The sequence below is a fragment of the Cucumis sativus genome, chromosome 1 (genome assembly GCF_000004075.3).
Source record: "Cucumis sativus cultivar 9930 chromosome 1, Cucumber_9930_V3, whole genome shotgun sequence".
Classification (NCBI taxonomy): domain Eukaryota; kingdom Viridiplantae; phylum Streptophyta; class Magnoliopsida; order Cucurbitales; family Cucurbitaceae; genus Cucumis; species Cucumis sativus.
In genome coordinates this window covers 29,076,314-29,220,492 of record NC_026655.2, presented here as the reverse complement: position 1 = coordinate 29,220,492, position 144,179 = coordinate 29,076,314, and the positions used below count along the sequence as shown (strand labels likewise).

The 144,179-nt window shown below is 32.8% G+C and overlaps 10 protein-coding genes, 1 long non-coding RNA gene and 2 other non-coding genes across 17 annotated transcripts in view; 7 read left to right on the top strand and 6 right to left on the bottom strand.

Moving 5' to 3' along the window:
• LOC101205801 (TORTIFOLIA1-like protein 2) overlaps nt 1–5,003 on the bottom strand; it is a 7,376-nt gene extending 2,373 nt beyond the window's left edge. The window contains exons 1-7 of one of the 2 annotated variants that reach the window (XM_031880081.1): nt 4,576–5,003; nt 3,712–4,379; nt 3,215–3,337; nt 2,185–2,379; nt 1,995–2,097; nt 954–1,606; nt 1–102 (exon numbers count right to left, since the gene is read on the bottom strand). The exon at nt 1–102 is cut by the window's left edge and continues 600 nt beyond it. In XM_031880081.1, coding sequence (XP_031735941.1) covers nt 1–102; nt 954–1,606; nt 1,995–2,097; nt 2,185–2,379; nt 3,215–3,337; nt 3,712–4,365 — 1,830 coding nt within the window. In that variant the 5' untranslated portion in view covers nt 4,366–4,379; nt 4,576–5,003. The remainder of the gene's footprint in view (nt 103–953; nt 1,607–1,994; nt 2,098–2,184; nt 2,380–3,214; nt 3,338–3,711; nt 4,380–4,575) is intronic. The other variant, XM_004139038.3, reaches the window with a different exon arrangement.
• An 11,248-nt stretch (nt 5,004–16,251) lies between these two features.
• Nucleotides 16,252–18,722, bottom strand: LOC101222792 (beta-galactosidase 7). The gene has a single exon (XM_004139103.3). It carries the CDS (start codon nt 18,720–18,722, stop codon nt 16,311–16,313), a length of 2,412 nt encoding a protein of 803 aa, XP_004139151.2. The 3' UTR covers nt 16,252–16,310.
• Nucleotides 18,723–32,479: 13,757 nt separating this feature from the next.
• LOC101222553 (23 kDa jasmonate-induced protein) lies at nt 32,480–33,763 on the bottom strand. 2 transcript variants are annotated; one of them, XM_031880185.1, is made up of 3 exons: nt 33,703–33,763; nt 33,119–33,588; nt 32,480–32,974 (listed from the first exon to the last, which is right to left on the bottom strand). In XM_031880185.1, the coding sequence occupies exons 2-3, from the start codon at nt 33,572–33,574 to the stop codon at nt 32,792–32,794; spliced, it is 639 nt and encodes a 212-aa protein (XP_031736045.1). In that variant the 5' UTR covers nt 33,575–33,588; nt 33,703–33,763; the 3' UTR covers nt 32,480–32,791. The 2 variants fall into 2 exon arrangements, with proteins under 2 accessions (XP_031736045.1, XP_004139150.3); XM_004139102.3 differs by having other exon boundaries at nt 33,708–33,745.
• Nucleotides 33,764–42,030: 8,267 nt separating this feature from the next.
• On the top strand, nt 42,031–44,989 carry LOC101205422 (dnaJ protein homolog). The gene is made up of 6 exons (XM_004139037.3): nt 42,031–42,350; nt 42,825–42,987; nt 43,486–43,624; nt 43,716–43,992; nt 44,084–44,282; nt 44,424–44,989. Exons 1-6 carry the CDS (start codon nt 42,201–42,203, stop codon nt 44,735–44,737), a joined length of 1,242 nt encoding a protein of 413 aa, XP_004139085.1. The 5' UTR covers nt 42,031–42,200; the 3' UTR covers nt 44,738–44,989.
• A 17,489-nt stretch (nt 44,990–62,478) lies between these two features.
• LOC101205019 (putative phosphatidylglycerol/phosphatidylinositol transfer protein DDB_G0282179) lies at nt 62,479–67,975 on the top strand. Its single transcript, XM_004139036.3, has 4 exons — nt 62,479–62,716; nt 62,937–63,038; nt 67,388–67,548; nt 67,648–67,975. Exons 1-4 carry the CDS (start codon nt 62,620–62,622, stop codon nt 67,780–67,782), a joined length of 495 nt encoding a protein of 164 aa, XP_004139084.1. The 5' UTR covers nt 62,479–62,619; the 3' UTR covers nt 67,783–67,975.
• A 7,769-nt stretch (nt 67,976–75,744) lies between these two features.
• LOC101222314 (choline monooxygenase, chloroplastic) lies at nt 75,745–79,000 on the top strand. 2 transcript variants are annotated; one of them, XM_004139101.3, is made up of 10 exons: nt 75,745–76,092; nt 76,607–76,652; nt 76,896–77,031; nt 77,320–77,394; nt 77,488–77,700; nt 77,796–77,891; nt 77,973–78,094; nt 78,196–78,289; nt 78,511–78,561; nt 78,649–79,000. In XM_004139101.3, exons 1-10 carry the CDS (start codon nt 75,810–75,812, stop codon nt 78,784–78,786), a joined length of 1,254 nt encoding a protein of 417 aa, XP_004139149.1. In that variant the 5' UTR covers nt 75,745–75,809; the 3' UTR covers nt 78,787–79,000. The 2 variants fall into 2 exon arrangements, with proteins under 2 accessions (XP_004139149.1, XP_031737276.1); XM_031881416.1 differs by lacking the exon at nt 76,607–76,652 and having other exon boundaries at nt 75,939–76,092.
• Nucleotides 79,001–81,536: 2,536 nt separating this feature from the next.
• On the top strand, nt 81,537–90,179 carry LOC101204117 (protein IQ-DOMAIN 1). Of its 2 annotated transcripts, none has more exons than XM_004139031.3 (8): nt 81,537–81,864; nt 82,783–82,903; nt 83,255–83,382; nt 84,240–84,485; nt 85,378–85,605; nt 86,445–86,558; nt 87,865–88,357; nt 89,642–90,179. In XM_004139031.3, the coding sequence occupies exons 3-8, from the start codon at nt 83,296–83,298 to the stop codon at nt 89,773–89,775; spliced, it is 1,302 nt and encodes a 433-aa protein (XP_004139079.3). In that variant the 5' UTR covers nt 81,537–81,864; nt 82,783–82,903; nt 83,255–83,295; the 3' UTR covers nt 89,776–90,179. The 2 variants fall into 2 exon arrangements, with proteins under 2 accessions (XP_004139079.3, XP_031743502.1); XM_031887642.1 differs by lacking the exon at nt 81,537–81,864 and adding an exon at nt 81,915–82,065.
• LOC116401844 lies at nt 89,396–89,494 on the top strand. Its single transcript, XR_004214247.1, has one exon. It is a non-coding gene; the product is annotated as a U6 spliceosomal RNA (small nuclear RNA).
• Nucleotides 90,180–101,395: 11,216 nt separating the features above from the next.
• On the top strand, nt 101,396–104,115 carry LOC101204769 (glycosyltransferase BC10). Its single transcript, XM_004139034.3, has 2 exons — nt 101,396–102,807; nt 103,397–104,115. Exon 1 carries the CDS (start codon nt 101,707–101,709, stop codon nt 102,793–102,795), a length of 1,089 nt encoding a protein of 362 aa, XP_004139082.1. The 5' UTR covers nt 101,396–101,706; the 3' UTR covers nt 102,796–102,807; nt 103,397–104,115.
• A 3,501-nt stretch (nt 104,116–107,616) lies between these two features.
• On the top strand, nt 107,617–109,093 carry LOC116401704. Its single transcript, XR_004214037.1, has 3 exons — nt 107,617–108,745; nt 108,834–108,896; nt 108,975–109,093. It is a non-coding gene; the product is annotated as an uncharacterized LOC116401704 (long non-coding RNA).
• A 3,637-nt stretch (nt 109,094–112,730) lies between these two features.
• On the bottom strand, nt 112,731–115,523 carry LOC101222078. Its single transcript, XM_004139100.3, has one exon. The coding sequence runs from the start codon at nt 115,081–115,083 to the stop codon at nt 113,125–113,127; it is 1,959 nt and encodes a 652-aa protein (XP_004139148.1). The 5' UTR covers nt 115,084–115,523; the 3' UTR covers nt 112,731–113,124.
• A 1,470-nt stretch (nt 115,524–116,993) lies between these two features.
• Nucleotides 116,994–139,255, bottom strand: LOC101221842 (serine/threonine-protein phosphatase BSL3). The gene is made up of 21 exons (XM_004139099.3): nt 138,052–139,255; nt 136,198–136,258; nt 134,434–134,512; nt 134,247–134,326; nt 134,072–134,166; nt 132,023–132,122; nt 131,179–131,248; nt 130,137–130,238; nt 129,943–130,024; nt 129,501–129,680; nt 128,719–128,992; nt 128,388–128,631; nt 128,109–128,279; nt 126,975–127,213; nt 119,423–119,507; nt 119,224–119,322; nt 118,949–119,148; nt 118,783–118,858; nt 117,985–118,120; nt 117,776–117,915; nt 116,994–117,698 (listed from the first exon to the last, which is right to left on the bottom strand). Exons 1-21 carry the CDS (start codon nt 138,479–138,481, stop codon nt 117,615–117,617), a joined length of 3,027 nt encoding a protein of 1,008 aa, XP_004139147.2. The 5' UTR covers nt 138,482–139,255; the 3' UTR covers nt 116,994–117,614.
• On the bottom strand, nt 136,508–136,636 carry LOC116401858. Its single transcript, XR_004214261.1, has one exon. It is a non-coding gene; the product is annotated as a U6atac minor spliceosomal RNA (small nuclear RNA).
• Nucleotides 139,256–144,179: the final 4,924 nt, after the last annotated feature.

The following is a 144,179-nucleotide window of genomic DNA, read 5'->3' as shown; positions in this document are numbered from 1 at the left end:
TCCATTCAAAAGATCCTGAGATAATCCATAAACAACGTGTTCTAATCCCACCACCCTTGATTGTATCGCTGACAAGCTATCCATTATGCCCGAAGTGAACTCCTGGAATCAGTTTCACAGAGAAGAAACAGAAGATTGGTCTCTATTAGGGAAAATGAACTAGGCTCCCATACACATTATACAGAATAAAACTCCTTTTATGCCCATCTGTAAAAACAACTACATGCTTATGCATCGCCTCTGTGTACTCTAAACAATGTTGAAACTGTTGAGTTGTATTCATGAGATTTCAATCATATAATACTCAGATTAGGATTTCAGCTACCTTACCAATCCATATAGAAGCATAATAATTGACTTTTTAGCAATATCATGATTGACACTTGACAGACTAGATGTCAGAATCATTAGATCACAAGCCAAAAAGAACCCAACTTTATAAGTAAAAACAAAATAAATGATATTGTAAATAATTCAAATGATAGTTCAACTGTAAAACGTTAAATTAGAGATGACTATTACAGCATAGACATGCCTACAACAAAGCCACATCAATCAATCAGTCAATTAAATCATTACTTTAAAAAAATTATCAAATACAATGTGTTCCACTTGTGGCAGGGATGCCTCATTTGATCTACTTTTTTTATTGGTGCATTGAGGTAAATGTGGTGAAATGAGGATTAGTAGATATGGTAGGAAGGAGAAAAGGCACTGAATAACAACTAAATGTTATTTTTCCAAAGTTGGGCATAGGCTTTCTATTTTATGCCTTCTAGTTATTAAATATTGGAACTTCAAAGTTTGACTCTCACATTGGGTACTTACGTTATACAAACTTAAACATAGCAATTAGAGGTCACTGAGATGAAAAAGATAACCAAGCAGACCTCCATATAGTCTACCAACAGGCAAAACAACAAAGTACTGAGTATTTCCTCTTAAAGTCTTACCTTGAATAAATCCATCAAGTTTGACTGTTTGTTTTCGATTTCTAGGAGATGCTTCCGAATGCAAGTCATATCATTTGAAATTTCTGAGTCACATTCTTGTACAACTTGACAGCTAGACTCTGTAACCACAGAATCGAGACTTCTACGATCCTTCACCTTTGTTAAGTATATTTCTCCATCACTACTAACCCCTTCATTGACAAATCGCTTATTTCTATCCACTGGCTTGTGCATACTTGTTTCTTCAAGACTCTCACGGTAAATTGTTCCAAATTCTTGTCCAGGTAAGAAATTGGATACAGAGGAACATTCTTGTTTGTCATCCATTCTGACATAATCATATTCAACATCTTGCATGTCTGTAGCATCAGTACTCACTCCTTGAAATGTCTTTGTGACCGTACTACCTTCAGATTCCTCGGTGTGAAATCCTGATAAAGACTGATTGCGCTTTTCAGGAACAGCTATTTCAATATGGCAATCGTTTGCTTTAAAGTGTTGTGTGTTCTCCAAATAATTTCTACAAGTTTTCCTCATGTTTAGTGGAATCCTCCCTCTGGTGGATCCCAATCCTACTCTCTTAATAGCAGCGTCCCTCTTTCCATGTTCTACTGAGCTAGTAACATCGCTGAAGTCACCCCCACAAAGGTTTTCTGTGCAAAGCATGAAACAGAAGTAAATACAAGAAATAGTGATTGTCAATAGCCACATATTACATTTAAAAAAATAATAATAAAAATAAATCCAACAAAGAAGCACAAACGATAGCTTGAACTGGTAAACTTAGAAAGATCATTCAAACCAAAACTGAAGAAACCCCACGAGATTTGGTTGATTTAAGCAAATATGTCAGATACGGTTTGATTAAATATAAAATCGAAATTAATGGGATAAACATGGAGGAAAGAAACATTAACCATGAGATGTCGTTAGTTTGAGTTGCAGACAAATTTCGACTAATATACCAGGAAATAGTGCAGAAACTAAACAGAGTCTTAACAGTTGTACAAAAATATTGGCATCAAGCATTAACCAATAGACCTTTGATTGATGATCCAGCTTCTGAAGGTTCAGGTGTATCCGACCCTTGAATGTTGTTCCAATACTGAAGGGTTTGGAGTACAATGTCCCTAACTGGTTTCACCTGTCAGAAACTTAACAATTATAAAACTCTATTTTCCAAATTATGTGGAACAGTGGTTGCAGGTTTATGTATGGTGTAGTAATTAACCTTGTCAAATCGACATGATTCAAGGGAGCGAATGCATGAAGCCTTAAAAGACCCCAGGAAAGACCCAGAACTCGCAGCAATTTCACCTAATGCAACAGATGCAGCTTTACGAGTTGTCCAATCACTATTCTTGAGGGCTTCTTGAATGCCAAGAATTGCAGCAGAGAGAACATTTCGATTCGAAGCACCCCCAGCCTGTAATACAGAGTGCAATGGGATCATTTTTCGTGAACTTTCTAACAACACAAGTGAAACAATTTTAATAGTATGTGCACCGTAAAACCAATCTAAAGATAATTGGCACTTATATTCCCATTCATACTATCATAAATAGAAGGTTGAGGTGATGAAAGATTGATTTTGTTAAAACATTATTGTAGACAATACATTCAAAACAAATGTATAAGTATAACCTACTAGCAAGCAACAAAATCCTTTCTCCACCGTGTTTAAAAGCTAAAGTGAAAACAAAAATCATGTGTAAGTGAGCCTACGCATGAGAATCAAATTAGCACAAGAGCAGGAAAAGGAAATGATGCAAAAAACATGTAAATCAGTTTTAATGATGATATACTTTGGCTGTCATTCATATTAATCAAACAGAATAAACCAGGGGTGTACTTACGGTTTATAAAGAAAAAGTAAAATATAAAAACGTACAAGCACATATTTTGGTTAGACGTGAAGACTGCTAAGCCTCCCATCATGCAAGTATATAAGAAGAGAGGTAAAAAAGGGTTTTCAACCCAGACAAAAAGGTAGTTGGGGAGGTCCTTTATTCTGGCAGGGCTGGGAGAATGTTAGTATAAATTTGAGTGTTTTACGCTAGGGTTAGTTATCTTGATTGATGTGTTGTTTTGTGAATGAACAATAGTTCATTGTGGGGAGTACAGCCCTCCTATTAGGCTGAGTCTTAAGTGTAACCTTTTGTGCTGGAATACTATCAATACATTTCCCCCTATTACAGTTCTGTGTGTGTGTTTACTGTGCCATTCTTTTCCACAACGCAGGGATCCTATGCATCTCTTGCCTTATCGCCCCGATGTCCGTCTCCGTTGCCGTGAGTCAATTTTCTAGTTGCTTCTGCATTATCTTGCTCCACCTCCCCAGAGTTTTGAACAGCTCTGATACCACTGCAAAGATTCACAAACACCTACAAGAAAAGAATGGCAAAGTACACACAGAGAGAACTGTAATAGGGGGAAATGTATTGGTATTCCAGCACCAAAGGTTACACTTAAGACTCAGCCTAATAGGAGGGTTGTACTCCCCACAATGAACTATTGTTCATTCACAAAACAACACATCAATCAAGATAACTAACCCTAGCATACAACACTCAAATATATACTAACATTCCCCCAGGACCTCCCCAACTACCCGTTTGTCTGGGTTGAATAACTTTTTTACCCCTCCTCTTTATACTCGCATCATGGGAGGCCTAGCAAAGACAAACCAGAAGTTTGAAGCAAGATCTTAAAAAGTAATGTTAAAGAAACTCAACAAGACATGTGAAAAAAGAATAACCTGGATAATACTTCTATTCAAATCAATCACAGCTGGCTTTGCCATAAAGTGCGGATTCTTAAGAAGCTTTGTGGTTCTTGCCAACATCCGCTGCAAAATTGAAATAGGTGGATCCTGAGTGTTGTCAATAATCCTTGCCAAACAAAATGCTGAACCTGATTGCATTTGCTTATGTTGTTCCCCCAAGGCTTCGAAGATTGGTTTAACAAGAGTAACAAAAACCTCATCACTCTCATCCCCAACATTAATCAATTTTGAAGCTAAAATTCCACAAGTCTCTATACAGACATCCCTCACAGCAGAATCTGGATCCTTAAGCCGTTTCACAATGCTCCCAACCATTCTACGAAGATGAGGCCTAATAAGACCTTCGTGGAACTTGGCTAGTGTACCCATTAGCCGAATGCATTCCTGTCGAACAGCACTCTTCTGCTCTGAATCTGTGTCCAATATACAGGACAAGAAAGGGGGAATCATATCAGGAGCTATGCACTCAGCTGTTTTCTCAAGCTCATCAAACCCAATTTGGTAAGTATCGCGATCTGCAAGCTTGTTCAGTGCAAAAACCACCTTCTGTTTCAACTCAAACACTAACTGTTGAGCAGTAACCTTGGTTGGTGCTCTTCCTTTAACATATCCTTGCGACTTCATCATCTTATATTACGTTCCTATAAAAAAAAAAAATGCTACTAATTAGACAGTTTTCAACATGAAATTTCCCATTTCTAATCTGCAAAAAGGAGAGGCAAACAAAATGTAAGAAATGTCAAAGGACTCAAACTAAGAAAGTGCATCATCAAACACCCAGATATCTCTAACATTGAAAAAAAAGAACGAAATGTAGGAAATGGGAATTTTTCTAACCTTGCAGTGTCCTTAAATTTCTTGTTCACACCCTTTATGACGCTACTGTTTCTCCATCCGAAAGTGGGTTGCAACTGGATCAAAGAACGAACAGCAGAAACAAAGTTTCATGGAAAACAAACAAGTGTTTGATTTCCTTCATTTCTCAAAACGAAAAACAGAAACAGAGCAAAGAATGTGGAAGTGGGATTTGGGATTTGGGGAAAACAAAGAGAGTTAAGAAGGGGTTGTAGTGTGGAGAAGGGACACAAAGATCAGCGTCAAAAGGGCATTTACAAAAGAATGGAGTTGAAATTCAAATTTTCAAAAAACTAAAAGTGGGTCATTAAAAAAAAAATGGAGGAAAAGGAGAGGTTTTAGACAACTTGGGGAAGTGGGTTTCTCGATGGGTAAGTCCAAGAGAAAAAAGCACGAAGCCAGAGAGGGAGAGAAGAGAGAGTTTCGCGCTTCCTTTTTGAATTGTAGTCAGAAATGCGGATCCCACCACGCTATACCCCCACACAAACATATACTAAAACCAACCAAATTTACTAATGGTACTCTTTCATATATAACCATTATAATTATACATATTTTACAAATATAACGTAATTTAGATTCAAGTTTTAGAGTGCGTTTGGAAGAGGAAAAAAGTTATAAGAAAAAATGATTATGATAATTTTAGGATTATAATATTTGTTTGGAAAAAGGTTTATTTTTGGTAGTGATATGATAGAGTGTATTAATGATAGACTGTATAAGTTATAACATGTAGGGATATATGAGCGATAGAATTTATTGTTGATTAATTTTGTAATATTTGTAATTCTTTACAAATATTGTAATACATTGAATTGTTACTCTTACAAATAATGTCCAATGCAATTATCTTATTTTTCACACGTTAAACCAATTAACTCATGCCAACATGAATTTGTCTTCCATATTTATCGTGAAAGAAAGAGAAACATAAAAGGAATGGATTTAATTATGTTGATTAAAAGCCGTAGAATTCAAGACATACTCGACGAAGAAATGATCATCTAATGATACTCTAATTGCATCTAATTTAATATAAACTAACCGGTATAAAACACTAATTTATAAGTTTAGTGTTTATCGGAATTATACATTTGTAGCTCTCGAGTACTTATAAATTATCCATAAAATCAACATGAAATCGCCTCTAAACTTTATCCTCTATTCTTTGGACTCAAAACTGAATTCTGGGACTCGATGAGTGAAATGTTGAAAGAAGAAAGAGATGATAAAAGGACGATTGTAAAAAGTTTCTAATGTGAGAATCTTTTTTTCTTTGGTGCACCTAAGTGGAAAAATTCAACAAGACTAAACGAAAACTAAAAGAAATTAACAATTCAAAAAACCCTCTTTTCCTACGAAATTGCATGTAATTATCCACCAAAGCTCAACATCTTATAAAAGCATTATATCATTGTGGGTTAGATGAAATTACCTCATGCATTCACTAACGTCCACTAGAGTTAGCGTGATTATCCAATAAAAGGTTGGATTTTTCCATTAACTTTAGTCGATGGACATTTCACAATTTAGTTAAAATTGAAATTTAGCTTTCAAAACAAAAGTCAACATTTTGATTTTTTACCATTTTGTTCTTCTTGACTAATTTGAACCTCTAAAACATGAATCTACGTTCATTTTTCCGAAATTCAAATCATATTTTAATATAAAGGTAGTTAAACTTTGAATTTTTAAAGCCAAAATTCAACCATTTGACTTTTTACAATTTTGACCATTCCATCATTTTCGAGCTTATTATATATTAGTTATCGATTTTACTCTCCTTTCTTAATTCAAACAATTCAAATAAATTCAACATATTGTTATAAGTTTATTCCATATGAGCTAATAGGGGAACCTAATGAATCTACAGATCATGGGCTCCAACAAATTGAGATTAATCGGATAAACTCTTTAAACCAAGCTAATCAACATTCGTTAATTAACGGGTCATTTCACTAAAGTCTCATAGTTGTACTTCCCTCACTATAAATATATTTGTGTCTATATAATATAACCATGATTAGTAAGTCAATCCTTCACCCGTTGTTCATGATCTCAACTAGGTCAAAACATTGGTTTACCCTTAAGATCACATTTTATTCCTTAAGTTTCATTGATCCTCTAATAAAGGGTTAAGGTCCAACCTATAAACCACCGATCTGAGAGGGTGTTGACGTCTTGTTCAAGACCTGGATTCAACACTTTAGAGAACAACTTGTCTGATAACCCTATAGAGGGTAGAAGTGAATTTCTATCTAAAGTAGAATATGTTTACAAACTATGAGTTTTATTTTATGACATAAAATCCAACAATTGCATGGTACAAACATCAAATTGGATTGAAATCATCAAATTATATGATGTTTCCTGAACAAATTTAACATATATGAAAGTTAAGTTTGTAGTTTAATTTTAAAAGTTTGATTGAGTTATACATCTTTGATTGGGGTCAAGTTACTTGACAACACTACAAGAGAATAAGTATTTTTCGACGCACAACACGGACGTCGGATGAAAGACGTTGGAAGAAAAAGCTTCTCCTGACATCATAGTAGTTCCGTCGGGAAAGGTTGACAATTCTGACGCCATGCATAACGGCGTCCGAAAACATTTAAAATTTAAAAAAATAAAAAAATTTAAACTTTTCTCGACACTGTTATGCATGGCATCAGGAGAAGTTTAAAAATTTAAAAAAATTAAACTTTTTTTGACGTCGTTAGTAAAACGTTAGGAATGAAGAACACTTTTTCGACGTTGTACTTTACGGCGTTGAGAACAGGTGAATTGCTTGACGTTTACGAAGTGCGTCGGGAGATCTCCTACATATTTGAGTTTTGTATTCACAGAACACAAAACTCAAATCGAAAGAAAAAGAGGAAGAGGCCACGAGAGAGAGAGAGATCGTTGTCCGCCTGTTGTCCGTCCGCTCTGTCCGCCACCACAACTCCCTCCGTTTTCGTCTCTTTCACAACTTCTTGGTGGGAGGTAATTCAAAGTTCAAAATCCTAAGCATAAACCCCTTTGAATTTGTTCTTAATTTCCTTTTCTATCATTGACTTTCTTTTATTCTAAGTATTGAACATTTCTTATTGATTTATGTTTTTGTTATATTCAATAGTTTGGAATGTGTTGTAATCGCTCTTGATGTTCTTGGCAACTATGGTGAGTTTAGAAGGTAAAGTATGATTTTATTTTTCTTGTTGTTTACTTACTGCTTAGTGTGTCTTCGTGGTTTGAATTTTTGCATATGTTTGTTTGCACACAATAGCTGCAAAAGAGGAGGAAGTTGAAGAAGGTGATCAAATAGATGGTTACCCATGCATGAAGATGATGACGACGGGAAGATATATTTTTTTAAAAAAATAGAGGATATCCCGTTGCACGAGCTATAGCGTTGGGATATCCTCTCCCGACAGATTTTTCTCAACTTCGATCTCGACGTGAACTTACGCGTCGGAAAATCCTTTCCCGACGTTTATGCTATTTTTCCTAAAGCTTTGGTGCGTCGGGAGATCCCATTTTTTTGTATTGCAAATGTTTCAAATTTGTAATTATTTGATTTTAATGTTTATTTTAAATAGTTATTAAGTTGCTAACTTATATATAGCAATTTATTTCTTATTTGTAGCATCTCATCCAATTGAATAGTTCTTTCCTTTCTTTCTTTTAATCTTGAGTGGAGTTGAGAATAAGCACTCAAGAAGTCTACTAGTTTCAAGTAATTCAAGGTGCAATTCTACCCAAATTAGTCGTTGTATTTGTTAAGACAATAATTGTAGTATGTTTGCAAACTATGTAGAGCGAATAATTGCTTTAGAGCGAAATTTATCAAAAAAGCGCATCTCAACTACCTTTTGAATCTTCACAAGCTTTGAGCTTTTTAAAAGCTCTTGATTATTTCAACTTTTTTTAAGCCTTGTTGAGTTTGAATCATATTATTGCATACAGTGCGTGTATTGTATCTAGTGGATGTGTAGTTTGTTTACTAATGTATTTAGTTCTTATATATATCATTTTGTACAACAATCTGAAGGTAATTAGTACATGGACCGATGGTTATAGAATTCACACAATTTTTGAAAAAGATGGACAAAAAAACTGATATAGAAGATGGTGTATAATGTCAGTCAACTGACATTGAAGTGTACAATGTTGGTTAAGAAACGACATTAAATATGATTGAAATGGACTTTCTTTCATCTATAATGCCGGTTGTAAAACGACATTAAAGATAACCGACATCATAACATTGGTTGCAATCCAAAATTCAAGGCTTATTTAGGCTTATTTTCTCAATAGTTAGCAGTTCAATTTTTAGATTTTAATCAATCTAGAGTAAAAGTCACTTCTAAAATCCTCTCTACCACATCGATAGAATTTTCTCAATTGTTCTCGAAGAAATGGCTACTTTCTTTGTAATTTTTCTGAAGAAGGTGATTAACTAACGTACTTTTTTCAGAATGAAAGTTCTAGCACATTTTTGTTGAGAATCCATGTTTTAATTGCTTTTCAATTCAATTTGTAGTTGAATTTTTCTTTCTTGCTTTTGAAATTAGTTTTTGTTTGATTGGATTGATCATCCAAGATTTTGCATGAATTATCTATAATTTCGAATTCTTCATTCTTTCAAGCATGAATGGTCGAGAATTTTTAGCTTGCCATTTCCCATTGTTCTTTATTGAATTTCCAATTAGAATTTCGACTCATGAATCTTTTTTGAGAAATAGGCATTCCTTGCTCTGGATAGTCACAACATTCAAACCAAAAACTTAATGCAAATTATAAAAAATTCATGGTAACCACTAAGATGAAAATCATTTGTTTGAGTTTAGTATAAATTTTGAATTGTTTCTTATTAATTACCATAGGATGATTAGTTTCTTTAACTAGTTAATTGTGTTGAATTTAATTTGCAATGCATTTTTTTGTTATGTTACATTGTTAATTGTATCGGTCATTCGACTCCTTTCTTGTTCTATATTACATTTCTTTTGTTAATATTTCAAATGGCAAGATTAGGTATAATTATTCTTTTGATGGTTCAAAATTATGCTTCCTAAGCCCATTCAATTGCATATTCTTCGTTTAACATTCTTTGAATTGTTGTATGATTGTTTGTGTTTTTTCTTTTAAAACAATGACCCCTATTACAAGCTTCGTTTTTGACGTTGTAGTATATTGGTTTCCATCAATTACTTAGCACTACAGTATAGTAGTGAGTAAATGCTTGAGGATAAACATTACTTTAAATTTGAGGGTGTGATAATTTGTAGAAATACAAGTTATTGTTCCTCTTTATTCAAGATAATTAAGAAAAAATATTAGAAAACATATCAAATAGACTTGGAAATTATGCATTATGTTTACTATGCATTTAGATGTTTACAAAGCGTTGAATCTCGGAAACTATGACTTCTTGATGTTTTTCATCACGAGAAAAGAGAAAAAGAAAATTGGAGTAAAAGCAACTGCCAATTATTTTCAACGAAACAACGCTCAAAGCATTATACACCAGTTTCTCTCCCAAATTCATTGATAAAAGTTCTCTCATTCTTTCTTGAAGATGTTTTTGATGTTGGTCATTCTTCTTGAAGCTAAAGGATTATGAAGACTTAAAAAGGCACTCCTTGAAAATGAGTTTTTAGTTTAGTCTTCCTTGAGAATTCATGTTTTGATTGTTGATTAATTTCAATTTTTAATTAACTTATTTTGGATTCAACCGTGAACTTACTCACTGCTACCTTTCTCTGTTAGTTAATTGATTAAAACTTTGAAGTTATAAACAACGTTATTCTAATCGTTCTCACTAACAAATTGTTGCCATTGCTGGGGAATTTTGGTAGTTGGTTTCATTTTTGTCAAAATTTTGAATTCTAAAAAAAAATCCAAAAAGAGATTGTGTGTGAGATTTGATTTTCTTTGGTATATGACTTGTTCCTTTTCGAAAGTCTTGAGTTTAATTCTTTTGTAGATATAAACAGGAAGGAGATGCGAACCCTAAGGAAAAGAAGAGAAGAAAGGCTATTACAAAATCAAGATCTTCGAAAAGAGGTAAATCAAGAAGAAGAAATTCCACAACGAGAAGAAAAAAGTGAAGAAAAAGAAAGAACTGTAAAAGATTAGCCGAGCTAAACATGACACAAAGATCGCTTTGCTTAGTGTATCCATTGACTACGATTCCATTATATTTGAGCTCAAACCGAAGTTTATACTGTCACACCCCCTCTCTAACATCTTCTTTAGCCACAAGAAGATGTGTGAAATCATAATATGTCGACTCTATAATGATACATACGGACCATCTACACTTAATACCCTTTGTTTTTACAACTCAAGTTCAACCATTAAAGGAAAACTTCCTAATAATAACACAACAGACAAAATTTAACATACAATACAATAATAAAATTTAGAGAAAAACAACTTAACTATACCAAACTCTTTTACACAACTTTTACATATTTCATTAGGTCACATAAAACCTGAACTTGCTAGACAAATTGGACAACCGGCAGCCGGCAACTCAACTCTTATATCACGATCATTACTTGGAAGGTTAATGAAAATATTTGTATGAGTGAGCTAGAAAAGCCAGTGAGTGACTAGTTAAAGAAAACATGAATAAACTTAACTTAAACTTTATTTTCCAGTTTTAAAGAAACGTTTATAATCAATAGTCTTGAAATAAAGAGCTCTTAAAACGATATCTCTTGATTTTACTCTTTTACTTACTTGTTCGGCTAATAAACTCAACAACTCATCTAACCCCATTGTGGTGGAGATTCCTTGACGTAAATGATGACGGTCTTATATGAGTTTGCTATTTAACTTACAACTCATCTAACTACTTTGTGGTAGAGATTACTCAATGTAGACAATGGTAGTCTTGATGAGTTGTGGTTTTCAACTAACTTCATTGTGGTAGAGATTACTTAATACATACAATGACCGTCCTATTGAAAACAAGGTAACACCCAACTACCTTGGGATACATGCTCCTACCGTTTCAAAGATAAATTCTTTAGCAAAGCAACTCATGTTTAAAACATTACTAGCATGACTTTTCTATGTTGTAGTAGGGCATGCCTAGTACTCGCAAGTCTCTTGCTAAACAATAATCTATATGATGTAGGAGGGCACGCTCAGTACTTTCATCGTCTTTGTCATAATGCCCAACACTCACAACAGTATTGTTGTCATGAAGTAAACTCAATATCAACAATGAAATAATCCTAACGTGCACACATAATAAAATACCCTTGGCAACTAGTAAGAATTTGGAAAACCCTTGAAAACTCTAAAACACTCCTTGCTTATAATCATACATGTTTAAAACTCAAACTTAACTTAGCTTGCGCTTGAAATACTTATAAATTATCGTAAGACTCATAACATTTTGAAGACCATTTTCTTTTGCTAGGTCTCTCGAGTAGCTTCTATTTTCTTTGCTTTTACATCCATTAAGCTTTTAGTTAGTATTAGAAGATTTACTTTTTACTTAACCATTTTTCATATACTATTATACTTGAAATATAAACTCATTAACAACCATCTCTCGTAGATTCTTCCTTTGTATAAGAAAATTTAGTTTCAAACTTTAATTAGGTTTCCTAAAACAGATTTCAATCTTTAACTTGGACTTATACTTAACCATTCATCTGGCTCACTACTCTAATATGCAACTCAACTATCAATTCTATGCTCTTGCCTTACAAATAACTTGTCAAGTTAGTGAATATCTCATATTTGTTTACTTTTAAGCCTACTTAAAACATTTAGCTAGAAATTAATGATTTAAATGAAATTTAAACACATTTAACTGAACCATGCTCAAAACATTTAATTAGCTAGTAAAACATGTTTAGAAATCTTTATTTAAAATCATTTTGTGACTCACAAATTGAAGCTAGAACTCTCACGTTTATAGATTCGTCTCATCTCTTTTTTACCTAAAAATCAAACCATATTCGAATAATCAAATCTCTTAAAATACTGATTCTCCCTGGCAAACAATCACATACAAAGGTCCTCTTCAACCTCTAGTTTAAGAAAAAGTTTCATAATTCGACTAAATTTTTTATCACTTTTAAGTTATCTCGTTATCCAAAAACCTCATTTCCAGCCAAATCAATCAACCTAATCTATGTTAACTTCTTACCCATAGTTAGAGAAATTTTACCCAAGAAATTGAGCAATCGAAAAGCTCTCGAACTCGTCGAAACAACGGATCTTTCCACTTGAAGAACCTGTCATTTTACAGCAACAAACATCCACAAACACTTGCTTGTCTCCCTCATTTCTTAATCCGACTACCTCAAATTTCTTTTGTAAAACTCATAAGAAAGCTCTTAATTAACTACTTGAATTAATAAAGAACAACCTCAAAACCAGCTTTCTTTGCTTTACCTGAAATCCTGTACAAAATTATATTCCTTATCATTTCAGCCATTTCAAGCAAGAATTAGCTCTTAAATCCATCATAAAAAACGTAGAGAAGACCTTTAACGTATTAACCTCAAAATTTCAGCTCTTAACTTCTCTTCTACAGCTCAAACCGCTTCCTTCCAACATCAGAGACTACTCCAGATTCACGATCGAATTCACCAGTCCACTGTCTTCTACCTACAATTTCATCTCTTTCCCTTCATTTTCAGCTTAAGTATCCTTCATAAAAGTTGTTAGCTAGAAATTTAAGTAGCTTTCTAATCCGATCAATTTCAGCTTCTAAATCCACTTCCATAGCTCAAAAGTATCAAGACACAAGACTGCTACTGAAGGATCCGAATTCTGATTTGCTTGCTGATTTTTTCCAATTTGCTTCAGCTTCCCGAGCACCAATCTTCAAGACAGCCTAGATCCAACTTCTTCAAGCTCTTATCTCCACTTTTTCTGAAGAAACGAAGATGAAATAGGTTGAAGAAGTGCTCGAACTGAATGACATGAAAAAAATGCTTCTTTTTCCTTTTTATGGCCAACACCAAACTTCCCTTCACCTTAAAGTCCTCCACCTCCTACTTATGTTCATTCTGCTGCTCTACATCCAACCTATAAATTTACTTAACACTTGCTTAACCAAATCCCAATTAAACTTTCTTCCACAAAATTGATGTTAAACTTAGCTTAAACAAAAAAAATCACCACCTTTTACTTTTTTAAATAGAAAACTCAACAAAAGCCATGATTTAAACTTGGTAACTTTCAAAGTTTTCTTTTGTCCAACCAATAAATATTTTTGTCCTTAGTAACCTATGTTCAGAAAACTTTCATTTAGACAAATCATACTTCTGAAATAAACGTTGAGTCTCAAATAATTTTAAAAGAAAACAAAGCTAGAGTTTACATATACACCTCTTGCCCATTTTTAAAGGAAGCTGATCACGAGAAGATTCCCAGAGCATAAACGAGGAGCAACTTAACTTAAGGGATTTCCCATTTTTATTAACCGGCGAGGCGATCGAAGAGGTGGCTGTACTATCTACCTTCCAAATCTTTCACTGCATGGAATGGTTTGAAGAAGATATTCTTAGAGAAATTCTTTCTCGCTTTGACAACCCACAATATTTGAAAAGAGATCTATAGCATAAAACAAGCAAATCTTGGACCAATTTTTCATACAACATTTTTACTCCAGTTTGCTCCAGTTATATGCTTTAGTAATTTTACCTTAAACAAAATAAAGATCCCGTCCACCTTCTAAGTCTACAAGGATGCACCATTGGCGCCATTGCACCATTGCACCAATGCACCAATGGGGATCATGTAATTACCTATTTTTTTGCTTTATTCATATAACTTTAATTTTTAAATTCATTTTGTAATAACTTTTATTTTTAATTATGATTTACCATCTCTTTCTAACTTGTTTCAAGTTAAGATTCATAAATATAATAAACCATCCACCTATAACAAAATAAAAAAATACATGTATCTCCCACTTTTCTTTAAATAGTTAAGGTTTTTCATTTCTTTTCATCGTCTTTCTTCTTGTTCTGTTCTGTATTTTTTTTCCTCTTTCCATCGTCTTTTTCTTCTTCTTTCATTTTTCTTTTATATTTTTTTTGAAATAATAATTTTTTTTTCAATCAATCATAAATCTTATATTATTTTTTTTCGAAGTGTTATTTGGTTCAAAATCATGTAATATTAAGGATCTTGAAAAAAATCAATAAAAAAATTGATGATGCTCATAACACCCAAATCTAAACGATATTGTAGCAAAGAATCATGAAAAAAATCGTTTAAACAGTTGTGTAGGCAATTCTAAACGATCATATCACAGAATATTTAAAAAAATCATTTAGATTTAGGTAGTCAAATCTAGACTATCGTGTACCACAAATCTAAATGATCGTGTAGTTAAATTTAAATTATAGTGTACCAAACAATCCTAAAAAAAATCGTTTATGTAACAAAGAATCTTGAAAATATTGTTTAGATTTTGATAGCCAAATCACTCAAATCTAAATGACGATCATTCAACAAATAATCTTGAAAAATATCCAAATCTAAATGATTGTATAACCGAATCTAAATGATCTTGGTAGAAGATCGTGTACCAAGTATATATATTACGTGTGTGTGGCCAATTGATCATTTATTGGCTGAGACATTTTTGTTACCTTTATTTGTGAGTCTATGATCTTTTTCCGTTTTCGAAATTGTTAAAAATTTTATCGATTTGTTATAATTTCTCTTAAAAAAACTAGTTGTTTTTATTTACATTCATGTTTTTGTTTTGTTTTGTTTTTCGAAAGGCAAATTGAATTTAGAAAAACTCAAAACAAGTAAGTTCCAAATATGTGGTTCTTTGAACTTTATCTTAACCAATAATTTCTTATATGAATGTGTTTATATATACATTTTCCTCTTACAAAATCATCGTTGCGTAAACTTTTGTAGTTTTTCTTGACACTCTGAAACCTAGCTATTTCATAATTTTATCGAGTTAGGATTTCATCAAGTACTACATTTCTTTCACAATTTCATATCTGGTTGTTAGATATTGGGTAATTGTAATCCATTTGAGGAATAATAATTAAAAATATAACAATATTTTTTAAAAATTGTAAATATAGCAAAACTATCGCTGATAGACTTGTATCATTGATAGACTCGTATGATCTATGAGTGATAGACTAATATTTACAACATAGTCTATTAGTGATAGACTTGTATCTTTGATAGAATTTGACAAATTTTGCTATATTTGTAAATTTTTAAGAATGTTGTTATATACTTAATTATTTTGAATCTGATTGTTAAATTTGCAATTATCCCTTAGGTATTTATATAAAGCCTATTAACTATCTTTCTTTTTTAAAATATTTTAATTTGCAAAAAACAGTGTAGACGTTTTAATTTTTTCTTTGGCATCTATGCTTGTAACTAGTAAATCATACTTGAAGCGAAAAAAAATAAAAATATGGGATAATTACAAATTTAGCAATTAAATTCAAAATAATTAAGTATATAGCAACATTTTTAAAAATTTATAAATATAACAAATTTTGTCAAATTCTATCAATGATAGGAGTTTATCATCGATAGATCATGTTGCAAATATTGATCTATCACTGATAAAGCATACGAGTCTAGTTGCTATATCCTTAATTATTATTCCTAAAATGACCATCAATTACAATTACCCTAAAAATATTTCATTTGCTAAACAAAAAAATAAACATTTATTATACATAAAGAAAATTTTACACCACTCACTTCTTTGAGCATAGCGCTTGAACAACCAATCTTGCAGACAAATTAACAGCATCGCCCAATCCGAACAACTTTGCAGATACATCCACCGAACAACTTTTCATGCCTTTGCAAGTCTTTTCCAATAAAAGAGCACTGTTTGTCACATCCCATGATCCTTGTTTGAACGAACCACATTTTCCCTTTGGATTTCCATAACTAGCAAATTGGATTTCGGAAATGATATACTCTCCTTGACAAGACAACTCTAATGTGCTTCCTTCATTAGCATTTCCACATATAGTTCCTATAGTGATGGTTTGAACTGAGACTTGTTGAGGACTTCCACCAATTTCTTCAAACAATACCAATGTGTTTGTGTTATTTGATAAAAACGATCTTGGAATGTGATACCATCTTTGTGAAGGATTTCCACAATTTCCAACGCATTTGCTGGGGTCATATGCTCCTCTGTAGTCACAAGTTTCACTACAATTATCATTACCAGCAATGAAAGAAGGCCAGAATCGACCTATGCTTTGTCCATTTATCCAAGCCTCACCTTTTCCCATTCCTTGCATGTCCAATGTTACAGGGTCAATACCTGAAGGTGTCTTAAAGCTTGTTTTGTACCATGTCATTCTCCTCCCAATGGAATTTTTATTTAATGTGTTCCAACTTGTTTCCTGTGAGAATACTGGGTTGTAAAGTTGTTTGATTTCACCGTTCAATCCAACCTTATAAGACCACAAATTTGATGACAAATTAGTTGTGACATTTCCATCTCCAATTAGATAAATTGGACCTCCATCAATTCCAGTTGGCAATGTGTCATAAAATGCATCGTAATTTTTCAGTCCTACTGTGGCACTTAAAAGGGTTATGATATTAGTTCCCGCTTTTAATAGAATGGGTTTCTCAAATACAAAACTTTGGCCGTTGTTTCCCCATTGCGACCCAATGTACCTTGTATTCACAAAGGCATGAAGCACGTGGCCCTTTGTATTCACTTGGAGTGTTACATTGTGAATTGAAGATGTTCCATTGGTCTCAACATTTGTCATGTACCACAAGTAGTCGCTAGAATCAATAGTAGTTCCTTTTTGTTCCAAAAGAAGGTTTTCCTTAAATGTACCCTTTCCTTGCAAAGTGTCACTCATGGCCTCCGGAGCCCAAACCCATGAGAGTTTGACATTTTCCTTCTCATTTTGCACCTTCACAAATATAGATGTTTGAGAATTGATCTTTGCAGTGTTAAAAACCTCTTTCTTGCAACCGTCAATAATGCTCACAGACCAAGCTGGTACAAAATACTTTCCATCTGCCTGCAAATCTATGGTAGCATCATTGGTGCCATCCGTGTTGCTCAAAAAGCAAAATCTCTCCTTTGTTGTTGGGTTAGAGAATTTTGTCAAAGTTACAAAGCTACCAAATGTTTTGTTTGAGTGAGTGCCATTAGTGAGAATCTTCTCTCCCAATTTGATGGATGAGTGGAGTTGTTTGAGATGCCCCCATTTGGGTTGATTCAAGTTTCCATATTCATCAAGTGGAGCATTGTAATCATAAGACGTAGTGATAAATGGACCTCCCGATGTTCTTCCAAAGTTGGTGCCTCCATGATACATGTAATAATTGTTAAACACACCACCAGATTGAAAAAATCTTGCCACAGAAAAAGCTACGTCTTCTGCACTTCTGTAAGGGTCTTTGTCCCCCCATTTCTTGAACCATCCCACCCAATTTTCGGTAAACATTTTTGGGCTCTTAGGATTGTTAGGACTAAAGCTATCACAATAGAATCCATTACATGTATTAATGATAGGTTGCGGGGCATCACTTTGTTGACACATGATCCATGGAACACCAATATTGAAAGATTCAGCCATTTGAGCGCACCAATTGATATATGCTTTTCCTGCATTTCCATATGGTGTCATCACGTTTCCATACTCGTTTTCAATTTGGGCTAAGATAATTGGTCCTCCTTGTGATGCAAATAGATTGGCTTGTTTACACATATTCACTATCTTTGTTGTGAAAGTTAGCATTTCATTCTTGTAGACTTGATTGTCAGTTCGAAGTTGGATTCCTGGCATATTGTGCAACCACAGAGGAAAACCTCCATAGTTCCACTCGGCACACACGTAAGGACCAATCCTCATGACGATGTATAACCCAGCATCTTGAACGAGCTGAAAGAATTTGATAAAATTTAGATGTCCAGAAAAATCATATTTTTGACGTTGTGGTTCGTGGCGATCCCAGAAAATATAAGTCTCAATTGCATCAAGTCCTCCATCTTTAGCTTTCTGAATAAGATCAGGCCACATTGCATCGGTGCTGCGTGGATAATGAATTGAACCCGAGAAGATAACACGTCGCTCACCATTTATAATTATGGCATTTGAATCATAGGAGACGTTGTCCCCCATACAAAAGGAAAACCATGCTAAAGTTGCAATGAAGAGAAGAACATGCCATAGAAAGTTAAACATCTTTGAATCTACAACTATATGTTTTGTTTAAACGTTTGTCTTGATCAATGTGTTTATATACGTACAGTATGAGAGTTCTTTCCGATCTATTTTTTGTATACTTTAGTAGGTAGATGGATTCTAAAAATAGAAAAGAAAAGGGTCAATCAATTTAATTGGCAAAACTTTTATCTACTTGAGTTTCTTGTGCTAAATTTCAAAAATAGTGTTCAACCTCATCAATTTTTAAATTTAAAAATGTTATAACAAAAACATGTGTTCCCACCTGAATTAGCTTGTCCATTTTCCATATTTGGTTTGAATTTTTACGTCGTCAACTTTGCCTTCCTAATATAATATGGTTAATACAATGAACGAGAGTGAAAGTTGAGTCTGTGCTCTCTCATTAGTATGAGGCTTCTGGTATTTCAAAATTTCTCTTCCTCTTGACAAGGTCTTGCTTAGATACTTCTTTTGATAATCTAACTAAAGATGTCAACTTTCTTCATGGAGACTTTCCGAATGGAGCGAGGATTCTCCAATTAAACGGGGAATGGAGGTGGGGCTGACGAAAAATATTCCTCAAAACCTAAATGGGAGTGGGGCGAGGAATGCATTCTCTGTTCTCTATTCTCGACTGCGCCCCAGTAAACATTTTTTCTTTTATTTTTTAAAATACTTCAATATTATGTTATTCATTTTTATTGCATAGAGTTGTTTAGTGATCAAAACAATGAATCTGTTTGAATTAGTATAGCAAAAACATACATGTGAATTCTAATAAACTTAGATTATATGAATAATTATGTAGATATAATTGTTTCCATGAATTTGAAAATTTATATTAATTTTTTTAAAAAAGTCTAGTTGTAGCTCTAAGCAATTTAATGTTTTGTTTTGTTTTCTTTTAACAATATCATTTGTGTTTTTTCCCATCTCTTTTCAAGTTTTAAGTTTTCTTTTTTCAAATTCTAAGTGTTAGCTTTGATTTTCCTACTTTTGGTCTATTTTAGGTTTTTACCTTTTTTTTTCTTTAAATTGAAATTTAGAATTAAGATAGTCAAATCATTAAAATCAAAATATTGAAAATTTTTAAATCAAATTAAATGATGAGAAATTTTTAAAAATAACAAAATAAATTAAAATATTTACGAGCGCAAAAAAAAATTATTCTATCAATGATAGTTAGTGATATTCTTTTATCAATCACTGACTATCAATGCCACTAATAGAATATCACTTACAATCAAATTTTTGTTATTAATATAATCTGAAATTTTATTGTAGCTTGAAAATATTTTGTCAAATTTGCTATTTTTGACAATTTTTCTTAAACGAGGACGATTACTAAAGGGACATTAGATGACAATTTTCTTTTTTAAAAAAACAGTTCATATCATCTATTTTTTTGCATAATGCGAATATAACAAATATGACAAGTAATTAACCTCTGTCTAAATCAGATTTGATATTTTTTTCACCAGACCTTGCTTCCCGCCTAACCCAAACCGCGAATAACTTCAACCACTTAGCATTTCTCGCGAATAACCTTATCGCATCGTTATATTTTTTCTATAAGAAACCTTCCACGAGAACTAACCAACTTTTATTTACATAGAATTGTTATCGTGACCTTAAACTCCAAGGCTTCCTCACAAACTTCTTCTCCTCGAAGACCACCCATAACTCCTACTCTAACATTGTCAAAACTTTCACTTCTTAACTTACGCAAATATTTTTTCTCTTCTTATCACACAACTTCTTTCTCAAACTACACACTTAATCATAAAAACATATACTTAACCATAAAAGATTTTATCGCTTAATCCTTTCTACGGATTTATTCAAACGTCAACTTATTAATACTTAGCTGAATTTTACTTCCTTACTCAAATTAGAAATGAGTCTCACAATTTGTAAATACTTATGTATTTACAATGCAAGTCACACGCTTTGATCATTTTCTTATACGTGTATTTACAACGCAAGTCAGACACTTTGATCATTTTCTTATACGTTTTGACATCATTATTATAACAAAAGAGGTTATAACAATAGACACTTATACAAGTTATCACACTTCCAAAATTAGAATAATGCTTGTCCACAAGCATTAGTCTATATCATGTTTGTTCCTAAACACCATTCTTCTTCAAAGACTCACCTTCTCCTTTGTGTTTCTACGCTTCTCAAACACGAGCAAGTTTTATTCGTTATTTAGGAATTATAGTTTTATCGCGTACTTCTTGCTATGAAAATATTTCTAAGTTTAGAATGCAGCAAGCTTAATCCTCAAAATACCATTGTTCAATCCCCACAGTAAATCTTATTTTCAACTTCATAAATAACTAAACTTTTCTAAATCCTTTTATTTGGTGAAAGAATGCTTTTATTACGTTTACATTGGATTTTGTGTTGAGTGGAAAGTCATAGGTATTCAATGAGTATGTTTCTCTCCTCAACTGTAACTCTTATTGACTTTTTGGGTTTGTTTCAATTTTTGTTAAAACGCCTTGTTTTTTAACCTCACAAGAGAATTTCTAAAATGTTTCAAAAGTTTTAACGCGGACCTCGCACACTCCAAATTTAAAGGTTAGCAATGTCCTCATTGCTGAAAGTGAATGATAAGATTATTTGCAGAAACATTTTACAAAAGAGGTTTGAGATAAAGCTTACTCGCCTAACAAACTAGAAAAATATTTTGTGAGTAAGGTTCCTTAACAAGTTAAACGCATAAATAACAAATGAAACTGTATTTCGCATAATTTATTTTATTGAAGTGTTATTGAATCGTGAAGAAAAATAAAAATACTACAAAGTGGGGAGCCAAGCTTGCAACAAGAAAGATTAATGCATAAGAATTAAATCCAAAATTTGTGACTTGTTTTACAAAGATTATAAGTAAATAGAAATAAAAATTACGTAAGCTAGAAAGTGCTGAATTTTTAAACAGTTCCCTTCGGGCGCAGAGGTGGTGTTTATTGTTTTGTGATTCTCCTTCCTCCTTGTTTTTCCTTCTTGCCTCTTCTTTTTTCCTTGAGGTTTCCTCTTGGACAACAAGTAGGAGGTCCGCAGGTAGTTACATTTTTACTCCGTAGACTATAACTGTTCTAATTTGTATTTTCTTTTTTCCTTGTTCCCACATGATTGATGAAAACTTAGATATACGAACAATAAATATGATGTTGTTAGAGAAAAAGGAAAAATACAACTTAAAATGGTGATGGTTAGAGAATGCGGACGCTCGAAGGGTATCTATTTGCGGCTCTATGGAGAGCAGTTTAAGTTGAGTATGTGGATGTATGGTTTTTTATGGGTTTAAATAGGCACTCTTAACCAAGGTTAATGTATGGTTACCTAAAGTTTAATGTCTTGTCGTATTAAATGTGGCGTGATAATCCTAACATACAACTCGTGGCTCGGGGTATGATGTATTCATTATTTCTTGTAAGTTTAAGAACTTTAAGGCTTGACAGGACATTTTGTACTTCCTAAAAATCTCAACGCTTCCCAATGAAACCTAACCCAACTAATTCATATAAGCTAAGAAGGTCAGAAGACCTAATGCATTTGACTCACGCCTTCTCATAGGCTAACTTCATCTCATGTATCCTATCTGATCAATCTACAACTTCGCGGTGACCCGCGCAATCCCTTTTGTAAGAGTACAGATATACGATAATCGAATACAAAAATGATGTACAATTATAACTATACTTACAAAGGTATAAGGATATTAGTAAATATGTACATAAATATAGGGATGCAATTCTTAATAAAGATTGGTAGAATTCTACATTACAGATGCATCCAAGCGTCCAGGTTCTTTGGCGAGGAAGAACTGTGGTATCATCGCTTATGCTTCATATAGCTTTCTTGACTGCATCAATACTAAACTTCATAGATCATTTGCATCATGAATCTCTGCATTGTGATTGCTCATTGTAATAAGTCTATGCTCCCAATCATTCATCGCAATGCTTAAATGATCCTTCTTGGTCTTTATCGTGTAGCTAAACGAAACGTGCTTTTCGTTAGCTCTGCACGAGGACAGTTCTTTTGACGACTTCATAGAGGTTCTCATTTTTATTTACGACCAACTGAATCCATTAAGATCTCTCTTGGTCACCACCCAAACAATACATTATTCTTGAGGTTGGTTCAAGCAATCATAAATTACTCTAGTACCTTAAATCTATTTGTGTGATTTTTGGCTAATCGCATGATTCACCAAGATCAAATATTTTATCCAAAATCAAAGTAAGACTCTGCTCTAATATTTGAAAAATCAATTCCTTGATAACGACCCCAAAAACCTGGATTGACTTTGTGTATGCTGATGGACTTTGACTTAGTAGCTTTGCATTTGTCTAATGCGATTGCAATACGTCACTAATTAGTAGGTTCATTGCCCGTAAGATGCTCACCATATCTTTTTGTATTGTGTGATTAATTCTATTCAATAAGTCATGAGTCATGATCATGTGATAACTTGTAGAAGAACAAGTTTTGTAGCCTCTTTTATAGAATAATAAGGCCAAAATATAGAGGAAATGTATCAAAACGAGTATTTTATGTTGAAAATACATAAGTATTTAGAAATATACCTCATATAAGCTTTGATGCCCACTTTACCGCATTTTTATTGCTTAAAGTAGTTTGTAAACAAAAAGAAGAAGCTAGTGAATCGCATGAGATATAGCGTCGTGATATCCTTTATTTTTTTAAAAAAACACCTTTCCATCGTCATCATCTTCCTGCTTGGGTAACCATTCATTTGATCATCTTCTTCAACTTCCTCCTCTTTTGCAGCTGTTGTGTGCAAACAAACACATACAAAAATTAAAACCACGAAGACACACAAAGTAGTAAGTAAACAACAAGAAAAATAAAATCATACTTTACTTTCTAAACTCACTATGGTTGCCAAGAACATCAAGAGCGATTATAACACGTTCCGAACAATTGAATATAAGAAAAACATAAATCAATAAGAAATAATGTTCGGATACTTAGAATAAAAGAAAGTCAATGATACAAAAGGAAATTAAGAACAAATTCAAAGGGGTTTATGTTTGGATACTTTGAATTAACTTCAACCAAGAAGTTGTGAAAGAGACAAAGACGAAGAGAGTTGCGGCGGCGGACAGAGCAGACGACAACGAGCGAACAAAAATCTCTCTCTCTCGTGGCCTCTTCCTCTTTTTCTTTCAATTTGAGTTATGTGTTCTGTGAATACACAACTCAAATATATAAGGGATCTCCTGACGCATTTCGTAAACATTGGGCAATCTACCTATTCCCGATGTCGTAAAGTACAATGTTAGAAAAAGTGTTCTTCATTTTCAACATTTTACTAACGACGTCGGGAAAAGTTTATTTTTTTAATTTTAAATTTCTCTCGATGCCATGCATAACGGCATCGGAAAAAGTTTAATTTTTTTTAATTTTTAAACTTCTCCCGATGTCATGCATAACGGCGTCAAGAAAATTTTAATTTTTCAAAATTTTTAAATTTCTCATGACGCCATGCATAACGGCGTCGAGGAAAGTTTAAAAATTTTAATTTTTTAAAAAAGTTTTAAATGTTTTCCGACACCGTTATGCATGGCGTCAGAATTGTCAACCTTTCCCGAAGGAGCTTCTACGACGTTGGGAGTAGATTTTTCTTCATATGTCTTTTATCCCGACGTTCGTGTTGTGCGTCGAAAAATACTTATTTTCTTGTAGTGTGTCCTTAAATGCGAAGCTCTATAAGTCTTATAAATGAATACTTCCAAACATATTTTGCTTAACCAAGATTAGTCATAGAGATCCTGACAGGTGACGTTGTGTGACATTCAATGACTCTGAGAAGAGCATGTCTTAATCATAATTTGGTTAAAAGCAATATGTCGCGTTAAGGCTCTCGTATTACTTAAGCACCTTACAATGCATACATTTTCTATCACTCGCTCTTTTATGCAAGTTAGTTCACATTTCACCCTCATTTAATCCTCTTTGCAGAAAATCTCTAGATGTAAATAAGTAGCTATAGTTTAACATTATTTACATTTCTTTATTCCTTAATACAACCTAATTGACAAATAAATTCTAGAACAAAGTTTTGATATCAATTCCCTTTGTTCGACCCTAGTTCATCTGGAAAAACCTATTGTTTTGCTTACACTTGGACAAGCCATAGAAAACTTGCACAATGCGAACTTGGAAATAGGTGGTGGAGACATTGAGAGCATTTTGCATGCAATAATCATGTCCACTCGCATGATGAAGAGAATATTGGAAAGCAGTTTGCATGCAATGATCCGTATTCAATGACACGTTATCACACCACAAACATGCAAACTATAACAAGGCAGTACAATTTTGGCCTGGTTAAATAAGTTTGTCTGCCATGATTATAGGAAAGTTTTTCAGAATATTGTTCCCAAGGATAACACAACTTATTCCATAACAAGTCCCATGAAACATAATCTCAATTTCAAAACAATCACGTTCATAACCAACACAACTTTGGGTACGAGTTTCGTAAAGAGAGAACAACAAGCAGCAAAAGCACCAAGAGGTTGCTTGCCTTAGTTCTGAAGTTAATAAATGTTTTATATCACCTCAACATGTTAACTATCCTCACATTATTTTTAATTAGTTAAATATTCTAGCATGACTAATGCCTAATATATTAGTTCACATTTCATCACATCTCTTCGCCATCTCCATCTTAGTACTTCATCATACAACAGTGCAAATACATAGGATAAAATATACTATCCATATACCCATACTTTATAGATACCGCGTAAGATTATAACGCACAATTAACCATTTAGGATCACCAATTCCCTGTGTTCGACCCTGGCTCACCCAAGAAAACTCTCTTGTTGCTTACACTTGGACTTAACGCTAGATTTATAAAATTAGCAATGCTTAGGTAGGTTTGTGTTCCTTTTATCGCATAATCCTAGCCTAGTTGCCTGCTTAAATCGCACACTTAAAGCCTAACATGGTACATTCATGAATTAATTTTGTAATATAAATTACGAAACAAGCACTAGTCATCCCTTGAGACTCCTTAGGTCATGCAAACAAGCACTAGGTCATGCAAACTGTTTGGTCTATTTCGATCGTTTGATGCCTTACAATGAAGCCAATAAATTTTCCAAAAGTTCACCAAACACACACTTGAAAGGGTTCATCCTCAACTAATATTTTTACAAACGGTTGAACAGAACTTTTAAAGCCTTCAAATGGTTTTTTTTGTGTCTCTTGGGTTTGACTACAAGGTCATCAACAGAGCACTCGACATGCTTATGCAACATATCATCAAACACTTTTTGCATAGCGTGCTAATAAGTAGCTGATAACTTGTAGAATACAAGTTATTGTAGTCTTTTATGTAAAATAATGATGTCTAAACGCATGAGAATAGAAGAAAACAAAGGAAAAAGTAGGCGATTTAGCTAACTTGTGAATAATGTAACATGAAAGAGCCTTATCCATATTTTACTATGTTTCAGTGCTTATATTGCAGGATTTCTAGGCAAAAGAAGTGAAGCTTGGCAAAATAATGTCTAGGCGAGAAGACGTGTTCAACCAAGGCATTAAACAAAGAAGTAAGCTAGGTGTTTAAAGCATAATCAGAAAAAATTGCTTGGCGCGAAAGTCTAAAAAAGGACAAGAAGATAGTATGTGTTGCGTTGGTGAAACTTTTTTTTTTTTTTTTTGCAAAGGTATTGTAATAAATGTTGGGGTGGGAATTTGAACCCGAGACCTCTTGTCCATAGAAACATACATGTGCCAGTTGAGCTAAGCTCATGTTGGCAAAATATGTGTTGCGCTAGTGCAACTTTTCAGAGCATTAATGGCACATGGCCTCTTGTCAACATCAACTCTCGCCTATAAAAAAAGTCTCTCACTTCAGAACAAGTTGTGCATAATTTTGGCAGGAGAGCAAGCTCAAACATCGTCCAACCTCCTTTTCCTTGAGTTTCTAGGGTGAGAGCCCATAATAAAAGAGAGAGTGAGTTCTCCCCCCTTCCATGTCTTCTTCAACAATAGGCAAAAATTAGAGCTAAGGAGGATGGGAAATCATACTCTGAGGCATAGTTCTTTCTTCTATCTTCCATTTTATGTTTATATTGTAATGTGTTGTAAGATGTACTCCATGGTCGAAAGACCTAACGTTATTTTATTTAATACATTGCATTTTTTTTCATTCTTCCATATTCTTGCTTCTTCCTTTAGTTGATATGTTTAATTAGCTTGTAATGATAAAATGTGCCTTAAAACTTAGAGAATCACAATGTTTGTATTATAAATTCTACTGAGTTAAGTGTGGAAGTCAAGAAGATTGTATATTCGAAAGAAGAACAATGGTTTTGACTGTAATCATTTGACAAATGAGAACACTTACCTAGGTCACACCCCCTCCCAAATCACCTCTTCTGGATCCAAAAGGTGGTGTGATGCCAACTGAAACCATTCACCTCTGAAACAATTTCAGTTGACCCTTGCTTGAAAACATAAAATGTTTTTCATCGAAAGTCCTTAAACTTAGAAATAACTTAAAATACATAGTGTAACCTATTTGGAAATGGCTTTTATAAATACCAAGTAAAGTATATAAGACATGAAAGTATACTTTAATTTTCATAAAACATAATGATACGTTTAACAAATTAATTTCTTTCGTGACTGAAAAACTAAATTGGCTTGGGAGCAGTAAGTTTAGCACACGGAAAATCACAATCTATATCAGAAAAGAGGGGAAACATTTTGAAAGAGTAAGTCGAAAGACTTAGTGAGCAACTATTTTATAAAACAAGTTTCATAAAAAGTTTAGCATAAAACTAAAGCTTAAATATCATTTATCAACAAACCGTTATTTCATAACACGATACTTGAAACATTGAACTTTTGCATAGCTTTTGGAAGACAATGATATGTAGCCACATACAGCGTTAAACCTCTTCGTCTGAAGATGGAACAGTCGTTAGGAAACCACTTTCACTGTAATCCTCCTCTTGTAAGGAATAAAAATATACCCTTCCTGATGGCCCATAAACTATAGGTTCGACAACCTTACCATCACTATGAAGTTAACCACATGTTATACAATAGGTCTCATGGAATTTTCGGGCTATGATAAAACATATTGAAAACATTAAAATATTTCCTTTGCTTTTATCAGTAAATCATTTAAACATAGTATATCTTGAAACATCAGTTCAATAAACATCTATCATAACATATCTTTGAACAACAACTTAAAATCGTACTTTATAAACAACTTTGAAATCAATGTGTTACTCACAAGCTATTGCTTGTGTAGCTTGAAAACATGATTAATAAATACCTTTCAAATTAATATGTTACTCACAAGCTATTGCTTGTGTAGCTTGAAATCATGATTAATAAATTGCTTTCAAATCAATGTGTTAGTCACAGTACTTGAATGGATCATTGGTCGAAAAATTTCTCTAAAGTTTCCTTGATATGAAAAAATCCACATTTAATTCCTAATTAATCATTTGATCATGAAAATATCTAAAACTTCCTTTAAAATCTCTAAATATATCAAAGTAGTCCAAAACAACCCAATAATAGCTTTTCGACGCTCACTAACATGGTGGTTGGGGCTTGGCCCGTGCGCATGGCCTGGGGGCCTTGCCCTGTGTTAACCTCGCTGAGGTGAGGTGTGCACCGTGTGCTAACCTCACAGTGAGGGATGTTGCGCCTATCTTGACCGCAAACCTAGTGCGGCCAACCTGTGCTTTATGCGCGTTGTCTGTGTGCACATCCTGCACACTAACCTTTTCTCTAAAGGTCATGTGTGCAGTTGGAGTGCATTGCCTTGCCGCTCGGCTATGCCATGGCCTTATCATGTTTATCAAAATAATCCCAAAATAACTTATATTAAATAAAACCACTCCCATCTCGCCTAAACATGCATGACACTATCCTACTGTCCAGAATTTCATTTTTGCCCAGAAAACATGATCCGACTTTGAAAAATCATAACCTAAAATTCATAACTTTTTTGACAAAACATTATGCTCCAAAGCTTTTCTAAACGTTCTTAAATTTCTCACCTCAAAATATCAAAATCAAAATAAAAAAGAAGAGCTCTGTAGCCTTTTGGAACCGCTCCTTGCTTAGTCTCTCTTTCAAAATGACCTTCTCGCCTACTTTTGACCAAAACGCCAACCTTCCTTCCTTTAAATTTCTAAGCATCCCTCTTCAATAAACTAGACACAATTTTGAAACTTTTAGGTGTCATTTGAGAGAAATGAAGACACAATTTTGAAACTTTTAGGTGTCATTTGAGAAAAATGACATGAGTGAATTGTCAGAACTCATTGAGCGGGGTTGCCCATTTATAGTGAAGCCTTGCATGAAAGTGAATAATTGACACATCCTACTCGCTTAATCCACCTCATAATCTTCTTATTACACCTCTTAATTTTAATCTACCTTCACATTAGCTGCAAAAATGCATGTAATTTAATTAAGATACCTGGATTAGCTTTGAACCGAATGCTCTTAATCAGCCACGTAGTTGTCCAAAACGCTAAGCTAACCTCCATGGCTTTCTTGCATGACATCCTTAAACGTCTAGCCTTACCATTACCTTGTTGCTCACCTACTAACCTCTATAGCCTTTCTCACCTAACCTCTATAGCCTTTCTCACCTAACACATGATTACCTTTATAACTGAAGTCTTCACGCAACCAAGCCTTTCCATGCGTAGGCTTGACTGCTTAACTTGTCGCTGCTAACCTCACAAGTCATCTCGCCAAACACAATGCTTAGTTCTTCTCACCTAGCCATCATACTCATGCTAATGCTAACCTCTAAATCATTCTTCTCGCCTAGCAAGTCCATGTTTGCCAAGCCATCCAAAAGGACTAGCTTGTCTTAGAGGTTGTTTTCCATGATTTTGGCCGCTTAGCATAAGCCCTAAACGCATAACTTAGAGGTTCTCAACCTAACCTCTCAATGCCCAACTCTTCCTTTCTTTGGACACTTAGTCAATTTTCTCAACTTTTTCTTCCTTGATCATCACTTAGAAGCAATTTTTTTTTCCAAAATAGAAGAGAGAAAAAGAGAAATATATTTTTAAAAAACTTTATACACTTTTTATAATAGTTTTTTGGAAAAATTAAAATTGAGGCTAAATTTATGAAATAAGCATCCCAATTAACAAGATTAAATAAAAATATTTGAAGAATTTTTTTATTTGATGTACCATATATATGCATGCAAACGAAAAAAGAGTAGCGAAAAATCAAGATTGAGGCTAAATTTATTAAATGAATATCATAATTTTAAAAAATAATAAAAATAATTTATGAAAAATGTGTATTTCATGTACAGTAAATATGTTGAAAAATAGTAGTGGAAAATCAAGATTGAGGCAAATTTATTAAATGAATATCATAATTAAAAAGATTTAATAAAATCAATTTGAGAAAATTGTGTATTTCATGTACAGTATATAAATAAAAAAAAATGTAGTAAAAAATTCATATTATAATAATCTGCACTTCAAACATAGCTAATATTAACACAGACTATCATAGTTTACACCCCAAACACAGGCTATCATAGTTTACACCCCAAACACAGACTATAATAGTATACACTCCAAACGCAGACTAATATAATTCCCAAACTACTATAATACTCAAATTACTATAATACTCAGACTATTATAATCCCTACTAAATCACTCATCGATCTAAATGTCCCATTGTTGTCGGTGTATACGTCACAAACTATTGTAGTAATGTTGGGAGCTAAATTTTATTGTTAATATTGATATTGTGCAATATGTGTTTTAAAGTGTTGCTATAAGTTGACTTTTAACAACAAAAAATGGACCGCGAAACTTTAGTTATTTAAAGTTTTTTTTTTTCACATTTTTGTGGTGTGTACCTCCTTGCCCCTTCAGGGGACGTTTGATGTGCATGTTCGAAATCAAATGTCTGAGAATTAAAGGACTGTGGACTTATTTGATGAGGTTCTGATGCCTGAGAATTGTAGATGTCCGTGTTTGGGGCGCAGGAATTGATAATCTTAATTTCTAATGCTTGTGTTTGGGGTGCTGGTTTTTAATTCCTACGCTTAGCTAATCCTTTTTTTTTTTTTTTTTTGTCAAGTGTACAAGCTAAATTTATTATGTACAAAATATTTAATTGATTTTTTTAATATTTTGTACATATAATTCAATTTCTTGACTTGTTGATTTTCATGACAATAATGTAAAAACAAAAAAGTTTAACATTCAATAACAATAATTTTGATTACAGTTGCATTAATATGAATGGTACTCTAATTAGAAATATTACAAACTATTCATAAAATATAACAAATTATGTAACCGGATGGAGTTTACAAAAGTTTCAGTTAAGCAAAACATTAAAATACATCTAATAGCTAGGTTTCAAAATAAGCATAACAAAAAGGTTATGCAAAAGCGAAGGTAAAGTAAATTTAGCGATAGTTATGGTTGTCTTTCTATGATGGAGCTGCAATGTAATATTTAAACTTAAACTGCTTTTATCAAAAGAGTTTAAAAATCCAAATAAGTCCTAAGTTTTCTAGTTAAAGTGACCAAAGAAAACAAAATAAAAAATGTATATTTAATTATATGTCAAATATATTCAAAATTTTAAACTTTTGCCATTTATTTTCTTCAAGTTTTACCAAAGAAAAAAGATTAATATTTTTCATATACAAAAAATGATAAAACGAACACGAAAAGAAAAGTTTTAATGTGTTCACTTATTTTTCTTCAAAATTATTTACATTATATATATACATATAAAGAAATTCTATATTTATTCGCTTAAAACAATAAGAAATTACTCAAACTATTTTGACTAAAAAATCTTATTTATTACATAAAATTATAAATAAATTTTTAAACTTTTTTATTTAAACCAACTTAAATTATTTTAACCTTTAATTTATTTGACATGTCATCCAAAAATTATAGTAATAATTTAAAATGGAAATGAAAGCACTTGTTAAATTTGAGAACTAAAACAATAATAATAATATAAAAAAAAAGTAGCTGCAAATTTAGCAATTAGATTCAAAATAATTAAGTATACAGCAACATTTTAAAAAAATTGCAAGTATAGCAAAATTTGTCAAATTTTATCAATGATATAAGTCTATCAACGATAGACCATGTTGCAAATATTGGTCTATCACTGATAGACCATACGAAGTGTATCAACGATACAAGTCTATCAATGATAGTTTTGCTATATTTACAATTTTTTTTAAAATTTTGCTATATCCTTAATTATTATTGTTGAAATGGTTATCCATTTCAATTTCCAAGAAAAAAAACCTTCAATTATTCTACATGTTAAAGCGGATAGATCATGGGTCAAACATAGGTTTGACATCAAATGCCAAACTCAGCTTATGCCAAGGGAAGGGACCAAACACCTTCTTCCAGACTTGTTTCCGTTTCCAAAGAATAAAAGACTACGAAATAGAGTATTTTAACCACTTTTTTCACTATATATTCTATCCAGTATTTCTTATTACATCATCAAACTTGAGTTTTAAAATTCTAAAGTGGACACCCAAAAGTTTTACCCAATGGATAGACAACACAAAATATAACATTTTTTTTCATGTAATGAATGTTTATTTAATTTCCTATCACAGGTCAAACATACTCTATATTTTGATTTGGTTATTGAGCTAAATTTAAAAGTTTTATTTCCATCAAAGTAAAAAGTAGAAAGCCATATAACACATATATAATATTTAAGTTCACACATCTTGAAGCAGGTAAAGGCTCCAAGGAACCATTATTCATGGGTAGGTAGGCTATAGAAGATAATTTAACATGCACACATCTTCAAGGTAAAGGGCTCCAAGGGGATTATTCATGGGTAGTACTAGATTTATTAATCTAGGGTTTAAGGGCCATTATTTATGGTGATAGTTGTAGGTTTAGTGTTACACAATGAGCATCTTATTAACGACAATGATCAGAAATCTCTCAAGGGTATGTGAGAGTGAAGATTCCCACACATAATGGATTTGTATCACTTCCTGTAGACACGTTTGATAGACATCCGTTCCACTTGTCTCTATGACTAAGGTCATTTAATAAGCTGAAGATATATTCCCAATAGTCATGCGGCGCTTCATAATGTCCCTGTTCACGAATCTCAGTATATGCCTATATAGATGAACAAATATATTTAGCAGTAAAAAATACATATATATCTGCGTATGTTATGTAAATTTAAACACGATAGTATAAAATTTTTGCAACTATGGTATAGACCATTCTAAGAATAGGGTTAGAAAAAAATTAGCTGACCTTGTTGTCTGCAAACAATCGATGATATGGGTTAGACCATGCTACCATCCAATCACATAGTTGACCATTGTTATTTTGACCACGATATACACAAGAGGCAGCAGAGCCTGATGGTACGACAGCAGTTTTGACATGAAGAAATGCACCCCACTGACCATTTTCAATCTCACTTGGATAAGGACTAGGCCCAATATGACCATGCCAACTATATTCACAAACGAATTTTATGGTATCACCAGTAGCATTGTAAATTAAGCAAAGAGTAGCAACTCCGCTTCCCCATTCTTCTCTCAATTTTTCTACATAATCTTGGGCATCTTTATCTTTACCTTGAGCGTTCTTCATATTAAGTGCCACGTATGCTCTATCTCGACGCGTTATTACTTTTCCTTCATAATCAGGCATGGCCTGCAGAGTACTGTTCGTGATTGGATTGCCAAAAACATTGTCTGCCATCCTTAAATATACTTCTGAAATAGAAAAAAAAAATGGCAGCTAATTCAATTAGAATTGAAAAAAAAAACATTGATCTAAGAGATGTACATAAAGGAAAGGAAAGAGAAAAGGAAGTTTCTAAATCATACATTACCCTCAGATTAGAATAGGTTTTCTTTCTTTCTTTCTTTCTCTTTTTTGTGATTTTTCATTGTTACTGTCACATATTTATAGTGTTCAAAAAGTGATTGAAGAATAAAAGAAGAAAGATGAAATAAAGATTAAAAAGGGTGGGGCTTGGGGCCAAACTTTTCTTTTTTCTTTCTAATATTACAGTTTTCAAAATTATTTTTAAAAAAATTATCTAACTTTCAATACCATTTACCAAACAAAAATGTAATTGTTGTTTTAAGATCAGCTTCTTAATTAGAACAAATATTTCCCACAACAAAAAGGTTAAGTCCTTTTCTAAACAGAAAAATGGCATATCCCAAAGTTCATCTTGCAACCTTGTTAAACAAAATGGGTTGCTTTAGTTAATAGAAAATTGCTTCCTTCTTTACTACCTTATTCAAATGTTACTTCGTTTTTAGTTTATGAAATTTAGTTTGAATTTTAAGCTATCAATCAAAATATATATATAACAAAAGAAATTCAAAATTGTTATCCAATTGCACTAATTTATCTAATTTCACAGTATATTTCTGGAAGGAGATTGGCAACCATCTTAAACAAATCTAAATTTTGTATAAGAACTAGAATAGGATGAATTATTATTTCACTCCAACTATATCTATAATAAGACATGGCGTATTATTGTTTCACACCACATTTTCCACTTCAATTTAGTTTATAATAAAAGGTGGGTTACTGTCTCACTCACTTTTTAAACCCCAACTAAATTTACGATCCATTCGAGTTTAGGGAATAGAAAATTCAAAATTGGTATTGATAAATGCTACAAAATTAATTATCAAAATTTGTTAACAAATTTACATTGAGAAGTGGGCAAGATGGGGGTGAGATAATACTGCACTCAATTTTTATTTTACACTTTGTTGGAGAGGGAAAGGGTGTTGTTATTTGGAGTGGAAAATAAATTATTAAATTTAGCATGAGAAAAAATGTATTCTAGCATTTAGAATGGTTTATTGGAATGAGAAGTTTTAAAATTAGAATGGTTGATGTTGTGTTTGGATATATATTCAAATTTCTACAAGAGCATGTAATTGTTATATAATATAAAAATAGGAAACTAAACATGGTTTAGCAAAGGATAAACACATTAATGACCCTAGGCATGTGCTTTAGTGAAGAAGGGGAAAGGGGTGAGTGAAACCTGACTTTGTAGATTTCTAATTTTACGCATTTTCGTTTTGTTCGTCACAAATTAACAAGCTCATTTTTCGTAATAAACTTACTCAGGCTCCTCTATTTACAAAGATACAATATGATGTGATCTTCTTCAATGTTCTCTTTGATTTCAGAGGTGGTAGAATCATTGTAGATATATTTTTTTATACATGAACATAACCAATCAATAGTAAGTTTACGCTTCACAAATTACTCATAACTATAGTTGGGTTAAATGATTGTTTTACTCATGTAGTTTCATCGTCTAACTTCCTACTAATTTCTCAATGAACAAATAGTCTATATTCCAACTATAACCTAACACCTATAGGGCCCAAAAAGAGGTTGTAACCTAATTGTTTAAGATTCAAAATAAACTATTAAGGGAGCAATTTATCTACTTTCTCAACAAACAAAAATGAGCGAATTTCATCTTATGTAGCTCTATTCCTAACTCCTTACTCCGATAAATCTCTAAAATGGTAGGTTTGTTGAGTCTGCTATCACGATCATTCTCACTCATACAAATCAAAGAACCGTCATAATAAATAGGAGTTCACAACTCATTCATGATTAAGGTGATCAAGTCTCCAATAATGGTTATCACGGTGAAATATTTGCTACTTTAAGTATGGTGTTATAAAGAGAAACCAATTATTTTGCGGTCTGGTCTATGCATATATCAACTCCTTTATACAAGTTAGATTCACTTACATGTCTTCACATGAACAATATGGTTTATATTGTTTTGTAAGTACACTTACGTCTCATGTAACAATGATAAAGTGTGAGTTGTATCTGCAAATTATCAGGATAAGACACCTAATCTTTATCCATTTACTATAGACATTTTAGGTTATAACCTGAACATAGAATCACTTGTATCTTTACCATATACTATTTAAGTAACACCATATAACTTTGAACCTTGGTTTATTGGATTGAATGAACGCTATATAAATATCAAATAAAATACCTCTGATTTTTTAGATAAATAATCTATGTTGCCAAAACTACAAACCATGAGATAAACGAGATTCAAAAAACCAATTCCAACATTAAAGAAGGCCGCAACAATAATATAAATTATTAGGAAAAGTATGTATATTTCTAAGGGTTAGTTGGATAAATGGCAAAAAAAAAAACCTAAAATAGTAACATATATATAACACAAGAAAAAAATAATTGCATATATAGCACAAAAAATAGAAAAATATTAAAATACCCACGTGCAATCAATATTTTAGGCAATTATTGTCGAATTTCTCGTACTAAAAGTTATCACTGATAGAATCTATTAAAGATAGCAACTATCACTGATAGCTGTTATTTGTGATATATTATTTGTGTAGGGTTTGGACTTAATAATTTTCCATGTGTATAGTGTAGCTGCAATACGTCAGTAAGTAGGGTCATTGCGCGTAATGTGCTCACCATATCTTTTTGTGTTGCATACTTAATTCTAGGCGATAAGTCATGGATCATGATCATAGCATACAAACTACTCACTATGTACCTCTTTATCGCATAATACCTAAATCATTGTTGAGTACAAGTTTTCCTACAACTTGCCCAAGTGCAAGCGAAATAGTAGGTTTACCTAGGTGATCCAGGGTCGAACATAGGAAATTATTTCAAGACATTAATTCTAGGGAGTTACTCATCAATTAGGCGGATTGAAAGAATTAAAGAATAATAAATGTAAGAATTGCTAACTACACAGCGAGAGTTTGTAAAGCGAGGTTAAGAAGAAGGTATGATGATGCAAACTAACTTGTCTCAAAGAAATGAAGGAAGGAATGTGTACGTATTATCATGTGAATAAGTAATTTGATAGTCTTGATTGATGTAACACACTAACCATATTTATGATTAGGTCATGCTTCTCTCGAAGTTATTATATGTCACACATGGTCACTTTTGGAGATCTATATGATGAAGTGTGGCTTCGTGAGTTATATTTAGAAATGCCCTACTTATAACCCATATAAGATTCTACGATTAAGGACTGTTACCTCTCAGTATCATTGTCCACACTTGTTCTCTTTTCAGGACACAAATGTTAGAAATGATATGGAACTCCTCCTCGCGCATGTTAATTAGGTTCTAGCTACTTTCCCTTCTAGATAGTTGGCAACTAACGCTGGCTCGACAATAAAATTAGCTCAATTAACGCCATACAACTTATAAGTAACTCTCCTTATCAAGAACTTATCATCTACCCAAGCTATAAATAACACGTTAACTAATGGAAAGTATAAGAATGTTGGGTTGAGAAGTTATGCATGTTTAAAGAAATACAAAGAATGTAGGTCATAGGCCAATATACAATATGTAAAACTTAAAATATAAAGAATATAAAGTTGAATGGGAGATAGAGAAATGAATCATTGTTACAAGTTAGGAGACAGAAAGGAATAACTTTCTTCTCTACACCAGCTACAAGCTCTCTAAATTGGCACATTCAGGCCTCTCTTTCTTGGTGAAGATGAAGTGCTTATATAGGCCACTTTTCAGCGAACAACTTCTATTCCCCTGAGCATGTTAATGCTGACTCTGGTCCATTAAAGTCACATCACTCCAACTCCCATTCTTGTCTTTTAGTAAGTTTTCCTCATGTGATGACCCATTTCCTCGCTTGGGGGTTGTTAATCACCAAGTAAGTTTCCATCGCATAACCTCTTCGCGAGATGTCCTATGTAATTTGCTCCTTACTTCTTTTTCACTTATCCTGCGTTTAAACATGATAATTGCGTAAAATAGGCAAGACACTTATGTAAGTTGTATTTCTAAATATTTATGAATTTATAGTGTGAGTCACACACTTTGATCCTCTTCTTATGCGTTTGACCTGATTATTCTAATACAATAGGGTATAATAGCAGGTGTTTATACACGTTATCATATATGCTATCATAAAAACTTTTAGTTTGAGAAGGGATTATTTTTCAAACTTCTTCTCGATTTTTTCACATTGAAAGCTATCACTAATAGTCATATGCAATTAGTGAATATCACCGATAGCTACTATTAGTTGTTATTATTGATAGCGACTATCAGTGATAACTTGTTACCATTACGAACTCTTTTTCTTGATTTTCTAAAATTGAAAGCTAGTATTGATAACTGGTTTTAAGTGATAACAATTGATAACTGGTTTTTAGTGTTATCACTGATAGATGCTATCAATGATAACTTTTAATTCGAAAAATATGATATCATTGATAATGGCTATCAATGATAGCTTTTATCAGTACTAAAGGGCAAACAGACTTTTAGTTGAGAAATATGGTCTCAATTCTTATAGTTAGTTGTGATCATTGAGTACTGCTAACATGCTCAAGATAGTAGAACACCTTTGGCAGAATGGTATGACCAAAGGTGCTCTATTATTCTAACTGAAATTATTAAATCAAGCACGGTAGGATGAGCTAGTTACTATCGTGATCGAGTGTCCTGAGTATAAAATATAAAGAGATAAAAGAGTACTTGAAAAATAGAAATAGTTTAGCACAAGGAAGTTCTTAAGATTTTATTCTTATGTCAAGCATTATGAATGATTCATGTAAAAGATTAAAATGTATTTGTTTTAAAAGTATGTTTTACAAAATCGTCATACACTGGACATTTTAGCTCACCCTTTCCAACATGTTTTCCCACTGTCTAGGTAGAGATCGTGATCCAAGAGCCTGACCGTTGTCTCCAAGTCTGCTGTGCAAATCTTGTTTATAGTTTTGTTGTTATGGTCAGTTCTAGATCTATATATGTCATGTATATAAGTTTTGTTTCGGGTTTGATTAGTTAAAATATTTGTTTTGAGTTAATGTGTTGTTTGTAAAGAAATGACGTTTAACCTAAATTTATTTTGAATTAATGTAAAGGAGTTTGTTTCAAGTGTGTTTATCGTAGTATCTACTGCATAAGTTTTTAATTTACTCAAGTTGCTTAGCATTACAAAAGGTTCAGAAGTTAGGGTCAAGTGGTGTTATTCAGAAGGGGAATGATATCAATTGACTTCATGTTGTCTCTTGGATTGAGAGTAGATGATCCGAAAAGGGGTGTGCATCAAAGACCTACATTCTTTAATACAATGTATATATTTCTACATTGTTCAATCCATCCATGTCTTAACTGTTCATTTCTCCTTGTATTAATAGTAGTTTAGGTTTGTGATAATGTCTTGATAAGAAGTTTAGCTTATAATTCTTATCCCATTAACTGAGCTATTTTCATCACTTGGCTAGTACATATCGCCAACTACCGAAAAGGAAAAGTACCAAGAACATGGTTAACACGCGCAAAGAGGAGTTTGGAGACAAACTTCACCTTAACGAGATGACTTCCATCATTTTGTATCCTGATAGAAGAACAAGCGTGGACATTAGGCGCTCAGATGTTGCTGCTCTTAAATGCAAAGCTCTATAAGTTTTATAAGTGAACACTTCTAAATATACCTTGTTTAGTTAGATTTAGTCATTTGGATCCCAGAAGGAGATCCAGTGTGGCGTTTAATGATTCCGAGAGGAGCACGTCTTAATCATAAACTAGGTAAGTAAGCTTTATCGCATCAAGATTTCTATATAGTTTAATCGCCTAAGAGCACTAGACATTCCTTCATCCCCTTATTTAATGCAACTTAATTCATTCATGCTTTTACTGCCTCAACCATCTCATTAAACTATCTTTACAGATTCTCTAGGTTTACATAAGCAGAATTAGTTTACCTTACATTCTTTCATATTGTATAGAGTTCTTGTATATCATCGCCTAATTGATAAGTAGACCCTAGAACTAAGTTTTGATATCAATTCACTATGTCAACTTTGGATCATCCAAAAAAATCTATTGTTTCACTTATACTTGGACAAGAAATAGGAAAACTTGTAGAACGAAGACTTAGAAGTATGTGGTAAGGATATTTGGAGCATTTTGCATGCGATAATCATGTCCTCTCACATGATGAAAAGACTTCGGAGAAGCATTTTGCATGCAATGGTCCTGAATCAATGACACATCATGAGGAATCAAGTATACACATACAATACACCAACATAGGCAAAACACTATTTTCCAAGTTGCTAAGTGAAGTTAATCAATTACGACAAGCTGTAGGCTAGGTTGCATGAGATCGACTCTCAACAAGCATTGATCTCACTAGTACTACATAACACACTCTCTCCTAAATCCACATTTTTTCTACCAACAAGTAAATTATCGGAAAAAAAAACTTTGTGCATATTGTCGTACATGTATGGAAACGTGAATGTGGAAAAACCACCCACTTTCCCTAATAATTTAATGATAATATTAAAATAAATAATTTATTTATTTAATAATTAATTAAATTATATACTTAAATGAATATCTCTCACCTAACCTATAATTTTAATTTAATTAAATAAAACTAAACTAAACTACTAATTCATTCTCTAACTAATTAATTTTTAAATTAAATATCTTATATTTAATTTATTCCAAATTTGAATTATTTTCAAATATAAATTTATCTCAACCTCTGTTTTAATATGAAGCCAATTCACATTAAATTAATATTTAAATTCATTCAAATATTTTATTCTCTAATAAATTAATTTTGAATCATTCAAGTAACTCTTTTTTCCTATCAAGAAACCTAATTAAGTTTTGAAGGAAGGTCGAGCGAAAGAAACACAATCCCCTTAAAAGATCATTTATGGATCAAGATTATGTTATTCTTTAACTTAGGAGAGTTCTGCTTCTTGAGATAATTCTCTCTAGACATTATGGACTAAAAAATTTATGTCCCACCAATAAAGAGAAGATATAGTCGTAAATTTAGCTATTAGATTCAAAATAATTAAGTATATAGCGACTTTTTAAAAAATTTGCAAATATAGCAAAATTTATCAAATTCTATCAATGATACAAGTCTATCACCGATAGACTATGTTGTAAATATTGGTCTATCACTGATAGAACATACTAGTCTATCAATGATACAAGTCTATCAATGATAGTTTTGCTATATTTGTAATTTTTTAAATATTATATCCTTTTATTCCTCAAACGACTATCTATTACAATTACCTTAAAGAGAACTCCTCTATTTATATAGTTTTCAGTGGGCTTTTATGGGTTTGGACCTAGTTGGTTCATGAACTTTAGTCCTACTTTATTAGACCAAAATAATTAACTTAACTCAACTGTCTTGATGAAAACACGTTTCATCATCAGAATTAGCCAATTTATATTAAGGGTGAGCATGATAGACCGAAAAACTAGGCGAGCAACCAAACCAAAGTAGGTAGATTGAAAACGAGATGGGTGAGTTGTGGTTGGTTTCAGAAAGTTTCAAATTAAAAATTTTCAAAAAGTCTTTATAAGTGTTAAATTGACCTAACACGGCCGACGAACACGACAAAAAATGATCAATCGACTGACCCTTACTAATCGATGTCGAAGTCGGTTTGAACATTTACTTAACCAACTATAGTCGTTTCAGTGGCAATTTTGTCAGTTCGGTAGAGATTTTGTCAAAAAAAAATTGACTCCTAAAAATGATCACTCTAATTTATATATTCCAATTTGGGACACATGTCAACTTTTAATCTTAAATTTAATTATTTGTATTTTTTTTATAGTTAATTTGGTAAGGACGTGACAATTAGTGCTAAAAAATTTGTTATTCAACAATGAGTTTTCTCAAACACCATCCAATTATTTTACTTCAAAATATTTCTAAACTTCTTTATATTATTGTATAATTACTTTTTGATCTAACTTCGCTTCCGCTCACACAACTATATTTCGGTATCCATCTAAACATTTTATTTTATAAAAACCTTTAAAAATAGTCAATTTAAATGCAACACCTTACATCAACCTCTATAATTCTTTTTTTAAAAAATGTTCTTAAGATCTCGATATTTTCATTTGATTGTTTAATGAAACCAAAAAACCTTTAGACAAAAGAAGCATCTAGAACATCTCCCATGGAGTGGTAGCATCCAACGGTTAACATGATTCGACGAACGAACATAGCTAAGAGACGGAATTCTAGACTCTTCTTCACAAGACGCACACACGTTAGCAATTAAATCTCAGCCGTCCTTTTGATAAGCTCTTTGGTTCTATATAAACTCAAGTCCCTAGCAAAGTCGTTTAGCATAAGAAGGAAAAACTGTAAAGAATTTTGCATTACGTGTCCATAACCTTCCTTTCATTTCTCAAACTTTGATTCCACGAAATTGGGGTTCCCACTTTCCATCGATTTGAAGAATAAAGATTTCAATTGTCTTAAGAATCGGAAGCGAAGATGTTCGGGAGAGCTCCGAAGAAGAGCGACAGCACGCGGTACTATGAGATCCTTGGAGTCTCCAAGAACGCGTCGCAGGATGATTTGAAGAAGGCTTACAAAAAGGCTGCTATCAAGAATCATCCTGACAAGGGTGGTGATCCGGAGAAGGTAACATGATTTCATTTTTTTTTGTTTTTTTTTTGTTTTTGTTTGAATTGTCTCTCTGCTTTCAGTTTCTGTTGAATCTGATTTTGAATTCTGTTGAAGATTTTAATGAATAATGATGTCCATATTTTGCTTCTTTCGGTGGTTCGTTTTCTTTTCTTTGTGGATTATGGTTCTAGTGTTGATATTACAGGAAACTCAATCGTCTGGAAATTATTAAATTTTACATGGATTTTGTAATTTCCCGCTTTGTAAGCTTTTTTCTCTATCTAGCATCGTTTCCTGTGAGGCTGTGAACTGGGCAGAACTCAGAATCTAGTGATATTTATGTTTTTTAATCTATTGTACACTTGTAAGGCAATTTGGCTTGTGGGTCTAGGTTTTTGTTTTTTGGTGCTTTAAGTTTCATACATACAACCTTGGATTTTGATGTGATGCTTTGCGCATATGCTGATGATAATGACTTTGTTATTTCAGTTTAAAGAATTGGCTCAGGCTTATGAGGTTCTTAGCGATCCTGAGAAGCGCGAGATCTACGATCAGTATGGTGAGGACGCACTTAAGGAAGGAATGGGTGGTGGAGGTGGTCATGACCCCTTCGATATTTTCCAATCCTTCTTTGGTGGAAGTCCCTTTGGAGGTGAGTGTTACGATTATGAACATTTTCTTGTACTTTGGTTTTATTCTTGCCATAATCATTGTAGTATAAATATTGAAGGCATGATTGAGAGTAATTTTGGAGTAGCATTAATCACTTTTTTCAGGTTCGTGATGACTCTAAAATATGGTAGTATGAAAACATGCTTAAAAGTGTAAAATAAAAATAGTAAATTGATTCTGAAGGATAAAAGGCATGTTTGGGAGGTGAGCAGAACATGACAAAAGTAATTTAATGATTTCAGAATCTCTTCTAAATATGTTCATTGTTAGGTCTAGCTTGGTGGCCTAAGCTTGAGATGTTTGGAGATACTATACTCCTAGAATTCAAATGGAAAATTTATGTTTAACTGTATTCACTTTTCACTTGTTTTGGGTGGAAAGAATTGATGAACTTGGTCATGAACATAATGCAAAGAATGAAGCACTCTGATACCATCTTATAGTAGAAAAAATCACAAGTCTCATTGTTTTTATGCAGGTGGTAGCAGTAGAGGCCGACGACAGAGAAGGGGAGAAGATGTGGTACATCCCCTTAAGGTCTCACTTGAGGATCTTTACCTTGGAACTTCCAAGAAACTTTCTCTGTCGCGTAATGTAATCTGCTCGAAATGCAATGGGTTAGCCCTGTTTCTATGCCTGTTTCTGTTGCATTCTTTTTATGTAGATTTATGCCTTGGGTGTTGATGTTTCTCGATGGTTGTGTTTCAGTAAAGGATCAAAGTCAGGTGCTTCAATGAGCTGCTCTGGCTGCCAAGGAACTGGAATGAAGGTCACAATTAGGCACCTAGGTCCATCGATGATCCAGCAGATGCAGCACCCTTGCAATGAATGCAAGGGCACTGGAGAAACAATCAGTGACAAGGACCGGTGTTCTCAATGCAAGGGTGAGAAAGTTGTTCAAGAGAAGAAGGTTCTGGAAGTTATTGTGGAGAAGGGTATGCAGAATGGACAGAAAATTACATTCCCAGGAGAAGCAGATGAAGCTGTATGTTATGAATGAATCTTCAGTGGTACTTTTCTATGTTCCTTTTAAATTATTTTGGCACTTATTTGTTGTGTTTCTGATTTTTGTACAGCCTGATACTGTCACTGGAGATATAGTTTTTGTCCTTCAGCAGAAGGAGCATCCAAAATTCAAGAGAAAGGGTGAAGACTTATTCGTGGAGCACACTTTGTCACTCACTGAAGCTCTCTGTGGCTTCCAGTTTGCTCTCACTCACCTGGATGGCAGACAGCTTCTCATCAAAACAAATCCTGGAGAAGTTGTAAAGCCTGGTAAGCTTGAATCTGTTCTAATTTATCCGCCTCAGCTTTTAATCTGGCGATATTAAAACCAATCAATGTAAGTACTTTGAAATCTAATTTCCTCTTTCCCCTGCTGAGTTTTACGAACTCTATTTTTGTATGGAACTTCAGATTCGTTCAAGGCCATTAACGACGAGGGAATGCCAGTGTACCAGAGACCATTCATGAAAGGGAAGCTCTACATCCATTTCAGTGTGGACTTCCCTGATTCCCTAAGCCCAGAGCAGATCAAAGCTCTGGAAGCTGTCTTACCATCAAAACCGTCATCCCAACTGACCGACATGGAGCTTGACGAGTGCGAGGAGACATCAATGCATGATGTCAACATTGAAGAGGAGATGCGGCGGAAGCAACAAGCTGAGGCATATGAGGAAGATGAAGACATGCACGGTGGGGCGCAGAGAGTGCAGTGTGCCCAGCAGTGATCCTCAATGAGCTGGAATTAACCAGAAGTGAGTATAGTCAATATGTTGTTAGGTTTGTTTGTTTGGGGATTAGTGGTTGATGAACTGCGAATCTTGTTAATGTGGCCGTTTTTGATGGGTGGCATTTGGAATTATTCATATTCCGATGGGCCGTTACCTACTGATACAATATATAAAATCAATCTCGTTCTGATCTGTGAGCACTGCTATTTTATTATGAAGTTCTAAAATCCAGCTGACGGTTGTCTCGTTTATGCCTTCTTATTTTTGCTGTCCTCAAATATATAGATCGATGTTTTTTTGTGTTGTCATCTATTTTTTTTTAGCATACGTGTTCATTTAGTTAGAGCTATGTAATGCTTGCTCATTTAGTTGGGTTACGTTTGCTTTGATAGAGTCTGATTAGTGTTCTGTTTGTTGGATATGACAACTTGGATTACTCCATCTGTATTATATGGTTTGGGTTTGGATTTGAAAATTTTGATTCAAACCAAATCGAATTAATTAATTAAATATTATATAATAATCCAACATTTATATATATTTATGGAGCTTTTGCAAAAAGTTTAGGTAACAATATTTTCTAAATTTGTTACTTTACTTACAAATTTAATTTAGAAGTGATTATAGTCGATTTATAATTGATTTTACTATTTTTGTCATATTCATAGTATAAAAATGGGTGTATTAAATATTTTTATTGGTGTAATAAACTTTTTAAAACATATTTTTGTCGTTTGATGCAATTATCTTCTTCATATTTATATATTAGTGGTCTTTCAAAAAATATAAGTGACAATATTTATATGAACCGACCCCACGATACAATGAAAAATAATTGTTTTGGTTATTCGTTTTTAAAAAATAATTGTTTTTATTATTCGTTTTTATTTGGGAAATTAAAAATGGTTGTTTATATTTGATTATTCTTTTTGGAACAAATTTGGTAGTTTAAATTTGGCTACTCAAACTAATTTTTGAAACATGATCGGTTTTTTCATGATCTTTTATATTTTGAACAACCAAATAAAGGTTTTCAAAAAATAAAAAGTAAATAAAAATTATAGATTTTTTATATTTAAAATACCATCTTGAATCAAATAGCAGTTTTTAAAAAATAAAAGAAAATTGGAAGATAACTTTTATATTTAATATACTAACAATTTAAAAAAAAATAAAAGAAAACCGGAAGAGAAAAAGACGAAAAGAACAAAAAAATCTCTTGAGGAAGAGAAAAAAAAAGACATGAAAAGGTAGGGCAAACCCGAAAATTTTAATAAAATGACCATTTTCATTTTATTAGGTGAGTTGTAAATATTTTGTATTTTTGTTATATTTATTAAAATTAACCTTTATATTATATATACATTTATATTAGGTTAATTTTCATAAATATAATAAATCAGTAAAATATTTATGGTCCATTGAACAATTTAAGAAAATTCCATTAAGACTGATTATTTTTTTTTAGAATTTCATATTTACCCTTATTAGTTTATAACGATTTTTCAATTTTGATTCTTCCTCTTCTTTTCAATTTATTCATCTTCTTCTTGATTTATTCTTGTCTTTTATTCATCCTTCTTTATGATCGATCGTATTCTTTATTTTCATCGTCTTTCTTCTCCTTTTCTGCAAATTTTTTCTTCTATACATTGTTTTTTTCTCTTCTTCTGCAATTTTCTTTTATTTTTTTAAAACCGTATTTGGTATTCTTTTTATAAAAAAATCAAATTATTATTTAGTTGTTTAGATCGTGTGATAAATATAAAAGATCAATGAAAAAAAATCATTGAAATATTGTATAGCCAAATTTAAACCCCAAAAGAATTTTTTTTAAAATCGTTTAGATTTGACTTCTCAAATTTAAACGATCATGTATAAAAATACTACACAATGGTTTTTATATAGATTATCAAACTGTTATGAAAATTATTATCACAATGAACAGAAAATCATACATAAATATAAATATGAGTCCAACGAATTTACGTTGTCTCCTTAAAACAAATTTACTCACCCTAGTGCTTGAGTATTTAGAGTAATTACCTCACATGATAGAATATATCAACTTTCTTCTAAATGTAGCACCCCGTATAAAAGATCTACGAACGAAACATTGTGAATCTACCGAACGTCAAAATTGTAGATATAGAGAGAAATTCGTTTATAGAAGACAAAAGATTATGATATTAATCTTCTCTCAACCAAAATGACTTATTTATAGACTTATTCGTGTTTATTCGAAAAGTCATGTCCTTTAGTTATTAACATTTTCCATGAAATGATGCATCAACTCATGATACATCCATGCACAAATAATAACCATTTATTCCAACAATGGTTTCCCAAATATATTATGTGAGCTAGATGTCAATTAATCGAGACATTTTTTTAATTTTTCATTGTGGGCCTGTGGGCTTTTTCTGTTTTCGAAATTGTTCTATACAATGTAAATATTTTGTCGTTTGGTTTTATTTTTGAAAAGGCCCCTTTATATTATATATTTATTATTATTTATTTAATATTTATGGATAATGTTTAGGATGTTGAAATCTTACGGAGGTTTGAAACTTTGTATTTATGGTTAATTGGATTTTTGGATGTGCGTATTTATGGATATGATAGGTACAACAATTTTAAAGTTTACGAAAATTAGAAAAGAAAAAATAATAAACCTGATAACCCAATCCAACAAATATTTTATAGATTGGGTTGAGAATACAATTCGAGTTATTTGAATTGTAAAACCAACACAAAAATATGGTTTGAGTTAGAAATATTCTCAATTCAATCCATTTACACCCCTAATTATGTATTAAAAAAAGCAAAAGTTGGTGAACATTGAAACATAAAAAGAATTTAATTATATAAATTGGGTACAAATTTAACATATATGAAATTATACCTATGAGTTATGTTTGATTTTATTCAATAACAATTAAATTGGATTAAATTTTGCATATATTTTGTATTTTGGTTGTTTATTAAATTCATCGTTCATAAATCTTAGTTTTCATTTATTATCTCATTCTAACTAAAAGACTTCTCGTTTTTCTTTATTTATTGGGTTGATAGCAAGTATTTAAAAGTTTTTGCTAGATTCAAGTAACTCTGAAGGTTATAGTTTGATTGGAGTTAGTTATATATCGTGTTAAGAGGTTGCAGGTTTATTGACTTTCGTTGTTATATCATGTTAGAACGATCGATGTTGTCTGCTTACAAGCATGTGGAGTACAAATAATTGCGTTTCAAGACCATGTTTATTAGAAGTTTGTTTCGACTACCGTTTGAATATACAAAGTTTTTTAGGTTCTTTTAAACATTAGATTGTTTTCATATTTAAGTCTTATTATATCATCTAGCTTTAAGTCTTCAATTGAACCGTAAGTTTGCTACTTTATTTGATTTATATCATATTGAAAGTTTTTGTTTCAAAGAAAAAAGAATCAAGAATCAAAATCTTTGAATGGATTATTGTTTTTTTCTTTTTTCTTTGCAAATTACCATTTTGGGTTCAACTCAATAAAAAATAATATTCCAATGTTGACTAATTGGTGAAGAATTTTTACATTAATAAACTTTTAAGTAAAATTCTAACTTTGACTTAATTTGATAGAGTTATTTTTACTTTCTTTTTTCATCTATTCTAGTTAATCAAATGGTATCTTTTAGAAAGTATAAGAGACCGACAAAATATTTATACAATAATTTTAAAAATAAAAAAAGTTTACAAGTCCAAAATGAAAAATTCCAAAAATGTTCGATTGATATCACTATACCTAATATATTTGAAAAACGATCGTTTAAATTTGACTATTTTTTTTTTTTTTGTTCTAGATGATCATTCCCAAATCTAAACTATCAAATCTAAATCTAAACGATTTTTTAAAATAATTTTTTGGTACACGGTCGATTAAATTTTGGATTGTCAGATTAACCATTTTTTCAAGATTTTTTGAAAAAAAATCATTTAGATTTGATCGTTTAAATTTGGGCAGTCAAATCTAAACGTTTTTTAAAGATTATTTGGTACATGATCGTTTAAATTTGGTTATTTTTTGTACACGATCGTTTAGATTTAACCGTTTAAATTTGGGCAGACAAATCTAAATGATTTTTTAAAATATTCTTTGGTACATGATCGTTTATATTTATCTATTTTTTGTACATGATCGTTTAGATTTAGCTATCCAATATCCTAAAGATTTTTTTTTAGATTTAGCTATCAAATATTCCAATGATTTTTTTCACAATCTTTTATATTCGTCACACGATCTAAACAACCAAATAACAGTTTGAAAAAAAATTAAAGAAAAATATCTTTTATATTTGGTACACAATCTTGAACCAAATAACATATTAAAAAATTGTAGAAGAAGAAGAGAAAAAGACAATAGAAAGAAGAAGAACAAAATCGCAGAAAGGAAGAAGAGAAGAAAAACGATGAAAAGAAAGGACAAACAAGGAATATTTTTTAAAAAGAGGCCCTTGCAAAAATACCAAAAAAAGTTTATGATAATAGGGTCAATGTCACTATATTTTTTAAATTACAAAAGTAGCAAATTTAAAAGTCGATAACTCTATAATTACCGTCTGATAGCCTTTCGACTTATAATTATCTTCTGATATCACTAATTTTGTCATATTCGCAATATACAAAAAATAAGTCTCATCAACTGTTTCTTTTATTCTTGTCATTTGATGCAATTTTTGTTATATTTATAAAAATTAACCAAATCGCACCAATTTTTTTTCTTTCTTTTAGGAGGCAAATTATGCTTAGGTTGACGGTGTTTGAAGTTTAGTTTTTATCTCGTTTCTGATGTGACAGTGACTGTGAGTGTTATGTTAATCTTTTTTCTTTTTTTGGATAGTTAATTTGAGAACATTTTCAAACTTGGCATCTATTAACATAAAGGTATTAATATACACATAAATATATATATATATAATAAAGAATACCACCACATACTCATTTGATTGACATAATATATTTTATATCTTTAATATTAAGTTATATACATCACATATATCATGTTCATCATTGTTCTTTTATAATTTGTTTGTTGAAGAAAAATTGTTTATAGGTGAATAATTGTAAAACAGTAATGAGAAAGATGACTAGTTGCAATAATTAGCCATATCAGAAACATAATAATTGAGTATTTAACCAAATATATGGATTGAATCTCAGTGACCATAGAGTAAACTTTAATGGTTGGTTCTCAATTTTTTAATTCTTATATTTTTTTATATGTATCATTTTCTATTTTACTATAGGAGTTTTCTAAAAATATAACAAACCAAAAAAAATATTGAAACGCTATAAAACAATTTCAGAAACAGAAAAACCTACCTACCTGTCTACAATGAAAAATACAAAAAATATATCCTGATTAATTGACACTCAACACATATAATATATTTGATAAACTATTATTTACATTTGGCTTATTATTTTCTAGTTCAAATTTGTTTTTTTTTTTAAAGATTAATGCATTGTTACATGATTGTTTAGATTTGACTATTTTTTATAGCCTACAAATCTAAACGATACTTTTATAAAAAAATTTGTAACGTTTAGATTTGGTATATGAGATTTTTTTTGTTTAAATTTGGACAGCCATGTTTAGTTTTGGCTATTTTTGTATGACAATTTTTTTGAACATTATTTGTATAATTGTTTAGATTTAGCAAAAGTTTAGATTTGGCTATCCAATATACGATTTTTTTCACTATTTTTTATATTTAACACACGATCTTGAACAACCAAATAATAATTTGAAAAAAAAAGATTTTAGACATATATTTTTTATATTTGATACATGGTCTTGAAACAAATAACAATTTGAAAAAAAAATTACAAAAAAGAAAAATTGTAAAAGAAAAAGACGATGAAAAGGAAAATAAAAATTGCAAAGAAAGAAGATAGAAGGGAAGGACAGACCTATAATATTTTTTAAAAAAATAGTCAGATTTATAGAATTTTATTTTGATACAAAGATCGTAAATATTTTTGTATTTTTGTTATATTTATAAAAATTAATCTTTATAATACTTCAAGCTTACTTGTTATATTTGTCATTGTTCATTTATCTTTTAAGTATGAAGTTAGTGATATAACAACAAATAAAATATGAGGGGCACATAAATATTTGGTACATTTTAAGACGGGTTTGTTTTGTTATTCAAATGAGGACGATTTTGAATTTTTTTTTTGAGTATAACAACATTCTAAATTTGACAACTTTGAATGTAAAATTATACTAAGAAAAGATAAGACTTAGAACAAATATAGATATTTTAATTTTAGTTAGAAACTTTAATTTATTTGTAAAATAAAAAACATTCGGTAACCTGTCCAATTCAAATTATCCAATCCAAATCATAAGGGTTGGGATGGGTTAGAGAATTGAAAAAAAATAAAAAGGGTCAAGTTTCCAAGTTGCGAAATTAAGGGTCGGGTTGACCCAACCCGACTCAGTTTATATATATCTAAACCCTAAAGTGTCATTTTAATTTTTCCTTTCCCCACCACAGACAGTGCAAGACATTTCGTCCGTGCAATTTTAGTTTGTGTGGTGTATGATGTTGAATACTTTGTTTGTGGCATTGTGAGTCACTTGTTATGCAAGTTAGGGGAGCCCTAACATTGAAAGTTATTTTGAGGAGTCTCTCACAGTGGGAGTTTGGACATTGAGACGCAAGGGTGAAACATGAAGTATATGATTTAGGGGAAGCCTAGATCAAATCTCTTGTTTACACATCAAATGGTTTAGAGGGAGCCTAAATGTTTGTCTTGTAAAAGTTATATAATTCAAGATAGTTGATTCTTGATAAGTTTTGTACTTGTGATCCTCTTCAAACTTTATAGATGATCTTTTCAATCGAGCTAAAGGTATGCTAGATGTAGGTGTAATTACACTGAACTGAGTTACCAACATGCTGGTGTTTTATTCTGTTTTTTCGTATTATTACTCATGTTGTTACTTCAGTTATTAGCTTGAGTGTTAACTTTAGTCAAGCTAATTGTGACTTATTTTTCAATAACTATCAACAAACTTCAACCATTACCTCCTCTAGCAATATCTTTTAGCAATTTGAAATCAATAAAAATATTTTCAGTATATAACAAACCAAGAAAAATTGTGCATACAAACATTTCAAAAAAGAGTTGTTAAGCGATCCAACTTCTACTAGTGACGATCAGGCATTTGCCATTAGATCTAACTCCGAGTAGGAACGATCGTTCATCTATGTTTAGTGATAAAACTTCTACTAGGAACGATAAGACATTTGCTGTCAAATCCAACTCTCAGTAGGAACGATCGACCATCTACATTCTGCTTTGCATTCATCGATTCAACTTCTACTATGAACGATAAGGCATTTGCCATCAGATCCAACTTCTAGTAGGAACTATTGAACATCTTCGTTCTGGTTCGCCATCAACGATCCCGCTTCTACTAGGCACGATTAGACATTTTGTTGTCAATTCCACCTCCTAGTAGGAACAATCGAACATCTTCTTTTTGCTTTGTCATCAATGATCCAACTTCTACTAGGAACGATCAGACATTTTGCCATCATATCCACCTTCAAGTAGAAATGATCATACATCTTTATTCCACTTTGTGGCCAACAATCCAAGTTCTATTAGGGACAATCAATCATTTTGCCATCAGATCTAACTTTAGTAGGAGCAATCGAACATCTTCGTTCTGCTTTGCTGTCACCGACCCAACTTCTGCTAGGAATGATCGAGCATTCGTTGTCAGATCTAACTCCAAGTAGGAACTATCATACATCTTCATTTTGCTTTCCTGTCAGCGATCCAACTTCTACTAGAGACGATCGAGCATTTTGCCGTCAAATCCACCTTCTAATGGGAACGACCAGACATCTTCGTTCTGATTTATGGTCAGTGATCCAACTTCTACTAGGGACAATCGAGCATTTTGTTGTTAGATCCAACTTCTAGTATAAATGATTGGACATCTTCGTTCTCTTTTGTCATCAGCGATCCAACTTCTACTAGGAACGATCGAACAACTTCATTCTGCTCTACTGTCATTTTGAAGAGGTGGAACTACACCATCATTGTTATCTTGGAAGAACTTGAAGATGGAATCAAGAAAGCAACTCTCGAACTGAGACATGGAAAGCAGTAGTGCAATGCTCGAAGTTGGAGATGAAGACACATCGATGAATTCTCCCATTGATGAAATCTTTGAACTTGAATTTCAAGAAACATCTATAAAGGCTCATAGTTTGATTATGAGGAACTTCTAAACTTGAAGATGAAGTGTTGAACTTTAGAGAAGTGATACCCTTTATAAGCATCTAACTTTGCAACATCTTGCTCCTAGGGCAACACCTTTTTTGTTTTGTTATATTGCCGATCCCAACAGGACATCTTTAACTTTTAGTTGATATTATTTAATGAGATTGAACACCATCAATTGCCAGTGTCATGCTTTATATGATCATGACATTGCGCTTGTTTTGTGTGAGATTAAACTCAAGATTTATTTTAAGTTGCCTACGTATCTTTATAGGGATCAAGTCATAACATAATTCAACTGAGTTTTTCTTTACTCTAGTGAATTTAAAGTTTTCCTTACGCTGCCTACATACCTTTTATAGTATAGGGATCATGTCATATTGTAGTGCGATTAAGTTTTATTTTTTACTGGACTGAACATAAAGTTTCCTTAGGCTGCCTACGTACCCTTTATAGTATAGGGATCAAGTCATAATACGTAGTTCAACTTAGTTTTTTTTACTGGATTGAACTTAAAGTTTTTCTTAAACTGCCTAAGTACTTTTTATAGTATAGGGATCAAGTCATAACGTACTTCAACTGAGTTTTTTTTACCATTCATCTTTTAAGCTATTGTGGGCTAGGAACATCTTACTGTCACCACGTGCCCGAGACGACGCAGAGTGGCTGACGTCCTCAAAAGAGTTATTTTAAAAATAAAATAGTAGTCGCCACCAATCTTTTTTACCGTGTGATTGAACACCGAAATAAAGTAAATGATTTTTTAAAAAAATGGTATGCGAAAAATAGAATTGAGTTCGGGAGTCATTTGTGTGTGGGGAAGGTATTGACACCCCACAACACCCATTTAGAAAATCGGTGGCCAAATTTAAAATCTTGAATTGAAAATATTTTTTAATTTATTTTAAAACTAATGTCTTATTTCACCCCTCATTACTCCAATATTTGAAGCAATGATCTCATAAAATAAGTGGAATAAAATTTCATTAATTAGACTATATATTGAAAAGAAGTTTCTCCTCTTAAGAAAATGAGATTATTGTAATTTCTCAAAATCTATCCTAGGCTAGTCTTTAAATAAAGATTTTTTTTAAAACATTGATTAAACTCATTTTTTCTTGGGATCAAATCTCATCCCCACCTCAAGAATCTAGAAATAACGGACTCCCACAAAGTTCTAGATTTCATCGTAGAATTTTATTTAAAGAAAACGGTTAAGTTATTAGAAAAGATTGATTTAGGAAACCTTATGAAATCATAGATAAAGTTGTGAAGATTTTGAAAAGCATAATTTTTTTTATAACATTATAAAAAAAATGCTAAATGATTAAAAAGAATTTTTATTTTAAAACATAAAGAATTTTAAATTGGTAATAACGATCATTATTATAATAGTAATGTGAATAAATAAAGGAAAGGAAACATGATAACAAATAAATAAAATAAAGAAAGAAAAAAGGAATGAAGAAAGAAAGAAAGAAAAATGATAGAATAATCATAATATTCATAATAAAGATAATAATAATAATTATTATAGTTAATAATAAAAACAACAACAATATAATAACAACAATAATAATAACAATATAATAATAATAACAATAATAACAACAACAACAATAATAATAACAACAATAACAATAATAACAATAATAAGAATAAAAATAACAATAACAATAACAAGAGTAGTAGTACTTTCTCTATTCTCATTATTTCTCCCTATATTTTAGAGAAAAGAAAATAAAGATTAAGAGTTGGAATTTAAGAAAAAAAGTAATGAAAGATAAATAAAAAAAGTGAAAATTTTTCTTATGTCGTTTTATTTCTCCCTATTTTTTTTAGAGGGAAGAAAAATACTAAAGATTTTTTTTAAAAAAAATGATGATAAAAGAAAGAAAAAAATGGTAAAAAAATACTATAATTTTCCTACATTTTCTTTTATTTCTTTCTATTTTTAAAAGGAAAAGAAAAGAAAAATAAGAATTCAAATCCCAAAAAAATTGCAGATCCTTGAAAATAAATCCCTACCAAATGCAACCTCAAAGTTTATTTCAACATGAGATTTGATTTGCTTAAGATAAAGTAAGAAAAAAAAAGTAGAAACAACAAAATAACGAAAAGAAATAAGAAAAAAAAAACTCACCTTTTGTTGAATTTTTTTCGCAGAGATTCATTCTAAAAATTTTCTTTCTACAAACTCTCTAAAGAATTTTTTTTCTCTAAGCAATTTTCTTCTCCCCTTTTTCAAATGACAAGGATCTCTATTTATAGACCCGAAGTGTACCACAAATTAGGGAAAAAATAATAAAAATAAAATTAAAATTTGATATTATGTTAATAAAACAAATTTTCATTTTCCTAAAATAAATTAAACGAGTATTTTGAGATTTAGTGAAAAATAAATTAATACATCAAATGGATATTAAAATACTTCTATTTAAAATTGATTTTCTATTTTCCTAAAATGATTTAAGTAAGTCAAGATTGATATCAGAAGATTTTATTTAAAAGAAATACATTTATTTTTTCCTAAAATAGTATAAATAAGATAAGTATGATATTAAAATATTTTATTTAAAATAAATTGATTTATTTTTATTTCCTAAAATAATAAAAAAGAGATATTATAAGATATTATGTTACTACTAAATTTTTTTACCTTTTTTTCAAAAATAAATAAATAAATAAAATTTTAGCCATTATTACTAATATTATTTTTTATAAAAAATATTGGTAGGATAAAAATAGGTGGCTACACTTACAATTTAGGCTATTGCGATAAAGAGCTTTGCATCTTTAGCAGCTCATATTTTCATCAAGGATTTGTTTACCTCTTTCGTCTATAGGATTGGTGAATATAATAAGTTTTGGCTTCACTGTCAAGAAATCTTTTGTATTTATGTTAACAGACAACTTTCTCTTCATGTGTGATGAGATACGATTGTGAATCTTACCATCATTGTTTTCTTCATGAAATGGTTTTGGCTTTAAAGTTTTCATCTTTTTCATGTTGATCACTTAGTCATCTTTAGACGATCAAAAGTAGATGTTGAAGGTTGATCTTTCTCTGATGTGAAGATACTTAGCCATTTGAAAGCTAAAGTTTGAGTAGAAGTAGACATTGAACATTGATTTTCTTCTTTTTTCGTGATCACACTCAACCTTTGGAAGACTAAAGATCGAGTAGTTGGTTTGATACGATCAAAGACAGAAGTTCTGTTTTTTGCTTGATTTCCTTTAAATTGTTGACTTATTTAGAAGATGCATGATTGTTGTCGACTTCCGCTATGTTGACAGTATGACCTGCAGTGACTTCAAATACTTCGTCTAGATGATCATCAAGGAAGTTTCTTGGGATGAATTCTGTCAAGTTATTAACCGCCGAGGTCGTAGAAAGTTCTCGTATTTTCCTTTGATAGGTCTAGGCTTCCACATCTTCTTGTTTCTTTTTCCCTTATTTTTATGAAGATTGCTTTCTTTTCCATGCTTTTGATGGAATTGGAACTTCTTTTGAATGAAATTTGGTTGTCTCCCTTTTCGAAATGACACAACTATCCATCCTTTGACATCATCTTCAACAGGCTCTTCTTTGTTTTGGGAGTCTGTCGTCACGGTCTTTTGTTTGAATTAGACAACTATAGGTTCAAAAGTCCTAAGTTAAATCAAACTTTTCCTTTGATCATAAATTAGTGTTGATGGCGAAACATTTGAAGTATCTCAATTGCAACATGATTCATTTGAGCTACTTCATCAATATTCAACTCAATCTTCTTTTTACGAGTCAACTTTAGAATCAGTTCCTATGATCTGATGATACTTGTAGTAGTTGGAGTTTAAGAGTTAGACAATACTTCTCTCTTCGTCATCATGCTTTCTTTCAATTTTTGTTTCTTTTCTTTTAGAGAAATATTTCAATGGAGTCTCATGAACAACTATAAACATATTTATGACACTATTTGCAATCTTCTTAGTGTCATTGATTCATTCTTCCCCTTTTATTACTTTAGAGATTAAGAAATATTTAGCTTCCCTATTAGCGATGCTCAACTCTATATCATGGGCATAAGTCGCTAATTCTTCAAATGTACGTGGTTTTACTCCATGCAAAATATAAAGAAGTTCCCAGTGTATGCCTTAGGTACAAATCTCCACTACAGACAATTTTATGAGCTTGTCTTTGCAATCCAAGCTTAAAGCTCTATATCGTTTTATGTAGACGATGATTGGCTCTACCTTTCATTATCTTGTGTTTGTAAGCTTCCTCATGCTTATGGTGCGTCTGATTTTGTAGAAGCGGTTTAGGAACTCCTTTTCTAGTTGTTCTCAGTTGTCAATAACTTTCAGCTCCAGATCAGTATACCATTCGAAAGCATTTTCTTTCAAGCTTTGAATGAATTGCCTGATGAGTTGGTCTCCCCTTGATCCTTCGTTCTCACATGTTTCAACAAAGTGAACAATGTATTGCGTTGTATTACCATTTCCATCGAATTGTGAAAACTTTAGAGGTTAGTACCCAAAAGGCATTCGCAGGTCATTAATTCTCTTGGTATATGGCTTGGAGTACATAAAAGAAGTTTATGGCAGCCCTCCATACTACACTCTTTTGGAGCTTGTGATCATATCCTGCAACTGTTGGACTAATAGACAAGTGACGGAGATGAACTGTTGCATCTGGTTTTCCTGCAACACAACTTTTCCTTTATCGTCAGCTTTGGTAGCAAGAATTTTGCTCGACTTAGTAGTTTCATAAACTTGCATTTGATCTCTCAAGGCGTCAATCTCATGATCTCCCTCATCGACAACTTTCATTAGAAAATTTATTTTCTTTTCCATCTCTACCATGGCACCCTCGACTGTTACATCAGCCATCATGACAGACACTACTTCAAGATGTGATTCTTTCGCTGATAAATCAGAAGCAGAAGTAGAGCTGTTGGACAAATGATTCTCTTTGATAATGATCCCTCATTTAGAACATTCCATTTGTTGTTGCCAACTTTTCTTTATGAGGATAGAACTTCATTTTTGTTCTTGCATGCTCTCCTTTGAGTGACTCTAAATGACAAGTCTAGTGTAACTGTCGTTTGCAACAGTAGCTTTGAATGTAACTTTTCTTAGTGCCATTAGTTTGCTTGTACATTTGGATGACGAGAGAGAGATGTCCCATTGGACATGCCAATTTTGTTCAAACAAAATTTTAGAAGAAATTTGATTCGTGGAGTTGAACTTGTGTTAATGTTGTGCTTGTGTTGATTTGATGTGATGTGGTTCGATCTCTAGAATTTGTTCCATTGATTCTCTTCTCAGTTGAATGCCTACGCTTGATTTGGAGGAAGCGGTGCACATGGTGTTCTTGAAGTTGGAGGAGATGGTCAGCTTGAGGAGTTAGGGAGTCTTCTAACTCTTAGAAGAATGCTCTTTAGACCTTTTGGAGTAAAAAAATTCCAACCCTCACAAATAAAGAGAACTCCTCTATTTATAGAGTTCTTTGATGGGCTTGAGCCTGATTGGTCCATGGACCAGACCCATTGGTTCAACCACATAGACTTGGATCATATTTAGCTTTTGGACTAAATTAAGCTTATTCTTGGGCTCAATTGAACTTTAGCCCAAGTAAATAATATTTAATTCTACCAAAATAATTAACTTGATTCAGCGATCAAAATGAAAATATGTGGCATCATTAGAATTGACCAATTTATGTCTTCAATTTTAATTTGGGATACATGCCAATTTTTTAATTAGTCTCAAATTTAATTAGATGTATTTTTCATCATTAATTTAGTAAATGACATAACAATTTGTGTTTGATCCAAAATTTCTTATTCAACAAAAAGTTATTTTGAATTATGTGGTCCAAATTAGTATACATTTTTAAAACAACATAAATATTATGTTGATGAAATTTTTTGAAAATGTCATTGTTACAAAATAATAATCCAATTGTGACTTAGGAAAGGAAGAGAAGATTAAGTAAATAAGTTGTGTGCTGCCATCTGAGGCGAGATGGATAGGCGATTAGATTTGCTATAATCTCCACATGCAAACTGCCATCTAGGCGAGATGGCTAGGTGATTTACTAAGATTTCCATACACATGTCGCTATCCTAAGTGGGATGAATAGGCAAGATGAGATGTAATAATGATATTATCATGGTATATTTAATGCAAAATCTTTATGATTGTTTCGCATCATAAAGAGTCAAACATTTTAATTTTGTTTTATAATTAATTTCCAACGTTCTCCTCCCTTAATTACAAATGTTTCCATAGTTAAACTTTCCTATTTAATTATCAATGTCTCTTTTTCTCTCTACTATTAGGGGTGCTTAAAAAAATCTATAACCCGACCAATCCGGATTACCCAACCCAAACCGTAACGGTTGGGTTGGGTTAGAAAATTGGAGGGAAAAAAAGTTTAGTTGGATTGCTAGGGCTGTGCAAGTAAGGGGTTGGGTTGACCCGACCTAACCCGATTATGTGTATGTGTGTGTCTATATATATAAACTAAAAACCTAAAAGTAAACCTCATTTTGAATAGACATTGTATACTTGGAATTTGAATGTATATGTCACTTTGCACCTTGAATAACAATTTTTTCACCTTGCATATTGAACCGATAGGGTTCATTTTTTGCCAACCTCAATACTTTGGGTTGGTCCATAATTTTCCTCCAATCCGGTCCAACCCGATTTATGTACACCCCTATTCACTATATAAACCACTTTTCCTTCTTTATTTGAGGACATGAGAAAAATAAGAAAAGCATCTCTTTAATCTATCTTTATGTGAGTTTTCCAAGCAATTAAAAGTGTCTATTTGAATGTTGGTATTCCAATAAATTTTTGATGCAATTCTGATTGAAGAACATGGGTGTTTTATCCTGGGAACGATGAGGCTACATAAATCTGTTTGTACAAAGGATCAGAGCCGCGAAACATCTTAAAGAAATCGAGATATGTGACTCAACCTTTCTTTATTAACTAGTTTCTATTTTGCAGTAGGTGTTTTGACCAGGTGAGCTGATTAGGCGAACTGATTAGTACAAGATATGTCATTGGAGCTAATCCTTAGGCATTTTGATCATTACACAAGGCGAGACATCAAGCAGTCACTTTAGGCATTCTATCTAGATAAGAAGAGATACTAACATTCAAATAGTCAGTTTAGGCATTCTACCGAACAAAATATGAGGCAAATTAGCACACGGATTGTCTAGATGTTACTTCTTCTCAACAAGTTACTCCTTCTAGGCGAATTACTTTAACATGTTATTATTGTATATCTAGATTCTTAATTATAGACTTTAAAATATAGGTATGTTTGATTGAGATTCTAAATGTTTAATTTTGTAAAAAAAATCTATTTTGAAAAAAAATGGTAGTGTTTGGCATTAATGCATTTTCTAAAAATTCATTTATAAAATAATCTATTTTGGAGAAATTTTTAAAAATCAAATTCACATATAAACACTTATAAAAAAGTCTAACCAAACATTAAGTGTTTAAATTTTAAACTCATTTTCAAAAAAGTGTTTAAAAAGAAAATGTATTATTGAAAAACATTATGTTCTTAATTCAATCCAAACATACAGATAGATTATATTTAATAAAGACAAAAATATTGAGAAATGAAGTATGTCATGCTATAAATTGACTAGAAGGTTGAGGCCAAATCCATGGCCAACAATGAGAAATCCATCTCAAAAGAGATAGGAACTCTTCAAAGTTCTATGATGAAAAACTTTAAACTACTATTCAAATTTGGCTATAAGTAGCCTTACAAGAAAATAATATAATTATCTAATTAATTCTAATTATATACCACATAGCTAACATAAAATACAATCTTTCACTAAATTCCAAATTTCAAATTTATTATCTACCAAACACTCTACACCTTTACCAAAATTGCACCAAATAACACAAATTAGAAAATAAATGCACTCCATAACACAATGGAACAATATTTACAAAAACAACAATTTTTTATCGGTCATATAGTAACTCTTTTTAAAATGTCAATTTTGTCCTTTAGCTTCCTTCCTCTCATGCTACCAGTGATGACTTCTATCAATGACATCATGTCTGATATATCAATATGTTTTTTAATTTATCATTGATAACTTCAACTTTAAATTTCTAAATGATATAAATGTTGATAACATAATCTGAAATAAATAATTTATTTAAACAAAAGTTGCAATTATATCAATTCCTTTTATACTATCAGTGATAGAAACTATCATATGAATAGTATGTTATCTGTGATTCAAAGCTATTATCAATAACATGCTAATCTGATCTTTTTTTTTTATCCATTTATGCTAAAAACAAACGACGTAACCACAATATTACCTTATAGCAACATTACCTTGATATCATTGATACATAGAAGCCTGTTATGGATATTACTTATAGATGTAGTTAGTGATATCTTTTTGTTGCTACCACTAATAGATATTATTAGTGATAGCAATAGAAGAATATTATTGATAATAACTATCAAAAGGATTAATTGATAGGCTAATTCTGCCTCATCAATTCACAAGAAGATATCACTTTATAAAACATATCCGTCTAATGATATCACTTATAGTTGCTATAAGCAATATTATTCTAATGCTATCATTGCTAGATAATATTAGTGATATCTTTTTACGTTGATAGCAATATAGAAAAAATTACTTATAATAGTTATCAGGAATATCAATTGATAGCAACATTACTCATAAAAGATATCTATTATGACAACTGATATCACATTTCTCAAATTGAAAGCTATCACTGATAGCATATATTAGCGATGACACAACTAACTATAGCAACTGATACCATATTTCACATAATTGAAAGTTACTCTACTTTTTCGTGGTTATCATTGATAAAAGCTATCACTGATAGCCGTTATTAATTATATCCATTGATAACATATTTCTCAAATTAAAAGCTATCAGTGATAGCATCTATTAGTAACATATAGCCACTATTTATAAATGATAATTTTTAATTTAAGAAAACTGAAAAAGCACTCGTAATGGTGACAAGTTATCAATGATATTCACTAATTGTGCCATTAGTGATAACTTTCAACATGAAAAAATTGAGAAGAAGTGTGTGAAGTAATAATTTCTCAAATTGAAAGCTACCAATAATATAAATTATGAGTGATAAGTGCTATCGATGATAGTTGTTATCACTAATAACATTTATGGATGCTAGTTTTTAATTTGAGAAATTCGATAAGAAACATCCAAACGGTGGTTGGATGCAAGTATTTTAGTCTTTTACTATTTTTTTATGGTTGCGCTATATATACTATTATTTTAGATTGTCTTGCCATTTATGCAACTAACCCCCACGTTTATGTACCAAATTGTAAATTCAAACACAAAATTGTGTTTTATTTATTAGAAAAAGAGAAAAAAAAAGGAAAAAAATAATTGCTATCGACAAATCTCATTAATTTATTGGTCTATTTCTTCGGCATGATAATGTATTTTCTATGAATTGTCGCTGAGTTTTCTTCTTCTTTCTTCGGATTCACTCATTTTGTTTCAGATCGGCCCTTCCAACTCCGATCATCGACGACATCATGGACGGAGGGCGGTCGTTCAATCGTATCATCTTCCTTCTCTTCGCCGTTCTTCTTCTCTTGCCGGTCATCTTTGCTGCCAAATTTGAATATTGCGGTTCGTATCTCTGTTTCAATCTTCACTTTTTCAGTTTTCACTTCCTTAGGAAAAAAAAACCTAAGGGCGAATTCGCCGTCTCTATCTTGTTTAGTTTCCGATTTCTAGAATTCGAGATAAGAAAGATACTCTCCTAAGAAAAGGAATTTATGACTGTTCTGAATTCTTATCTTTTTTCTAATTTTTGATCAATTGGTGTCTGATTGTGAATTGGAATCAGATAGGAGAGGTGATTATCCTGTGAAGGTGGGTGAACTCGAAGTATCTCCTGATCCAGTAAAGAGTGGCCAGCCTGCCACGTTTACCGTTTCAGCCTCAACTGGTAAGCGTTGGTACTTCGTATTCTCCAGTCGTTTTAATTTGTTGTCCTTACTGTTCTTCATATTAGTCTGCTTACTCTCACCTTATCTATTGGCATATAATTCATATTTGGTAAGGACTAAGGGCATTAGTAACCTATTTATGGCTATTATTTTTTATGTGTTTTAATTGTTCTTTTACCTATGCTCCAACACTAGTTGCAGATGATTTCTCTAATCGTTTAACTACAGATAATATTGTGATGTTTGATATGGAGCTTAACCTTCTTTCCGTAGAAATTTACTTAGTGTTCTTCTCATATTTGAGAACAACCTTAACAACTTATATAAATCTTTTCAAATTTGTGATTACAAATTTGCAAAATTTAACTGTATTTGTAGTGAGTGTAAAAACATACAGCTTAAGCCATGCAATGATTTAATCATCTCAACTCGGATTGGGGTCCATGTTTGGTCATGCAAGAATTTTCTCTACTCATTGGAGATAATTATTAACTGGTCGAACAAAGCAGATAACGTCTTGACCTGTTTATGGAAGGACTCTGTTCTCGATGTGGTCCAATTTTGGTCTTCACATTCCTAGCGTATCTAGAATGATTTAAGCCCTTATCTCTCGCCACATTCTTTTTTATGGTTACTGGCCTTATCTGACTTTAGAAATACTCTCTCATCTGGCGTAGGAATATTTAGGTAAGCTTATATACTCACAAATTTCATGCAACTGAATTTCATTCTAAGCACTGACTTGGACATCATAGATTTGGTGCCTCGTGCTACCTCGATGTGAGTTGATTATCTCATGCATTCAGTGCTATCTATTGTCTCACAAGTGGCTGAATGTAGACTCTCAATTTCGAGCATCCACAGTTGGTTGATTTTTGTGTTTTTCTTTGATATTGTAATACTTTTAAGCCCCTGTTTCTTAATTACAAATCGCCACCTTGGGTTCCTATCAAATTTAAGGGCTGAATAGATGTGGATGTAGTGGAGGTGGAATCGGGATCCATTGCTCTTCAGGATGTTCATGCTTTAATAAACTGTAAGACTCTTAGTTATTGAAATAGTAGGATTTTAGTAGAATTTAAGTATGGGGTGTTCAGAAGGGGTATATGGGTAATTATTAAGTTTGTTAGGACTTTTGGGTATAAAAAGGACTGGGGTTGGAGATAGGGGTGAAGAACTTTGTAGTGGAATTTCCTTATGATGGAGTTTGGGAGAGTCTAGCCCTCTTGAAAGGCTAGGGGTTACATTGTTACTTGTTCTTGTGATGTTATAGCATATATTTCAATATACTTTCATATAATTCTATCTTTTATTGCTCTCGTTATTCTGTGTTCTTGAGTATTTCCTTGTTAAGTTGAGTACCTAACATAACATAACATTGGTTTATTCTTCATTTCTCTCACTAATTTTCAAAAAGGTTTCTATAAAATTTTTATTGTGCACTCCAATCCCTAGGTTTAGACGAGGTTTGATTGTATGTTCACTCTTCATAGACAACGATTAACTACATATGAAATGCTTGGATGGATCCATGTACTTTATGCATAATATAATTTAAAAATCTCTCAAAAATGTACATTTTGTATGATAATAAACTTTGTTGAAGTTCAGAATGATGGAAGTGATACTTTAGGGTCTATTTATAAGAACTTTTATCAAATGGTGTGTGGTTGTGATGATTAGTTTTTTGTAAACTGTCTTTAGTTTCTGTTATATTTTCACTGTTAGTTTAGCTACAATTACTGTTATGCTTTAATTCTTTGTTGGATAGCTAAAACTACCTTAGTTAGTTACTTTGTAACCAACTGCTTGTACATTTTCCCCTATAAATAAAGCAACTCCTCTCACATTGAGAGGCAAATTATTCATTCAAAATAAAAAGATTCTTTGGTTTACACCAAATTGGTATCAGAGCACCATAAGCTTTTGGGACCTATGGCTGTTCGGCGAAACCAATCGGCGGCGGCTGAGCAACCTGCTCAAAACCAAGAGGCGGATGAAACACCCGTTCTCTCTCCAAGAACCACCTCAAGATGCTTGCTGTCCTTGGAGCTTCGGTGGAGGGATTACAAACAACAATGCAAGAAGTTCTACAAAGGCTAGAGACATTGGCACCTCCTTAAATTGTTCATCAAGAACATCAAGAACTTGTTCTTTATTGGGGGCAACGTGGTATCTATGGTGCTAGAATTCATAGGACTGAACGAAATCATTAAGAAAGAAGATTTAGGGCTCAAGAAAGGAGACCAGCCCGGAAACCAAGATTACTACCAAGAACTTCAAGATTGGAGTTCTACTGATTCAATGGCAAGAAACGGCAGTAGATGATCATAACAGAAGGTTTTGGCCACATGCTGATGGTACGAGAAAAAAAACGAGCAGTTGGTATAGACAAGAAATTCAATTGTACTTCCATAAACAATGCTAGAGTTTTAATTCAAGTGATTCGGAAGAAGAATTTCAACATTTAAATTTTGGCCATGCTCAATTTTCTTAAAGAACCTATCATCATCCAAATTGGAAAAATGTTTCTAGTGACTCCGATGATGTTTCTAAAACAGTTTGGGACAGAATAAGAAGGGGATAATATCAAAAATGGCCCAACGATCCAATCAAACTCATTTTCCAAGAAATCAACGTTCAATGGAGAAAAAGACGCAACATGTAGATCAACCATTAATTTATTTGCAAGAGTCCAAGGACAGATTGGTTTCATATACAGAAGAAAAAACAAAGAAATCACGGTTGGAAAATTTTCAAATAGAAAATCATGAAGATAAAATTAAAGAACAAGAATTTGAAAATGTTGATTTGGAAATGCTCACAAGTGAAAAAAAATCCAATGAAGATGAAAAAGAAGTATCAAATACCAAGCAAAAATTGAACAAGATCGACACATTGGTTGTGGTGGAAATGAATCTTCAAACCGTTGAAGAACATGAAGCGAATAATAAAGAAAATGTGATTCTTGAAGGATTTTCTTCGAAAGTTAATTCTTTTGAACTTGATTCTTTGAAGACAGCTAAGTGAGATTCAAGGGAACATCTTTTTCGGGTTTACAGCCGATGGAGAGATTTATCTTTCAGTGACCATATTTGATCTTTTGTCTCGATTTTATCCCTTCGATCACAATATTTTTGTCCAAAACGTAGCAGGTTGGTTTGGTCATACTCCGTTGCGCCGGATGGATTTCAGCTTTCATGACAAACTTAGGACGAGTTTGATGCTAGGCAGGTGGAATGATGTAAACTGTCTTTAGTTTTTGTTATATTTTTATTGTTAGTTTAGCTACAACTATTGTTATGCTTTAATTCTTTGTTAGATTGGTAAAACTACCTTAGTTAGTTACTTTGTAACCAACTACTTGTACATTTTCCCCTATAAATAAAGCAACTCCTCTCGTGAGAGTCAGATTATTCATTCAAAATAAAAAGACTCTTCGGTTTATGCCAGTTTTCCTTGATTAATCATTCATAGGTGTATTATTTAGCGTTTACATTGTCATTTAAGTTGCTGTCTGAAGTTGGATTTCTTAGTCAATCATAGATGCGTGCATATTGCTTTTCTCTAAGGATGTTTTTGTTTCTTCATAATTTTGCTGAAGAATTAAGCATTGTTGTTGAAGAATCTTTTGTGACGAGGCTCTCCTTCTCCCCCCCTCCCTTTTCTTTCTTCCCTACCCGTGTGTAGGCCACACATCTTGAAGGCCCTGCAGGGGTCCTTCACTTATGTTAGGAAGCTGGAAGCCTGGAGCATATTTTTCCTACCTTTTGTGAGTGCTATGTGAACCTCATTGAGTTTAATTTTTTTTTTTTTTGCGACATTCCCCTGTGATAATAGAGCAAGATGCTCAGGTTTTCTTTAGATGTATGAGTGACTAATACTTTCTCCTTTAACATGTGCCATTACTTTGTCATGACCTTTTTGTGGTAAATGGTAAAGTGGAACTTACTAGGAAGTGTTCAAGTAATCTCTGCTTTCTGATCAATATGTTTATTGGTCTTACTATCTTATGATCAAGTTTTACTCTCATTTAGAAACTCAAGTTTGTTCAGTTTCCTGATAATTTAGCGTGTTCACTGAAAGCTCCCTATTCTGTTGTTGGTTCATCATCATTTGAGTAACAAATTTCCAATAGCCTCATTTAAAAACTCGAGTTTGTTCAGTTTTCAGATACACCGAACTGTTCTTATATAATTATAGTTGGTTATTTATCCTAATGATCATCTGGTTGAATGCAATTTTATCTTTCTACCATAAACAAAAACGGTAGCCTTATGAAGAAAGCTACCCAGAAAGTGTAGACGGGTTGGTATTTAATTTAACAAAAATAATGTGTTCCATTCAGAGAAGAATCTCTCCGGTGGGAAGTTCGTGGTCGAGGTCTCTTTATTTGGGCTGCATATACATTCAGAAAGTCATGATCTTTGTGAAGAGACTTCATGTCCAATTGCACCTGGAAAATTCTCTTTATCTCATTCCCAAAGCCTACCTCCATTTACCCCACCAGTAAGTCTTGTTTGCTAGAATCATGTCTGTTTCTTCTCGTTAGTAAAATAATTTTGTAGCTTTGATTTTTGTGAACGTTGGCTGATGCTTGCAATACAGGGTTCATATACCGTTAAAATAATATTGAGAGATAGCAAGAATCAACAGTTGACATGCATCAACTTCAAGCTCAAAATTGTTTTTGGTGATGCGGAATCAGCAATTTCTGAAAAGTACTTGGTTGCTGAGAGTTGAAAAATGACCAACAATTCAAGTTTTAAGATTTCATGTAAGTTTCTCCTCTGTTTTTCAACTGCATGGTGTGAAATATTTTATACTTCTACCACAAGGGACTGTTCTACCTTTGTTGGTTCTTTAATGTCTATGAATTATGTAAAAAGCTTCTGAACAAATGTGAATTTCTCAATATTAAGCTGTTTTCGATCGACATCCTACCTCAACTTTTACTTAACTTTTGATAAAAGAACGCACATTAAACTGGTCTATCAACAAAAGTTGGAATGGACCGGACGTTAAAATGACTTTGCTAGAAGAGTAAGTGTTAAAGAAAAAGGATTTGAACTTTGTTCATATCTTTTACATAATTGATACGATTTTGGTCTTTGTAGTTGAAGCTGTGTTGTATTTTAGGTCATGTTTACGTGAGGAGAGACACAATCTATTAGTTAAACTCATTTGATTATGTTTGATGTTGTTTACTTGTATCCCGTAATTGTAGTAAACTGTGGGACCTATCTTCAAATATGTAATCAAAACGTACCATCTACTACTTTTAACGTTACATCTATTATTACTATAACAATATAGAATAATTTTTAGAGGCTTAAAAATCTTTTGGATGAGTTTTGAGACGAATTTAATGTGAGAAGTCGCCTTGAACCAATGAAGTCGAACCACGGTTGGCTTCTTCGAACAGCAGCAAGGCTAAAGCTTGAACCAAGGGTGGTGCACAAATAGACAGGTGAACTTTCATCTCGTATTTCTCCACCATGCCCAAAAGCTCTTCAAACCTGTAGAAATTATAGTCGCCGGCCGTTTCCTGCTCCACCAATCCCCACCACACATCCACCTAACCCCTCAACTCCTGCCCCTTTCATCGCCTCAAAACTCACGTCCATCGTAAAAGAGTTTTTTTTCCTTTTATATTTTATTGATTCCTTTAAAATTTCTTGGGTTTTAAATACAACTAGTAAACGACACGTGAACAAAATTACAGTTTTAATTTAACGGTTATTATAATATTTTCATATTTATATCACATCCTAATAAGTGAAAAATGAATTTATTCCGTAAAGAGAAAATGTTTTCATCTTATGAATGTATCTTTGAATTTGATTTGTTTGCACAATTCAAATTTCATTTCTTAACATCTTGAAAAAAACAATGTTAACATATAACATTATGTAATATCAGTTATGAAAGATTGAAATATTAGATTATGGCCCTAATAACATAGAGCATTAACTAATATCAGTTGTGGGTCAAAACCTTTTGCTTTCAAATAAGGAGATGAAAAGTTAACAAAGTGCAACTTCTATTTTGTTGAATGTAAAAAATAAAATGATCACAAACATTAAATCTATGTGAATGATAAGATTGTCACTAAAATAACATTTAAAAAAATTATAATGTAATGGTAAAACATCCACCAAAATCATATTTCTTTTGAAATTATGAAATTATAAATATGAAATAATAAATTTTTTAAATGATTTTATAGGTAAAAAATTAAAGAAAAGATTTTAATATTTATTGTTTTACCCATTTTATTACCTTTACTTCTACTTAATAAATTTCAACCATATTTACATTGTTTTAACACATTCAAAGCATAAGTCACCCAACAATTTCATTAATAAAATAGTTTTAATAAAAAAGAATAAATGAAGAAAAAAACATGAGCAAGATTCTAATGGTTACATTAAAAAAAGATTCTCAATATTATATGATTTATATATATACATGTCAACCACAACGTTGTGGTTCAAGTTTCTCCAACTTATGTTGTGTACTAAAAAGAAACCTATAGATGGAGGAATAAACACAAGCATACTTCTATATATATAAAAAAAAAGCAAAGAATAGAAAAACATGATTTGATATCTTATTCATCTTTAGCATTTTGTTGTGACCTGTGAATATGAATGAAAAAAAATGAGATATTTATAACAATATTTGAAAATGAAGAATTTGAAAGGTTGAAAGAGATAGGGAATCTGAATAGTTGAGAAATAGAATATTAAAGGAGAGTGGAAAATATGAATGAATTTGGATAAATTTAAATGATATAATTAATTGGAGTGATTTCTTTTTTAAAACAAAAGTTATAACAAGAAGATGAAAAGTTAAAAAAAATTATTTCCACACGGACATTAAAAGTTATAACGAAAATGATACAAATATTAAATCTATTTAAATAACAAAATTGCCATCAAAACAAAACTAAAAAGTGATATAATGAAAGGGTAAAATAGAGCTAAAAAATTTCTCCACTTTCATCCTTTTATATATTGTATAGATTAGTATGGAGGTCTTCTAAAAAATATAGAAAAACGACAAAATATTTACTCTTTATAGAAAACAAAAACTCCCTTTCCAGAATTCATCATTTTAGTAGTGGCTGATGTGCACATGAGGCATAACAGTGAGAAAGAAGATAATTTGGAATGACTTGGAATGACTCAATGATGTCCAATCCTACACTTCGCAAATCACCGATGATAATTTGGAATTCTTCCATTTGATTGACGACTAATTTGGTATCAAATCATCTTGTAATCTAAGAATTATTCCACGAGAAATTTCTTATAACCAATATCTTCCAGGTTGTACTTCTGGGTTAATACCTCCCAGAATAGTTTTGATGTATCGTATGTAAACCCGAGACTTTTCTTTGATCTTTTGTTCAGAATAAATCATTTAGGATAAAGTTTGTAGATTTATGGAGAATGGTTGAGGCAAGCTTGTAATTGAAGTTACGAATAGAAGGTAAAAGTAATTTTGGTAATTAAACCCACACCGTTAAAGCTTTCCTGATCTATTTTCTATCAGATGTTCAGAGCATTTTGAAGGGGAGCTGAGAGAGAAAGAAGAAGAAAGGTTATGATGAAATTGGGCCAGAGAAGACAAAGGAATTGTAAGACAAAACTTCAACCATGGAAATTGTTGGAACACACAGCACAACTCTGATTTTTATTTTTATTTTTTTGGTTGATTTCAAGCTACACAAAGGGAGAAAGATGGTGAGACCTATCAAGCTTGAAAGTTAACTCAAATTCTAACAAAGTTTATGAAGCATGCTTAAGCTAAATCTAATGTTAAACTGATGAAATTGAAGGGGAGGAAAGCTTACTGTATCTGTGTGAGAATCTGATATATCTATGGTATTTTTAGTAGCGTGAAGTGTAGAAGAAAACTTAGAAGCTCTATATGGTATGGTATGGTTGGAAAGCTTATTCAATTGTCAACAATGTTTATGAAGATAAATTAAGCCAAACATGACTGAAAAATAGGTTACTTTTCAGAAAGAAGACAAAGGGTTCCTGAAACCACGATTTTGGAGCAATTACTGTTTCGAGGCATTTTTTGGAAAATATATTTGAAATTTAGTCTTTACTTCTTCAAGTAAGTTGTATAGAACTTCAAAATGAAGATTTGAATATAAAATACACTTATTTTAGTTCATGAATGAATGAGATATGAGCTTTTGAAGTTAAGATTTGGAATATGAAATTCTTTTAGCAAAATTGTGGACGTTTGATATTTTTCTTTAAGTTGGATTCATATATGACATCTTTGTACGACATCCTTTGTGGGTCATAATATGTACAGCATCAAAGGACTAGAAAATTTAGGGTTTTGATACCTGGTTATGGTTCGTTTTGGCATGTCAAGAAGAGATAGTTCAAGTATACATACCGAGAACCTAGCCAAGACTCTGATTTACTAAATACATTTAAATGATTTCCAATATGCATAAGATTGCCAAGTGTGGTTTCTTAGTATACAAGCATGTTTGAGGGACAAATGAATTTCAAATTTTGCTTGAACATGAATTTCTAGCTATGTTGCTTTAAGTACGCATTGAGACTATTAGTGAATGATTTGCTCACTCTTTTATTCAAGAACTGCAAAGCATTGAACTTACAGCATAAGTTTCAGAAAATGTTTGTTTAAAATATGTTTGCAATTTCTTAATAAATACTATCGATTAGAAAGTTGATTGCAAAGCATGAGTTAATTAATGGGCAAAATCAAATCAAGTGCGTTTCTAAGCTATTTCTAAGCATGACTCTTCAACATAATTTCAAGAAAGAAAACATTAAGTTTTAAGCTAAGACTTTAACTATGTTTGATTTCAAGTAGAATTTCAAGCTAAATTTCAAGGAAGGTTTAAGCTAAGATATCGTAAGTTAAGCTAGATTTCAAGTATGTTTTCATGAATCTATGTTTATATGTTCAATGTTACTCTTTATGACCAGTCTATATACACATGGTAGTTATTTGTTATTGATGTGAAGGATGACGAGCCTATGTTTCATGTACATTAATGAAGGTATAAATTATTGTGCCTACAGAGAAGGTTACAGTGAAAATTATGCCTATGATGAGAAAATTTACGTCATTGAGGTGAGGTATACTAACACCCATGTTTCATGTATGGTTGAGTTATAGAGTAATGATTAAGTAAAATTTAAGAAAAGTATTTGTAATGTTTGCATGTCAAGTACAAGTAAAGTTTTATGAAATGTATTTCAAACGTTTGGAAGTTCCAAGCTATGTGTTTATGACATTTTATTTCAAATGTTTGAATGTTTCTAACTTTGTGTTTAGCACAGCAGTTAGAAAAGCATGTTTTAGAAAATTGTAACTCACAAAGTCTTTCTACTTATTCTTTTCAAATGTTATCTCACTTTTTAAGTAATGATCGACATTTTAAGTTGAGCCTACCATTGATAGTCGACCAGTCCATCTAGCAAATATTGAAAAGTTGTTACTCTCAAGATGGTGAAGTGTGTCCTACACATAGATCATCTGTATTAGGTTGGATGTGTATTATCAAAATTGTTGTGGGTACTCATGTAAAGTATGCATAAGACTTATATATATACTATTGTATTAGATGGGCTACACTTGGGTGCATTGATGTCATATCACTTAGGTTTTAGTTGTATGCTTCCACTATTTATAAGTTGAGTAGATAGTTTAGAGTTTAGGGTGATTAGGTACTGTTGAGAAGAGAATGGTATCTATTGACTTCATGTCGTCTCTCAAGCTGAGAGTTGGGTGGTCTAAGAGGGGATGTGACATCGTAGGCATTGCAATAGATATTATACAAAATGTCCTCAAAACCACTAATTATATAATTACGACCATAAGAAGTTTGAATGCATCCATTCTTGCTTTGTAGCTTTCATTTCAAAAGTTACAACGTCTAGTGGGATAATTGCGCAATCCTTCCTTCAAAACATGAACAAGATTCAACGTAGTGAAATAAAATATCATCTTTTCTTGCCATTTCTTGAAGTTCCCTTCCAAACACAAGATTGACGATTGACATATCAACTTTATCGTTCAACATGAGGTTTGACAATGTGTGAGCCCATCATGGCAAAAGCTACATTGGTAAAGAAGATTGCAACCATCGGTTCAGAAATTAATTGTCTTTAGATTGTTGGGAAATTTTTTGGATATAATATGAATTGAATGCACGAGCAAATTGATTACATCTCAATCGGAAATAAATACACTTTCATGTATAATATTTAAATTCAAACTAAAGTTTGATGATATAATAAAACTTAGATATTAAAAAAAAAACCTAATAAACTTTTTATACTCGAACCATAATCAAGACACATTGATGATAAGTGTTCTCCTAAAGACAATAATTCCTTACTCGGATTTGCAAGCACACTACAACTCTTTTTTTTTTTTTTTGACATTTTGCTATATTTGTAAATAAGTTGTTTATTTTAAGAGGTCTTTTAAAAAATATAACAAAATGGCAAAATATTTACATCGTAGAAAATAATTTCAAAAAGAAAAAAAGCTCACATGCTCACTATGGAAAATTTCAAAAATACCCCTTTATTACTCGACATCTAGTGCGTGTAATATATTTGGAAAACGATCATTTAGATTTAGTTATTCTTCTCTATACGATCGTTTAGATTTGAGTAGCCAAATCTAAATGATTTTTTTCGTTTAAATTTTGGCAGCCAAATGTAAACGATTTTTTTCAAGATTTTTTTTTGTATGCGATCATTCACATATGGTACACGATCATTTAGATTTGGTCGTTTAAATTAGAGTGGCCAAATCTCAACAATTTTTTTCAAGTTTTTTTGGTAAACGACCTTGAACTAAATAACAATTTAAAAAATATTAGAAAATTACCGAAGAAAAAAAAAGACGATGGAAAGAAAAAGAAAAAAAATTACCAAATAAGAGAAAAAGACGATGGGAAGGAAAAGAAAAATTACATATGGAAAAAATATGGAAATGAAGGGCAAACATAAATATTTAAAAAAATTACAAAAGAAGAAAAAAAGAACGGTGGAAAGAAAAAATATCACAGAAGAGAAAAAGAAAAAGAATTGCAAAAGAGAAAAGAAGAAAATCGATGATAAAGAAGAACAACTCCGAAATATTTTAAAAAACAGTAATTTCCATGGACTATTTCAATTTGTGACACGAACCGTAAATATTTTGTCCATTTATTCTATTTATGAAAGTTAACATTATTTGAATGTACTTTTAATAGTAAAATGATTAAAAAGATTTTTGATTTTGGGACTTTACTATGTTTGAAAATATTTTCAAGATTTTGTAATTTAACGTACAATAATTTCATTTAACTAATCTATTAAAATGTTATAAGATTGTCATGGTTATTGAAAACAATTATTTTAATTAACAGATATCTTATTTTCGAGTATCCTATTCTCGTCTTTGCTTTTAAACATTGTAATCTCATTCTTTATTTATAAGCCTCTATATCATCTTAAACCAATCAAACGTGAAAAAGAAAAACATAAAAAAAGTACATTTTTTTAGTCGTTGTATGTTTGATTCGTGAGTTTCTAAAATATACTTTTTACTCAAACTTTTGTTTTAAATAATTATATAAAATTTAAAATTGAAAGAATAATTTCTAAAAAACATATTTTGCTCAAAACTATTTTTCATAACTTTAAATATCATATAATTAACTTTAGAAATGAGGTTTTTTTTTTAAAAAAAATATAACAAATCGACAAAATATTTAGAACAATTTCGAAAACAGAAAAAGTTCACAAGCTCACAATGAAAAATACCAAAAAAGCTCCCGTCAATACGTGATTAATTGCTCACTCGCGCATGTTATACATTTGGTACACGAACATACATGTGCAAGTTGAGCTAAGCTCATGTTGGCAAAATTCTTTGAAAACATGTAAATTACGCCGCACTAAGCGATTTTTTTTGTAAGATTTTTTGGTACACGATCATTTATATTTGACTAAATGATCGTTTAGATTTAGCTACACAATCAATTTTTATTTGAATGAATTTTTTTCAAGATTCTTTGGAGGAAAATTACATCAAATGACAAAAACATTTAGAAAAAAACAGCCATGATATATATATTTTTTTATATTGCAAATATGAAAAAATGAGTGATATCAGATAATAATCATAGCATTATCAGCTTTTAAACTTGCTACTTTTGCAATTTAGAAAATATAGTGACATGAGTTCTATTATCATAAATATTTTTGCTATTTTTGCAAGAGCCCCTTCTTTGTATGATCATTTATATTTTATTCAAATCTAAATGATCGTGTACCAATATCTCATAGTTATATTTGTAACACGATATTCAATCAAATAACACTGTAGAAAAGATACAAGATTTATGATTGATTGAAAAAAAAATCATAATTTTAAAAAATATAAAAGAAACATTGCAGAAGATAAGAAAGAGAACGGAAAAAAATAAAAAATTGCACAAAAAGAGAAGAAATACGATAAAATGGAACGACAAACTTTAAATACTTTTTAAAAAATAAACTTTGTTAGATCGATTTTTAAAACCGAAGGAGAAGTAAAAAAATAGAAATTGAAAACTCACACATTTAACACACTTATTCATTTAAATTTGGGGATAAAACTGTAATTTTCGTTTTTAAAAAAAGAAAATATGTGTGTTAGTTAGCCACCAAAACGGTAGAATAAAACAAGTTGTTATTTGAAGAAGAAGCTTGAGGACTGTTGCAATGGCGATGTTGACGAAGCATATCCAAGTTCACTTCTTCCAACTTCCTTCCACTTCCTTCAATTTCCATTCCTGTAATCATCGTTCTCCCCCACGGATCTCCGCAGCTTTATCCTTTCGAAACCCTGATTCTCGACTCATTGAAGCTCGGAAACTCGTTGATGATTTCGACCCTCAAATTCCATTGGAGAAGGCCCTCACTCCACCCTCCTCCTGGTATATAGACCCTTCATTTTTTGCTCTCGAGCTCAATCATGTCTTCTACAGAGGATGGCAGGCTGTAGGTTCGCTTCCATCTCTAAATTTTTTGTGTTTTTTTTTTTACTCTATTTATGCCATGTATGTTTAGAATCACTTTGAAATATGTTTTTAATGATCGAAAATCAGTTTGCCTATATGAAACTTGTATTTGAAGAGTAGAATTAAATACTAAACTAATTTGGAGGGATTAAAAATGTGTTTCCAAAATATTTTGAAGATGCCAAAAGTGACATTAGGAATTTTAAAATCACTCTAAAAATGCACTTAATTGTAGCTGCATCGAGAGGAGATTAATTTCTATATTTCAATGTGGCTGCAATTTGCGATCTATGATTATAATGGAAATTTCTTCCATTAACTGAGAACTCGGAAGTTCTTGGTCTTTGACAGAATACAAAGCAGGATAATCCCACTGAATTTGTGTACTCTTCTTTGTTTTACAGCTAATGCAATCTGCTCCTTGTTTTTCCCCTTTAGATTATAACTTTGACAATATCAAGGCATGATCATCAACTTTTTGTGCAATTGGCTTGTCAGGATATGTTGAACAGTTAAAAGATGCCCATGACTTTTTCACAGGCAGGTGTGATTAATTGTCACTTACCATTTATTGCTGATAGTATAAACACTAGAGAGCCGTAATAAAATTATTTGTATTACCTGTATGTTGAATATATTTTTCACAGGGTAATTGAGCAAATATGGAGTTGAATCACTTGACATTTTAATGCCCCGAGTCTAAGTAATGGGATGCCAGAGATGTGTGTTCTTCCTCACCATGGCTTGTCCTTGAAATTTGTTTGCTCTGTCTCCTTGACTATGGCAGGTTGGGAAATGTAGAGTATGTGGTATGCAAAGATAATAACAGAAAGGTTCGTGCATTTCACAATGTTTGTCGCCATCATGCCTCACTTCTTGCGTCTGGATGTGGGAAGAAGTCGTGCTTTGTATGCCCATATCATGTGAGTTCACTTGTATATCTCCTTGTCGGTTCCCTGGAAAGTTTTTAGTTTTCTATTTCCTAGTTATTTCTTGACGGCCAGGTTAAGGTTTTAGTCCATAACTTTACCATCATCGTGTAAGGAACAGTGATTTTCATTGAAGAAAAAAGAGATCATTTGTAAAGGTGAAAAATGGAAATCACCAAGCTATGCTCTGATCTTTTGAAAAATATGTAAAATGTAACTAGGATGGAATATTATGCGATATTACGAGGTGCATCAATATGGGTTGTTACATATTTTGTGCAGGGATGGACATACGGGTTGGATGGAATACTGCTTAAGGCGACTAGAATAGATGGGATACAGAACTTTGATGAAAATGTATGTAATTATATCATTTTGATACCAGTTTCTACAATCATTTTAATGTAATATTTCTGAAAGGCACTTAGTTTATTTAATGCTGGAGATTAGGATTTTGGGCTTGTACCATTGCCAGTAGCTACGTGGGGGCCTTTCGTTCTTCTCAATTTGGATGGAAAATTATCATCTAAGCCAGATGTTGATGAAGATAAAGTGGCACGTGAATGGCTTGGAACATGTGCAGATGTGCTGAGGCTAAACGGAGTTGATGCTTCCCTAAGTTATGTCTGTCGACGTGAATACACTATTGAATGTAACTGGAAGGTATAGTCCTTGCATCCTAATTCTTAAAAAATGGTCATGTACTGTTACCACAATTCTTGTGGGTTTTGCTAATACGTTTCATTGGTTTTTTGCAGGTTTTTTGTGACAACTATTTAGATGGAGGATATCACGTTCCATATGCACATAAAGGGCTTGCATCTAATCTCAAGCTTGAGTCTTATTCTACAGAAGTATGTTGAATGTTCATTTACCGTGTAGTCAATCATTCACAGTAAATTATCAATGTTATGTGACTATAACTTGTGATGTAGCTATTTGAAACTGTTAGCATTCAAAGTTGTAAGGGTGGGGGAGAATCAAAAGGTGATGATATTGGTCGACTTGGATCAGAAGCACTCTATGCTTTTGTATACCCAAATTTCATGATAAATAGGTAGTTCCTGGCCATATCAATATACCTAGCTCTTTGGCTCTTTATGTTTTGAGATGTTAAGTCGTGATGGTCGTCTTATTATTTTTCGGCTTGTGTAATAGGTATGGACCTTGGATGGACACTAATCTAGTACTCCCACTTGGGCCTCGAAAATGTCTGGTGGTTTTTGATTATTTTCTTGAAGCTTCTTTTAAGGTAATTTCTGGTCCTTTGGCGTAATGGATATGTGATGTGCACAAGTTCTCACTTGTGTTCTTGATTTATTAAAAGGACTGCTCGTGTAACGCGAAAACTCAGCAAAAACCGAGCTTTTGTTATATTGAAGTCTTTGGTTCATTTGGGTTCTTACCTTTTTTCTTCCTTTTATTTTTTATTTTTTTGAAATTAACTTTTTCGCTTCCTGATTTCATGTTCAGAATGATGACTCCTTTATACAACTAAGTTTAGAAGACAGTGAAAGCGTGCAGGTATTACGAACAAATCCACCCCTTTCCATTTTCATGTGTGCTGTGTCTGTTCTTTTTCTCTTACACATTGGTCCAAATAATATTCAGAATGAAGACATTATTCTGTGTGAAGGAGTTCAAAAGGGTCTCGAGTCACCAGCTTACAAGTTTGGCCGATATGCACCTTCGGTCGAGAATGCCATGCACCATTTCCATCGTCTTCTTCATTGTAACCTCACAAAATAAAAATAATTGAAAGAATGCCATGCACCATTTGCAAGATATTCTTTTAGGTTTTCATAGTTATCTTGGAAATGGTCTGAAATAACTTGCTTTTGTTACAGCACCTTTAGTTGTTGAAGCTGTGATATATACCAAATTTGATAATTTTATTAATGTTTAAAAGTTGTGAATACAATAACGCAAGTAATTTCACAGCCCATTTGGATGATTTCTTTTATCTTCTCGTGTGACTAAATGTGATTCTTGATGATTTCTTGAAAAAGTTTTAAGATTATAATCATGCCTTTCTTCATTTTTGTCGAAAAGAATCTTAATTTCATTTACGGTCTTTCGAAGGTTCGCTCGATAGATGTTTTTATTTGAATATTTTTATTTTCTTGAGAATGTTTCAACCTCCAAATTTGTGTTGGAATGATTTGAGTGTTCTTCAATGGTTGGCGATAATAACTTCTTTCATACTCAAGGTGGAAGCTGCGGGTTCGAGCCTCGTCCTAGTCTCACTCAAGGCGGAAGTTGCGGGTTCGAAATTTCAATACTGCTTTTGGGAGAAAAATAAAAACTGCTATATTTTCTTCTTCCTAGTCTCCCTTGATCGATAATAGTCTATTCTTAAGTTTTGATGATTTTTTTTCCTTTTTAATTTCAAGAATTTTTCCTATTAGATATGTGTTGTTAGGCAACGTGCACAACTCACAAAGCTTGCTCTTGTGATCAATATCACGAAGAGTTTTCCAACCTTTGATGGCAATCAATATTGGCCCAGACGACCGCTCTGATACCAATTTGATGTATACTAAATATGAGAATTTTATTCATGTTTTTAAATTTATGAATACAAGAAGACGAATACTCTATTTATCATACAAAAAAGAAAACTAATCCTAATCCTAATTAAGAAATAAATCAACTTTAATCAAAGTTTGAAACAATCAATATTTTGATAGAAATATTGAGATTACGAAGAAGATATCGACACGTATGAAAGTTCTAGAAAAAATCATCTTTATAGACATGTAAAAAATAGAAAGAAAGAAAATAAAGAAAGTTGTCAAAATAGAAAATTTGATAAACCCCCGAAAATAACTCATATTTAATTTTAAACTCATTCAAGTTTTTCTCGTTAAATTTTCACATCAATTGACCTCAAAAATTAAATTTACACAAATAGGTTCTTTTTTTACCATAAATTTTTTTCACAATTTTCACTTAAATTTTTTTTCTATGTTGTGTATCAAGTCAATGATTATTTTTTTCATTTCTTTTTATGATTTCTATTCTCACGTCAACGTTTACCCAAACAGTTATAATATACATCTAAATATTGTCTAACTTCGTAGAAATGAATATTAAAAATGGTCATGTATTAGAAAGTCACAATCAAAGTTTCATTAACTAATTATAAAAATTTCCATAAATTTTTGAAATTTTCATGGATGGAATCTATATTTCCATAAAATTGAGACTATGATATCACCGTCAAAGTCGATATTTCAAAGCTCCGTAATCACCACCCAACTACTTTATTATACAATAACTAAGAAGAATTAATTAGTTGAAAAGGCTTGAACAAAGAAGGACAATGTAACTTTAACAATTCTCAAGATTTTTTAAATGTTTAATTAGAAATTAATTAACTTAAATTTGTATTTTAAAGGAAAAGATTTTCAGAAAATAGAGATGAAAACCCAAAGAACATAATTGGAACAAATTAGGTTAAAATTGTATTTAAATGACAAAATGTTCACTAAAGTAAAAAATGAAAATCCTTCTAATGAAAGAGTATAGTTGGAACAAAAAAGTTTTAAGGTTCCAAACTTTTATATATACTATAGATATAGTTATAGAAAATGCTTATGGAATAGAACACATGCATTTGAATATATACTTTTATAATTTGATCGATCAAAAGTCTATTTTATTTTTATAATTATAGTTTATTTGATTTGTTTTAACGAGTAACTCAAGATCTAATCTTAAGAAAAAAGAAATCTTATACTCCTCAATTTTGGATTCCGTATTAAAAAAAAACTATAAACGAATAATTGTATCAATTTAAACCAGCTTTCATAATTGTGTCAATTAAACCATTTTGTAAATTAAATTTTGTTTAGAAAGATTGAATGAATTTAATTTATTTGTTAAAGGGAATTTGCATCAGATGACAAATTTTTTTAGGAAAAAGCAGTTCATAGCACTTTTTTTTTTTTTTGCATATTGCAAAAATGACAAGTAATTACATGTATCATAGGGCTATCACAAGAATATTCGCTTTTAAATTTGCTACTTTTGCAATTTAGAAATTGTAGTAAGATAAATCATATTATCATAAAAGAAAAATAATTATAAGTCTAATAGGATATTTATTGAAATGGAACATAGAGAAAGGTATAAATTGATACATTTATGAAAGATATGTTGAGTTTTGACTTATTGAAACACCTCTTTAACAACTTAAAATAAATTCAACATTTTAATTTTTTTACTGCAATTAAAATAGATTTTATAGTTGTGATAGAGAAAAATATATTAAATGATAAAAGAGTTGAAAATATTTAGAGTAAAATAATTTTCCAAATTTATTTTTTTCAACTATAGAACTCTATTCAAAGTTCATTATTATTATATTAAGTGAAGGAAACTAAGAAGAATAAACTTGAATTAAAAGAAGAATGAAGGAATGGGTTGGGGGTAATAAAAAAAGTAAAAAGGACAACACTTTTGTTCTAACGTGCGTCCAATCATGAAGCCCAGGCGTGGCCTTTCACTCCAATTGATTTCAATGGAACAATGTTGATTCTCTCTCCACTCAAAACGTCGCCGTTTCCATGCAGTTCTCAAATTTCCCCCAGCGGTTTTTTTTTCTTAAGAGTTATTTTCACACTGTCCTTCTCACTGGCTCATTTCTTTTATCAGGTTGAAGATGATGGACCTCGTTTTGCTGAAACAGATGATGGGTGGTGGATAGATTGAGTCTACTGAGAGAAATCTTCAACCATATTCAATTTTTTTGGTCACCCAAATGATTGAATTGAGTTGGGGTTGACTAATTTTGACTTATTGATGGATCAGACGGCTCTTAAGGTATCTTTGCCCTTCCCTCCTCCACTTCCCTCATTGACTTTCTTGCTCTTCCACTTTCGTCCATTTACTATGAGCTGAGTTCTTGGTTGAATTTGCTTTAGTTGGACTTCAATTTGCGTGGATCTGCTCTATTTTGCTTACTATGCTTTTTCTGCTGCTTAAACTTGGGTTTTGCTCCTATTTTTGTTCGTTTCTAAAAGGGTATTGTTGGTTTTGTTTTGCTACTTGCATTGCTTGAGCATTTTGAAATTTTAAGTTATGTTCTGGGTTTTTGTATCTACTCTGTTGATGTTCGATTGCGGGTGTGGTGTTTTATACTGTTTGATGTTCAATTTAGCTAGCTAAATTGTGATGATGTAAGCTGCATTTGGGGGTTTTCCCCTGGGGTTTCTGTTGTAGAGTTGTAAGTGTTCTCAAGTCTACTGGGAGTTTCTTTATTTGTTCTGCATTCTTATCAATGTTCTTTAGAAACAATTCAGGCCTCTATGTCATTCTTTGAAGTTCACCATTGATGCATGTCTATGAAGTTTGCCATTTCTAAGCGTTCTTCTTGTGTGTACCTTATATCCTTACTCTTCATTATGAGTTGGACGTACAAATTGGAGGATACAATTTGATGATATGGGAATTCCTTTTTGTACTTGTATTGTGTCATGGTGCGTGACTGTTGCCCCTTTACATTTAATTCATAATATGATGAGTTTTTTCACTTTAGAGGATGGAGGCTGCAGTTTCTGTAATTCAGGTGATCCTATTTGTTTTTGTTGATCTAGACATGGACCGATGGTGTGCTTTTTGCCACTTTCAGATTGTAATCTTTATGTTCCCATGTTGGCAGTTAGCTGGATATTTAGCAATTTGATTTTTTTTTTTCTCCATCTGTGACGTAATGATGAATTTCATCTCTGTTGTCTGTAGGTTGCAACAAATCAGGAGAATTCAAAATCGCGGTCCAACTAAAATGAACTCAATTAACTGCGTGGAAAACTTATTTGATTTTGTAGTCGAAAAGCGGGCGATTCTAAATTGTTGAACTGAGGTTAGGTGCCTTGTCTCATTAACTTTGAATATTTTCTTTTTTTAAAAAATATTTTTATTTGGTCATTGTGAGAGGAGTGCACAGATAAATGTCCACAATATTGAATCTCACAATTGTTCTTCTTTGCTTGCTGCTATTTCCATTTGTTCATTTGGCACATCAGTTCTTCGATTCTATTCCAGAAATTTGACAATCACAACTCGCTTAATGCACCTTGGCTATATTTTTTGAGTCTGCTTGCTGGATTTTTTTTTTTCAAAAGATATCTTTCCTTTTTGTAAAATTATTCATGTGTGAACAAATTATTTTTCTTTCTGGTTTTCTTCCTGACACGTTCTCTTTGATGAACAGTTTCTAGCTGTTGTTCTGGTCTCAACACTGTTGAATACACCATGGGTGTTTCTGGAAAATGGTTCAAAGCGTTAGTTGGTTCAAAGAAGTCAGAAAAATCTCAGTCATCAGAACATGATGAAAATGCGGTATCTATATTCTATACCCTTCCCATCAATGTTCAACATTAGTTTCTATAGCATTATTTTTGGGTTGACAACCTTGAGAGAGATACTTTTACTTGTAACTTCGAATTGAATAATTTATTGTGTGAAATGAAGCTAATTGATACCTAAACTTTAGGCCTTTAACCTTTGTTTGACACATGGGTAATTACTTTAAAACCAATTTCCTTTTAAACGAAGTTTGCTTGCAATTCTTTTCAGAAAAATAAAAATAAAGATAAAAAAAGTTCAATTGATATATGAGCAACCCATCTGCTAATATTTACCCCTTTTATTGTAACTAACTTCATATTAAGAAGTTAAGCTTGTGAAATATACTTATTGCCATATTTATTTCTCACTTAATAGTTAATTCACATAATTTTTTTTTTTGAATCTCGGTTGCTTGGTAAAAAAGATGTCTTTTAACTTTCTAGTTACCACTTATCCTTGTGCACCATTTATTTCTTGCAAATTCTGTTCCTATAATCAGCTAGCCAACATTACCATTGATTTTGTGAGGATTTCAAATATCTTACATGCTAGTGACTTGGGATTGGAACATTTTTTTTCCAATTTCTACTATTGCATCCTTAATTACTGTTAGAAATTTCAAGGTGTGACTAGATGGTGTTAGTTACGTTACATTTATTACATTGCTCTTGTACACTAGTTTTTTTTCCCTGAAGCCAAATGGCTGGATCTTCAATTCCTTTCTTATTTTTTTCTTGTCAACTAATTGTATACTCAGTCTCTTTTCTCTATGATGAGCATGAAACCATGCTATTCACAATATGTCAATATTTTAATGCCCTCTTTTTGCATTTTCTTCAATCATACAGAGGACAGTCACCAACAAGTTTTGGCATCGGAGAAAACATTCTGTTGATATTGATGCCGATAAACTTCAGCATGAGTTTAATTCAAATTTTACCCCATTTGTTGAAGTGTCCAATGCTCTTTCAGAGCCAGAAGCTGCTTCTATTCCTTCTGATCCATTTCAAACTTATGATGCATTACATAATCAACAGATTGATATAGAGGAACAGGCTGCTATACGCATCCAAACAATGTTTCGAGGATTTCTGGTATTGCTACTAGTAATTTATTTGTGTGTTTTACCTAATTTTGGCTGTATTTTTTTCCGATTAATTTAATAAAGGTTTCTTCGTAATTAAAAAATTAAAATTTTCATTCTATCTCAATCTCAAAGTATCAATTTCTCAGTGCAGATAGAAATTTAGACCTATTTTGGCCAAATTGTATTTATATATTAAACTATAGTTGTTGAGGAGAGAGGTTAAGATGAGTGGTGCCGAAATTTTGCCTCAATGGTTTGGGTTCTTTTCCATTTTTCCTGAAGAGAACATTTCTTTTTTTACCCATGTGAAGCCTCTCGTACTTTATACTGAGGCAACATGAAGAGAAGAGAAATAGGAGGGTTCATTTAAAAATAATCAATGAGCATGTTATGAATGCAAAGAGGCAACATGTATTTATGTATATTATTTGGATCGTTGGACAGTGGTTGGTTCTTGATTGATTTCATATTTTTAAAAAATACTGTAGTTTCCTTGGTATTACCCAATCATCGATTATAATTAAGTCTGATTGTCAAACGAGTCCCTCGTTTTCCCTCTTATGGTTTGTAGTGCTATGAAATGTGGAATATGTGTTATACAGTGATCCTAAATATCTACTATCTTGTAGTCGATATTTTGAGCACCAGACACCTTCCCATTAGAGCTTCTTTTCTTCTGGTTACCAGAAAAAAGAAATGCTTTGGTACTTTAGGATTGCTCATTGCACCTTATAATTTTTAGATGCATGCTTTTTCTTATGCTTGATTTTGGTATGCAAATCTTATGTTCTCTCGATTGGCAATTTGTAACTTTAATTGTTGTATGTGACAGTGTTACACCTGTGAGAAATACCACCTATTAACACTTTTACGGTAATATTCTTTTTAATATCTTTCAGGCTAGAAGAGCTCTCCGAGCTCTCAAAGGATTGGTTAGACTTCAAGCTCTCGTCAGGGGTCATGCTGTCAGAAAACAAGCTGCTATAACTCTACGGTGTATGCAAGCTTTAGTGAGAGTACAGGCTCGTGTTCGAGCAAGGCGTGTACGTATTGCATTGGAAAGTGAAACTGCACAACAAAAACTTCAACAGCAACTTGAAAACGAGGCTCGAGTTCGAGAAATTGAAGTAAGAAATAATCAACTTTTTGTAAGATTACAAGTATATAACATTATATACTTGTATGTGCATTTCAAACTGTTTTCATTCTTAAGTTGGGCCGGATCATTTTTAAACGGTCATTCCAGTTTTGTTGTAATCATAAATTGAGATGAATTGACTTCTATTCAATGCAATATTAAAATTTTGCATGTCTTGGACCTCATAAATGAATATAACAGGATGATCACCTTTAGATGCTTCTACCATGTCTCCATTTTGATATTTGATATTAGTATTTCTTTTTAGTTTTATAAAACCGATATGTTATGTGAATGGCCATGTATGTAGAATAGTTGTTGGAATTGAGAAACAAGTGTGATATGTTCGTTGTTATGTTGAACTTGACCTTAGTATATTTGGATTGAATTGATAACATTAGTATACCATTTAGTTATTTTGAAATATTTGTATGTGTCTGAAAAAACTGAGTCTGAATCTGACCACAATGTTGAACAACTGTTACCAATTAGTCGATTCAGTTTGTTTGGGAGAGCACATGCACACAGAAACATGGAGAATATTGTCGAATAGAAATCTGTACCTTCTAAAAAAAAGCCTGTATTTACAAGAATTAATAAATTGGTAGCAGCAAGGATATAATTCATTATAGAGACTGTAACACTTTATCTACTGTTTTCATGACATGGCTTATGTTGCAACACCAAATATTCTAAAGTGGTTTGATTTCCCCATCCCACATATTGTCAAAGAAAAAAAGAACTCCTAATATTCCGCTGCTTGCAGTTTTTATAACTGATTGTCCAATTCTTTCGGTGAGACTCTTAATGATTGTGCTTATGATACAGGAAGGTTGGTGCGACAGTGTCGGATCTGTAGAAGACATTCAAGCAAAATTATTGAAAAGGCAGGAGGCTGCAGCTAAGCGTGAGAGAGCCATGGCATATGCTCTGGCTCATCAGGTAGAACAATTTCATCCCGCTCTTCTGCTATAAAAGAATAATTCTGCACCCTGACTTTTGCTCTTTTCGTATTCCTCGACTTTGACTAAGAGTTTGATCAGCTAAAGAAATCTAATTATATCAAAACTTAAGTGAACACCGAAGTGTTGCTGTTCTACGTAGATCTATCACGACAGGCATTATAGCTTCTTACATTCTATCTTTACAAAAGTTGATAAAATAAAGAGGTTTCACAAATTAGCCTTCTTATCTTTACTCAAGAAATTGCTGACATCTTCGGATGCTCACCAAGGTAAGTTGAAGATTTAGAAGTTTCTGTTTCATATGGAGAAATAAATGGGGAATAGACTGTAATAATGCCAATAATGTCGTTCATCTGAGGCAAGATAGCTGAAGAATCTGTCTTGAAGTTTCGAATCCCTAGGATTGTAGCCCTTCTGTGACCTGGAGTAGAAAATGCTAGTCTTCAAAAGCTTAAATTAAAGCTGCCCTCCATCCATCTCTCCTCTCTATCTCTCTATCATTATTTCTTTTTCTTTTTTTTTTTTTGTTTTTGTTTCAAATCTCTTTCTATTATCAAGGTTTTTTCTATAATTGAGATTCCAACCTACCTTGTGTTGTTAGCCTGTTAACAAGTTCTGCACTAGTCTTTTGTTGGGTGGTTGCAAGAACATATAAATGAATATTTTAACCTTTAAAATTTCCTATGATGGAAGACCATGTCCCAGTTGCCCAACGAAGTGATCCCTCAATGTCTTCCACATGGTTAGTTATCTTTCACATGCTTTATTTTTCTGTATTCTCAGTTGTCGTTAAACGTCAGAAAAGTGGAACAGAAAACATAGGGAAGTTAACGAAGCCCTCTCTCTCTCTCTCTCTCTCTCTACTGGAGGATCCTCTCTACCTCTCTAACTTCTTCTATTCTAGCATCCTCTTTAATATTTTGGTTCCATTCTATAGAGTATAGCTGTTAATTTGTTTTCCTTTTACAAGAAAATGGAAACAAATTAATGTTTATCTAATGCTTCCTTGCTCAAAGGATAGTAGCAGACATATTCGAAGTTGGAAAAAGTTTATGCTTAGTAACTTTGTTTCATCTATATGATTTGGTGCTTGAATGAGGCAATAGTTCCCTCTTCAGTTACGAATCCAGTTGCACTGGAAATTTAAATTCTCAGGTTCATTGATGGTTTGAATTTGGATACTTGATCATAGTATGTAAGTTTTGATCTCGCCAAGTTTTATGCTAACCTGATACTTCAAACTTAATGTTCGATGTTTCTGATTAATTGTCTCTCACCTTCAGTGGCAAGCAGGATCGAGACAGCAGGCTGCCCTCTCTCAGTTTGAACCAGATAAAAGCAGCTGGGGTTGGAATTGGTTGGAAAGGTGGATGGCTGTTCGTCCGTGGGAAAACCGCTTTCTTGATATCAATCTGAGAGATGGAGTGATGATTCGCGAGAATGGATCATCTGAGGGCAAAAGTAACACCAAGTCTCATTTAAAAACTACTGGCAAGAAGACAAACTTGGTGACTGACCAATCAAACGTCTCAAGCCAAAAAACTGCTGCCTCGCATTCTGATGGATGTGGTTCATCATCCTCCACTAAGTCAGCTGGCACTGTAGAAATATCCAGTGCACAGGTTCAAAAGCTCAAGCACAAACTGGCACCTGAGAGGCCATTTGAAGATGTCAAACCAAAAGTGGATACTGGTTTAAGATCACACAGCAATCCGAAAGAGAGATCCACACCGTTGGTAAAAAATGCAAAGAAGCGATTATCCTTGCCTAATAATGGTGAGTTTGCCAACTCTTTTCTACTTCCAGTCTTTAAGTTAGGCTCAATTCAATTTGAGTCTCACATTCTCTACACATTTTTGTGTCTGCTATGTGATATTTGATATTATTATTATTATGTCCTCTAAAGCGTTCCGATGGTTATCCATTGTGCCAAAATGCTCAAACAACCATACCCAACAGACATTGAATGCATGAGCATATTAGTTAGTGATGTGCGATCCTCCTTGGTGAAGTTTTATGTCTCTATTTGGAGTTCGATTTCAAAGACTTTTTGTAACTATTCTTTAGAGAGCATTCTAGATAGTTGTATCCTGTTTCTTTGAGGGGTCTTTTGTATGCCCTTATATTCTTTCCTATGTATAGTAGATAGTGTTAGTTTTTTGGCTGGAAAGAGGAATTATAGAGAGACATGCTAGTAGTCACAACCTTTGTCCAAAAAGTATGATGCAGCGGGGTTTATTATTAAGATATAGGTTTAAATCCTTGTTTAGTCTCAAAACCTTCATTCTTTATTTTTAGATTATTAAGTTGTTACTAAGTTTCAAATAGTTTGCTTTGGTTTAAAGATTGTTCATAGAAAGCTATATTATCGTTACCCTTGGCAATTTCCATCATGGTCGACTTGGTTCAACAATGTCTCTTTTCATTCTTATTTCTTACTGACCTACAAACCTGAAGAGCTCCATCGTGATACCCCCATTTGAACCGCTATGATACTCTTTGATGAGAGCTTGTTTGTGAACCAATCCTCTTTAGACTGCCAACTATGTCCTTTGAATGTCAGAACATCCCCTCCTAGTTAAAATTTTTTGATAGGTGACTGGTTGGTCGGTGAATTTATGGTTGATAATAGATTATTTTCTTCTCATGGGATAATTTATTTAAGAAAATAATAGCCATGACAAATGGTTGTTTGTGCTTAGTTGATAGGCTAGAATAGATTAAAATAGGTATAGGAACCAATGTGGAGTAAGCACGAAAGTTTATAGACTGGAATAGGATTTGTAACTTGAATAATTACAAAAACTTGAAACATATGCCGATAAAGTTGGAATGATACAGAGAAGATTAGTATGGCCCTACTCAAGGATGACACACAAATCGATACATGATATACGAATACAGAATATTTTTCTTATTTCCCCCAATGAGTTGATGAAAATTAAAGCTTATCCATTTTCTTGTAGGGACTTGTTTTTATTTATTATTTTCTTTCATTGTTCTTAATCTATTTATGACTTAAGTAACCTCTTGATCTGCATTTGATTTGAATAATTGCAGATCCCGGCAGTCAAAACCAAACGGCAAGAAATTCCACTGGCAAAGCGACAATGATGAAGTCAATCAATGATAAACCCAGGTCAATTTCCAGATCAAGTGACTCAAAATCTGCAAAACCTAAATCACATAATTGATGTGTAAACTATTCAAGATGATGAGGAAAATGCTTCGAGGACATGCTGCGGGATCGTGTGTAAATATGGCAACGCCATGTTGTGATCAGGTCGGTCACTAGCAAATTTGTATTCCCTTTGAATTTCTGAGTTTATTTTCATAGTGAGTTGTTGCAATGGTTGGCAAATGTATCCAGGGAATAAGGTTGGTGAGTTTCAAAGGGGGTGAGTCTGTAATTATTCATCTTTATTTATAAGTCTTCAACCATGTGGCTCTTTGGCACTTGTTCATCCTTTGTTTTTTTGTTGTTCAATGTCATATTTCAAAGAAGAATTTGGTATAGATTGGTTTTGTAATCATGAATCTCTTATGAAAGATGATCTTATCTACCCTTTTTAGGAAACATCCCAACCATGAAGACCTCCATTGAAGTCTTATATTTTTCTCTCCTTTGATGAAGAAACCATTCTTATTTCTTGATGAAGAAACCAATAATCATATTGACCCTTTTACTTCTTCAAATTGTAAGCTCCAATTGATTTCTTCAAAGAAGAAAAAAAAAGCAGATGAAGAAATTCCTTCCAAGAATGAAGATGAAAGTTAAAAGGATTATCTTTGGGCCAATTTGACTGTTTTTTTTTTTTTTCCCTTTTGACATGAACTAAAAATTCCAATCAGGTGAGAATATATACATCCCAAATTCATTAGTAAAGTATGTAGAAAGTGTTTTTATGTACATTCAATATGTTAGGCAATACTAAATGTTTGAATCCCATGTAATAATATTATTGAGTAACATTAAAATGAAAAAGAAAAAGAAAGAAAAGAAAAAGAATAAAGAAAGAAAGTCAAAAAAGGACGTAGTTGAGAAATGGTGTGGGTATTAACTTCTCTTTATTTGTTCCTTTGAAATTGCCGACAAAACCTGCCTGCTCTTTCTTTTCTTTTCTATTCTTCTTCTTTTTGTTTTTCAATTATTATTTCCTATTCTTCTTTTCAATTCCCCACCACCAACCTCACAATTCACCTTTTTTTTATAACAAAAAATTTCAGCACTTTTATATGATTTTGTTTTTAATGTTGTTTTGCTTTTAGACTTCTCCCTATTATTTTATTATCCAACAATAAGACAATTACAATTATAGGGTTTTGTTGGAAAAGAAAAAAGAAGCCTTTTTTTTTTTCTTCTTTTCAATTGGATGTGGAACTTTCTAGATTTCGTCTTTTTGAGTGTTGTATCATTTTCTATTAGATAGTGCAATGTAAAAAAAAAAAAAAAAAAAAAAAAGGTTGAATGTTGTGAAATTGAGGAGCAAAAGGAGACACAATGAAAAGAAAAGAATATTGAAAAAACTATAACATTAAACATAAATGAATAATATTTTTAAATTATAGGTGGAAAATAGGAAATTATCTTTGAATTTTTACTTCATAAATAAACAACTTTATAAAATCCACAAAAAGTTAACCTTATAGACAATTTGGCAATTAAGATTGTGACACCATTTGGATACTAAAAATAATGGATTATTTTAAGACATGTGGAGCAGGCAATAAGCATATCTTTTTTTGCTTATAACATATGAAATGTCTCTTTCAAACTTTATTGTGAAAAAATTCGATCAAAAAAATTTTTCACCAGAAGAGAAAGAGTATATATTTCATATAATCTAATAATTTTAGAAGAATACAATATGTTTGTTTCTCGTGAAAACATAATTTGAGATCCTTGAGTTGCTGCCTTTTAATGTTGGAGACCAATTTTTTAAAGGTCGTTGTCACACCCCCTCTCGAACAATCTACTATCGACCTGAGAGAAGGTGTGAAGTCAACTGATATCGTCTTTTATCTTAATGATATATGCTGACCCTAACTCTCTAACCCTTACTTAAAACTCAACAGAAGCATAAGACTTATCTTTTAGAGAAAGAAAATTTAGGTGTAACCCATCCTGTTTACAAATTCGTAAAATAGAGTATTTACAAAACCAGACTTCTATTATAGATAGTTTTCTTTACCCATAACACAATTACTTTAAACATAATAACTTCACGAATTCTCCTAAAAGATTGGTCGACATGGCAACGATACGTTCAGCTTAGGAAACGTGATTAACACTTGGAAAGTGAGAAAATATTTGAAAGAATGAGCTAAAAATGGTGAGTGAGTGATGTTTTCTTAAACGTGTTTCTCAATAGTTATGCTCAATGTTAAGCTTTTAAATGTATAAATCATTGTAAACATGGCATAGTAAAACCTTTTAGGAACTCTCCATAAGTACCTCAATTACATAGAAGCATCGTAAGCACCAGCATACCAGTTCCTACTATACATTCATAATTTAACACAAGTCAAGTTGATTTAAATCATTCCCACTTAGGCACTAAGGCCTTCATTGATGTAATCGACCTAGATCCCTCTATAAAGCCTTTACATCATTAATTGAGAATTGTACGTGCACATTCGAAGGTAATTTCCTTTGTACTTGCACAACTAAATAAAAAACATTTAAAGCAAGTTACTTGGAAAGCTTGAAATTTATCTAAGAAATCATAAGCATTCTAAGTAAACCATTCAAATTCGTATCATTGACGAGCCAAGCTTGTGTACCTTGAAATCATTCATGATAAATTAAGCTTGAAAATATCCTTTAGAAATGATTTCAAGCAAGTTTCATTACAAGCCCTTGCTTGTTCAACTTGAAATCTAACTTTGAAAATCTTTCGCAATTAAAGAAAATATTTTAATGTAAGTCTCTCACACGCTATTGGTTGCTACATTTAGCCATCTAATTTTATCCTACATATTTTTTAGGGGTTTTTTTTAAAAAATTATATAATAATCTTTTTTATTTCTTTTTTAAAAAAAGAGGGAATCACTTTAGTAATACCAAATTAACTCATCCATTCTTTTTTAGAAAAAAGAAATTAATTAAATCTTCTTTTTAACTCATTTAAAAAAAAGCTAATAAAATCCTCTTTCTAACTCATTTTAGAAAAAAATAAATTAATTTGTTTTAAGTAAAATCTTTTTCCATTTATTTTAGGTAAAAATAAATCATTTTATTTTTGCAAAATTTCATTTATTTTATTTTATAAAAAAACAAATCATTTTTATTTTTACAAAATCACATAATGTTCATTTATTTTCTTTTAGAAAAAAATAATTATTTTTATTTTTACAAACCATAATATTTCATTTATTTTATTTTTGGAAAAAGTAAATCATTTTTGTTTTTACAAAATCCAATAATATTTCTTTTATTTTATTTTAGGAAAAAATAAACCATTTATTTTTTCACAAAATCCCATAATATTTTATTCATTTTATTTTAGAAAAAAATAAATCATTTTTATTTTTACAAAATCCCATAACATTTTAGGAAAAGTTGAAATTTATTTTATTAATATAATACCAAAATTTAATTTTAGTCTTATTATTTTCTTAATTTGTGGTCCACCCGGTCCATAAATAAAGGCATTTGTCATTTGGAAGAAGAGGAGAATTTTTTTTTACATAAAATCTTTAGAGAAAGTTGTTAGAGAAAAGTTTTTTTTTCGAGAATCTCTCCCAATTGGAAGAAAAGTTTGTGTAAAAGGTAGATTGTTTTTAGATTAGGTTAGTATTTTACCTTTTCTTTTGTTTAATACTTTTTTGTTTTTTGTTTTTTTAGCAAATCAAATCTCGTGTTAAAATAGGTTTTGTAAGAGATTGCATGTGGTAGGATTTACTTTCCCAAAGATTGCACTCATCTACGAATAATTTTTTTAGATTTGAATTTTTTTTCTTTAAAAATAGAGAGAAAGAAAAAAAAAATATAAGATATATTTTTGCTTTCTTCTACTTTCATTATTATTTAAAAAAAAAACCTTAGTCTTTTTCTACTATTTAAAAAATAGAGAAAAAGAAAAAGACACACACTTCTTTATTAAATCTTATTTTTATTTTCTTCACTTTAAAAATATATAAAAAGTAAGAATATTATTTACTTATATTTGAGTTTCTTATTTATTTATTTTACTTATTATTGGTAATATATCTATCATTTGTTATTAACATTTTTTTATATTACTGTTTTTTTTTCTCTTTTTAACCTTTTTTTTATTATTATTACTATTACTTATATATATATATTAAAAAATTATTATTATTAATTTATTTTGTATCATTACTTTTTTATATAATAATAATATATATATATTTTTAAAAATTCCTTTTCTTTTTCTTTTATTTATTCTTTCTTTTCTTTCTTCTTTCATTTTATTATTATTATTATTTATTTTCGTTGTCTGCTGTTTCTATTTTCTTTAACCTATTTTACTTCCATCCATAATAATTATTATCATGTAATATTAAATTTATGAATATTTTTTTTACACTCTCAATATTATCATGGTATTTTATATCAATTATTTAATTTTTTTTCTTCTTACATCATATTTATCTTTACATTTTATCATTCTAAAAAAGTCCGACGATGGAATTAGAAATATCTAGGAGTCCGTTATTTTTAAATTCTTGAGGTGAAGGAATCGTTTCTTTGGGAGTCCAAGATCGATTCTCAATATTTTTTTAAAAATAAAATCTTATCTTACTTACTTAATTCATTGTGTGATATATTGGATTTCATTGTGCATTATTTTCTATTGACCTAATTTTGGAGTCTTTCTTAAATTCTCTTTTTTTAACCGTTTAAAAATTATCATTTTTAACTTTTTTTTAAAAAAGGTTTAAAATGTAAATCTATATTTTATAACTTTTTCTTAATCAACTTTTTTAATAATTCAATTTTATTTCGCTAAAAAAATTTCTATGATGGAATCTAGAAAATTTGGGAGTCCGATTTTCTAAGATTCTTAAGGTGAGGGATCACATCTTTGGAAGTCCAAGATGTGATCACAAGAAAAAATAAATTTAATCGATGTTTTAAAAAACAAATCTTTATTCGAAGACTAGCCTATGATAGATTTTGAGAAATGGTAATAATTCCACATTTTCTTAAGGTAAGAAATTTTTCTCAATATATAGTCTAATAAATGGAATATTATTCCACTTATTTTATGAGATCATTGTTTCAAATATTTGAGTAATGAGGAGTAAAATAAGACATTAGTTTTAAAATAATAAAAAATATTTCAATTTAAGATTTGAAATTTGGCCACCGTTTTTCTAAATGGGAGTTGTGGGGTGCTAATACCTTCCCACACACAAATGACTCCCGAACTCAACTCTATTTTTTGCAGACCATTTTTTTTACATTGTTTACTTTATTTCGGTGTCCAATCACACTGTAAAAAAAATTGGTGGCGACTCCTATTTTCTTTTAAAACTAAATTTTTTGAGGACGTCGGCCGCTCCACGTCGTCTCGGATACATGTCGACAGCTTGGCGACTCCACCGGAGACATGGGGCTTTACCTAGAGAGTTTGACCATTTTCTCTTTTCTCTTGAATTATTTTATTCTTTAATTTTATTCTAAATTTATTGTGTGTAGCTATTGTGCATTTAATTATTACATACATAATCACGAGCCTCCTACCCAAACTTTACCTTCATAAGATTAGAATTGAGAACGGAGTAGTGTTGACCTTCAAGAAGCTTATGCTTCCGTGTAGGCACATGAAAAATTATCACTCAAGTTAGTTAATTCGTCATGTATGACTTTGACTCAGTTGGAAACCTTTATCATTTAGGAATTTTAGAATTAACCTCACTTTTAAATCTTGTATGTGTTATACTAGTGCATTACAACATGCATTTACACATGTATTTTTTTTTAATTTAATAGATTTATTTTTTTACTTACGTTGGTTCAATTATCACAATTGCATAATTTTTTTAATAAATGTATCAATTTTACCCCTATTGATGACTAATGTATAGATAGTAGATATTATATGTTCATTGGTTTGAAGAACTGAAATCTTTGATTCACTTGTTATTTCTTGGTTTTGTTTTCTTAAAAATGTTCTTACTTTAGGGCAATAAGAAAAGAAAATTGTGATGGTTCTGGTTATGCAACCTTAGCTATTCATAAATAGCAACATAGATTCATTTAAAGAAGATTTGTTGGCAAGGAGAATATTCCAATACTAATGACTTGAAATTATATAAACTTTAAACATTGCAAATGGAGAGGGGTGGGTGGAATTCAGCTATTTCAAGAAGCATTCCCATATATGTGTATGTGTTGGGATGATCAAACTACAAACTTTTAAAGATGTGAATTGTTTTTCTTTTTTGCTAAACCTTGCTAAATTTTATTGTAGGTTGTTGCTTCAAGAATTATTTGGTGAAACTTACTATGAAGCTTCATGAAGTATTAACGCTTGAAAAAGACGTAATTACTAAGGGTGTTGATTGGAAGATTTATTTTGTTGATGAATATGTCTTTATTTGAATAATTGTTATATAGGAAATGAGAAATGAGAAATGTAAAAAGTGTCAAGTATACAATTTTACTTGACGTGTAAATAGTGTCAAGTGTATTATTTTACTTGACGTGTAAATAGTGTCAAGTATACGATCTTACTCGACATGGAAAAACCGTCAAGTATACAACTTTACTTGGCACGTAAAAGACGTCATGTATACGATCTTACTTGACACATAATAAACGTTAAGTGCGATAGATTACTTGATGTTAATATCATGTCAAGTAAACGTATATTTGAAAATTTGTTAGTGTCAAGTAAACGTATACTTGACGATGTTTTAGTGTCAGGTAATGTGACTATACTTGACAGTCGATTACTTGACGCTTTTAAAGCGTCAAGTATACGTTTACTTGACATTATATTAACGTCAAGTAAACCAATTTCTGTAGTAGTGTGACTTTCGTTTCCAACACATTATCATGTTAGAAAAATATTTTTTATTTGTAAGTATTGTGTGCCAAGTTGCATACAATTTGTCAGACATAGATCTTCATTGCTCATTTTTTAGTCACTCGCACTGCTACAAATTTGGTCTTTCTTGACTCACACAAATTTTGATTTCTTGATGGCCATGACAAAGGACCATCAAGAAAAATATTTTTTTTGATACAATGTTTATCTTGACAATCATGTACATCAAGAAAAGTCCTTTTATTTTGTTGAAGAAATACGAAAAAACGTAAAAAAAATGTGGATTCTTGATTTCCTTGATGGACAAAGTTCCCTTAGTTTTGTTGATGGTCCACAAATGTCAAGAAAATTATTTCTCGATAGACAATAAACACCAAGGATAATATATTAGTTGACTGACAATACCTATCAAATTAGTTAGGATTTCTTGACGAAATGAATTTTCTTGATTTACAATGGTCATCATTGAAAAAAATTAATATATTTATTTTGGATTTCTTGATGAGTTTAGAATTTTCTTGATGGGTCTAGGACAAGATCTATCAAGAAAAATAATAACATGATGAGCATTGCCTATCAATATTTTTTTTTATATATAATTTTGGGTTTAGGATAAGATCATGAGCAAGACCCATCAAGTAATATGATATCTTGATGGACGTTGTCCATCAAGAAAAAACTATTATTTTTCACAAAACAAGAAATTTTGATCCTCGTTAACGGACTCTGAAAACATGATATTTATCAATAATATTCTTAAATCTTTACTATTTGTTTTCCCAATTATTACTTTCTATTCATCAATAATGCAATATTACTTTTTTTAAAAGTAAACGGTTGTAGTTATATTTAAATTAAAACAAGTGACTTTATCAAAATTAAATTAGTTATTGCCTTCAACTTTAATGAGTTGAATTGAAAGTTTGTAATTTAGGGTTTATAAAATTTGTAGAAGCTATAAAAGCTGGAAAAAATGAGCTTAGCTCAACTGGCACCTGTATGTACCTTTGGACAAGAGGTCCCGGGTTAAAATTCTCACCCCTGCATAAAAAATTTAGCTTAGATTTTGTTCATAGAACATAGAAACACAACACACATACATTATATTTGGGTGGAATCGTCTAGTTACTTAGATTTTGTTCATAAAACATAGAAACACATAAATTATGGGGTGTTTTGCCAACTTCATGATCACAACAATTGATCATTTTAATTGTCAGCTTTGGATCTTCTTATCATTGATTATCAATTGTCTTGATTATCGGTGACCAGTCATCTTGATTGCTTGTGACCTACAACTTTGAACGTTATTGTCGTGGGGTGAACATCTTGATCGACGACAAATAATCGATATTTTTTAATAAACCTTGAAAATTTAATAAAAATGCTACAAACATTGAAAAATAAATAAAAATGAATTTTTGAAAAAAAAATTTGAGTCACTTCTTATACGCCTTTGATTTAATCACAATAATATTTTTTAAAACACACCGTTTTTTTAGTTGGAATGTATTTTTGAGTTGACTGTATTGGACTGTTTAGACTAGATTGAGATTATCTGGATTGAGGAGAAACTGTTAGCTTTAGCTATGGGTAGTACCGTACTCTGCAGACATGGTGTCCTATGGGATCACCACATATTGTACATCCTTCGCAATCACTAGACTGATATGTGCATCCTTCCGAATCATGACACCAATATGTACATCCTTTGAATAGACCTAGAACCGACATTGAATTAACCTTATTCCTATTAGCATAAGATGTCACTAGGTAAACTAAATAGTTTAATACACCTAGAAACTTTAGAGTAAAGTTTTATTATAAGAGTTATAATAAAAATATATATAGTTAGATTCATTTAGTCAGAATTTAACTAAGTACAACAAACCGTAAATTAATAGAACATTTTAATGGAGAAAAATGGTATATATGATATATCAAATTTTAAAACTCTCATGTTCTTAAGACTTCACACGTGAGATTCATACTAGACTTCGTGTTGCCTTGAGCGCAACCTCCCTTCAAAAAGTGTTTGTATGAGTCAATAACAAGGTGAATAGGAGAAATGTTCATAATAAGTGGGAAGACACGTGTCAACGTATCCTATGGTCTCCTCCATGAGGTTGTACCATGAGATCTATGATCCGCCTGCGTGTCGTCCTAGAGCGACCATCCCTTTGAAGGGCCTGACATAGAAGTCGAAACAATGCAAACTCCATAAATGGATAGAGTTTCTTAGGTTAATCTTCAACTTTTGTCTTTTCTAATGGTAGCCTATTGAAGCTATTACTAGTGTAGATATTAGGCCTAATAATTAGGTACATTTCCCCATATATTATTTGCTTTACATTGCTCAAATGTATTTGTATAAGCTGTTTATTATTCCTTATTTATTAAGCATATTTAGTTTTAGAACTAGTCACTCATTATGCTCTAGCTCATGGTTTCCAAAAATGTTTTTCCATTTTTTAGGTAGAGATTGTGAATCGGGTGCTTGACTTCATCTACCTATCTGCTAGTGTTTTCCTTGAGTTTCATCCAAGTATGTGTAGTTTCAGTAGTGTTAGTTGTGGGTTGTACAAGGTTTGTTTTTTAGTTGTATAAACTTTGATTTGTTGTTGTTGTGTTTATGCCTATTTCAGACTTGTGTTGGTTGTTATAAGTTGGGTTTGGTTATGTGTTTGTAAAAAGTATTTTCTTATTTTAGTTGTGTGTTATTTTTCATGTTTAGCTCAATTTTAGTTCTAGTAGAGTCAACAAGTATCGTTAGAAGAAGAACAATATTTGTTGGCCACATTCCATTTCTTGGACTAAGAGTAGGTGGTCTGAGAGAGTGTGACACAGTAAGAGGGAAGGACCCCACTGTTCAAGGCCCTAAATCAACACTTAGAGGAACACTCATCTACTTTCTCTAACAATGAGAAAGAGTGAATTCCATATTGTATAGTTATGTTTCCAACTCTGTATTCAGGTTCATCCCCAAAATGGTAGATATATTGAGTCGTCGGTATAATCCACTATCATCCATACAAATGAAAGAGACTAGTCTCTCATAGGTAGGAGTCTATAACTCACTCAGGATTGAAATCAAATTACATATGATTATCAATTCAAAATATTAATATCCTCACTTAACAATGTTACAAAGAGAGATAATATGAAACATTTTGTAAATAATAGGTAACATTTACAAAGTGGGAGTATCCGTAGTGTTACCAAGATTGAGGTACTCAATATTATTATTCGTATACTAAAAAACTTTTACAATTCCAAGTTTGTTAAGCATCATGAGCTCCTCTGGAGCAGTTGAAACCCAACATTAGTTTGCCTTTAATATTTTGCTCTAACATTAGTTTGCCTTTAATATTTTGGTGTAAGAAGTCAGAATTTGAGATGGCAACATTTTAAAATTGAAGTGAACAAAAAATTAGGAAAAAGAAAGATGAGATGTGGTGTTTGTATCAAAAGGCATCAACCATATTAAATTATAGGATTATATATATTAAATATTACCAAAAATAAATTATTAAATATATGAATAGAAACAGTCTTGACCGTACAACTGTTTTCTTTTTTACAAAACAAAACCCCCCGCGAAACCCTGCCCTTTTTCCTCATCGGGCACTCGGGCAGCTCCCTCCCTCTGCCCCTCCAGATTAATCACTCCCCCACGCCGTTACCTTTAACGGTTGAAAATAATATATTATACAAAATAACAGAAATCTGCCCTTGTTTTTTAAGAGAAAAAAAACTATCATTCAAAACTATACAATTTGCCTAAATCATATAATGCTATACTAAATAGTTATCCATCAAACTCTCCTCTTTTTATATATTTTCCCTAATCTATCTCCATTATCTTTGCTATGCTTTTATATTCATTTCACTCTCTTTTTCTAATTCTATCCATTTATTTATATAACAAATCACACATATCTATACAAATATGTCTATTCTTATTTACTTTTTTTTTTTAAGATTAAAGGTTTAATTAAATTAATTGTTTTATTTATAAACAATAACATACAAAAATAATTTTGATCTCGGTTGTTTAATTCTAGTTCTTATAGTTTCAAATGTTCCAATCGAGTGGTTTGTAAGTTGATAAATCTTTCATTATTATTGATTTAAAGCTTTTCTTTTTTCTTTTTTTTGTTAAATTCAGTAAAATAATTTTAATAAAAGGAGTAATGAAGATTTGTTTTTCCTTCCAGAAAAATAAAAGTAAACAATTAATTTTTTTTTGTTGAACAAATGAAAATTAAATTTAGTAATTTGAAAATATAGAACAATTTGTAAGTTAGTAAACCAAAAATAGTACAACCTAAATACTTTAATCTCCAGTGTACAGCAACCATATATTATGGTTGCTAACGAGACATTTGAACTTAGTAAAAAAATTAAAATTAAATATTGAAACTTCTTTTTTTGAATCTAATAAACGGCTAAAACTAATGTCGTAAATTTTGAAAAGAGATATGTTTTAACCGTATTATATTTTCTTACAAAAACTATAATGACGAATGTTGTTATAAAAGATAATATTTAAAAGTTTTTAATTAGTTACTTCCCATTCACTAGATTATTGAGTATTTGCTACAATTTTTTTTACTATTTTATGTTCGTTAACAACTAAAATAGTATAAAGTAAATGCTTAAGAATTGGAGTGAGGGAAAGAAGTAAGGTTCAAGCAACTTGCAAAAGCCAATACAGTATTTTAAACTTTTAATTAAAAGAACAAGAAAACGCCGTTAGTTGACAGAATGTTCTGAGAGTCAAGGTTGGGTTCTCCTCCTCCTTCCTCCTCTGCCAATCTCAGTCTTCGCTCGCCATTGGAATCCCTTTCTCTTTCTCTCCATTTTTCTTTCTCCACAGCTCACACAGTGGCTGAGTTTCATGAATCTAAGCTCTCCCAAAAACCCAAATTCTCCATTTCTTCTTCTTTTTCTTCTTCTTCTTCTTCTTCAACTTCCCTCACAATTCCAGACCATAATCATCACCATTTCCCCCATTCTCAATCTCCATCTTTCTCAAGATTTTCCTTCAATTCCTCCCATTTTCCCCCCTTGAGACTTGTAATTCCTCTCCCTTTTCCCTCCATGTTCTCTACCCCCTTCGTTCTCTCCTTTTCCCTTCTCCTCTCTCTCCCCATCCTCTTCCTTCTCGCCCCCCATTTCATCCCTTCCCGCCCTCAATCCATCCCCATCCCCCCACCAGACGATCACGACGATCTCTTTCTCTTCAATCGCGCCACCGCTGGATCAAATCCCAACAACCCATCTACGTTTTCCCATCTTTCTTCCTCCTCCAACCCTAAATTGAAGATTGCTTTCCTCTTTCTCACTAATTCCGACCTCCATTTTGCTCCTCTTTGGATTCGGTTCTTCCCCAATTCCTCAGATCTTTACAATGTTTATGTTCATGCTGATCCCTCCATCAACATTACCCGCCCTGGCGGACCGTTTCTGGGTCGGTTTATTGTTGCCAAGAGAACTTATCGTGGTTCACCAACGCTTATATCTGCCACGCGCCGCCTCATCGCCACCGCCATGATTGATGATCCAGCTAATGCCTATTTTGCTCTTTTGTCTCAGTATTGCATCCCTCTTCATTCCTTTTCTTATGTTTATAACTCTTTGTTTTCTTCCACTACTTTTGATTCTACCTCTACTCCCTCTGAGTTGACTCATTTGGGTGTAAGGATTCGATTCAAGAGTTTTATTGAGATTGTATCCAAAGAACGGCATTTATGGAAGAGGTATAATGCTAGGGGTCGGTTCACCATGATGCCTGAGGTTCCGTTTGAGAAATTTCGAGTTGGATCTCAGTTCTTTGTGTTGACTAGAAAACATGCGTTGGTGGTTGTTAATGATCGGACGTTATGGAGGAAATTTAAGATTCCTTGTCAAAGTTCTGATGATTGTTACCCGGAAGAACATTATTTTCCAACTCTTCTTTCCATGAGGGATCTTAGTGGTTGTACGCAATACACGCTTACTCGGGTTAATTGGACTGGAACTGCTAATGGACATCCATATACTTATCGAAGTTCAGAGGTTTCTCCTAAGCTTATTCACCAGCTTCGGAAATCGAATTATTCCGAGTCGTATTTGTTTGCCCGGAAATTCACTCCGGATTGCTTGAGACCTCTAATGGCTATTGCTAAGTCTGTGATTTTCCGGGACTGAAATCTGTTGCTGGTAAGTTAAATGTGTCAAGAAGTTGTTAGTTTACTTGATTTGTAACCTGCATTCTTCCTTCTTCCCTTTGGTTTTAGAATTCTAGTTATGAGTTTGTGTCTTTGCATATGAGTTTACCTAGTGTTGCGGGACTTGTGAATGTGTTGAGAATTGAGATTTCTTGTCTATTTTTTTGGTAATGGTAGAGAGACCCTCATAACCGTTTGGAATTTTTGGTGGCCTTTGTCGTACTGATTTCAAATAGGTATTCTGAATTCAAGTTGATTTTGTTTTCCCTCAAGAAAGCAAAGTTTGCTGGGTCGTGTTTCAAAATTGGTCTCCATGGTCATACTATAAGGACCCTTGTAGTCCTTTGGATAATTTGAAATTTTGAATGCTCTTCATTTTCAAAAGATTGAGACTTGAGGTACATGAGCAATGCGTTTTTAGCCATCTTGATTTATATAATTAATCTGAAAAATTTTGCCTTCTTTTTTTGGTTAGATAGAAATCATACCAATCCATAAGTCCAATTTAGAGTAGATTTTGTACTCTTTTGGCTCACTAGTGAACAGGGTACCTTACGTACTGTGTGTCTGTATTACTACAGGTTAAAGACAAAAAAAAGATGTCAGGCCAGTGGTATAGCCTTACTTCTCGATAAGGAAGCAGAAAAAGAAAAAGTTGTTTGGGAATATGGTTATGAAGAGGCGCCAAAGTGCCCACAGCCTGTAACCCCACTTTCATCCAGACTGCAGAACTGCTAGTCCAGCCAAAGCTTTGGACAAAACATTTTTTTTTTCAAGGGAAAGGAATAGTTCGAGAAAGAGATACAAGTGAAGCAGAATGCAAGGTACTCTTGTCGAAAGTTGTATTTTAATTTTAATTTCTTCCACTTTTTGTTCCTTGTATTTTGATAATGTAATAGTAGAAATACTGGCAGAAGAACTCAAAGAAAAGAAATAGAATCATTGTCCTGTCATTTCTATGGTTTTTTTTTTCTTTTGTTCTTTTTGTGTAAATAACTAAATATGTAATATCATGGAAGCGGGAAGGAATTGAAGAATGGAAAGGATTATTGGTCACTGGGAAATTTGAAGGTTGTCATGCTTCTATGCTCTTTCTTTTTTGGCTTCTTTAGCCTAGTTTTCCTTTACTCTTCTTACATAATCCTTGTGATTTCAAGCCTACTTTTCCTTTTTCCTAATACTTTTATGAGGATAGAGCGACAAGGAAAATGCTTCACTTGCTCTTTTAATTAGTTTAAAGTCAGAAAGCCTAAGTTTGTATAATCTGAATTGTATGAAAGAATGGGTTAAAGACGCTCGAGTTTGTGTAACATGTATTTGATTTGCAATTTTATATATATATTATTATATTGTATAGAAGGTGTATAACAATGTTTTGTCTTGTACAATGAACATTTAAAAGATTTGAAACTTGTAGAGATAAACAAACCATATCGTAAATATAAGTTAACGGCTTAATATTTGATTTACACAAATGTAATTTATGAGACTAACTATCCTCTAATAATATTGGGACTAACGGGCAAAGGCTTCGAAGTCAATTGAGAAGCCACTGGTCTGATAGCCATGGAATAATTTACTGTGCCGATTTGCTAGCTAATGTTTTTTCCTATGTTCTTCCTTTTCGTTTCAACTAAATGTCCTTTCTTTGTGCCATGTTTAGGCTGAATCACCAAGTTGAATATATGATATGGTATATGGAGCATACATGACTACAGTAATAAAGTTGCAATAAATTGTTTTCAAACAATTTTGGACCACATTGGAATGACATTCTAAATGCTTAACACTATTTTTCACTTAAAAATATTTGAAGGACTTAGATTATCGTTCCAAACAGGATCATTTGGGTGGCTGTATTATCTTTTTCAATCATCTAATTCTTTTTCTTTTGAATCTTGATGATACCATAAAGATGCCTCCCTCTGTCATTGAGAATCACAAGTAGGGTGAAATCTTCATAAGAATATTTCTCAGTAGAAGCATTCAAACTCTTGGGAACATTTTGCACTCTGATTATCTTGAACAGTATTCTTTCAGAAACTTCTATCTTTGTGGTTCAGTAAGATAGTAAGTTTGATGGATGGTGTAACTAATATGTTATTGTGTCTTACTCCTTAATTTTGATCTTAATTTCGTGAGACTTTCTTTTAGATACAATTTGTTGACAAGAAAAGGATATGTTTCTGAAATTAGGTTCCACTAGACGACGTGTTTTCAATGTTCTTAGGATTCATTGCTAAATAAAGTCTTGATTTCTGAATTGGAGATTTAGCTTCCAAGCTCTGCTACTGCCAACAAATGGTTATTGCTTTTTAGTTTTATCTATTGTTTAAATGTGCCACAGTGCAGGTAGATTCTTGAAAGCTGAACCATCATTCTCGGTTATAGTGGGTAAATTAGTTGAACCATCATTAGTTTGTGAATTTTTAGTTGAACCATCCTTAATGTCTAAATAATTATTTGTTTCGTGCAAAAAGAACGTTGTGGAAAATACTGTTGATGTTTTATTATCCGTAGTTTGATTAATGTGTACAGAAGTGCTACACCAGGGTGAATAGTTAGTACATGCATAAAATGTATATACAGGGAGAGTGATTACATCAAATCCTCCTACCAACTTGTCTCAACTCATCAACTCAAAGTTGAGGATATTCCTCTCTTAATCCTCCTACTGTCGACTCAAGTTTTAATTAGCTTATGAGAATTTTTTAGTAAAGATACTTACTGTTTATCTTTAGAGTTCAGCAAAAAAGGAAAAAAAGAAAAGAAAAAAAGCGTACGTCCTGACCTTGTCTTCTGTTCAAACTCATTGTAATGTATAAATTAGAAGTATATGAAAGATAACTGCATCATCAATGTCCAAAAACTCATCATTTACTTCTAGTTGTCTCTTAATTGTACGTCTCTTTTGGTGTTGGGCCAAACACAATTCTTGAATGGTAAGCAAGGGTCAATGGGCCACAATATTACACAAAAAAATAGGCTCAAATTGCAAATATGCCCATGTGGTAGTTTTTTCACACAATATATAGAATTATTTTCAAATATGAAATAGGAGAGGATCGGGGGTCATTAAAATAAGAAAGTGATGGAAAAGTTCTCACTTTCCATATTAAAAAAAAATCAATTCCATTTCGACAATGAAGAAATTATTTGAGGATTCCGTTTTCGACAGTGAAGAAGAAGGGTTTCATCGATTTCGACAGTGAAGTGGGATCCGTTTTCAGCCGACCAGTTCCTCTGTTTTCCGACGGACGAAAAATTCAAGGTTAGGTTGTATATATTCAATAAATAGTATACATTTGGTATATTACATAGATTAAAGATATTAGTCTGATAAGGCAACGAAAAAAAAAATCGCATGTGTTATATCCTAGGGTTTATTGAGGTTTCGGAGTGAATAAGACATGTTTTAGGATAGTCGCATGAGGGTTTTTCCTATAGATATTGGGTATAACTTAAATGTTCATTTGGTATATGTTGAATGTTCTAATTGTTGAGCAACTGCAAAAATGTAATTTTTATTGTGACATACTCTTGTATTTATTGAGATTATGAGTTTTAGGGCTCAACTGAAATGTAGTTTGAATTCATTTGGTACTCTGAGTATCTTTAACTTATTTGACAATGCAATGTGTTCTACATATGTTAAATGTTGGCAGTGTAGAAAATGGTAAGACGAAGTGAAAAATGTCTTGGGTCTAGGATGAAAAAATCAAGAACAAACGAAGATAATCCAATCCTTCTCGATGATTATGAGGTATACTTAAGATTAGTTGTTATAATTTGTTACTTTGCGGATGTTTGATATGTAAATATATTTTAATTATATTGTATTCATCTATATCACAGGATGAAAAGATATCAAGTTCTCAAGAGACTTATGAAGAAAATCAAATGAATTACAAACCTATACAAACAGTGTACCCAGGTGATGATGAATATGATATAACAGGACCAAATGACACTCAAATTGTTCTGTACAATGAAAACTTAGCAAGTAAAAGAAAAATAAAGGTAGAAACGTCATTTCAGAAATTGGATGCACAAGGAACAGAGGTTAGTTAATTGTTGTATATATTTTATGAACCTAATGTTAAGAGAGTTTAGTTAATATTGTGTATATAAACACTGTTGTATATATTTTATAAAAAATACGTGTACTTAATAGGCTATGGCAGAAGGTATACTTAGTAATGTACTGGTATATGATGTTATATTAGAAATCGGAAGGATCAAAGAACACTGAATTACCCGTTAAAGAAAGTGATGAATCTGATGAGGTATATTTAAATGGAAGCAATATCTTTTTTTTCTTATTGTTAACTATTTATAGGTATATTTGACATATATGATGTATATTTGACAGGATAATGTACCGATAGTTAAAAAAAAGTTATATACAAAAATGAAAAAGTCGAAAAGAATATATCAAGAATCTCAGAAAAATAAGAGAAGGTTGTCAGATGAGGACAAAGCGAAACAAGGACATACTGGAAAGAAAACAAAAGTACATGAAGTTTTGAAAAGAAGTGTAGAGAAATCAAATACAACAAATAAATCAAAAGTGCAAAAAGACTTGAAAAGAAGTGTAGAATCAAAAAAGGTATTTTTTATATATACTCATATATATCATTTGATGCATACACTCAATTATAATTGAGATTTATTATATTGTAATGAATATTTATAATGTTAACAGAAAGCAAAAATGAAAAATTGGAATGTAGAAAAGAGGGATGCAAATAATGATTTGAATGAGGTATGTCATATATCATATATGTTGTCAAATAAATATAATAAGGCATGAATATTAACTTGTTTTAATATTAATGTTTTCAGGTTGCACCATTAATCGTGAAAAGGAATAAATGGTCTAAATCACATCAACTTAGTATATATGCACGTCTAGATGTTATTACAAACATAAAAAAAAAAACTGAATAGGGAGCAGATAGAGATATTTAGGAGTTCTCCGTTTGGTAATTTCCTTGATCTAAAAATAACTAAATTCCAAAGTCAATTGTTATTTCATATCATAAGACGACAATGTACATTGACCAAGGAAGATGAACTTTGGTTCAACTTTGAGAGTCATATAGCTAAGTTGGAATTAGGGAATATGAAGTCATAACTGGTTTGAATTGTGGTCCTTTACTACAAGTGAACATGGAGAAAGTGAAGGGTAGACTTTTAGGAAAGTATTTCAAAAATGAGGATATTATATCGAGGTCAAGGTTGACATACATCTTCAATGACTCTAAAAAAGTAAAAGATGAAGATAGAGTGAAGTTGGCAAAAATTTATTTTCTAGAAAACTTTCTACTAGGAAAAAAATTAACAACATGGGTAGATGTTGAGCACATCAACCAGAAATTTTGAAAAAGGAGAATGCTCTAAAGAATCTGAGGGCATTAACACTCAGATTCCTGAGTATTACCTAACATTCCAGAAAATTATGTTGACAAACAATGAAGAATTAAATAAGAAGCTAGACAAACTCATTGGGGAGGTTGAAGAGATCAAAAATAAATTGACTAATAGAAGTAGTTTAATGACTGAAGAAGAAAATTGGAAAGAAATGGATGAGGATCGTGATGGAGGAAACGGTGAAAGAGATGACAGATTGGTGAATGAGGGAGAAGATGGTAATACAGAAAATATAAATATGGATGAAGAAGGGGATAGAACTACAATAGTAAATAGTGAAAATGAAGCTGCAAGGGTATGATGTTATGACTAATATATGTATTGTTATTATTTTTTGAAACACGTATGTATATATTTAGTATTGTGTATGTATTTAGTATTTTGTATGTATTCTTGATTGACATGATGGACAGAACGAGAGCTTAGATGACATGGTATACAACACAGCTCTACTAAAGGAAGTAGAACAAATAGAAAAAGAAGCACTGAAAATGAAGGTTATTACATTTCTTAAATGATTTATGTATTAGTGATTTTATAAATTAAAACATAAACTGAAAATGAAGTTTATAATGTTTGTTGCAGACCAAGAAATTGGAGAAAAGACATATTAATCAAAGAGGAGCTGTGAAAAATAAAACAGTAAAGGTATGTATAAGAAAAATGTTCGAAATATATGACATACTATTATCTATATATCATAATATTTTTGAAATGATTAATTAGGTAAGAGAAAGTGATATTTTTGCTTACAATCAATAAGTGAGGAGGAGCCTAAGGAGAGGAAATCATCCATAAAAAATATTTAAGTCACCGTTCACAACCAAATTTGGATCAGCCGAGCCAAAAAAGGAAAAGTTAGAGATCACTAGTCAAGGGTTTGAAGGTCCAAGTTTCAAATTATTAACCCAAATGACTTTAGTAATTTTAACTTGAATAAGATAGAGTTAATGTTCAAGGTTATGTGATGAAGAGAAACTTCAATTTCTGAATTCATTTACTTGTAATTTTCGTTAAGATTAATTGTTGTAATTTTCGTTCAATATGAATATTAAAAGTATATTTGGAATCAGTTGTAATTCTTATAAGTGATGATATGTTTTTTATATTCAACCCAATGTTGTAGCAATTTGATGAAGTTATATAAATTTTATTTGTATGGAAAAGTGTATGATTAGAGAGAACATAATAATTTGTTTTTTATTGTCACAAAGAATTTAGTAATTTTTCAGTTGAATATGATATAGTTAATGTTGAAGGTTATGTAATGAAGAAAAAAATTAATTTCTGTAATCATTTACATGTACTTTTCGTTCTGATTAATTGGTGCACTGTATGTATATAGCAATCACTAAGACGTAAAAGTCATATATTATTTATATGATGTAGTATATTATTATATGGTGTTCATTGTTTATGGAATTATTGTTTGAATTAAAATAAAATATTCAATATAAATCTTATAAGTATATTTGGAACAAGTTGTAACTTTTACATGTGATAGGATGTTATTTATATTTATTTAAATGTTATAATAGTGTTATAACAATGTTATTTGTATTTGTTAATCGATATATTTTATATAATAGGAAGTATACTAATGATGTATATATATAATAAATGTACTTATATTTTATATAATAGGAAGTATACTAATGATGTATATATATAATAAATGTACTTATTAAAACAAATAAATGGTTGTGGTAGTGCATATGGAAATAATAAAAAATTCTAATATAAAATACAATATAAAAAATAGAAATAATTAAATTAAAATCTTAAATAAACGTAAAGTTAAAACAAATGGAATAATAAACGTAAAAAAGGTTTTAAACAATAATAAAAAATTCTAATATAAAATACAATGAAAAACTAGCTAGATAAGGAAAACTTGTATCGCTTTCTGTTATGCCCATAACGTCCACACCAACCATATTTTATCCCTCTCTTGAACTCCATTTTAGAAGGGATTCTAATCTTCTTGGTCTACCAACTGGACGTTTTAGATTAGGTGGCAGGATGTCAATGGATAAAACATCATCAGTACTTGCTATTGTTGATGATCACCTAAAGGGTTTATTAATTCTCTATAGATTGAACTCAGTGTGGTGTTCAAATAGTAATGTGAAACAAATGGTTTTATTGACAAATGTTCATGGTAAGAACAACACATGCATGAACACAAGGTATTTGCAATATATCTCACATCCTACAAGTACAAACCTTCGAAGGCTAAGTACACAAAATATTGGATGTGCCATAGATGACCTGATATTTTATATTGTTGACTGGATTGACCTATATAGATAATTACATGTAGAAGATAATTAGGTATATATTAGATAATAAAATGTATATTACATTCAATTTAAATTATAAGTTAAATATACCTGCATAGATTGACTATTTTCAATTTATTCCCTTATAATACCTTCAACAGTTTTTTTAAAATCTGTAACTTGATAGGCTGCTTCATTTTTACGTTCAAAAAACCATCTCTGCAACATCATTCTCCGTACCTCAAGCATTGAACATATTGGCAACTCCCTAGCCTTGATAATTGCATTATTGAGATATGTTGGTAGTAATGACATTATATCTACTAAGGGGTGAGTAGGCACGAGGCCACCTTGAAAATCCAATCAATTGTAACTCCTCACGTATACCAGGTGCATTAGATTCCAACAAACGCATTTGTTGTTCAAAATGAACAACATTGTAAGCCTTACCACATGCATGGAACACGGTATCGACTATTGATTTATACTCCAACTTCAAGTTTCTCAGTAAATGAACCATGCACATGCAATGTAGAACATTGAGAAATACTACCTCTATCGCTTTGCATATAGTGTCGGTCAGATACTATCACAATGTGTAACGATCAAACTTTTCTAACTAAGTCGAAGTCATTAGCTTTGACAAAAAGACTTTGATTGACACGAAGTGAAGTATAATTCATTTGAAAAAACTCGATCGAGGAAAACAAACTTAAATCGGGCCTGATTTCAAATAATCAAAACTTTAAAAGTAATGTTTACAAAATAACAGTTCGTAAACTCACAAAATGTTTTAGTCATCCTCATGTGTTAAAAACAAAAAAATAAGCGGAAGCAAATAAAATGTTCACCATGGCAATCACGCTTCCTTCCTGCCCCTCGTCGGTTTGCTGCCCTTGTTACCTTTACCTGAAAAAGTTAAACATAAAAAGGTGAGTATAAACATACTCAGTAAGAGACCCACTACTGGTCCCGTTAGGGGAAAATAAACGATTAACTTCCTTTTGGGATACCCTGGACAGTCGCAGTCTTGTGATCCCATAGGATACACATAATCAGTCTAACGCCCCGAGGGACGTACATATCAGTCTAGTGTTCTGCAGAAACACATATCAATCTAATGCTCCCAAAGGATGCATAATAAGTGGTGATCTCGTAGGACACCTACAAGGCACCCATCCCAACAGAAAGCTAATAATTTTCCCCTCAGTCCATTCTAAACATTTTAACAGTCATTTATAGTACCGTTCAACTACCTCAACATATAATCCTTTCAATTAACACTCTAACAATCAACTTATCTCACTTTAGCCCAAAGACCGTTGGTAACATTTTAATACATCAGTCAATCAAACTACAAGACATAACACCCCTTAGTTCACCAGTACAAAGTCACACTTTAGTTTAACCTACACCCAAACAAATCATAATCACAAGTTCACATCCACAATTTTATACAACACAATGTATTAATATCGTTTTGTCTTCATCCACACCTACATATATAATCTGAGGCGTACGACAACCTCTGCGCGCAAGGCCATCCTTATCCACTATCCACTCATTTTATGGTCTTAGACTAACAGCTCCATTCTTATTAGTAACTTGAGGAGGAGACCATCCAATCACAATAGCTTTCCAAGTTTTACTATCAATAGATTTGAGAAAAGCAATTATCCAATCTTTCCAATATGAGTAATTTGTTTCATCTAAAACTGGAGGATGAGTTGTTGATCCACCTCTTCTGATCGAATCCATTTAACACTCAATGAACTAGTAGTCAACCCGCTCTGATACCAATTGAAAAGAAGAACACACAATTAACTTGGTGACTAAAGCCCACGATTAGGTTAGTAACTAAAGTAACAACATGAGAAACAATACAAAAAGACATAATAGAACACCAACATGTTGGTAACCCAGTTTGGTGTAATCACACCTACATTTGGGAGACTTTTAGCCCAATTGCAAAGATCATTTTCTAAGATTCAAGAACTTCACAAGTACGTAACTTATCAATAATCAACTATCTTAAATGACACGACTTTTACAAGATAAACGTTCAAGCTCCCCCTAAACCACTTGATGTGTGAACAAGGGATTCAATCTAGGTTCCAACTAGATTCATATGCTTCATGCTTCCTTGTGTCTCAATGTCCAAGCTTCCCCTATGAGGGACTTCTCATAATAACCTTCAATGTTAGGCTCCCCTAACTTGCACAAATCTTTTCAGCGAAGTGACTTACAATGCTAGTAACAAGGTGTTCAACACCACACAACATGCAAATGAGATAAAATATAGAATCTCTACTTTTTTTTTCTAGTTGACACACCACTTCTATCTTCCACATAAATATATAAACCACGCCAAGCTGAATTTTATGTCAAGACCAACATAACAACCAAATCCAACTTTCGAGAACATATCCTCTTATAATTATTAATAAATATTAAACGTAAGGATTTAATTTGTTAATAACCACAAGGATTTGATGCTACAATTTTAAGTTTAATAAAATAAGCCAACCAAAATCCCTAACAATTCACTAATATGCAAAACCTTGTAATCTCATTTACCTAACTAAAATTTGAATTTAGAGGGAAGAAGAATTATTGAATACAACATTTAACATCTGTTCCACCACATAATCTGCTACGATTTCATGGCCTAGAAGTGGTGTTGTATCTTGTTGATCTTCTTGGATATGCGTAGTGAAAACGTCATTTTGTTTGAGATATCCAAGATGATGCATCAAAATCCAGACACGAGTTACCAAACTTCCTCCTTGTGTAAGCTGTTTAGCATGATCATACCATTCACATTCACATGAAATACGTCCAAGCAATTCCACCCACACATTCCCTATTATTTCCCATTTCTGTGACTGTTCTAACTTTTCAAGAAACCCTGCAAGACGAAAAGCATCCAAAACCCTCGACTCCTTTCTCTCTTCTTTAACAACCTCAATATTCAACTCCAAATTCTTCAACATATTACTTCTACACCTATCTAATTTCTCGTCTTGCAATAATTCAAGCACATGTTCACTAGTAGCCTTATGCCTTATTTGACTCATTCCACTGGGAAATAAGGAAGGATGGTGCACTATAAAGTAAGCCAAAAAGTTAGACAGCGATACGCTATCTTGGGGTGGAATACAGGACTTTGATTCTTCACTCTCTTTGAATTTTGGCGAAGAATGATAGCAAAAATCGGTAGCAATATGCCAGATGAGGATGGATTGGTCCAAATCTAATTTTAGGCTCCAACCAATTTCATTATAACCATAATCATACTCTTGGTTAAGTACCAACTTTTGCTTTAGTTGTTGGAAGATATGTGCTTCAAGGTTATTAGAGATGGGACGCTGTACTGAAAATGCTGCTATGGTTTTGGTGCTGGGGAATTTGAAATAATAGCTATCATTTTTCTGTTCCAAACAATGAGAGATTAGATTGTACTGAGAAATAGAATTGGAGCATCTTCTTTTCTTGAGAGACCATCCACAAAGAGAGATTAGTTTTAAAGCAAGACGAGGCAGGGGATTGGAAGGGGATTGAGTGGTCAATAACCAGATTACATTCCAATCAGAGAATAGAAATAAAAAAAGTGAATAGATTTCAATACTCAAAGCTCCAGAGAAGAGGAGAAATATGAGATTCACATAGGTTGAAGGATATTCCTGCTTATCAATCAGGCAATAGGTGAGAAAGGCGATGACAAGAGAAGAAAAGGTAGTGAGGCGAAAAAGACGGCCACAAAGAGAATGATTGATGGAGGCTTTTGTGTAGAAGAAATCATACATGAATCCAAGCTCAAGCTCAATGATTTTGAAAGCAGATTTAGATTCGAATTTTTCGTAATAGGAAAGGCGATTTTGTTGAAGATCATAAGAGGTCGGACCCAAACCTACAAACAACCGTTTGTCTCTGATGAAAAAGTAGTAAGCAATGCGTAGCACCTCAAAATCTTGCACCTCCTCTTCATTATGGGTAGTAATTGGAGAAGGAGTTGAAACGGCGAGAAAATCTCGCAAGCGTTCAGCGGAAGCGGATCTCAAAGCCCATATCTTCTCACTATTCTTGATTACCCCAGCAATAATAACAGGAATGGAAATATAGTTCAGAGAAGTTGGTAGCAGGGCTTGCAAGAAGATGTAAATTGAAGCAGCAAGAATGGCAAGCATGGAAAGAAGGGTTCTAAGCCATAATTCATTGTCTTCCATTGAATAGGCAGTGATAGTGTCAGAGCCACCTAAGTGAAGTAGTAAAAAATGAGCTAAGAATGCTCTAATCATGTACATGGGGTCGGTGAAATCGTCATAGCAGCCGGTACCATATCTTTCGACAAGCATGACGAATGAGAAATTGGCAATCCAATCAGAAAAGGTGTATGCAATTAAGAGAAAGAAACGAAGGAATTGGCTTGAGCTGCATTTTCTTTTTAACCCCAAAGGAACAAGAACCAGCTGCACACATAAACTTAGAAACAGAGCAGCTGAAGGTTCCCATAGGTACATGAATTCCCAAAAAGAAGGTGGAAATATTTCCATGGGATCCAACAAGATGAAGATGATCTAATCTAATCCAATCTCTACTTGATTTAGGCTATGAGAAAGGGAAACAAGGATGTCTTTCTTTGTTTCTATCTATGGTTGCGAGAAGTACACCTAATCTACTTTTGGTGAATCAATATATAATCTATTGTCTAGCCGTTGAGAATGACAAAATTATTTGATTCTAATAACTTTTCCCTACACTTAAAAGCTGAAGTCTTTCTTTCTTTTTCGAAAAAGAATTAGTCTAATTTGTAACAAATAGGTAGGTGTAAGATTAATATTTTCAATAATTTGAAGTTGAGAGGTTATTGAGGAAAAGCAAAGAGATTCAATGTTGTTGGATGCTTGTGGTCTTGTAGGGGTTCTTCAAAAGTTGAAAGAGAAATAAAATGGGAAATGATAGGGTATGTGTGGGTGGAGTTGGTTACGTATTTAATGTGAATTTCAATGTTATGATCCATGACATTAACATTTCTTACTTTATATTCTTGTTTTTCTTTTAAAAAATAAACTTGTTTGATAATCTTCTTCGTTCTTGTTTCTAAAATTTGAGAAATATTATTGAATACTCAACTAAATTTAAGAAATAACAGAAAAAAAAGATGTTTATATGAGAAAGGAAAATTTAATAAACAAGGATGTATTTCTTTGTTTGTATGTATGGTTGTTTCTTTTCATAAGTCATCTACAAGCCTACTTCTTGATTTTTGACTTGGACAACCTTAATTTCATAGATATTTTCATTTTAAAAATTGTGTTACCGGTTTTAAAAAGAAGGAAAACTTTATTCTTGTTTATCATATTTTGCATGTTTCAGATGTAGGTTTTTAGGCAAAAGGAAGAAGTATAGCCCAGCGACGAAACGTCGGGCAAGGAAACAACGTGACCAACAAAGTGAAACGCAAAGCAAAGTTAAACATTTTGAAGCACTAGCGGACAAAAGTGATTGGTGCAAATGTTAGAAAAGGTCAAAAGGACATTCCCGACGCGGAAACAACTTTATCAAAAAATTAAATAAAACTCAAAATGTCTTATTGCATCACACCTCACCTTTTTCACTGTTTATCTCGAATAAACAAGACTCTTGTATTTCTACCAACTTAGGAACTTTCTACTCTACATCAAACTGTTACATGTGATTTGGTATCATGGGCATATGGTAAACACCCAATTGGTTCTCATTGGGTTTACAAGATTATAGCTAAATCTGATGGATCCATTAATTATCCAAAATTAATTTTTTATACAATATATCTTAAAAGGTTAACATACTATTTTAGTATTGGGTCACATTCCGAGCCTATATACTTTCTATACATTAGCATCAATATTGAGATCATCATCCATTCATGTGAACAGTTTTGGTGTCGTTGCCACATAAGCAAATAGTCAATCGAGTAAACATGCAAAAAAAAAAAAAAAAAAAAGAAAACTTAAGCAATGAATTTACAGTACCATGACGATTAATAACTATTTACTTTATGGTACTATCCTTTTATAAGTAAGAATTGTTTACTAAAATTTTATAATCAAATTGGATTTTGAAAACTAATAAAATGGTAATTCAATAATACAAGCATGTGTGTATATATATCTTTTTTTATCATAAAATAATAAAAACAAATGATTTTACAGAGTAAAAAAATGGATGAATGAGACTATGAGCCAACAAGCATTGAGTTTTGAAAAAAGAAGCAAACGAACTCTTCAACTCATCTGCCATTAGCTGTTTAAAGACCTGCACACAGCCCAGCATCGTTAGAGTTCCAAGCAACAAGCACAAGGCCAACTATAGCAAACCTGAATCAAAATTTAAAAACAAAAATTCAAGTGATACAACTAAGATTCAAAGCTCAGACTTGTGAAAATTAGAGTTGGGCAAAATCCATGAACAAAAATGAAAGGAAAAGAAACAAAGAAACTTCATGTATGATCTTGATCAAGAAAGGGAGAGAAAAGTGGTTCTTTTTAACTTTACACCAATTGTAATGTACAAAGCAAAGCAGCAAAGAATTACAGAAAGCAACCAACTTCTATGATACACCACAGGGGCCACTCACAAAGCTTCTAAGAAATTACATCTCACCGTGAAGGAAAGTTTCATTTCCCATGAAAAAGAAATAATAATAATAATAATAATAATAATAATGATAATGATAACAACAACATTGGGGCCGTACCAAGGATTCTAAAGAATATATATAGAGAAAATGAAAAAGAACTGTGCGGGACGATTAAATCGCTAACTTCCACCTGCTTGTGGCTCAATATACAAGGGGACGATCAAAACTCACCATCAACTTGTAGCACAAGAGAAGAGAAACTAAATCTAACTCACCGCTAGCAACTTGGTTCTTGAGAATATCTTGTAAAGGCCTATCATTTGTGTTGAAAAATCAGAATTTCATCTGCTATTTTTGTGTTAAAGATCCAATTGGATATTTCTGTATGAGGCATAGTGCTATATACAGACAGCATTAGAAGGACCAGGCTGCAGACGACCCAGAATTCAACAGAGAAATCAACTACATCCAAGCAAGAGAACCCCGATCATTGGCAACTTGTGGGCGACCTCTTGTGGGTGTCGGTGGCCGATTGGCATTCAGCTCCTGTTGTCCATTGAACCAGTGGAGTTAATACAGATACAACTGACATTAGAGTGAGAGCCATGGAAAAGTAAGGTCACCTGCATCCATGTATCCTCCATATGGCGTTCTGGAGACGTCTCTGGTGATGATATTGCAGGTGGTATGGGATGAATGAGTTTTGGAACAACAACAAGATCTCTACCCAAAACTAAAATTGCTCCAGCATTATTTGCAGTTCCTGTACAGAACATAATGTCTTAAAGATGTAACAAGTAAAGCGTGTAAGCGGTATAATTGGCACACATACCACAATAATTGGTAGCAGAGAAAAGTGTAATTAGATGTCCTTGAGCAAAACGTTCAAACCCATCCATAACACATTCGTGAGCACGTACTATCAACTGAAGATCGTTATTGTTACAGAATTCCATGACACGATCGGGCTGCAGCCAAACAAGACACCCATAAAATATTTGGGATTATAATCATGATCATCCTCTTGCCTATGTTTTAAACAATTTAAAATCGAATTCAGCCTAAAACACAGGGACAAGTTGGCACAAGCCAAGCCAAATTTTTTGGGGAAAAAGTAACACATCTTCATATAGAAAATGACGAACAAGAAGACACACCCAGAGGAGCATATTGAAGTGAGCAATAACACCAATATGAGATATTTTTATTTCTTAGACAATAGACAAGACGGGTTTAACTTTTAAGCTAGTCTCAAATGTATGTAATTCTTCAATCATATCTAATTGCAATTGTGCATCCCTCAGTGTAAGGAGGATGCACACAAATCGAGAATGATAATGGTCTAAACTTTAAAAATGAAAAGAGTTAATTGTCCTTGCCTCTACCTGAATTACTTCCCAGAGTTTGAGAACTAACAAGCATAAAATACACAAGTTTAGTTTTATTATGGACTATAGGAACAACGGAGTTTTTAAATAGAGAGAATCTTATTCCTTCTTTTTTTCCCCTGATAACAGAATAGAGAGCATCTTGGATAGAGCCCCCTATCTTATTTGGGCCAGAACTTAAAACCCAATTAGAATAATAGATAGAAGGAAAAAAGAACAGAGAGGAAATATAATCCACCCACCCCAAAAGTAACTAAACCAGGACCTCTAGCATTTGGTCGTAATCCTTCAACGCTGTCGTTCTCCGTGGGGTCAGACCTAAAGAAAAAAGAGGTATGAATAGAAAAATACAAGTTAAATGCATGGCTATCATGAAAAAGTAGGAGACCATCAAGGCTGTGTACTAACCACAACAAGTCCATAAGTACTATTGAGCCTGCTTCCATAGTTATAGGACGCTGAAGACTCTCAATCTGCTCCACATGGTTAATCGACCGACCAATACCGCCATGCATGCAAATGATCTTTTTTTCAATCAAGGCTGCCAAAGGGAGCCAGTTAAACAAACGATTTATCCGATGCCATGTCCAAATTCCATCTCTTTCACCCTGGTCATTGAGTAGTAAAGTTAAGTTAAAATGAACCAACACAAAATACAGGCATGAGATACAACTATTTTATACCATTCGTTCAATGCACTCAATCCGAAAGCCAAAAAGGGCATTTATATCTGCTGCTTCATGGTTCCCACGAATCAAATGCACATTATTTGGATACTCAACCTGCAATATTTATAAGAGACTTCCCATGAGAAAAAAATCAATTAACATGCGAGTGACAATTAAATTATGATAAATACAAATATACTATGCCAAAAAGAACCTTTAAAGCTAGCAGAAGAGTGATGGTTTCCAGGCTGTGTTGGCCCCGATCAACATAATCTCCCAAGAAAAGATAATCAATGTACCTAATAAGAAGTCACCAGAAGTATGATTAAGCACAATAAAGAAAAAGTATGATTAATGCACTCACTCCAAAATATTTATATTGGAAACAGTTAACTATCCCATAGGGCTAACCCAACGTTGTCCAATTCCATACTAAGAAGCCTCAAATAGGCTTCCATAATACTTATCAAATGTTGATTATCTAACCTCTTTTGAGCCCGCCATAAAAGTGGACATTGTTATATTCTTTACTCTTTCTTTTCTTTTTTTTTTGTTGAAGTACAAGTTTAGTCCCTAAAATCAAAGTTTGTATCTATTTAGTCCATATACTTAAAAAGTGCCTAATAAATTTATGAACTGTCAAATTTGTATCAAGTGTCTAATAGATCATCAAATTTTTAGTTTTGAGTCCAATAGGCCCTTCAGTTTTCAATTTTTGGTCTAATGGGCCCTCAACCTACTCAACATTGTTTTAATGAACATTAGGGTCTCATGGCATAAAAGTAAATTTTATATCTAATAGATCAATGAAATTTTTAAAATGTTGGATATGGCAAGATTAAATAGACACAAAATTAAAAGTTAGAACAGCCATTAGACATTTTCGAAACCAGATAAATAATGGAAAGTTCAAGGAATTGGACACTTTTCAAAGTTAGGGAACCAAACAGACACAAAGTTACAAGTTTAACCCATTTTTTCTTTTTATAAATTTATATATATATATATATTCTTTCTTTTTTTTTTTAATTTAAGAATCTTGTAATCATTACCAAAAAATTTCTCAAAATATATCCGTTTGAGATTTGTTACCTTTTATAGAAAAAACAATGATAAGCAAATCAAAAAATGATTTCACAATTTTATCCCAGCCTTTAAGAGTTGTTCGTTTGGTGAGGAATTTAGAATTTCCATAAAATGGGCATCCTGATTATCCTATTTGTTTTGTAGGAATATAAAATACTGCCACTCAAACATCCTGAGATGTCCGAGCATCATTAGAATGCCCATACAAGAGTAATCTCAAGATCTTTGGATGTCATCCTAAAATTTGGTTTCCAAAAAAATATGTTTGCTATCTTTTTCTTTTTTCTTTTATATTTTTATTTTTGTTATTATTATTTGTTTTCTTGAAATGGAAACAAGTATCTTCGTTGAGTTAATGAAATGAGACTAGAATCAAAGTACAAACAAAGATACAAAAGTAGAAAGAGCTAGAGGATCAACTGGACCCCAGACATCTCTAACAAGTTTGACATCCCCAAGCAACCCTAGTAATACCAAATTCAAGGACAAGCTATCATCGACAAGGGACAAAAGAATACAAAAGAAAATACTAAGATCCAGCAACATCAATAATAGTAATTTGGAAAAATAAAAGCACTCTAGTTTAGGCTTAGGTCTATCTTCTTTGAGGCTGAATTTAGCCAAAAATTCCTGTTCTTTCACTGCTAACACTTGCCAAGGAGTCATAATCAAAATCTTCCTCTATCATAACATTTTTTGGACTTGCAGTGGATAGAACTTCCCTCGTTAAATTGAATTTTCTATTCCGAACTGGAATAACCAAATTAGTGACAGAATGGTGCATTTGGAACCGAATGCCCGTGCATTCTTTCATTTTTTTTCTCAATAAAAGTTGCTTTAGTCAGGAAAAAAAATGAACAGGATGCTTGATGGAGAAAGCTAATTATATTGTGACTAAGTATTAATCCCTTTAGTGTATTTGGTTGACTGCTCTTCATGGCTCTGCTAAATGTCCGTGGCAGGTTATCTGTCCGACCATTGATCTGGTTGCTAGGAAGCAGACACGAGACACGACACAACACTGCGACACGCAAATTTGTAAATATGTAGGGCACAACATGTTGGGGACATGCCATTTTTAAAAAAAAAATTATTTTATGTATGTGTACATAATTATTAAAAATAATATTTTTTATTAAGTAATAAAAGAAATTAATACTGGTTTTTTTATGAGTTATTAAAAGTTAATAAAGGAAAAAAATAAATTATTTCAAATGATAAAACTGTTGAAAATATTTTAGAGTATAGCAAAATTTCAGAATCTATTTGACAGATGCTTTCTAACGGTGTCCATAGTGTCCATAAATGTCACTGATAGACACTGGTAGGTTACCGATCTCTAAACTCCCCTAATTCACTGGATGCCCAACCACCTCCCATCTAACCAAGTGAGAGCCCACCTCCCATATCTAATCTTATACATTTCTTGATGCATTTGCAAACCGAACTAGAAGCCCTAGAAAGGAAGAAATAGTAGACAAAAATGCAACTGAGCATCAATTTAATTAAGGCAAGTCTACTTGCTTTAGAGAAGAACCCTTTCTTCCACAATGACAGTCTCTTACAAAACTTTCTCACATAGGTTTCCAAAACAATGTAGTTCTCTGTTTACCAAACCACCCAGAGGAACCCCAAAGTAAGAAGAGGGAAAGGTACCAACCTCACAGCCAAACACCTCCACCCACCTCCCAAACTTCTCTGAGTCACTATTACCCAAAATTTGACATTTGTTCCTATTAATTTTCAGGCCCGACATATTTTCAAAGAAACCAACCATATGGTTTAGGATAAAAAAAGACTTCTCTTTCCCAGAGCAAAAATAACATAGTACCGTCCACAAACTAAAGGTGAGATAATGCCACTTCATCCCACCAACCCTAAAGGGCTCAATAATATTTCCTTCCACACCCTTTAAAATGAGGCGAGTCAAAACATCCACCACCAACAAGAACGGGAAGGGGATAAAGTGTCCTCGAGGCTTGAATCAACCCTCTAGGCAAGCATTAGTGAGGATATAATATTGGACATTCCTAACACAGCCTCATATCCACATCCTCCACTTGTAACCAAATCCTTTTTCTCATCGACCCCTTATCCAGACAATCCCAATCAACATGATCATAAGCCTTCTCAAAATCAAGCTTTAGCACAACCCCCTCCTATAATCCTCCAAGTCTTCATTAGCAATTAGGGCTTGGTCCAAAATTTGTTTCCCCGCCAAAAGGCTCCTTACGCCTCAGAACCAGTGGTAGCCATCACCTTCCTTAACCGATTAGCAAGAACCTTAGCAAGGATTTTATGAAAATTGATAATCAGGCTAATAGGATGAAAATCTTTCACCCTATTGGCGTTCTCGTTCTTAGGGATTAGACACTAAGTTTTCCACCAAAAAGCCATTCAAAATGCCTCTTTCAAATAACTCTTTAAAACCCCCTCCAACCCATTTTTAATGAGATTACATTTATTCTGAAAGAAAGAAGGTTATAGAAAAGTTGTTAGAACCAAGAGATTTGTCCCTACTAGAGCTAAAGACAAGGGCTCCAATCAATACCTTCCATAAACGACTTCTCCTTAATCATTGGGCTATAAAGGCTAGAGAAAGATCTCACAATCTCCTCCTCAATCTCCTTACTGTTACTCATATAAGCCACATTCTCCAAGAGTAAGGAACCTATGTGATTCTTATTCGTCCTACCACTTGCCACTCTATGAACCCAGTGTTACAATCATCTTCCCTGGCCCATTTAACTTTGGCTTTTTTATTCCAGCTAATATTCTCTTATCTGATAGCCTCAGAAAAAGCCCCTTTTAAGTTATCCTTCTCATCTATCTAAGAGCTATCCAAAGGCTCATCCAACTCTAGAGCATCAATTTCCTCAATTCTATTAAGAATTTCTTTCTTCTTAACTTGAATGTCTCCACACACTTCTCTTTTCTGAACTCTAAGCTTACACTTAAGCACCCTCAACTTTTCCATAAAACGATAACCCTCCCATCTTCCTTGAACTGGCTTATTCCACCAAGATGAAATATCAGCCTTAAAGGAAGGGTGCTCAAGCCACATATTTTCAAAAACGAAACAGCCTCAAACCCCACTTCATTAAACCTGACGACAAAAAGATTGGCTAGTGATTTGAACTCTTCACCTTCGCTATCCAAGAAAGAGATACAAATGGAATGAATAATGATTGCCCCTAACTACCTCCGTGGCAACACACAACCTTGTATTCCACATGAAAAAAATACCCCTCAAGAAGCCCAATAGAGTCTAAGACATCCCATTCAACCCTTCTTCTTTTCCAAATACTGACTATTCTCCTATTGCAAAAAGCGCTTCTTTTAGTTTCCATCAAAATAACAATATCTAGATCTTCCTATCTAAACACCTACTTCACTGCCTCCTTTTTACTTGGTCGTCCAGTCCCTCACATTCTATGAAGCTAATTTTAACATTTAGACATCAAAGTCCCCGCCTCCTTAGAGGCCTTCTTCGCTCCATAATCATAGAACTATCAAGCTTCCTTAATTTTGTAGCAATCTTATCACAGTCGCCCTTATGTTTTTTCTTATCCCTTCTTCTTTCTTCCCCAAATCCTGTTCATCTTTGACTCCCTTACTGCTCATACACTCCCCTCTATTAAATCCCTACTGACTTCGATAACTCTTTGCCCCCACCAGCCAGAGAACCCTGATTACCAAGAGAATTGAGATGGTATAGAGGACCCCCAATAAAACATGCATGGGATAGAAGCTCCCCTTTAGCCCCAGACCCATCACCCACAGCATGAATCACCGAAGCTAAACACAGGCCATCTCTCTCCCAACCGAAACACAAAGGAAAAAGGTAAGACACACCCTGGGTAAGAAGCACATTGCAGAAAAACAAATGGGGAATGAAAGCTCTCAAACCCAGCCTTGCAACTGCCCCTCCAAAGTTAAAAGAAAAAGGAGACACCAAATTCAAGAGATTGGCCCCCACCCCATACTCACACCCTCAACCTAACAAAAGCACAAGGCACCAAAGAAAGAGGGCTTACCTGACTAGCCAAGTTGTCTTACTTACCACCGGATAGGAGAGCGAAGACGACCTATGCCCAGCCAAAAAGAGTCTTTGACGATAGGTGAGACGACCTGATCACCTCCCTTCAACACTCTCAATCCATCCAGCTCCACAAACTGATTTCCACCCTTACACTCGTTCCAACCAACTCAAACAGACTAAATCACTGGCTCCAACGTCGTCACATGAACGGCATCACATTAAAAAACAAGACCACCTCGTGCCACCATAGGAGAGAACAAAGAAAACGCCTTCCTATGGAAGAAGTCAGCCGTCTCAACCTCCCTAATTTTATTAATTGCCAGCGTCGAAAGGTCGATGGGTCAGATAAAAAATCCTTGTCTTCAGCTACTAAGTTTGATTGTCCAACTCCTGACTCCAATTCCCATCGAATTCCAGGATGCACTTTGGCCTTATGAGAGGTATGACCTTCCATCCTGTATGGCTATTAGCAGAATTAGGACCATGGTCTTGGGCTTGAAGAACCTATGGGTTCCCACATTCGGATGGGCCAAAGGAAGCCCACTAATAAGTTTTCCTTTAGCTAAAATAATCTTTTTATTCAAATCTTTACCAACCCCGTTAATCCCCAAATTGGGTCTTAAAAGGCTAAAGCATGCTGGGCCAACTAAAGACAGGCTAAAGCGCCACAGATCAGACTTAATTGTGCTTGACTATGACCGGACGCAGAATCTCATCGGAAAAGAGAAATCCAAATGGCTCACAATGCAGCAGACTGGGATGTAAGCATCATCAAAACCTTTGGCCTTGAAACTCACCTCCTTCAGCCAATCTGAACTAAAGAAGGGAGATTCTACTTCATCTAACCCTCTGCACCAACCAACCAACGAAGTTATGAACTCCTCTATCCTTAAAATGGAGGAACATCGAGCAATGAAACCTAGGAGGGATAAGCACCAGAGTGCTGAAACCTAGAAGCTGTGAAACCCAAGTGATCCTATAACTACCTTGGTTCCTAACAATACCCCATCTCCTAAAAGTCGACGTCTCGACCAACTACTCTAGCGGTACTTTACTCAAGGCCTCACCTGGTCAGAAGCCTCTGTCGTTTCCACTCTAGAACATCAGCAACATAGCTCTAATACCATTGTTAGATACTTAAGCACCTTAGAGAACCACACTCCAAAAGCCAGCGGCAGAAAATGGCAAAATATTTAAGTGATGGCTTCAATGTGAAAGCCAAGAGGGAAATAGAAGGTGAGGCAACCACATAACACAAACTGAGAGAGCGAATTTTCTGTAAGTTTAGAGAGAGAAAAGCCCGGGGTCTTCTTCTTGGTGAGTGTAGTCAACGTTGAGGGTCCCAATCCGCAATGGGTATTGGAGACAATGTGAATCTCATGCAAAGTGTTTTCGAGCATGGGTGATTTGATCGGCGTGGGTTTTTCTTTTGGCTTGCAGTGGGTTGCTCGGCTTGTGGGTCTCCAGTCAGAGGAGGCAACTCTGATGGTTTGGGTCTCAATTTCTGATGGTTTGGGTCTCAGCAAAGGGGCTATTTTCAGCACGTTGGTTTCGATTTCAGAGGTTGTATTGTGCACATGATTCTCTTGATACAGTGAGTGTTTGGACAAGTTTGCTTAAGCAGTTGGTCTCGAGTTTAGAGGCAAATAATTGTGGTTAAATTACAGTGTTTCTATCTGTTGATTTTCTCTAATTTGTATTCTTTGATTGTTCTTAATAAAATTACTCCAAGCTGGTTCTCAAAGTGGATGTAGACCAAATTGGCCAAACCACTATATATTATTGCGTTCTCTGTTCTTTGTAATTCCTCATTTGATTATTTTTGCTGGTTGTGCGTTCTCTGTTTGAGCATGGAGTTCTTGGTTCATAATTTTACACTAGCTATGGGGTGGACCATCCCATAACTACCTCGGTTCCTAACAAAAAGCTTTGAAACCAAAGTCCAAAGGGACACATGGGTGGGAGAGCAAAGTCACTCAAGTACTACATGGGTCATCCCATTCTAACCATTGTGGGACGAAGGCATTCCATAACTACCTTGGTTCCTAACAAAAAGCTTTGACACCAAAGCCCAAAGGGACACATGAAACCTCAATATGGGCCAAACCTCACAAGGATTCCTTTCCCTCCTCTAAACACTCTGCATTCCTCTCCCCCAAATATCCCATGATACTACTGCACCCCTGGAAATCACGCAAAACCTTTGCCCTTAGTAACGGTAGCAATTCTTGAAGTTTGTGAAATAGAATAGAAGAAAACTAAGGCTATTCTATTAACCAAAATTCTAAGACCATGAGAGAACTCTGCCCATGTTATCCGAAATCGACACCGAAAATGTTCAACCCAAACCCAGTTTTCTGCTTTTGTTCCAATGGTAACAGTAACTAACTAACTGAAGGAATGCAGCACAAACACAACTTGCACAGAGAAAGCAACTTTCTCCCAGAGTACAGCACAAGGCCAATCAACCCTTGTATCTCTTAGCTCTCTCACATTTCTCTTTCTTCTAACAAAAAAACAGGGGCCTACCAATATCATGGGTTTCAAAATGAATATTCTCATCAAGGAAGAGGTGTTTGCGATCCCAAGGAAGTAATAATACTATATACTATAGAGTAAATGTAAGACAAAAACTTACGCAATGTCCCCTGCTGTAGAAGGTGCACCATACTCATCAAAAAGGCGCATGAGATCCCCAAATTGACCATGTAGATCGCCAAATATCTTGATTGGAGCCTTGAGCTCTAGAACACTTGGTTCAGATGAAAATATCTTTTCAGCACTCTCACAAAGGTCAGCTATTTCATTACAATCTAAAAAGAATTGCCGGCGAACAGGAGGCTTCCATCCACGAGGTTTTAAGAGATGAGCTATGACCTGATAAAATTTGGGGAAAAGGAGAAAAAAACTATATAAGAAAAATAAAAATGGAAAAAATCATTTTAAGCAAACAAAAATAAATTTTCCTCAGAGAAATAAGGTGCCAAAGAAACCCACAAGAAAATCAGATACGTTGAAAAGGGAGGGTCAGCATCATGCTAATGTTAGGGGAGAAAGAGAAACTATATGGAAACAATATTGCTGCGCCAGCCCCATTTCTCCAGTAAAAAATTAAAATGAGAAATATCCCAGAAGATTAAAGAAAATGAGAAACTCTAAGTGAACATATTGCTGCTCCAGCATCATTCTCAAGTACAAAGATAAAATAAAAATATCCCAGAAGACTAGAAAGTACTTCGAAACAGACAGCCAGACACAATACCAAACAAAGTTAGACTGTAACTTTAAAGAAGGTGGCGACTACAGAAGTCAAGCATCATTTTCATTGTAAGACCATAGATCTTCGAGTAAGAATTGCAATCTACAGCAATACAAAAATTTTGTGTTTGGCACAATTCCAAAATAAACATTGAGCAGTATGAACAATAAACTGGCTGAAGCAAAGAGGAGAAATAACTCAAGGTCATCCAATACAAGCAAGACTTGCTGTCCAACGTAGCAATGTACAAAAAGATGCATCAACCTAATTGGATAGCTTTCAACTTTTATCACTCACAATTCCACCCACTATCTGCACGTAATATTGCCATTCTTTTCTCTACAATAGACCTCAACCTCAGAGAATATTCTGGATCAAATGTCAGTCAAAACATTAGGAGTGTCAAATCTGGTAAGATTTGACCCCCCACCCCCAACCATCATTGATAAGAAGATTGGCAATTCCCCTCAGTTTAACTAATTACGTAATTTTAATATACTGAATAGTTAATACCTTTTTTGGGACACTGTTAATGGACATCTGTCGATCTAGGAGCTTTCTTGCTGCAGTTGCACTCTCTGGGGTACCATAGCTCACACGACGACCTTCATTTTCAAACTGGTCAATTGAAAGTTGCCTAACCATACCACCTAAAGCCCCACTAGTTTCAGCAGCTATAACCACCTGAAACAAATGGGACAAATTATCAGCCATCCAGTTTGATTTAATTAAGGTTTAGTTACATAGTAAATGAGATCACATTCAAAAGGGTAACCGAAATCAAAGACTGACAGCTCTATGATGCAATCGAACTCCAGAAGGAACAATGTTATTCAATGCATCTGAGTCGGGCTTTATCAGACTCGATATTTGTGCCCCACTAGGAGTAGCCTCTGCTCCTCGATCTCTGTCAGGCAGTTCAACTTCCCCATTGTCTTGTTCTTGTCGGGCCTTGGCAGCAGCCAGTGTTGCACTTATAGCCTCAGCTTCTGCAGCTGATGCTTCAACCAAATACTCAACACCTTTGTTCGTTCTCCTGAAAAGCGACCAGATGTATTGGTCAAGAACACAAGGAACAAGTATTTGAAGAAAAAAACATCGGCTCAGGAAACTTTTGCTCTACCGGGGGCCCTGGAGTAGAGCATTTTCAGTGCTTATATCAGTATACATGTCACCATTTACAGGAGGAGCTACTGGGTTTCCCAGCACTACAGCACCATCAGGAGCTACAACATGAATGGCATGTCTACTCCTATCATCATTAAATCCACATTTTCCTGCCAGCCGGCCAGACTGAATGCAGGATGTAGCTGCAGCTGCTGCAGCATGTGAAGCTGCACTTGTTGTTTCAGCAGCCGCTTGATCTTCAGCAACAAGAAGATCATCAAGCAACACCCCTAAAAAATAATAGAACATGTTATTATACCACAACCTTGTGAAACAAGAGAAGAGTAGTACTGAAAAATCAAATCAACCAAAATTTGACATCAGAAACCAATAGAGCTTCCATAAGACCATAACCAAATTAGATTAGGCAACACTGTAAGCTACAACACGGTAAACTGCTAATTAAAAGCATGATTGAACTCTTAATCTATCTACAATGCAGTAACAGCTTGAGAATGAAACCAAAAGCAAACAATGCTCATGAGCATGATCATCACACATATGAAACCTAAATCCTACAAACTTGCATTGTCCGAAAATAGATTCAATCTGTCAATATTAACAAATTTGGACTGTCCTTGATAAAACACGAGACTTGGTTAAAACACAACTGCACTACCTATGAAGTTCTAAATAAGTTATTGAAGAAATGAAGTTATCGCTTGCTGTAAATCAACACAGGAAAATTTAATAATAGACATCTCAAAGCCAGAAAATTCAGATACTTCCATTACTTACCACCACGCAAACCACCATAAATAAAGATTAAGTCACCCACAGCAGCGGCTGCATGCCTACAACGTCTAGTTAACTCAACTGCAGCATCCCCACCAGCAGCATCTGCACTGTATCTTCCTGTTCTCGGACTTGTGACAACCGATTTTGTATCACACCAGATCCCTGCTGCGGTATCCAACACTGCAAACAGTAGAAGTACAGTAAAAAATTGATTGTTTAGGTTGAGAAGATTCCAGCTGTTTTATTTATTGGTCGTTGTTTCAAGCTCCTCAGGGTTTCAGTTTTTGCTTTTATTGATTCTCCTTTTTTTAGTCTCCCTTTGGAGGATTGTATCCCAAGACAATTGTCTTCCTTTTCATCCATTGTTAATACATATATAATACAACATGGCAGCATGGATGAAGTAATTACTAAAATTACTAAAATCACAAAAATCCAGAACCTGCAATACTAGATGAATCTTCCACCATGCGCCCCCCACCAAGTGCCCCTCCAGAAACATGGAGTCGTGCATTTACAAAGACCTGAAAGAATTACAAACGTATGTCCAGACTTTTCATGGTGTACAGTTATAGAAAGGCCAAAATAAAAATATAAATATAAACAAACAAACAAGAAAAACGAAACAGATCTTACAGCAGCATGTTGGTATCTTGCAGATGGTGAGACACCAGGAGCAATTGCCCATTCCCAACGGCCATCTCTGTGTTTAGCTAGCCCATAGGCACTTGCCAACGGCTAAAAAAACAAATTAGAAATTGACACCGTAAGAAAGTAACATTATCATATAATGCAGCATAGGTAGCAATTAGCATACTCCAAAATTATAAATATAACACATGAGACACTCGTGACAGCCTAAACTCTAAGAATAGTAAACAGTTTTTTCTCTTTGGAAATTTGGGATGAGAGGATTCGAACCACGGACCTCTTGGTTCTTAGCTTACACGGATATCAGTTGAGCTAAGCTTTTGTTGGCAAGAATAGTAAACAATTGAATTATGTACTGCAACTGAATTGATTTCCAACGAGACAACAGCCTAACAAATACATGTAAAACTGATATGATCCTTATGATATGACAAATCACTCCCACCGGTTATTCTACTAACATTGCACGAACCTTTTTTTTTTTTTTTTTGACCCAAAGGAGGCAGAGACTGAAATAACAAGAAACAGACTGGTGATTTTTAGGATCTGGGTTTTGAAACCTTCTTAGTGGCTCTTATATTTCTTCTCTATGTTGTTAAATGTATCTCTTTGTATCTAGAGTTAGACAGCATGCACAGACAAAAAAGAAATAGAATAAACAAAATAAATGGACGCTATTGCACCACATTGAATACTCATGACTTGTTCATGGTCTTCTACCTCTACATTCTTTTGTAATTGTAGTCTAACTCATAATTACACCAGTTGGGAATCTTTTTTGTAACCTATTCGTGTGTGGGGATTTCTCAACTTCCCCTCTTTAACTATTAAGCACAAAAAAAGTGTCAGAGACTCATGAACAGGCATGCATTATATTTTAACAGGAAACAAACTATATGAAAATATACAATAAATTTGTGGAAATAACCTCCATTGTTGTTTGGCATCAATCCACACACAAAAAATACTGAAGTAACCATCCACAAATAATAAATTCTATAGAACGATTGACGACATTTTAACTCACCACACTGTTGGCATCCCTTCCTCCACATAGCAGAAGAAGACCATCAGAGCGGGCACTTGCAGTTGCATACCTAATTAAAGTATAAAAACCTAGATTACTGCCAAAGGATAGATAGTAAAAGAATGTTCATAAATCATAATTTCCAGCAATAAAATTATCAAACTTAAATCCATAGCTCAAGCCAGACTAAGCTTAAGATAAGATAATTAAAGCCTCCAACTATAGATTACGTTTTCACCCTCACATATTCTAATTGATCCATTAATCACTCAACTTAGTGAAGTGTTAAAATTAGACCCGCCCATTAATGGCCTTAGAATCTATCTCGCACTTTTTTTTAAATAGTTTCACAGAACCCCATTTGAAAATGTATATCACCAAACATACCTTATCCAAATCCAACCTCAACACCAAGTTTTTGAATTATTATTGTATATCTTATTAGGTGTTTCACTGTCACCAAACTAAGCACTTTTCTTCTAGGCCTTGGCTTTGAAAGATTTGCAGATCTTTTCAGAGCTCTGCCGTTTCCTTTTCCTTTGTTTATTTCAACCCTGACACACCTTGTGACACAAACAATTACAGACAGACATGCGTACAAGTATAAATGAGGGACAGAGAAGTTTATTTTAACTTCAACATGTCGGTGGAAATTTGAACATCTTATCTTATCGATCAAATGATATATGTCTTAACCAATTGAGTTAAGCTTATATCGAAAAGTTTATTGTAACTCCTTAGGATTGAGGAATCCTTCCCATTCTTTTGTAAATTTCATACATCAAAGAACTATTTCTTGTCAAAACAAAAAAAAGAGAGAGACAGAGAGAATGGGGAAACTTACATGCAAGGAGGTGGACCCTCGCCTTCAGGTTCTAACTTGCGCCATTCATAAGGTTTGGCTGCTGTATCCAGCGCCCATACATCAGTCAATGGCCGTTTTCCTGAGTGGTGTAAGCAAATAGTTAAACAAGATCCATCTAAAACAAAATAACTAATTTTGTAAGGAGGTTCTCAAATGAACCAAGTGAACTATGCAATTATAGTGGCCATGACATAAATGGAAGGAATCATTTTGGGTGGTTTACTATGTGAAAACAGATTGTCCAAGAAACTTTTGATGGAACATTATAAAGCTTAAAGATAACACTGACAGATTCTTTTATATTAGGATGGACAATGGAAGGAATACACCCTTTTGGAATGATAGATATTTGGGTGGAAACTCGTCCTTTAGCTCTAAGATGAACAAATGTTTTAACAAATTCTAGGAAGAATGATATTTCAATTTTGTAAGCTTAGTACGAAGATTCTAAATCATGGAAAGTTATCATAACTCATGCAACAAAATCTCCGAGATCGGGAAATAAGTGAATTTTCTGAGCTTTTACAATGGATTTAAGAGTGTTCAAATTACGAGATAGGACGAAAAAAAGGCGCTGGTCTCGAAAGATGCTGTTGAAATACACAGTTTCCATGAAGTTCTATTTTAAAAAGGTTGTTGATTCTCCACCCATATCCAAGTATCATGGATTTGCAATATGGAAGACATTCAACAATAGTGAATATTTTGAATGACTAATTCTCGTAGAAGGGTCTAAATGTGACTAAAAAGAATTCAGAGGAGATGACCCTAATCCCTACTTGGTGATCACCTCAAACCATTGTACAGAGGTAGGAATGTAGGATCCTTCCATTTCCACACAAAGGCATAAACACATTTTTTAAGGCAAACGAGTGTATTGAGCAGATTAGAACAAATTTTTCTCTAAAAAAATGGGCACGAACACTTTTCATTGATGAAATGAAATGAGACTGATGCTTGAATTACAATGAGAGAATATAATCATAGGAAGATAGGAAATGGAGGAATTAGCAGACACACCAGGATATCTTAACAAGGTTGACACACCCATAGCACCCTCATCACAACCCACCTTAAAGTAAAGTACAAAATTACGTATGACTTAAATAACAAAATACATAATTAGCTTCCAATAATGAAAGCATTCCAGTTTAAACATATATCCTGGATGGAATAATCAACAAAATCTTTAGAATGGGAGCACCGGGATGAAATCATATTTCATTGATTAGATGAGAAGATCGGAACAAATCAAAAGTGGAGGAGTTTCTAATAGAACCCCTTTTCCCCTTTCTAAAATTCCAGCTCATTTAAGGTCCCTAGTTGAAGAATGTGACTTAATTTTGGTTTAATCGTTCTTTCTCTTCTCTTGGTAGGTTTAAAGTTTTGTTTATTACAGTTCCAAGATGATCAAGAATTTGTAAGACAACTGATACCTTTGAAGTTTAGTTCATATATATGTGAATGGTTTCGAGTATCCAAGCTCCTTTGAATCAAGTTGATTTTAGTTTTTAAGTCTATTGTTTGAAGAAGAGTTTTACCTCGGGGTTGGTGTCCTCTCAGGCCTTTTCATGTCCCTCTTGGAAGCCGAGCAGTATCTCGGTCTGGACAGATTGAAGTTGTTAGTCTAGTTTTTGTTTGAATTCATGAGTTATATTGTATTGTATTGAGTGTGTTGGTTCTGGTTTGTTGTTTTTTGTTTTTGTTTTCTGTATTAGCTTTTCTGTTTTTGCTGTAGTCACCTTTGGGGTTGTTCTTTTTGTTCCCTAGTGTCTCGTTGTATTTGGTCCTTTTTCCTTTTTCATTATATGAATGGAAGTTCCGTTTCTGTTTCAAGAAACAATTATTAGAACAAATCAAGCATTATCCAAGTTCTTGGTATGGTTTTCTTTTAAAGAGTTTAGCAGTTACTGCCCCACAACACTACACAAAATCAAACATGTCAAAGGACCCCCAACGTAATTAATTCTTGTTGATTACATTCATTTATAAAACTACATTCATTTAAAATGACACAAAGTGACTTGCCATCATTGCCGCCAACTACCATGAGGTATCTTTGCCCCACCAAAGCCATTACATGTCCATAACGTGGCCCTGGACCAGGACCTTGCACAACAACCCTACAGGATTTGGAATTATTTATTATTAACACAAAACATAAAAATAAAACAACAAGCAAGGAGATATCAAAAATTCTAACCTATGCCATCTGGGACGTTGCTGTGTGAGGTCAAGAACATGAAGATCCTCAGAAGATAAACCAGCGGGACCAATTCCACCCTACATTGAAATAAAGGGGCCTAAATAAATTATAATATTGATCATAGAAACTAAAGTGTGATTCCTCATGTGTGAGAACTTAAGTGGGATCATTGACAGCAAGATACCTGAATAACTACCATTGTTCCCACTGCAGTTGCCACATGAGCGGCCCTTGGGGTGGGTGGTTCTCCAAGTGGAGTAACCCTAAAAAGATAAAAATAAATAAAAAATTCATTGACTAGAAGTAATTCGTTGAGATGTAAAAGAAAAAGAGGAAAACATGCCTGCATACTGTTCTGCAGGAGGTATCTCTAGCCCATCTAGTGGCTTGGTTTCAATGGGTCATGTGTTATTATCTTTTTTTAATTTGGTATTCGCTTAGTTTTTAGGCTTTTTCTTTAACAAAAAGCCAAAAAAACTAAAAAATCGATCTCTGTTCCTCAACCCCTTGTTCCATAAAAATGTTTTTAAGAAATACCCAAATCTCCACATGATAAAGATTCCAGTCTAAAACCATGGTAAAATGCTCATCCTCCACTCCCAACTCTATCTTCACCCCAAAACCTTCTATTTTTATCCATATAAGCCAGGAGATAAGTTAATTTTTCTCAAAAGTTTAACCAAATAGTGTTTGCCTCCAAATCTCGTGATATCAACCCTACCATGAAAAAATTGGAACTCAAAATCTAATGAAATTAGCATCTTATTCTTCCCATCAATCACCATTACTAAGGGCATGTTTGGTAGAGAATCAATTTCAGATTCACTGAATTCAGCAGATATGCGTTTGGCAGACAATCTTACTTTTGTTTCCGATAACTGTTTTTGCATTATGTGATCCAAGTAGTGCAAATTCTGGAAACAACTTTTTTATGTTTTCATAGTATCAAGAATTTGAATTTTACATTTTGAAAAACATAATTATATTAAATACATATAAAAACATTTAGAAATACAATATGTCATGTTATAAACTCAACTCATTTTTTAATATGATATGTATTGTGTAATTTATTATAAATTATATAATAATGTAAAATAATAATTATATAAATTTTTAGGTTAAATTACAAATTTGGTATGTGTGGTTTTAAAGGGATAGAGTTTAGTCTCTATGATTTGTTACTAGAATTTAGTCCTTTTGGTTTGATAAAATCATAGAAAATAGTCTAACTCATAGGGACTATTTAGGAAGGTTGTCAAATCATAAGGACTATATATGATATTTTATCAATCTTTAGGCTAAACTCTAACCTTCTCCCAACAAAAGAGACTAAAATTGCAGTTTAACCAATTTTTTAAACATAAATTATTTTCATATTCAAACTAATAATAGCTTATTGTCAACTAAATCTTAGTGAATGAATAAGACTAGTTTTATGATTTATAAATATACAGTATGAAACACATTTAAACATTTTTTAAACTATAACCCAATTTTCGAATCTGCCACCGAACACATATCTGAAAACACAAAATGCAACTTTGTTTTCATCGAATCCCTTGTTTTCAAATATCTGTTTTCAGATTCTCTGCTAAACAGGCCCTAGGTCTCCAAAATGATCACGTCACCAATTCTCACAACCTCACCTAAAATCCTCCAGATTCACACTCCTAAATACAGATGCAAAACCACAAAAGGAGGGGAAGGGGAAGGGAAAAGTGTTGATGGTGGGTTGAGGGAGAAAACAAGAAAATGGAAGTGGATTAGCATTTAGGTTTAAGTTTAACCCAAATTAAGATTATTTTCATTTTAAAAATAAAAATAACACGTGGCACATTGAATTCTGGCCACGTAGAGGAATGCAGATACACCCTGCAGACAGTCTGCAGGTAAGTTTCCTTAAAAGAAAATGAGTTGGTTAGAAATAGCATTCTCCAAAGCTTACCTGGTCCATTTATTTGTTAAAACATCATAACAATGCACATCAGCAGTTGCACCAGCTAATCCTGCTCAATTGGTGACACAAAATTGTCAAGGATAAAAGAAAAATAAAATAAAAGAGAAAAAAGCTATTAAAAATTATCACTATAGAACCGCCGTAAAGAAATCCTTAAGGGTAAATTTAATTACAAAACTAAGGTATCAATTAATGATGATATTTTGGTTCAGCAATTCAAATCAAATTATCAAAAAAAATTAAATAAATAATAAGAACAATATATCATACAGAACAAAACAAACAAAAAAAATCCCATATATAAGTTGAATTTTATGTTCCCTGTACTCAACAGAAGCCTTAACCGTATGTGTACAGGGAAGCAGAAGCCAAAGGTTGTTCCCAACCCTGTCAGGGGAGATACCAACCATCTCCCCAAAATTATCAGCAGACTAAAACAAAAGTAGAATAGTAAGCAACTTAAAACATTAAATTTCAGAGAGATTTTTTTTTTTTTTTTGATAAGAGACAAGTATATTCATATAACAAAACAGAACAGCCTAAGGGCGAGGGACAAGAGGGCCCTCCCCGGAAGAAGCTAGGGAACTAAGAAATGATGGCCTTCCAATTGTTGAAAATCATAGAAAGGCTATAATTACAAAAGTGTTTGGTGTAATTCGTACTCCACCAAGAAGCTGTGTGTTGAACCACAGTCCAAAAAGAATTAAATCTATCTTCAAAAATTCTGCTATTCCTTTCTTTCCAAATGCACCACAAAAGGGAGCGAGTCGCACATTTCCATAAGATGTTTCCTTTTGGGCTATAACCTCTAATAATGAGACCTTCAATCATCCAGCTATCAATCTTACTAGGAAGACAAAGCTCCAAGTCAAAAATACCATACAGAGTGTTCCAAGCTTTTTTTGTAAAGGGACAATGTAGAAATAGATGATCCAAGGTTTCCTCATCTTTAGAGCAAAGACAACACAGAGAGATAAGTAATCTTGCAGAATAAACATCACAGGCATTGGGTAAAAACCTCAACACTATAATCAATAGTGGGTGGTCATCGATCAGTCGGAGTTGGGGTTTTTTTTTTAACAAAACCAACCTCGAAATCGATGAGTAAGTGTCGGTCAAACGGTCAGGTCGGTTTAACACTTGAAAATACTTTTTGAAAATTCTCGATTTGAAACTTCCCAAAACCGACCCCTCTCATTTTCCAACCAACTGACTTCAGTTTGGTCGGCGGCTCGGTTTTTCAACCTATCATGCTCACCCCTAATCAATAGAGAGATGGTGAGCCTGAATATCCCTCAATTATTCAAGATTATCTGCATAAAATTGTGATGAATTTTGTTGATACCAAAAGGAATTCATAACCCAAGCTGATTAAAAGAAAATATAATAATGGTCCCAAGCACCTAGGAGGAGAGGAAAATAAATCTATCCAACACCTGGGCAGGAAAACAATTACAAATCATAAAGGTTCCTAGCAGGCAGATGCTCCCCTAAATTTCGCATGTTTCATGGGATCTTCAAATTGTAGACATAATCCACACTGTTTCCCAATGTCAGTTGATAACACTGAATAATCAGCACATGCTATAGAACTGCAAAATTACTAAACCTATATAATTGATGTAAGCTATGAGCAGAGAAGCAAGTTGTTCAAATTGAAAACAGATAAACATCATATAGAATGCAAATTGAAAAGAAACCCAAAAGGATGCGTGTAAACTCCATATACAGTTTCCAGATGATATTATCACCAAGAAATCTCAGCAGAAAAGCAGTAAGCTTCAGGCAACAACTCAAAAAGAGGGAGAAGCAACCAAAAAGTAAATGAAAATAGAAACATACGGATGCCAGCATTTCCGGCGGACGTTGGAGTCCCTGCAGCTGCAGAGTTGCCCTCGAGAGCAGTGGCACCGCCAAACAAGATAAGCCTCGGCCCTGAGTATCCCGGAGTCCCATCCTCACCAACAGCCGACACCGCAGTCAACGTATGGCCACAACGCGGCCCTGGGCCATCTTCCTTCTTATCCATTAACGCATTCACCACCGAGTACGTTGGCGCATGTCTCGGCCCAACAACTGAGATTTGCTGAACCTGCGGTGTAGACGACTGCTGCGGTTGGGATGTGGCAGGCGATTGAATTGGAGATCCATTTCCCCCAGGACTCTGCTCTCCATCTTGGTCTCCTTCCATTTCCGCAGGCGGCGACGCTGTGGTCTGGTCCTGCGCCAGATCGTGATCGACCTCGGACAACATAGACGAATCGACTTCCATTTCCCTCAACGCTTGGATTGAACCTGAACCCGAAGAGATCCGAACTAGAATTCACAACAAACACCAATCTCCATCAACATTGAAATTCCCAACCAAATCATCCATCCACATAACATCAACCAACTCCCATCGCCGGAACCCTAGAACTAGAATCCTCTGTTTCAATCAATCCCAAAAGAAACACTACAATAAAAAAAAAATAAATAAAAAAAAAAATCCCCGCAACCTCCTCTACCTCTTCGCCCGCGATTCCCCCACGTGAGGAAGCTCAAAAGAAAAAAAGAAGAAGAATCAAAATTCCGATGACAACAATCTCAGAGGCCCCCTCAAAGACATACGTACAATACAAAAGTGAAAGAAGAGAGAAAGAGAGAGAAAGAGAGAGATAGATGAGAAAGGAATACAAAGTTTTCTCTCTCCCAATAAGCCCAACTTCTGTCAAAAAATTTACCGGTACTGGAAAAATGAACGTCACAACAAGAACACGTCTTCCATAGAGGAATTAGGAATGATTTAAGGATAGAATTGAGATCGGTAAGAAGGTGAGGAATTACCGTGAGGAGGAGGAAAGAACGTCGGCGAAGGTGGTGGTGGTGGTGGTGGTGGTGGTGACGGTGACGTCGGCGGAGAGAAGAAGGAAGGAGGGGAAATGGAGGACTTTGGTCCAAGCCTTCGTGTTTTTTCTTTCTTTTCTTTTCCTTTTTTTCCTTTTTTTTTTCTTTTTTTTTTTTCGTTTAAACCGAAAATTTCACCTTCCTTCTTCCAAGGTGTTTTTTTGCTTCAAAATCCGCTGAGGTCGGGAGGGACAACTTTGTTTTTAATTTTTATCTTTCTCACGCACTCTTTATGGCGCGTGTCTCACCCACCTCACTTCTCTTCCTCTTTTTTCTTTTTAAGGTTTTGAAATGGATGATAAAAATAGTTTTCACTTTTTTTTTCTTTTTATTAAATACTTTTATTTCAAATTTAAACTAACAACTCATACATACCTACTCATCTTCCCAAACATTTTCATAAATACCAAAATACTAACATTATTTATAAAACAATAATTGATACTTCATCCCACTAATTTTTTTTTACGTATGACAAAATGAGTGATATCAGACGACTCTCAAAACATCATTACTTTTAAATTTACTATTTTTATAAATTTAAAAAATATTGTAATATGTACTTTATTATCATAAATCTTTTTGCTATTTTTACAAAAGTCCCTTTGTAAAATATAACAAAATTTATCCAACTTTTTATTAACTCTTTTTTTTATTTACCACAATTTTCTATATTTTGATTGGTATTTTCACATTTTCATATATTTCATTTCCACGAATTAAACAAAAAAACTTATTAAAATGTTAATAGCTCAAATATTTATTTATTAATTTAAATATATATTTTTCTAAATATTCCATCTTACATCTAACGATTTATTGGTGTTTTCGTAAAAATGTATATAGGATTGGTACCTTGATATTCAAGATTTAGTGATAGGTAATATTCCCTTTAAAAAAAAAATGATACATAATATTGAGGATTTGCATTTGTCACTAACATGGATGAAATAGTTTTGGATTTTTTGAAGTTACTCAATCATAAGTTGCTGAAGTTTTTCAATTTGAATTATTGCAAGTTTTAATTTAACCTCTTTATCGTCTAAATATATTTTAGAAATAGTTCAGTAATTAAAGATTTATTTAGTAACTATTTAATTTTTATTTTTACTTTTTAAAATTAAATTTATAAAATAATTTTCATCTATTAATTTCTAGTGAGAAAGAATCCAAAATTTTGTTATAGTTTGTAAATATTTTAATTTATTTTGCTATTATTAAAAATGCTCATATTTTAAAAGTAATAAGAAAAATGAAATAATGATAATAATAATAATTATTATTGTTATTGTCATTATTATTATAAATGACACTCGGTTTGCATGTCATTTCTTCCTCATCAACCCTAACTCGTTGCTTGCACGACTGGTTGTAGTAACAATGAGACGTTAAGACTTGGGTTTCTATATATATAAGCATGATTGGTTTTATGCGTTAAGTCATTGATCATGGTCATTGTATGCAAAGCACTCACTATGTACCTCTTAATCGCTTGATTACTAAATTCGTATTGCGTACAAGTTTTCCTATTGCTTAGCCAAGTATAAGTGAAACAACAGGTTTTCCTGGATGAACCAAGGTCAAACATAGAAATTTTATATCAAATCTTAGTTCTAGAATCTACTTCTTAATTAGGTTGTATAAAAGAATAAACAATTAACATATAAAAGAATAATAATAGGAAATAACACTACTTAAATAAGCCTAGAGAATCTATAAATGGATGGAGATGGATGCGAGATGAATATGTAAACTAACTTGTATGCGAGACAGAGTTGAAGGAAAATCTATCCACTATTATGCGATAGTCTTAATGTGAGATATATTACTTAACTACCTTATGATTAAGGCATGCTCCTCTTAAAGTCATTAAACGCCACACATGATCACCTATCGAGATCCATATGACTAACTTAATTAGGTGATATAAATCTAGAAGTGATCACTTATACTACTTATAGCGCTCCATGTTTAAGGATGCAACCTCTCAGCACCCCATGTCCATACTTGTTCACATGTCGAGATACAAAGTGATGGGAGTCCTCTCACCAAGGTGGAGATTGTCTCTAAACTCCTCCTTGCACGCATCAGTCTTGTCCTTGCTACTTGCCCTCTCAGGTAGTTTGCGACATGCATTGACCAAGTGATGAGAATAACTCAACTAACGTGATAAGAGTTATAAGTTAACCTTCTTATCAAGAACTTATCACAAATCTACAACGCAACTAACACATTGACAGATGGAAAATGTAGAAATGATGGATTGAAAAGAGTATAAACATGTAGTATATGTTAAAGAATGTAAGTCTTAGACCACTGAATGATATGAACAACATATTTTACAAAGATATACAAAAATGGAAGATACAGAGAAAGGAAATGTGTACAAGTTAGGGAAAATGGAAAATGGATCCTTCGCCACTCAGATTCTAAGCTCTCACTAACAGTATGACTGAAGAAGAAGAAGAAAACTACTCTTTACAGATGGTGGAAAGACTATTCCTTTCTGCCACCTCTAGGTTTTAGCTCATTCAGACACTCTTTATCTTGGTAGTGATGGAGTCCTTTTATAGACAACTTTCGACGAAAAACTTCTATTCTTCTAAGCACGTCAGCGCTGATTGCAGCCTCGTAGAGTCACATTAACTTCAACTACCATTCTTGTCTTTAATGAATCTCCCTCGCATGATGACATGGTTCCTTGCTTAGAAATTGTACTCGCTAGATAGGGTTCTTATCGCGTAACCTTGTGGGAGTTCCTTTGTAATTCACATGTTTCTTCTTTTTGTTTGCCAACCTGTGTTCAATTGCTAAAACATGGTAAAACAGGCGTGAGCACTTATGTAAAATATATTTCTAAGTACTTATGCGTTTTCAACATAATATATGTGTTTTACTACACCTCTTCTACATTTTGGCCTCAATATTCTATAAAAGAGGCTTTCAATAACTTGTATTTCTACAAGTTATCAACGACCTCCCTCATCGTTCATCGAACTTCTTTGCCTTCAATCGTGCCTAAACCAGAGTACAGGGCTAGAGTGAAGCTCATAAAGAAGTACTTAGCAGAGCATGACTTTTACATTTAAGACTATGATGTTTGTATTGTAATCTTTGAAAAGAAGGCTTTTACTACACTATTGACCTGTGTATGTGGTTACAAGTATCCTCTCAAGTGTTAACAACATTTTTTTGCTTGTTTTGGAGAATTCAACTATTTCATTCAATCCAAAGTCTCCAAAGGATAGCAATAGCGACATGGAAGGTAATGATATTTCTTTTGGTAGTGGGCTTTATATTACATATAAAGTTGCACAGTCTTGACTTCATTCTTTGTGAAATCAGTATTTGTTTCTTCAATAAGTCATTGTCAAAGAAATTTTGCATAGCTGCAGTGGATCATCAAGTGATCTTTATTATCATTTTTTGACTTGCAGAGGACGCACCAATTTGGATTAAGACAAAGATTTGGAATTTTCTTTTGTATGACCTTCATTGTGTTTATACTACTATGCATCAATGACCAAATAAAAAACTTACATTTTTTAGGAATGTAAAATTTTCAAAGATTATCGTAATGGATTTCTTCGAAGCTTTCAATTAGACTCTGAGTTGCGAGATGAATAGATTCCTTTACTGAAGCAAGGGAGAATTGTTTGTCTTCTTTTAGAAACGAGAGAGGCTTACTCAAGCCTTTGTTTTCACAGGGCACTAGAAGGTTGTTTGTGATCTATTGCCAAGTAGTTGTTTCTTTGCTTTTTAGGAGCCGCCTAGGGCCAAATTCCATTGTTTGCTATTGTCATCTTATAATTCTTTGATTGAGGCATTTTTCTTTTGGGAGAGTGCATACAACCTTTGTATGTAATTTGACAAAGGTCCATGAGCATTCCAATTTTCATGCCAAAACGAAATGAGTTTACCATTGTTAATATCTCAGGTATAATTCTCCTCAAACCAGCTGATACCTTTTAAGATTACTCTCCAAGGGGTCCTTGAACTGCTGTATTTTCCTTTAGAGGGAATTTTTCTATGGTGGGGGGCTTTATACTTAGCTTGAATTAATTTCCTCCATAAAGCATTTGGTTCCGATTGGTATCTCCAAAGTCATTTATTGAGAAAAGCAAAATTTGTAGACCTCGAGTTTGTTATGCCCAAGCCTCCTTTATTGTTTGGAGAGGTTACCTTTGACCAATTTGTGATGTTTGAACCAGTAGCTTCATTTGCACATTTCCAAAGAAAATCCCTCCAATGTTTCTCAATGACTTTGTAAACTGAGACCAACACTTTGAAAACTGAAAGTTGGTACGTGGGCATGTTATATAATGAAGCATTTATAAGAGTAAGTCTCCCACCTTTTGAGATATTTGCATACTTACCGTTATTGAGCTTTTTGTGGATTTTCTCTTCAATGTTTTCCCGTAAGGATTTTGATAAAGGGTTACCACCAAAGGAACTCCCAAGTATGGAATTGGGAGGGGTTGGTAAGGGATCTTCTAGGTATTTGCCACTTCTATAGTACGAGCTAATAGCACATATATGGCACAAAGGATAAAATTTGTAAGGTTTATGTTGAGACCTGCAGCTTTTTCGAAGAGGGTGACAACCATATGAAGATTATGAAGGTAGGTGTTAGTGTCTTCAATAAACAATAGGATATCATCAACAAACAAAATATGAGTTAAGCTGCAATGAGTGTTGAAAGTGACTTCTTTAATGGCCTTTGAATTCTTTAGTTATAACATAAGCCTATAATAGTCCATAGCAATGACAAAGATGAAAGGGTAAATCGGGTCACCTTGGTGAATTCCTCGGCTTGAGGGAATTCTACCATGAGGTTTTTCATTGATAAACATTGAGTATTGGACATTGTTAATGCATGCTCTTATCCATCTTCTCCAAGTTTAAGGATAGTTTTTAACTTTGAGCATGTAGTCAATAAAGTTTCAATTTATATCTTATCAAAAGCTTTTTCAATGTCCAATTTGATAATGAAACCTTTGGCGTTGCTTGTCTTCCAAAAATCCACTGCTTCATTTGCCATCAAGATGACATCTGTTATTTGTCTATCCTTAACAAAAGCAATC

Bases quoted from the DNA above. Each gene is read 5' to 3' on its own strand.
- LOC101222792 (XM_004139103.3), bottom strand. From the start codon at position 18,722: ATGGGGGACAACGTCTCCTATGATTCAAATGCCATAATTATAAATGGT.
- LOC101222553 (XM_031880185.1), bottom strand. From the start codon at position 33,574: ATGGCAGACAATGTTTTTGGCAATCCAATCACGAACAGTACTCTGCAG. The intron at 32,975-33,118 runs GTCAGCTAATTT...TCATCTATATAG, and splicing joins GATTGTTTGCAGACAACAAG to GCATATACTGAGATTCGTGA.
- LOC101205422 (XM_004139037.3), top strand. From the start codon at position 42,201: ATGTTCGGGAGAGCTCCGAAGAAGAGCGACAGCACGCGGTACTATGAG. The intron at 42,988-43,485 runs GTGAGTGTTACG...GTTTTTATGCAG, and splicing joins TGGTGGAAGTCCCTTTGGAG to GTGGTAGCAGTAGAGGCCGA. The intron at 44,283-44,423 runs GTAAGCTTGAAT...ATGGAACTTCAG, and splicing joins TGGAGAAGTTGTAAAGCCTG to ATTCGTTCAAGGCCATTAAC.
- LOC101205019 (XM_004139036.3), top strand. From the start codon at position 62,620: ATGGACGGAGGGCGGTCGTTCAATCGTATCATCTTCCTTCTCTTCGCC. The intron at 63,039-67,387 runs GTAAGCGTTGGT...TGTTCCATTCAG, and splicing joins TACCGTTTCAGCCTCAACTG to AGAAGAATCTCTCCGGTGGG. The intron at 67,549-67,647 runs GTAAGTCTTGTT...CTTGCAATACAG, and splicing joins TACCTCCATTTACCCCACCA to GGTTCATATACCGTTAAAAT.
- LOC101222314 (XM_004139101.3), top strand. From the start codon at position 75,810: ATGGCGATGTTGACGAAGCATATCCAAGTTCACTTCTTCCAACTTCCT. The intron at 76,093-76,606 runs GTTCGCTTCCAT...TTGGCTTGTCAG, and splicing joins CAGAGGATGGCAGGCTGTAG to GATATGTTGAACAGTTAAAA. The intron at 77,892-77,972 runs GTATGTTGAATG...CTTGTGATGTAG, and splicing joins TTGAGTCTTATTCTACAGAA to CTATTTGAAACTGTTAGCAT.
- LOC101204117 (XM_004139031.3), top strand. From the start codon at position 83,296: ATGGGTGTTTCTGGAAAATGGTTCAAAGCGTTAGTTGGTTCAAAGAAG. The intron at 84,486-85,377 runs GTATTGCTACTA...AATATCTTTCAG, and splicing joins CAATGTTTCGAGGATTTCTG to GCTAGAAGAGCTCTCCGAGC. The intron at 88,358-89,641 runs GTGAGTTTGCCA...GAATAATTGCAG, and splicing joins ATTATCCTTGCCTAATAATG to ATCCCGGCAGTCAAAACCAA.
- LOC101204769 (XM_004139034.3), top strand. From the start codon at position 101,707: ATGTTCTCTACCCCCTTCGTTCTCTCCTTTTCCCTTCTCCTCTCTCTC.
- LOC101222078 (XM_004139100.3), bottom strand. From the start codon at position 115,083: ATGGAAATATTTCCACCTTCTTTTTGGGAATTCATGTACCTATGGGAA.
- LOC101221842 (XM_004139099.3), bottom strand. From the start codon at position 138,481: ATGGAAGTCGATTCGTCTATGTTGTCCGAGGTCGATCACGATCTGGCG. The intron at 128,632-128,718 runs GTAGAGCAAAAG...GTCGCTTTTCAG, and splicing joins GCTCTACTCCAGGGCCCCCG to GAGAACGAACAAAGGTGTTG. The intron at 119,508-126,974 runs GTAAGTTTTTGT...ACTTCTTATTAG, and splicing joins TCTACAGCAGGGGACATTGC to GTACATTGATTATCTTTTCT.